This window comes from Coloeus monedula (assembly GCF_965178545.1).
Source record: "Coloeus monedula genome assembly, chromosome: 2".
Lineage (NCBI taxonomy): Eukaryota > Metazoa > Chordata > Aves > Passeriformes > Corvidae > Coloeus > Coloeus monedula.
The window spans coordinates 5905038-6033326 of NC_138782.1; the positions used below are offsets into that span (position 1 = coordinate 5905038).

General features: G+C 44.1%; 1 protein-coding gene across 1 annotated transcript; it reads left to right on the top strand.

The window, feature by feature from the left end:
• Window positions 1-54549: 54549 nt before the first annotated feature.
• Window positions 54550-115288, top strand: SNAP25 (synaptosome associated protein 25; the record flags this gene model as incomplete). Its single annotated transcript, XM_082277291.1, has 8 exons — window positions 54550-54607; window positions 87375-87509; window positions 88145-88186; window positions 96417-96465; window positions 104774-104891; window positions 108647-108772; window positions 110891-111035; window positions 115220-115288. Exons 2-8 carry the CDS (start codon window positions 87438-87440, stop codon window positions 115286-115288), a joined length of 621 nt encoding a protein of 206 aa, XP_082133417.1. The 5' UTR covers window positions 54550-54607; window positions 87375-87437.
• Between the last annotated feature and the right edge of the window lie 13001 nt (window positions 115289-128289).

Below are 128289 nucleotides of genomic sequence, written 5' to 3' on the forward strand. Positions count from 1 at the left end.
AGGATGTATTTAGAGACTCCCCCTTGTACATCAGAAGTGGAATAGGAGAGTGTCTTGTAAGAAGCAATGACAGCAGCATAGGAAGATTTTAGGGATCTGAGAGCAGGTGTCACAAGGAGAGTCAAAGGATGAAACTCCAGAATTTAAAATGACATCTGCAGAAAGAAGAGTATTGAACAAAGAGCTGGCAGCAAGCTGTGAGAGAGGGAAAGAGACTGTGCTAATGGACTAGTTATGGAAAAGCTGAGTGATCATTTGGAGAATGGTTTTAAAGGGGGCCAAGGGATAGAGAGAGAGACCTTGGTAAGAGAGAGGAAAGCTCCACTCTCCCAAGTGAGAGATCCTTCTAGGAAGCTGAATCAGTTGTGTGCCAGAAAATGTACCTAGAACAAGGAAATTTGCAGGTAGGAGTTCAAACAGATTATTACTGTGACTCAGTCTCTTGAGCTGGGTAACACAAGCAAAAAATAAAGCAAACGGTGCAGAAAAGTTAAGCAGACAGAGAGCAGCAACAAAAAAAGGAAAGGAAAGATGAACTCTGCATGTGTACACAACCTAAGGCCAGAGGAGTTGTATGCTAGTACTGGTTCACAATCAGGCTGTCATCTAACCTTAGTCACACTTTGTGATTTGCCTTTGAAGTTCAAACGCTTGTGAAGCCTTCAAGGATTGTTTCAAACTAACACAAGTGCCTCGGGCTGGCTGCTCTTGCCACCTCAGAGTGCTTCATGTCCTGCTGGCTTCATGCACACACCTAATTCCCTATTTGATCTGTGCCCCTACCCAGGCAGCCCTCACATATCTACCCGATATGCAAACATGCACAATGAGTCCCTTTGTGTGCTTCCTTGTTCCCAAGACTCCCCTAAGCCTCCCTGGACTTTCCCCAGCTTGCCTCTGCTATGGCTGTTCAAGAAGGAAGATGTGATCACAGTTACCTCATGCTAAGCAAACAAGACATCAAATCATCACTTTTATACCACAACAGCTCCAGTAAAAGCCACAAAATAACACACATATAAAAATTCCTCTCTCTTCTGTCCTCAGATTAATCTTACAGGCATCCCACATCCAGTACATGTATTTTTCCCAATTTATCATATATTTCACTAAATATGTATTTATGACTGAAATACAAGAACCTGCTTTTTCCTCCCCCTTTAAACACATTTACTATTCAGCTGGGTTTTTCTGAAAGGCAACTTGCAACACAAATATTGTTCTAGTCCCAGTAATCTGTGTTCATATGCTAATGCAAAACAGACAAAAATTCCACAAAGTGGAATTCTTGGGCTGTTGTGGAGCTAATAAATACATTTACAGCTTAGGACCTTTGAATGGCTCCTGAATAACCCAGCTTTATCAATTGCTTGAGACTGAATCCCAGGAAATTTAGTTTAGCATTACTACTGCCACAAATCTCTTGCCATAGCTCCAAGGAATATCTCATTATAATAACAAATCAGGGAAGAGTTTCAGCAAGAGGAATTGTATTGACTTTAATGGACTGGAGGAAGGAGGATTTCCTCATCCCTAAATAAGGGCTTCACTTCCTACCCCCAAAATTAACTTGACTGGGGAAAGGCTAAATCATGGTGCGTTGGCATTATAAGCCATGGAGACACCCTGGAAGAAAGCAGGGTGGGGGGGAAGTAAAATAAAGTAGCAGAGTATTTGCTGAGTGTGATCTTACAGAAGAATGGGGTGAGTAAATCCTCTTCTACTACCAGCAGTGCCTGTACAACCCGGCAACTCTTCTCCTGTGGCACAGGGATTGTGGGGAAATCAAACACTCTGGAGCTGCTACAGCTGCTACAGCCTGTGACATGCTGCTTACAGGAGAAACAGAGCCCAGGAACCCCAAAGGCAGAAGAGCTGTAGAAACACAGAAAGCAGTCTATAAAAACGGGAATCTGTTAGTTTTGTGCAATGCAGCTCCTACCTGGTGACTAGAGATGCCAGAAGAAGCCTGGCACATCACAGAGAATTGCTGTTGTGCTGTGCAGCTATTACACAGGACCAACAGAAACATTCACATGAGCCAGAAGTAGCTTCAAATTGCCTATTAATTCTGGATGCCTGTCAGCAGTTGTTATCTGATGGGCCAGCGTGAGCTGGCATCTTCTACAGAGGAAAAAAGAAATCAAATATAACCATTACTTAAAAGAAATAGTTAAAGAGTTATTTCATCATGACTTTCATCCCCTTGTGCCTTTTAGCCCCCCCTTCACAATGCCTGATTCCTCCTGGGAGCACTCCCCTCTCAGCTTGCTGGAGCTGCTTGGCCCTGTTCTCCCCACACCATTTTCCCCATCCCAGCCCAGGGGGTCACACCTAAAGGTTCAGGGCCCCCCTCCCAGCTGGCTTGGCTTGAGCTGCCTGTGAATTGCCAGGAGCTGGGGGTATCCCCTCCCAGCCCGAACATTCAATGCTTTCTCCTTGTCACTGTGTGACTCTGAAAGCTTTAAAGCTTTCCTGGGTGAACAGATTTTAATTTATCGGTAAACAAGGAATATTCCCCTTCTGGCAGTCAAACCTCTGTGTACTGACAGGCACCATCCGCATTTGAAACACTGATTTGCATCTCTTTATAAGTGAGTTTGCTGAGGCCAGGCTTGTGCAGTGTGCTTTCAGTGTGGAAGGAAGCTTTACCTGAATATAAAAACATTCAGGGAAAATGAATTTCAGAGATTCATGTTGCTCTGCTTACAGAAACCAATTTTAATGTGACCCTTCAGCAGTCACAGCAAGATCTGAAAAATGCTGAAATATGGTCCTTTTAAATAAAATTTTCATGGAGTATGTAATCAAAACATAAACTGACCATTTTCTGTCAGGCTCAAGATAGGGTTATAATATAAAAAACCAAAACCAAACCCAAAAAGAGAGAGAAAAAAAAAAAGAAACTTCATCTTTAATATCTCTGTTCTAACAGACTTTCGAGACTTACCATCAATAGTTTTCACTAAAATGAATAACAGCAAATGTGTGGGATTTGGGCAGTTCTGTTTCCTTGACTATTTGCATGCTTATCCAGTCAGGGAAGACAAAACAATTGCTTGTGACAGGTCTGACCCATCACCACCAAATGCCTCAGTTGCAAGGCTGAATGTTAACTACTGTCTGTTTACAGGGAATGCTTGCAGCAGTCTCAGGGGCTTGGAGAGGTTGGATCACTCCAAATGGTGACAGAACCATTGGCAGAAGACAGGGTTTGGTGTAAATCCCCACTGATGAGCTCTTTTTGCTTTGGTCCTGGTGCTCACTGGGGAGCCTTGGGGTGCCATTACACATGTGCTGGGAGCGGGGTAAAGCAAGATCCTTGCTAGACTCCTAGATTTAAAATCCTGCCTGAACCTTCAGAAGAGTTTTCTGAGATGTCATAAACACCATTCAATCCCACATGCCTCCCAGTTCATTTATCTCACACTCTGTACCCTGGGGCCTGGCTTGGTACCATGGAGAACACACCTGAGAGACTCTCCGCAGCCCTGTCTTCAGTTTATCTTCAGCCACTGACATTTGCAGTCTGAAACTCAACTGCAGCAAGAAACTGTACTAAAGGGGGTCCTGAGTCCAGTTCTGGTATGGAGCTCGTGATCCATCTGCTTGGGAATCTTGTGTTAAAAAGGCACGAAAAAACCACAACTATGTAGGTCAAGCTTTAGTATCACATCTCATTGCCTGCCTCTCCTTCATGCTTTGAAGGGCTGCCCATTCCCTCCCTGCACCTCCCTTCCTCCTAATCAGGAGCACTGCAAAGGCCTCCTAAAAAAGCGTGGAAGAAGGAGAAGGAAGGATGGCACCCTGGCAAGAACCATCATGGCACAGCAATGCAAAAAGACCGTTCTTTAGTAGTAAAAAGATGCCTTGTAATTCTTTGTAAAAGGCGTACACTACAGCAGCTGAGACACCAGTACTATTTCACTGTGTTCTCTGCCCAGGGTCCTGACAACATTCAGAAATTTGCCTGGAAGCAATAAACTACGCCAAAAAAATTACAGCACAAGTGAAAGGCACAATTGAAAGTCACATCCAACCAGGCAAGACACGGTGCCACAGTGCTGGGGAATATTTTAGGCTATTTAATCCTTCAAATACATTCCACATATCTACCTGCAAGTCTTCAGCAGGCAGCTTTGCTTCAGTGAGGGGTTCACTCTGAAGAAAAGCAAATGTTGGCGCCTTCCTTCCACTGGAGCTTCTAATAACATCAAGTTAAATAATTATTTAACACTAATAATTGCAATACAACGCAAATAATTGGATCCCTAACAATCCTGTTTTGGGGAGGCTGGAACAGCAACTATCTCCCCCATGCATAAAGCTGAACGAACTTGGTGAGGAAATCACCTGTGTTTGAGGTCTGCTCCTGGGGGCTGGGAGCACGGTGGTGGCAACGGCACGGGGGGCAAAAAGGACAGTTTGCCCGCATGCCACGAATAAAAGTCACTGTCAGGGGAGAGATCCCTCCACAAGGCTTTTCCCTTGGCTGAGCAAGAGGGACCCAGCATTTTGCATGCTCTATTTTCTTTCCAGCCCAGAGCAGGACTTGGGGCACAGACATCAATCTGAGCTGCTTTTCGCCTTCCTTGCAAATATTTATCTGCTACATTTTCCTTCTGCCAGGCAGCTGACAGGAGAGAGGTCCTGGTGCAGAGCACAGGCCAGAAGGACAGAACGCTGCATTCCTCCAACACAGCAGCGGTGCAGGGCCGACCCTCGGCACTTCCCGGCTGGCGAGGATTCGGGCAACACGCACCCACCTCTGCCCCCACCCACCACCCGCAGGCTGCTCACGCGAATGGAGTGGAGGAAGATTTTTCTCCCTGTTTCTGGCCACTGCTGCAGGATTTTCGCAGCAATGTTTTCTTCCGATCTCTGCTGCCCTCTGGTGATGCGTAGCCGAGGCAGAAAGGAGAACCCTTCTGAGGAGCCAAATCCTCAGGTTTTGCAGCAAAATCTCACTCTCACCCTCATTAAAACCCCAACATAGGCACAGCTGATTTGAGTCTTCTTTGTCCCCAGCACAGACCCTGTGTCACTCGGTGAAGGGTTTCTTGTCTAATAGCACCACGGGGAATTCACTGAGAAGTTAATTCATCCTTTTTGCCTCACATCAGGTCAATACTGGTTTAATCAATTTACAGACGTCAGTATTAATTCAAAAAATTAAAAAAGATAGGATGAGGGTTAAAGACACTTGAATTTCTCTCTGCTTTAGGAGTCATTCTGACAAACTTAGCCCTGCCACAACACTGCTGCTTACAGCCCCACATTTAGATCAGGCATCTATTTCGCATTAACAATTTAGGGAAGGGGCTACCTCTCACAGGGTCTTGCCCAGACCCTGTGTGCAGGGCTCTGGGGAAGAACGCAGGGGAGGATATTCTCTAATCCCTGCCTGATGTGCTTTCCAAATAAGTTAAGACAAAAGCTGCCTTTCTTTCAGAGATAAAGCTGTGACAAGCAAGCAGGGATGGACTCAGACTGGTACATATTCCAACAGGCTTCATTTTCTCCCAAGCTCCGCTGTTCCCATCACTTGCTGCAAAACAGATATTTAAACTATGCACAGACTGCTCTGCCTCTGCTGCATGCGCTGAGAGGAGAGAAAAAAAAACATTAGGCAGGCTCCTGGCTGAAGAGGCAGACCTGCTTTGAGCCTGCTCCTCTGCTGCCTCCCAGCATCTGCATGGCTTAGCGGTGCTCCACCGGGCCCGGAGGGAAATGCTTCCCTGAAGCACCCACCAGAGAGCTGAAAAGTGCCAGCAGGCTATTCCTATGCTGCTCCACTTGGTCACGGTAGGGAGGCAATGCAACCCTGTAGATAACACACCGACCCAGAAATCCAGACCCTTGTTTCTCTGCTGCATCTCTAGGAATGGTTGCTCCATTCCTCGATGCTTGAATTTCCGCCTCTGCAAAGCGAGGGCATAATTTCCACTGTAAAGCAGCGTGAGAGCTGTTGGTAACAAGATTTATGATTATTGAGGAGTTATTTAGTACAGCTTTTAGATCCTGCTCCATTGATTTTGCTACACAGACTCCGTGGCTCCTGCTGCTATTACCGGTTAACTCACACCGGCCCTCCGGTACCTTCTGGCCGTGGTGTTTCTGGAGGAGGATCTTGGCATTTAGAGCTGCAGAGAGAGGAGCATCAGCCATGATCACCACGGGAGTTACAGTCTAAATTAGATCTTGAATATAACCTTGTTTCTTTCTTTTTGTGTTATCCCCTTGGAACGGGTGCTTGCAACAAGCATAAACCACAACCACCAGTGTCATACATAACTCATGTGATACTTAAGAGGGTGAAAAGCCCTATGAAAAGTAAGAGGTCAATGTAGCTTCTAAAGTAGGTTATTTCTCATCAGTCCTGTTGCTTCTATGACTTGTGGCCCATTCAACACCCCTTGTGAGCTCTGCTGCCCTGTGCTGTCCCGCTCAGCGGTCCCAGGGAAGTGATGAGTTATGCAGGGGAGGGTTTCTCTGAGCTGATGCATATTTTGATCCTTAATGGGTCATTTTAAACAACTGTGCTGCAGGGCAAAGAGAAGTGCCTTGTCCAGGTTATGGTGTTTGGGTTTAGGTGTTTTAATAGCAGGTAAATGCACCTTCTGCCTCCAAGACTCTTCTAGGTTATTTGGATACCAACAAGCAATTTTCCCCTTCAGTAAAATCTATACCCTTTGGCTCAGTGGGATTAACAACCAATAATTAAAAAAAAATTAAAAAGCAAGCCAATGTGTCAGAAGCAGACTGCCTGAACATTCTTTGTGTGTGGATGTGTCTGAGCACATGAGGGACAAGGGCCTGAGTCACGGCAGGGGAAGGTCTCAGGAAGCCCATGTCAACATCATTCAGCAGCACCTGTGCTTTATTTATGCAGTTGTCATTTGGCCACAGTCACAAAACCAAGTCTCCCTTCAAGGAGCTGAGCTTCCAGTTTGTGGTTCAGTATGAAACAGCACAAACTCAGGGTCAGCGTTGCCTGTGCTTTGCCTCCCTGGTCCCCCATATCTGAATTAAAATGGGTAGGTTGGGAGGCAGTGCTGCAGGATTCTCCATTTCCTCATCCTAGCAGAGTCAGCAAGTTACCCCCTAATTCATCATCCTACCCTACAGCTGCTTTTAAACTCAAATCAAAACCCAAACAGGAGGTCAGTACTCCACTTCAAGACCCAAAAGCCAGGTTTCCATTCAAACACTTGTTTTACCCCATTCGAAAAGCCACACTGGGCGGATGGTGTCTGCAGAAAGGAGACATTAAAATGCCTTCACCATGAGGGGAGTTTGTGGACATTGGAGCCTCTCTACAGCACCACTGGGCCCTTTGCTGTTCAGGATGCAAATAATCATCACTGAACTGCACTGACAGATTTGGATTTTCATTTACTTGGAGAGAATGGTCAGTTCTTAATAAGGTAATTAAAGGTCCTCTTTAATAAACCAGTACAAGACATTTTATGTCTCCCGGCTAGTGCCCAATGTAACTGAAGTCCAGATAAACGCACTGACAAAGAAACATCCATTTTTATCTAATGTTTATTGACCAGCTTTTAAAAGCAGTAGGCTGCTGCAGGAATCCTCCTGAGAACTCCCTGCTGCTGTGCTGCTGGGGGCTGGCTCCACATTTTGGCTCGCTCCGCTCTGCCGGCATTCAGCGAGCGCCTTCACAGCCTCCCCTCTCTCCAGTGAGAGATCGGAGCTTCTCCAGCTTTCCACCTTCTGCTTCCATCCCTTACTGCGACAGCGGCTAAGAGCTCAGTGTGAGCCAGCCTGCCTGGAAACACACAGAAAGGCTCGGCTTATCGCCGCTGAAACACAGTACTCTGCGCTCCTCATTAGGGTGCTGTGCTAATTAATATATCAGAGGGGGCTGTCAGGAGCGCACGCCAATTAGCTGCCAGCCCAGCGGAGAGCGGCTGGGGGGAAGAGTGGTGCTGGAGCTGGTTTCTTTATTTAACTCCAGATCTTTTTGCCTCCCTACAGCAGCAGCTTTCTGCCTGCACTTCTCTAACGTTCTCTGTCACAGCCCCAGGCACCACAACAACTTTGATTTCTTAAAGACAGACACAAACTATATTTGTACTGAATTATTTTTACCCATAGATATCACAGATGTGAAGACAGTACAAGAAATGAGAGTGTCTTAAAACCAACCTGCCACACTCAGCCCCAGCATGTCAAGATGCTTGTGAATAATTTGGAGATTTCAGGTCAACCAAAAGGCTGACAAATTATATCCATGAGGATCTCTTTCTGAATTTTTAGTGTAGCTGGATGGCAAAAGCACAGTGGCCTCTCTCCTGCTGTCATTTTTGCTGGAAAACAGTTTCTCGGTTTCTGCTATCTGCTCTCATCCTTCTTTTGACTTTGCTTTATCCCTCATGCCCTCTGCCTCATCACAACAACTGAAATCTATTTGGCCTGCCTTGTTTCACCTCTTTTCTGCATCTGTCCTGCTCCCAGGCTGCACCTCATCCTGGCTTCCCCTTCTGTTTCCCGAACAGGCACTGTGCTGGTTTTCTCCTCCACTCTAAGTGGTGTTTCCGCTACATCACTTCCAGCTCTGTATGCTTCTCCCTCTTGCATCTGCCTCTTCCTCCCCATGGTTATCTTCTTTTTTTGGCCCTCCTTTCACTAAAACAGGCAATATTTCCACACTGGAGGAAGTGCTTAGTGCAGTCCTTGGGCATGGTTTTGAATTCCCATTGCTCACAGAGTCTCCTTCAGTTACCCAAAAGGGAGCTCAGCAGATAAGTTTTCAGCTGCCAGAGAGCAAAAGTCCTCAGGAGGATTCTCTATTTCTGTCAAGAGCTTCTCCATTGCTACAACCACATACCCAGATCATATATCCTAATAATTTCCATGGGAAAAGACAAGTCAGCCAGAACCTTGTGACTTTCAAAAAGTGATCACTGATTATCTCGCAGTTGCAACCAGGAATGCCTCAAAGAAACTTGTACTTCTGCATGCAGCCAGGGCACACGCAAAGATTTCATGTTGGCAGGATCTGCATTTGTGCTGCCAAAATGCAGATGCCCCTGTGGGCCAGCTGAGAGCACACCAGTAGCTGCAACCCTTTAAATAATCCAGATGGGTGAGTGACTGGTGTTGCCCATGCCCACTTTGTATGCTGGGTTCACACCTGCAGGTCAGACCAGCAGGATGTAGCTGGAGTTTGTGTCAACAGCAGCCTACACACATTTAGCAGGGGCTGCTGGAGCACAGAAGGAAGCAGGTTTGACAATTGCCCGCATGCTGTATTTCTGAAAAGTCCAACACCATACTGCATTTCCTTTGGGTAGTTTAAGAGCTCTGATCCTTACAGCTCCACAAAGCACTGGGAGGTGGGGAAGGGAAAGCACAGAGAACAACAAAACCACCCATCACTGCTTGTGCTGGTGCTACATCCATTTTGACCTGCAGCTCCTTTCTCCTGGCTCTGGATTTGACCATGCTCTGCAGACATGAGGGAGCACAGTGCTCCAAGGCCAAAAAATCAGCACAGAGTTAAATGATCATGGCTTCCTGCTTCCAAGGAAGCTCAAGACTCCCACTTTTGTAGGTGGCTCCCCAAGGTCTGTGATCTGCAGGGCCAGACCAGCTCCATCACAGGGCTCAAAGCTGGTTAGATTTGGCCCCTCCTGCTCTCACTTGTTGGCATTGCCAAGATCTGTCTCCACTTTGTGCCCAGCATGAGAGGACACAGAGTTCTGTGAGCTCAAGTGACTCCCGCGGCCAGCAGGGTGCAGGTGAGAGGCTGGAGCGTGTGGCAGAGTGTGGCAAACCACACACAAGGACTTGGCAAGCCATGAGAGCACAGTAACTTTAGCTGGAAATTGCAACACTCCCTTCCAGTGGAAGGGTGTGTGCCATGAGCATTTACCAGAGCTCTGGATCTCCTCTCTTCTGCACTAACACCCGCTCCAGCCTGTGCTATAAAGTGAAAGTCACCACAGAGGAAGGTGCATCTTTGCAATCACCCCCATATGCCCCAGCTTTAAACTCCCTTTAGGGAAGGGTGATCCCAAGGATGACAAGGATAACAGACATCTCGAAACTGCCTGGGTCAGATCAGGCTTTGTTTGCCCAACTACGTACCATGAAAAGGTACCAAGAAAATCCCTTCTCGAGATTGGCTGCAAACTGCCATACACATAATCTACATTTACATATACATATAAAAGCTTGATATATATGTAAACTATATTTGCATACAAACATATGTTAAAGCCTTTGGTAGGGATGAATGATCCCTACAGGCTGAGCTGCTTGAACTTCTCAGGGAAAGACTCAGGCTGCACTAGGGATGTTAAGCTTGAGATATTTATATGAAAAAAAAATCTTATTTTTCAATAGTTGAAATTCTTAAGGCCTTAATCAGGTTAGAGGGATTTAGAAGTTAGATCAATATCTCAGCACACAGAATATAGAGGTTTTTTTTCTAACTGCCTACAATAATGATTTTAAAAGGAAAGAAAATCATACCATTTCAGCTGATTTCTCCTAGTCCACACAAGACACACTCTGGCAGCCGTGTGCCACCCCTCTGGTTTCCAAGAGCTCTGTGGCATTCCAAGGCATTGCTGCAGAAAACAGATGTATTTTTATGGTAATCGTTTTAACACCTTTGACATTGTTTTGTAACTACCTTGGTTCCCAATATGCTTCAGAAAGCTGCTGAGAGAGGTGAGGGCTGACGAGTCTAAATTTAAGGAGCAGGAAACCTGACTCACTGCTGGCACTGCCAGTGGCTCCCTGCAGGAGCGGGTAAATCATCCGGGGTGTCTGTGCAGCACCTCAGCCTCACCCAGGAGCCTTTCTCCCTTCAGCCATGTGCTTCAGGAGACATTTCCAGGGAGTGGGTGAGGATGAGAACGCCGGTGGCATCTGTGAATGTCTCCATCACCTGCTGCAGTGTGTCCTCACCCACGTTCCACACAAGGAAGTGTGATCTTTTGGTCAGCCTACGGGTGGCCAGGCTGACAAAAGATCAGCGTGACAATGTTGTGTGGGCGGGCCAAGCCTAAACTTCATGCTTTGCTTCAGGCAACCAGTTCCAAATAATAGTGAAAACTAACCCTTCAAACAAGCAAATAGCCCTTGCAACCATAATTAAAAACCTGGGGGTATTTTTAAGTTTCTGCTCCAAGTGTTCTACATTTTTGATGGTAAACTAGGAAAGGGGAGAGTAGAGAGATACCTGGGTTTTGATAAAGAGTTGTATTTAATTTTCAGAGATCCAGATGTTTAGTAACATCTGAAAATATGTTTCTATTGGAAATGGAAATATTTTGATGACCATTTTTAAAAGACCATGAGAAATCTAGAGGTGCCTTTCCTCTGGTCCTGCCCTCAGGTGGGAAAATCCCTGGCTGCCTGGGGCCAGGAGAGTTGTGGAGCATCACTCTGCAAGCAGCCACAAGAGCCTCTGGATCAATGTATGTCTCAGTGGCTGTGTTCGTATTTGACAAATTCTCTTCTTATGAGACCCACATGTCATGGTGACCCTTTCCCATGCTATGAGCAATCATCAGAGAGACCTTTCTGGAGGGAGGAAACTGGTGGTGAGTGAAGGATAACATCTGCAAGGTGATGTTGCTGCTAAGGTTTCTGCACTGTGACTTCTGCCACATCCAAAGCCAGCAGAGCTCCTTGGAGACAGACTCCTCCAAAGCCATCTGCTTGAGCGGGTGATACCTCACACACCTCGGAGGGAACAAGCAGAAATCCACCACAGCTCCCCTGCCCCCCTGGCCAACAACCCAGAGCCAATAAAGGCTAAGCCCAGCCAAGGAATTAAATATCATGCTGGAAGACCAAAGCCCTCACTCCCCTGAAACAGAAGGTAAATATCTCTAGTATTTACAGTACCAAAGTTATATTGGAGAATGCTCCCACAGAGACACTGGTTCAAAAGAAAGTGTTGCTGGGGCTTTGGCTAGCACATGGATTTAGTCCCAGCTGCAAAGCCATGTCCTGAGGACAGGAGGGCCTGGGACAGCTAGGGTCACACAGCCCCCTGGCTGCCTGGCTGAGGAAGCAGCAGAGCATCACTAAGTGCTGGGGGGAAAATAAAAGAGAAGGATAAAAAGACTCAGACTCCTTTTGTCATTTATATAAAAATAATAAAAATACTCAACCAACATTTTGTCCTTAGTACAACACGACCAGGTTATAATTTGGGGGTGCACCCCTGCTCCATCAATCCCACCACTCTCCTGCTGCCAAATCCTTGATATACTGGAACATCCCTGAGGCACAGGGCCTTGCCACCTCAGAACAGGGATTTCCTTGGGAACATCAGCTTTGCTCCAGAAACAGGGTGATGGCTGGTTTGGATTCACACTTCCTTGCTGTCAGGAAGCCAGCTGTGTCCCACAGCTTGGCTGAACATTGGACCTGGAAGCAGGAATGATCTGAGGCTGAAATGATGCTGCTGGTAACAGAGGAAAGCAACAATTTTTGTTGCTCAGTAGCTACATCTCCAGTCCTCTGCTACCCTGTTTTGCTGTTGCTTCAGGCCCTGTGATGGTTAAAACCCCTGTGGGCTACCGTGAAGCTGCAGGAACGGCAGATCTGAACATCAGATCCGTATTTCCCAGGGTGCTCCTGACTCAGTCTCCGGATGCAGCACCAGGCAGACAGAAGCTGCCTTGCCCAGCACTGCAAGCTGCCTTCCCTAGGAACCTTCTCCCAAACTATGCAATTCCTGAATCTCTTCAAATAATCAAACTTCAGGAGGAAAGTGAGAAAGAAATGCCTTGTGGGACTCACTTTGTTTCTGGGGAAATCAAAGGCAGCAAGGCACCAACAAGACAAATCCCCTTCACATTAGCATGAAATTCTGCTCTGCACTCAGAGCCCTTCCCACAGCACAGCTCATCCCTGGTGATTCTCAGGAGCAGCTGAGGTTGTGCAGCCTGTCCCCTTGCTCCCCTTCACACAGAAAGCATCCTGCCCTCCTCAACACCTCAGCAGTTTCTTTCACCCCCTTACAATGTAGCTGAATGTTTTCAGTCGACTGTTTCACTGCAGTCCTCCAAAATCCTCTGTTTGCAGATCTCGACAGCTCCATCCTCCTCTAGGTTAGGGGTTGCCTGCCGTTGCCAGCACTGTATCTGCACTTTCTGGATTTTGGCCTTGGAAGAAGCACAGGACAGTCTGAACCCAGGGGAGTTCTTCCAGCAAAAACTGGGAGCAACAGCCTCAGACTCTTTTTGTATCCCCAGTTCCCCTTGCTGGAGCAGCGAACAATCCCTTCTCCATCCTCTTTTGCCCTGGAATGCTGGCTGCAGGAGTAGGGCTGCAGGGGTGGTGGTGAAGTAGCCCAGCAGGGGAGGTCCTCAGGGCAGTCACCAGAACGGCATTCCCACCAGTGCAGACAGAGAACGAAAGGGAAAGTACCTCTTTTCCTTCTGAGATAAAAAAAAGCCTTCCTAGATTTAGAGCTTCTTGACCCATTTCACTCCTTGGACCCACTCCAGAGCTTTCAGCCTCTCTTTAAGAGCTGGAGTCCAGCTCAACCCATCTCCAATATCCCTCATTTTTGATGGCTTCTAATCATGTCCCAGCAGCCAGTTCATCCTACATTGGATGGAAAGCCATGGATCCCTTGACATACACACACCCCCAACCCCAGGCTCTGCCTTCCCCTTCTGCTACTCAGCACATCTGGTCAGCAAAGGAGCCCTTTGGGCTTTCCCATTTGGTATGAAAGCATTTGATTTGTGCCTCATTTTGCTGCAGAACTGAGCGTAGGTGATTTCTCATTGCCAACCACCCCCTCAGCCTTCCTGAGGGGATATTCCTGTCCCCTGAGCCTGCTCTGTGCAGCGAACCCTCAGACACCAGTGGCAGCCTGAGCATTTGACATTAATAACATGATTTCCTGGGGATTGGAGAGGGAAGATAACCCAGACCACCATATGAATAAACACAGCTCTGAAATGATGAATCAGAAAAACAGGCACTCATTAAATATGTCAGGTCTCACTGTAACAGCCTCCTTTAAATCAAAAAAGCAGCTCTTAGAGATTATACCTAGCCTTCCTCTCCACCCATAGAGAGCCAAGGAGCCTACAAGTACTGACCAGGGCTGGATTCAGAGAAACTGAAGATTTAGTCTTAAAAGCAGCCCCTTTTATGGTCTTCAGTTGTATTTTAGCCTACAGTATTTTGGCCCAGAGCTGTCTGACCTCCAAGACTTGCAGCAGTGTCTGAACCTAACCTCCCTTCACCAGACTGAACACGTGCCTTGGGCAGATGGAGATGCTGAGGGGACAGAAGCTGCAGCAAAAGCAGAAATGTTGCACTGCTTGAAAATCATTTAGCTTCCAATAACTCACCAAAAGCAGCCAGACTGCCACTGAAACCATTCATCTCCCTTGCTCTTCCAGAAGTATAGCAGCAAATAGCTGCATTTGATGTTTTTTAGTTGCTCCCAGCCTGAAAGCTCACTTTCCGAATTCCAGCCCAGAGAGAACTTCCACTGCTGAGCAACAAACCCTGAATTGGACAGTGAGACATGTGACTGCAATAGAAACAATGGCACTGCCTCGACTCAGAGGGGACAGGACCAGAGCTCATTAATACCTTCAAGGCGACAGTACATGAGAAGGCTGGAAATTATTCATAATTGTCATACATGAAATCCCTATTTGTGCTTGGTCTTTGCATATTAAGTGCTTTAAATAATTAATTTTGAGTTAATTATTTTTAAATTGAATGTTACAATTAACCCATCAGCCCAGGTACAAAAATCCAATTCCATTATCAGTGTTTCTATTTGTTTAAAATTTATTAATAGAGTTGCACCCTTCCCAGTTAAAATTTTCCCAGTTAAAAATCACAAACTTGCCCCTTTTCAAGCTACAAACCACTGGTACACCATAAGAGTTACCTTTCCTGTGTTTACTGTATACTTTTACAAGTGTTCTGAGGTGTGTTGGATGTATTTTAATACTTTTTGTAGGTGTTTCACTTGCATTTTGATTCCAAGGCCAAAACCCCCCCACCCAGTCTTGATAGCCAGCAGCTATTTCTAGCTGCAGAGCCATTACTCTGCAGGCAAGTTCCATGGCAACCTGAATACCTGAATTTAATGAAGGCATTGTATTCCCTTATCTCTAACTGATACCACCCCCCTTGACAACGATGAGCCATTGGTGGACAGAGATGATCCATCAAAGGGAAAGCACCAATCGCCTTGGACCGAAGGGGCGGGCTGTGGGCGGACTGGGGGCGGAGCAAAAGCTATAAAAAGGATGAAGCCGAGAGGCGGGCCCCTTTTTTTCTCTCTTCTCCCTTCCCTCTTCCCTCTCTCTTCTTTCTTCTCTCTTCCCCTCTTGCTCTCTCCAGACTAGCTGTGGGAGACATCGGTGCTGGGCATTAAAAGCCTTACCCCTTTTAAGGGGCTTTTAGTAATTTTTTAAAGTCAACCCAGCACTGCAAGTTTTTTTCTCTACCTGAGGTCTAGTGCTGTCTCAGCCAGAAGATCTCAAATCCCTGCGCTCCTGGGGCATACCATCTACCGAGCCATAGGATCCCAAATTTTTATATTTTTCTGATTTCTGTAATTTTTCAATTTTTTTCCTGTTTTCAATAAATTAATCTTTTTAAGAGTTGTCTCATTTCTCACAACTCTTTTGGGGGCTCGTCCGGGATCCTTCTTTTTGCCCTAAAATCCAGGTTTTTTGGTTAATTTTATTATTTTTGAATTTTTGCGATTTTTTTGGGGTTTTTTTCCCCTTGGATTTTCCGGGCTGCCACGAGGATTACTGCAGTGGAGAAAGGACACCGCCGGTGGAGAAGGACTTGGAGGTAAGGCTTGAACCCTTCTTAAAGGGGAATTTAGTTAGGACTTACCCTGTTTAAGGGCAACTAGCTTTTGGGGAAACCTCCGGGTGGAATTCCTTTTGTGAGAGTGAGTGTGGGTTTGGCCATCCCCAGTGTGTGTGTGAGTGTGCTTGAAAGGATTCATTTTTAAGGGGCACCACGAGGGATCACCCTTTAGAGACACAGAGGGTAAGATCGAGTGTGGTGGTCAGCCTTTTTGGGGGGAGGTTTCCACGTTTTAGGGGTGCGCGCAGCCCCAAATTCAGTTTTTTCAGTGTCTCAGTCTCCTCGGGTCTAGAACCGAGGAGAAACCTCATTTTAAACCCCTTCTTTTCTTTCTTTTCGGCGTGGGCGCCCGCCATTTTGCAATTTTGAATTTCGGCGCGAACGGCCGCCATTTTGTATTTTCAGCGGCAGCGGCCGCCATTTTGTGTCCTTGTAATCTGAACTGCACCTTTTGTTGTTCTGAACTTGTTTTAGTTTGACTCTTTTAGTCAGTGCTATCTAGCACCTTTATACTCTCTGTTAGTTCAGATTGTTTGAGTTATTGGATTATAGTTGTAATTTGTTTTATCTGCTTTAATAATAAGATACCACTTTGGTATTTTGGCTTATTATTTGTGTTATTCATTATAATCTTTTTCTTTAATTCGATTATAAATATTTTAAATTTACCTCTCCTTTGCTAATTAGGACAACTTTTGTCTCTTATATATATATAAAGCTGTCTAAATTCCAATAATACTTTAAACAATTTAAATGCATATTAATTATTCATTTTAATTAAAATTAATTTTTTTTGGTACACCATATTTGTTTTTCTCACAGCCTACCATATTCAATTTTCCCACAGATTCACCATCATTAATTCTCTTTTACATCTACTATCCCTACTTACTTTTCTCTACATTAGTAGTATTGTATTTTATGCTTATAAATCTACTACCGTTATTATTTTATATTGTGATAGTGTATTGATTTTAAGCTATTTCATAATATTATCTTATTTTACAGTATTTTGGTTGTTTTATACAATATAATACTTTGGTTTATTTAATATAATTTAAAAAAAAAAAAAAAAATCCTCTTCTGCACAAGCTACTTGTTTGTTCCCCAGTAACAAAATGGGACAAGCAAATAGCAAAAGAAAAGACCCAATGAAGAAATATAAAATCTTCCCAGAGAGTCCATTAGGACAAATGCTCCTAAAGTGGGAAGAAAATTTTTTAACTAAAGAAAAAGACCAATGCCAAATGATTAGATACTGTGTTTTTAAGTGGCCAAAACATAAAATTAACAAAGATGGGCTTAAATGGCCCAAGCATGGGTCTTCTGAAAAGTGGCTTTGTGAAGCTTTGCATTCTTATGTACATTACAAAGCTCCAAAACATTCTGATGAATTAGACTATGCTAAAATTTGGTTAAATTATTGGCAAAAACAAAATGAAGAACAAGACAAAAAAAGAGAATTGGAAGAGGAAACAAAATCTAATTCAATTGGACTGAATAAAAATTCAAACCAAATTTTTTCCATTGCAGAAGAACCAAAACAAAAAGAAAAACAAAAAACTATATTAAATCAACCAAAGTGGGACCCCCTAGACTACCTTCCTCCAGAAAGGAGGGTCCTTCCTTCATCAAGTCACCCAACTGAAAGGGACTCAGAAAGTGAGAATGAAATTGAAAAAGAGATTTCTGTTCCTTCCTGCTCTCACAAAAAGACAACCGGACAAAGGATTTCTTCTAGTCAGGATGGCCCAGCATCTGGCACTAGAAAGAAATCATTTAAAACACCTGACTGTCCCACCTGCCTTAGCACTCCCCATGAGTCTAAAATTTTACCTCTTAGAGAGGTACCCATGGGAAATGCTCAGGGAGGAATTGGTTATGTAGTTGTACCTCTTGCTTCATCTGAGGTACGAGAATTTAAAAAAGAAATGAAAAGTCTAATGACTGATCCCATTGGACTAGCTGATCAATTTGATCAATTCCTCGGCCCTAATATTTATAATTGGGGAGAAATACAATCCATCCTACATTCCTTATTTACCATTGAAGAACGAAAATTGATTAGAGCCGCAGGAGTGACAGTCTGGGACAGAGAAAATAATTCTAATCAGGGCCCAATTGGAGAACAAAAACTACCACTGACAGATCCTGAATGGAATCCAAATTCTGAAGAGGGTAGGAGGAACATGAAAGACTACAGAAATCTAATTGTAAAAGGTATCAGAGAAGCTGTTCCCCGAGTTAATAATATGAAAAAGGCATTTTGTGGGGAACAAGAAAAGGATGAGTCCCCAACAGCTTGGATGGCTCAGTTAAGGAACAACATCCAACTTTATTCTGTCATTGATTTAGACAGTGAAGGAGGCAAAACTATGCTAAAAGTACATTTTGTGCTTCACTCCTGGCCTGACATCAGGAGAAAATTGGAAAAATTAGAAAAATGGCCAGAGAGGGAACTGGATGAATTACTGGAGGAAGCCCAAAAGGTCTTTGTTAGAAGGGATGAAGAGAGGATGAAGGCCAAAAGCCGAATAATGAATAACAGCAGTAATATCCCAATCTACAACCCTCCTACACAAAGAACTTTCCAAGGGGGCATCCCACAACAGCAAACCCAAATTTGCTCTCACCAACAGCCACAAGTTTGCACCTGCAATATACAACCAACCCTACAATCTACCTCAATTGCTCAAGGACCTAAGAGGTTAATCTGCACATACTGTAATAAACAAGGCCACGGGCACTGGTACTGTTTTAAAAGGCAGAGAGACCAAGGAGTCCTCCAAATGGAGGGACAAATTTTGAACAATTGAAGGGGTCAGGGGCTCTATTCTCTGGGGCAAAAACATCTTAAAGAGCCCTTGATAAAATTAGAAGTTGGACCCCAGAGACAGCAAGTGGAGTTTTTGGTGGACACAGGTGCTGAAAGAACCTGTGTCACTAAAATACCTCCAGGATGTTTTATTTCTCAAGAAACATTAGACATATGTGGTGCTAATGGTGAAAGTTTCCCTGTTCCTGTAATTAAAAATGTAACCTTTTCCATACAAGGGCGCATCCATACAGGAGACATTCTATATCTACCTCAAGCTGGGATCAATCTTTTAGGACGTGACTTCCAAATACCTCTGAGAGTGGGGGTGGTACCGCAAGGTGGAAAAATGACTACTAAATTGTTTGTTTTGTCTTTAGTAGATGAGCAACACATAGACCCGGTAGTGTGGGCCAGACCTGGCAACCGGGGAAAAATGGACATCACACCTCTAACAATTGAGTTGCTCCCAAACAGCCAGCCAGTACGCATACCACAATATCCCCTCTCCAAGGACAAAAGAAAGGGCTTGAAGCCTGTTATCATGGACTTACTACGAGATGGAATTCTCGAGACCTGCAAGTCCACCTACAACACTCCAATTTTGGCTGTCCAGAAACCAGATAAGTCATTCCGGCTGGTACAAGATCTACGTGAGGTGAATAAGAGAGTCCAAACCAGGTATCCGTTGGTGCAGGACCCCTATACACTCCTGAGTCGGGTACCCCCAACACATGCCTGGTTCTCTGTTATTGACCTTAAAGATGCTTTCTGGTCATGTCCTCTAGATTCTCGTTGCAGAGACATCTTTGCATTTACCTGGGAGGATCCAGACACTGGACGGAAGCAACAGCTGCGCTGGACTCGCCTGCCTCAAGGTTACACTGAGGCACCCACCCTCTTTGGTCAAGCGCTAGAAGATTTGTTAAGTTCCTTTTCTCCACCCGAAGGGGTTCAGGTAACTCAGTATGTAGACGACCTGCTCCTCTCTGGGGAACAGGAGTCTATGATAAGAACTGCTACAATTCAGTTACTGAATTTTCTAGGGAGGAATGGGCTGAGGGTGTCAAAACCTAAATTACAATTCGTGCTACAGGAGGTAAAGTATTTGGGACACTTAATTGGCCATGGCACAAAAAAACTCAGTGCCGAAAGAGTAGAAGGGGTCCTAAATCTACCACCTCCAACTTCAAAACGAGAAATTCGGCAATTATTAGGCCTATTTGGATACTGCAGACTGTGGATCGATCAGTATTCACAATCTGCCAAATTTTTATATGAGAAATTAATGGAAGAGGAACCTTTTAATTGGGATAACTCAGACACACAGAAATTACAAAATTTAAAAGAGAAATTAACAAAAGCACCCGTTCTAAGCCTCCCTTCGCTAGAAAAACCCTTCGATCTATTTGTTAATGTGGAGAAGGGAATTGCCTATGGCGTCTTGACCCAGGAGTGGGGTGGAGTCAGGAAGCCAGTTGCTTTCCTTTCCAAATTACTAGATCCAGTGTCCAGAGGATGGCCAGTCTGCATCCAGTCCATCGCCGCAGCAGCTGTTCTGGTTTTGGAGAGCCAAAAACTCATTTTTGGTGGAGATTTGACAGTACATACACCACACTCAATAAAAACCATCTTGGCACACAGGGCTGCAGAGTGGTTAACTGACCCGAGGATGGTCAAATATGAAGCCATTCTCATGCACTCAGACCACCTGAGGCTAGTTGTATGTGCACACCAAAATCCAGCCCAATTTCTTTATGGGACCCCTTCAGAAAATGAAATAGAACACAATTGCATTGATATAATTGACATCCAGACAAAAGTTAGAGAGGACCTAGTGGACTGTCCCCTCAATGAAGGGAAAATCCTCTTCATTGATGGGTCATCTCGAGTGGTAGATGGAAAACGGTGCTCTGGCTATTCAGTGGTTGATGGACACCAAATGTGCGTGCTAGAAAAAGGCAAATTACCATCAACCTGGTCAGCTCAAGTCTGTGAGCTCTATGCCCTAGAAAAAGCACTCCACCGACTAGCCGGAAGCATTGGGACCATTTACACCGACTCGAGATATGCCTATGGCGTAGTCCACACCTTTGGAAAAATCTGGTCCGAAAGGGGGTTCCTAAACACCAAAGGAAAAGATATCCTACATAAGGAATTGATTCTAAAAATTCTAAAAGCACTACAACTGCCTCAGGTGATCTCAGTGGTGCATATTCCAGGCCATCAATCAGGAACCACAAAAGAAGCCCGAGGAAACAGCCTAGCAGACTTGGCAGCAAAAGAAGCAGCAGTGGAAGAAGAGGTAAAAGTGATGGAAGTGAACCAACTTCCAACCAGCACCACCACAACTGACACTATTCCACAAACTAACACTTTACCCACGCCCATTTTTACTGATCAGGAAAAACAAAAATTAGTTTTAATTGGAGCTAATGAGGATTCTCAAGGCCGCTGGTATTTACCAGATAAACGCCAAATTCTAAACAAAAATTTAACCCGAGAAATTCTACAAAATATCCACCAAACCAATCACTGGGGTTCAAAGGCTCTGGCGGACCACTACCTCAGAACTTTTGGATGCATTGGTGTTTATGAAATAGCCAACCAAATAACATGGGACTGTGTCATCTGTCAAAAAGTTAACAAAAAGGTAATGAAAAAGAACACTGGCGGAGGAATTGAATTAGCAATCAGGCCTTTCCAAAACATTCAAATTGACTTTACAGAAATGCCTCCTGTCCAGAGGTGGAAATACCTATTGGTAATTGTTGATCACCTTACTCACTGGGTGGAAGCTATTCCAACTGTCAACGCTACAGCCCAGACAGTGAGTAAGGTGATCCTCGAGCAAATTATCCCACGGTACGGGATAGTCCACCGCATAGACTCAGATCGAGGTACACATTTTACCTCCCAAATTGTACAACAATTAGCTCAGCAATTAGGAACAAATTGGAGATTACATACTCCGTGGCATCCACAAAGCTCTGAGAGAGTGGAACGGATGAACCAGACCATCAAGAACACCCTCACAAAATTAATGCTGGAAACAAAATGGACCTGGGTAAAATGCCTTCCACTCGCTCTTCTTAGAATTAGAACGCAGCCAAGATCTGATTTGGGTTGTTCACCATACGAGATGTTGTATGGATTGCCCTACCTTGCTACACCACAAGAGCTGAACGCAAAAGAGTGTGGAAACACCAATGTACAACAATATGTACAGTTAATTGCCAAAAATCTGGGGTTGCTAAGGGAAAGAGGTTTTCTTCCACAAACAGCCCCACTTGATTTTAATTTACATCACATTAATCCAGGTGACTGGGTGTTAATAAAATCCTGGAAAGAAAAGTCATTAACCCCATCTTGGGAAGGTCCATTTCAAGTCCAGCTAACCACCGAAACAGCTGTCCGAACATTTGAAAAGGGCTGGACGCATGTCAAGAGAGTGAAGGGTCCGATAGCACCACCAATTGAAGAAAAGAAACCTCCGGACAAACCATCAAACTGAACACCCTGTTTAAAAGCTCCACTCAGCATCCCTCAGTCCAAGTTAATAAAACCCTGTACTCCCAGTTTATTCCCAGTTATACCCTGTTAATAAGTGCAGTTTATCCCCTGTTATACCTCGGTAATAAGTGCTAGCTACAAGTTGTTAAATTAAGTTGAAAATGTTTATCTGTTAATTTTGTTCCTTGTTATTCCCTTTTATAGAGTCTGCCTTCACACAACCATATTGTCACATCAGCTGTGTAGTAAGGCTCCATTTGAAGCCAGCATTCTCTTTCAATAACAGACCAATCAGACTCCAAATTTATGGGCATGATAACTCTAATCTTTGACAAGGCCAACCCCAAAATAACCATGAGTTTCCAGAAGCCTGAAATCACTGAAGAAGAACCATCTGAAGGTGAGAAGCCTAAAGAAAGGACAAAAGAAGCAAAGATGACAAGCCCCACCAGCAGAGGCAACCCAAATGCTAACAACTGCTTCCGGGTCTGCCTAAAGGGGAAAGTGAGCAACATCCTGCTACTAAATGTCATCTGTCTCTGGGTCCTCTGGCCTCCCTTCACACAAGCAGCTGACAGCCGTTGTAACAAATGTTACAAGACGGTGTATCAGGCAGAAGGAAGCTCATTCCAAATTCGACACTTTTTCCGAGCACATACTTATGTTAATCCATCTTGTTACAACATAACAGAGCTAGGTATCTGCTCAGAAAAAGGTCACAAGTATTGGATTGGCAAAAACATTGGCACCCAAACACATAAGCAGAAGGGAGAGTGCCCCTCCCAAGACAATTGGCTCTGTTTCAATTTTAAATACATAACTAGGACAGAAGATTTGTTAAAAAGAAAGACCTATGACACCGACCTGATCCAAGAGGTGGTCATAGAAGAAAAAGAAAAGCAAAAAGAAAACAATCCTTTGATGTCAAGGAAAAACTTATTTATTGACCTGGCAGAAAGGATTGGAAAACAGCTAAATTTAACAAATTGCTGGGTGTGCGGAGGAACTTTAGAATCGGAAAGTTGGCCTTGGCGGGGAGTCAGTCTTGGACCCCCCGATTTACTCCGACTGAGTAATCTTTCCCCCACAACCCGACATGATAATGAAACCTGGCTGCTAAGCAATTCTGTTATTGGAGAAGAATGCATCTGGAGGAAAGGAAGAAAATTCTTAGAAGAAGTTGGTGAGACAATATGCAAAAGGTACCTGGTAACTGATGGGCAAAAACACTGGTGGATACCCCAAGAACCAGATGTATTCTGGTCTGCAGAAAAGATTAAAAACAAAAATTGCATTTTTAATCCTGTTAAAAAACTCTGGCAATGTTGGGATCAAGGAAATCCATACTCTGTCCTGCCACAAATTTCCAAATACTGGATCACAGCAGCAAGTATACAACCCCACTTCTGGGAAGCACCACAAGACCTCTATTGGATCTGTGGTAACCGAGCTTACTCCAGCTTACCACCTCGCTGGAAAGGGAGCTGCACTCTTGGAGCCATTCAGCCAAACTTCTTCCTACTTGCTGAAAACGCTGGAGCCCACCTTGGAATCTCCCTTTATGACGAACTTTCCCGTACCAAAAGACATGTAATAGGGGGAACCCAGAGATGGGGAGAGGAAGAATGGCCAGCTGAGAGGATCCTAGAGACTTATGGACCTGCTACATGGGCACAGGATGGGAGCTGGGGGTACCGAACTCCCATCTACATGCTAAACCGGATCATCCGACTGCAAGCACTAATTGAGGTAATCACCAATGAGACCTCTCTTGCTCTTGAACTACTTAACACACAGCAAGGGCAAACTCGAACAGCCGTGTACCAAAATCGGTTGGCATTGGACTATTTACTAGCAGAAGAAGGTGGAGTATGTGGCAAGTTTAACACCTCAGACTGCTGCATCCACATTGATGATCACGGTGAAGCCATCACCAAGATTACCCAAAACATCAGGAAACTAGCCCATGTTCCAGTGCAGAAATGGCAGCCCTTGATCACTTCTGAATGGTGGGAAAATATTTTCCAAGGACAATGGTGGAAGAAAGCTTTAATTATTGTTGGACTTTCCCTTACAGGACTTATTTTTCTCCCTTGTTTAATCCCTTGTTTCATCCGTTTAATTACCACTGTCGTCCAAAGCATGCCACTGATCCAAGACCTCCAAGGACAACAGCAGCATCCACCATCCACTCAAAAGATTATGTATATCAATAATAATAAGAAAACCAAAAAGGAAAGAAAAATTGCCAAGCAAGTGTGGGACAGTTTTAAACAGCTTGAATCCATCCCTGAAGAAGCTACCCACCTTCACTTAAATGCAAAGACCAAAGATGTGAGCATAAGAGAAAAAGGGGGGACTTGTCATACATGAAATCCCTATTTGTGCTTGGTCTTTGCATATTAAGTGCTTTAAATAATTAATTTTGAGTTAATTATTTTTAAATTGAATGTTACAATTAACCCATCAGCCCAGGTACAAAAATCCAATTCCATTATCAGTGTTTCTATTTGTTTAAAATTTATTAATAGAGTTGCACCCTTCCCAGTTAAAATTTTCCCAGTTAAAAATCACAAACTTGCCCCTTTTCAAGCTACAAACCACTGGTACACCATAAGAGTTACCTTTCCTGTGTTTACTGTATACTTTTACAAGTGTTCTGAGGTGTGTTGGATGTATTTTAATACTTTTTGTAGGTGTTTCACTTGCATTTTGATTCCAAGGCCAAAACCCCCCCACCCAGTCTTGATAGCCAGCAGCTATTTCTAGCTGCAGAGCCATTACTCTGCAGGCAAGTTCCATGGCAACCTGAATACCTGAATTTAATGAAGGCATTGTATTCCCTTATCTCTAACTGATACCACCCCCCTTGACAACGATGAGCCATTGGTGGACAGAGATGATCCATCAAAGGGAAAGCACCAATCGCCTTGGACCGAAGGGGCGGGCTGTGGGCGGACTGGGGGCGGAGCAAAAGCTATAAAAAGGATGAAGCCGAGAGGTGGGCCCCTTTTTTTCTCTCTTCTCCCTTCCCTCTTCCCTCTCTCTTCTTTCTTCTCTCTTCCCCTCTTGCTCTCTCCAGACTAGCTGTGGGAGACATCGGTGCTGGGCATTAAAAGCCTTACCCCTTTTAAGGGGCTTTTAGTAATTTTTTAAAGTCAACCCAGCACTGCAAGTTTTTTTCTCTACCTGAGGTCTAGTGCTGTCTCAGCCAGAAGATCTCAAATCCCTGCGCTCCTGGGGCATACCATCTACCGAGCCATAGGATCCCAAATTTTTATATTTTTCTGATTTCTGTAATTTTTCAATTTTTTTCCTGTTTTCAATAAATTAATCTTTTTAAGAGTTGTCTCATTTCTCACAATAATTTTAACAGAGTTGGAGACAGAGCATTCACTTACAGGTAGTAATGAAGGAAAATACCTGCACTTGGGGAAAGTTCTTGGCAGGAAAGCTGTAGAGAGCTCAGCAATGAGAGAAACTCATTGGAGAGAAAGACACTCTGCCTGGCTCAGGCACAATCCACATTCCTGCGCCTGTTTGCCCTTGCTCAGCTGATATAAAGGATGTCCATGGGCAATGAGGTCAGATCCCTCATGGCCACACCAGAGCTCAGACTTATAACCCAGCAAAGCTAAAGTACAAAAGAAGAGAAGGCCACGAGGTGCCCAAGTGTTTTCACAAATACCATTAACTTTATTCAGCTTCTGAGTAAAGGTATCAATACATGTGACCAGTGAAAGTTTGTTTTTCCTCCTCCATATAGAGCAGCAAAATGCATCTCCAGCCATTTCCAGCACATGAAGAAACTGGAGGGGCTGGAGACTGAATGGCTGCTGCTAATTTATTACAGTCAAGTGAACAGCATCCCAATCTGTCACTGCCTTTGCAGGCTGATGGAAGAATAGGAAAATGAAGGGGCTGATGAGGGCTGTCAGGCATTTCCTTGGTAAGCTCTGCGCTGCCCCACTGCTGCTGTTGGACATTCTGACCCATGCAAACCTTCCTCAGCACACAAACATGCGACCCACACGTGTTGTGAAGCGCTGGCACCTCCCTGCCTCCGGGGAAACATTAGAAGAGATCACATTTCCTTTTCGTGACTTAAAAGGTTCCTTGTATTTCTTTACAGCTTCTGCAGTTTGCAGCTGCAACAACAACAGCCTTCGGCAGCAGCACAGCAGCCTCCGGGCCCAGTCCAAATCTATGATTTCCTTCAGAATTTTTCATGGCAATGCTTCCTACTGTCAGTTTGTGTCTGCATCCCCATCATGATGCACTGGGCAGGAGAGAACAGCTGGGGCAATATTTCCAGCCGCCCTTGGCTTCCCAAGGAGCTCTGGGACTGCTTATTTCAGTGATGCTTCAATGTTTCTCTCCTGTTTGAGAGTCTCAGTACATGATGCTCTACTTTGGGTAATTAATTTTTAAAGAAGCTGTGTATATTAATGCAAATTCTATTAGCGATGCCTCTTGGCAGCCCGAGTATTAAATACAATGCCAGTAGCATGACAACACTTGACAGTCTCCACAGTGGTAAATTACATATATTATTTTATGCCACTTTTAATGCTTTTAAGACACATCCTTAAAATAAACTGGAATTGTTAGTATGCTTGTACTAAAGCACAAAAATATTCCTTCTTAATTTAGCCAAGCGTATGTTCCTATTAGAGCTGGAGATGCCAGATAAAGGCTGGCACACACCATGTGTGGTGTGAAGTGGTGGAGCTGTGTTGCCTTCAGAGGGATTGCAGGGGCTCATATCAACGAAGGCTCTGACTTACTATTCCTTTAGAGCCATAACTTGATATTCCACACTGGATGATTATCTTCAAGGGACAATCACAGTATTTGACAGCAAGCCCAACTACTCTGCAAACTGTTCTGGTGATAGAAATTCATAAATCTTTGCTCACGTGCTGGCCACTAGAGAGGGACAGAGGAAGACACTTCGGAAGTGCAAATCCCTGCTTGGAAGAGTTTATAATGCAGAGTACAGTGGCAGCACTGTCAGCGTTGGATTCAGCCTTTACATGAGGAAGGAGAAAAATCTGCTGACAGGTTATATTCCACAGCAAATAAATTGTGCTGACTGCTCACAACTGAGTAGGACTTGGACACAGGAAGGGCACTGTGCAGGATCTAAGCAAAGCTGGAGCTTGCACAGCATGAGGTATTACAGAGAGAAAGCTAAACAGGGCCAGCACATAACTGCCTGACCCAGGTGTCCAACAGTTCCCTGCTCTACAAGTCCGTAAAGCAAGGTAAAGCTAATCAAAAGGTCTCAGCCCCACGTGGGTGTTAAATGCAATGCCACAAAACAGGACAGATGGGTTTCTAGTTCTTTCCCTTTTTTTTTTTTTTTTTTTACAGCAGCACAGGAGGCACGGAAGCAGTTAAGCTCTCAGAAGCTGGGATGCAGCAGAAGCCAGGCTGTACAAGTAACCTGAACTCAACATTATAACAAAACCTGAAGCTGGTCAGTTGCACTCTGGTCTTGGTCACAGCTTCATTTCACTGTGCAGGAGGGGCAATGTGGCAGGAGCTGATGTTCTGCTCCAGCAAACATTGTTTTCCATCTCCTACCCTCGACTCCATAACCTCAGCATCCGTCAAATGAAAGGGACACATCCACTGATAAGGTCAGGCTGCTCTCTGCCCCCAAGGTATTTACTGCTGCTCAGCTGAGTTCACCTGGGTATCTGCACAGAAGGGAAAAGGTGCTGGCTGACGAAACCCAGTCAAAAGGCACCAAGTGCCCTCATGGAAATGATTTGTGACTGGATAGCATTTTGCCTGTGTCAAGAGCTGGCAAGGCAAACTAGGTCAGTTCAGTTTCATGGCTGAGTCCTGCTACAGACGGGACCTTGTGAAGATGTTGCTGCCTGCAGACATCTTGGGCTCTGCACATGGTAGCTTTGCTTCCCTCTGCAGTGTGTCAGCTGGGACAAGTCACATCTGCAAACACCACGATGCACCAGCCAGTGCACACACACTGTGCCACCACCGGGGTAGCTGGTCTTGCAGCAGGGAGACTGCTGGGAATGGCCACTTCTGTCCATCCTCCCCTGCACATTCTCCAGCCCCTTCCTCACTGAGAAAGTCAAACAAAACACAGGCTTTGATATGTAATTAGGCAGCAACAACAATGCCCTTCTTCACTGATGACTCCCAGAAGATAAGCACCAAGAGGCCTAGTCAGTCTCTGGAAGAAAACATCCTTGAAGAGCCCCAATATTTCCTGAAGTCTGCCAGTGCCCCTTCTTGTAGGAGCCATGAAAGAAGCACTGGGCATCTCTTGGGGTAAACCAAACACAGCACCACCAGTGCTCCAGTGATGCTGGGAGAGGCTCATGGCCTCAGGCAGCTGCCTGTGCTCCCCCGCTTAAGGAAGGGTCTTTTCAGACTCTGATTTCCATCAACTAAAGGCTCAAAGCAGCTTGGGGGTAGTGGTCGCTAAGGAAAGGATGGGGAAGGTGTAAGGGAGCAATCCATCACTTAGGGCTTGGGAGTGGCTCTCCCAATTTAAGTCTCAGGTCCCAATTCTGTAAATGCAGATATTTTGTTCAAGGTCAAAAGCCTTGCTCAATCCCAAAAAGCTGTCCTCGTGTCCTTCCTCACCCATGCCTTCATTCCTCCAGAAAACAGACAGAAGGGAACAGGGGAAAAAAAGCATTGGCACAGCTCTGCCCTGGACTACCATATGCTCCTCTGAATCGCCTCTTGTCCTCTGAATAACCAATTTCTGCTCTCTCCATTCTCTCACATGCAGAGGGAAACATCCACACTTTTCTCAGCCACATTACCCGACATTTGAAAACCCATCCCCCTGGCACTTCCCTCACCCTGCTGGCACAGACCACATTTCTCTTCCCTACTCACTGAGATTTGGTTGGTGGTGAGGAGAGACTTTGGCAAAACATCCTATTCCAAAGCACACAGCATGTATGAGAGATCAGTGGCAATCATCCCATCCCCAACGTCAGAATCTAAAGAGAGATTTAATCCTGTGATATTTGAAGACTTCACAAGAACAAGTCCCCTTTTTTTAATTAGACTTTGGGATTTCCTGTAACAGAAATAACAATCTTCAAATTATCCTTTCCTGTTGGAAGGAAAGCATTGCTGTACAAAACACACAGCAATGCCTCAAAGCACTTACCTCCTAGGAACAAAAGAAAAAGTGCAGGAAGCAGAACTTGCACATTGCAAGGATCAAATGTAGGTCAGCCCTGGCCTGCTTTGAATGTTTCTTTCCTCTGCACTGAACAAAGAGGTTAATTCCACCCCAGGCCAGACCACTCTGGGAGGGAGAGTGGCTCTCCTCCACCTCTTGGCTCCTCTCTAGGCTTCAGTTCAAGCTGGCCTCAAGAACCAGCAGTCAGCAGCGTAACACAAGTGTTTATAAGATCTGAGGGAGTCTTGCTGGCTTTTTAATAGGATGCAGGGTAGGTTTATCCTTGATAATAGTAGTGCCATTCTCACATATGAACTGGAGCTAACTGGGACATCAGACCTCTGGTTACAGCTCACATATTATACTGCAGGTATCAATTCCCCCAGCAAAGTCAGCTCTAACTTCAGTGCACTGAACTGCAGACTTTGCCCCATTCCTGCAATGAAACAAGCTTTTGACACTGCAGCAAGAGACCCCAGGGACTCACCAGGCAACTTCTGCACCTCCATACAGAGAGAGAGATAAGGCATTAGCAGCTGCAGTCAGGAACACTTGCCAACAGCCCATCCACAAAGCTCAAGAAGTAGAGGAAAAGCTTCCACTGGTATTGAAGTCAACCAGTGTCAACTCTGATTTACTAAAAAGCAGGTGAGCCTTAAAGCCTCAATTGGCTTATGGGGAGAGTAGTCAAGAGGTCTGATCCAATCCTCCACTCTCTGGAACCATCTCGTACAAAGAGCACAGCAAGCCACAGCTCCAATGGTGCAGGAGCAATTTGCTCTCTAACAAAAGGCAGGGAAACAAAAAGACTCCTGTAAAATACTAAAGGGAGAGGGAAAGAACATAAGACTTCAACAAACTCAGCTTAAAATCCAAAGAGAGTTACAGGAAACTCTCTAGAAATGAAAGCAAAGGAAAAAGCAGCTTTCCTGGATGCCAGATGTGACTTCAGGGCAGGGAGACTTGTGATTTTCCAAGAAGGAAAGGATTTTGTCTCGGCAGGACAGATCTAAGGACAAAGCAATCCCACTTATTGTGACATCTCACCTTGCCATTGGTTCCACCCTGCAGATGTCCAACACCCTCTCTGCAGTTAACCTTGGTGCCAGTCACTCCAGGGGGATGAGTCTGTTCCTGCCAGACCTCAGGTGTGAGAGTCCCCACATACCCTGTTCATCGCCAGAGATGATACAAGCGGCAGAGGGAGAAGGCAACTTCCTCTTCAGATCAAAACTTGTGTTAAAACACATTTCGTCTTGTGATCAAATTTGGAACACAACCTGCATAAAACCGAGTTCCATTTGGGTATCACCAACTCTGAATCACCAGGCTGTGCTTCAAGGTGCCATCCCTGACCTTTCATGAACTTCAGAATGTTGTGTTGGTACCTGTCTGCCACAGCCACCAGCCATCCTGTAAGGCCTTTCCCCTGCTCCTTTTGCACACTCTGTGGCACACACCCCAAATGTGAACATGGACAACAGTGGCTCAGTGCTGCAGCACAACCCCTCACTCCCAAAGTGCTGATGAACAGAGAGGGAAAACCCACTGTAACCTGATCTTTCCAGGTGGCAACTTTCCTCATTCTGGCAGTGCCCTCTCTGCTCAAACCTCACTGAGCCTTCCCGAGTGTCCATCAGCAGACAAGGAAATGTTTCTTGAAGTGCAGCTTACAGATTGCTGCACAAAAATAGTTTATTTGCTTACGGTGCCAAGGATGCAGCATTAGGGATGCTCTCAAGTCACTCCAAGCGTAGTATGACTACAATACAAGCTACTGGAGCAGAAAGCCTGGAAGGGGGAAGGGAGGCCAAGAAAGAGAAAAATATTTTTTCAGGCTGTCTTGAACGCTATAAGCTTTGCTTTATTTTTTTCTTTTCCTAATGTGACACAGAAAGCTACTGGGAGCCCAGAGAAACAAACGGTTCCTACATGGCCCTCTTTATTAATGAAGTATTGATAAAGGCAAAATCAAAACCACATTTGTAAAGCCCAAATAATAAATGCTGCTTTGCATTTATAGCACAAACCTCAAGCTCAAAGATCTTTTTTCATGGCTGTCTTAGTCACTTGCAAAATGGCTTTTGAGGAAGGTTCTAGATACTATGCGAAAGCCCAGATCATCACGAATTAGGGCTGCCTACATGGTAAAATTATGCTCATCAACTGAGTCAGCACTGGAACAAGTTTAGCAATAACAACACTTGATAGACAATAACAAGACAAATTTAAGGTACTGCAAAAAGTTTATTACAGCGTAGCTGTTCTGTGAAATGGCTGTCACTAGAAAAATTACTACAGTATGTAGCTAATAGCTAATTTTCAAAAATGTTTTGCAGCAACTTTGAACATTCAAATGAATAGTGGGTGTTGTGAAAGTGAAAGCATTTTAAGCCAAATTTTGCTCTTAGATGTGTTGTTATTGCAGCTCCTAATGAGATTTCATCTTATAGCCAAGAATGAGAGCAGTAACATGCAATTATTTGTTTGGGGTTTTATTTTAAACTGAAATAATGTTGATTCAGAGCTTGGTGAAGGAGTCTAGTTATATAAAGGGTTCTAGAATTTTTAATTTATTTTTTTACACCTGTATCTTTGCAGCAGCCAGGCTTTCATAAAATAAAACCAACGTTAAATCGAGCAGTACCTCTTTCCCTAAGTGACCCCCTGCATCACTCCCTCCCACACTTGCCATTCAGCTCCTTTCTCCAAAGCTGCACCATACCTTGGTAGTGTTTTAATCCAAGTTTAGCCATATCCTATGTGGCCACTGACAATCAGTTCCCCAGACTTCTCCTGGCAGAGCTAAATATGTTTGCGCTATAGGAAAAAACAACACCATATGGCAGTTGTTTGATCTCTAAGCAGAAGCTGTTTTTTTGAAAACTGATGAGCTCCACCTGTCTAGAAAGTTTCATTTCCCTCCCAGACACTGCAAAAAGCTTACTTGCACACTGCCCATATCCCCAGCATTGAGGATAAGGACACCTTAGAGATCTCTTCTAGGCTGTCTAGATTAGGACTAACTCCTGACAATCTGCAGTGTCACTATTGTCTTCAGAGATGATCAGGGATTGGATTTCCCCTACCAGGGACATTGCCAGTCTTCGATACTCTGACACTGGCAGCTGATGGGACTTTCCTGTCCATTTCCTGGGGTGTTGACCCCAGCTGCAGCCCCCACATTTGCACATAACCTCAGGTACAGATATCCAGTTACATAAGCCTGACACACCACATTATCAGCCTGCCTTGAAGAGCCTCTGACATTATCTTGGACTAATTCCGCAGGCCAGTAATTCTTGTTCAGTGTATCTGTGACATTTATATCTACTCAAATCACTTCAGGACATAAAAGGGTTCAGACTTTCAGGGGACACAAAGTGTTCACTCTGACCTGCAACTGATGCCAATAAGAGAGCAACCAGTACCTAGTTTGGCACATTCCATACATTGTGCCATGATGTGGCCTGGATGCATTCATAGGGGAAAAAACCCACAAAAACCCCACCCCAAAACCCTAGAAAAGGGGCATGAAGAGGGGGAGAATAAGCATGATCTCCTTGTGCAAGATGCTGGCTCTGCTTTCTTTCTTCATGCTGTGAAACTATTTGCTAAAGGAAATAATTTCACTCCACTTCCTTCATGAAATTACTCTTTAAGTGCTGATTCTCCATCTGGTGCACAGCTCCAGATTTCAAAAGATATTTAGGGATCTAGCTCCCAATTTCACAGAGATGTCTGACATGTTTTAAAATTCAAACTTCTGTCTTTAGGTGCAACAATACACAAATGTAACCCTTAATTTTTAAGCTGAGGGAAATGAATTGTAAGGGAAGAGTGAATTAAGAAAACCACACTTGATCTTGAAGCTAGATGCAAACTTTGATGTGAAAGGAAGGTTATGGACTACATCTGTGTCTCACACACAGCAAAACCAGCCATGTGCCACACCAAAGAGTTTACTGGCTTGTAATAGTCTCTCAAGTGTGAAAATAAAAGTTAATCTTTCTTCACATCACACACACTTCAGTAAAGAGCTTACTTTAAACCCACTTGCCACTAACATCTGGCTCCTGGGGAGCTTAGCAGGGAGCCCTACATGAGGTGCCTGCTTCCACACCATCTAACCAATGCCTCCTTCATGGAGTGGAGATGGAGAAGAGCCTCGGTAAGGAATTTTCCTCCTGCAGGGAACTGCTCGTCCAAGCTCCAGAGACCCAGCTATCACATCGTGGGGGTCGGGCACAGCACCATGAGGGCAGGGCAGAAAGGGCTAAGCAGACTAAGGCAGCACTCTGATCCTCAACACGGCTCCCACACCTCCACCAACCACCACCACCTCCACTTCAGTCCCCTGACACCTCTGCAAACCTCAGATGAGAAAGATGCCTTCACAATAAATAGTTCCCTTGATAAGCCTGAGCTGCTGGCTGCTTGCACATTTTTTCCTTGTTGGTAACTTGAAAACTTTGCACCTTTGCTATTAATTTTCCTGGATTGTTAATTCTTACATTGGCTTTTTTTTATCCATACACTCACACCATACTGAAATACACATTTGCTTTTTTTATAGAATCCTTCTGATTTTCTCATTCAAAGAAAGTTATTTTAAAGACGCTCTAAAAAGGAAACTTCTTGAGTCATCCACGCCTAAAGTGTTTTCACTATGATGAGTCTATCCACCAAGGACTCCAAGGGACACCAAACCCAAAATGTACAGCTATCCTAAAACCCTTTTGAGTTATAAGCAATAATTGAAGACCAACCTGAATTTTTTCAGTCTAGGAAAAAATGCTGTATAACTTATTTGAAATGTGAGCCAGTCTCCCAATAGATGAAGGTTTCAAACAGCTTTCTTGGCTTTTAGACAAGCACTAAGCTAGGACATCATGGCAAAGATAATGTGTTTAACACAAGACATGTAACAAATCAGTTTAAGTCAGTCATATATTCTACTCTTCTGTCAGCATGGCATCTTCCAGAAAATTGTAGTCTTGCTGGAAAATCTTGCTTAGTGTTTCATTTCTCATTGCAGTGCCAACAAATAGCCAGGCAGGTGATACATGAGGGCTACAAATTCTCCACTGTGAAGTCAGGGGCATCACACCAACTCAAAGCAATGGTAAGTCAAGCCCATCTTTCACACTGTTTAAAAATTAAGGCTCAGCACACTGCCAAGTCTCCTTCTTAGACACGCTGATGTCTGAGAAGTTTGCTTCAAGAAACAATTAGCTGTCCCATTCATCCTGTGAGCTGTTCATTCAGGAACCAAATGACTGCCCTCCTTTGTATTAGCCAAGATTCCTGCTCTCACATCTCAGGATAGCACTCTGTAGCTGCCTGAAGAACCACTTAAAGATGATGTATTCATTATTCATTTCCAGAGTTCATTAAATAATCTTTCATATTTGTTTTCTTTGTATTTTTGCCACAACAGAGTGCAAATAAGCTGACTGCTGGGTCTCAGAGGAGAAGATCAAGGATGCTGATTACCTCAACATACAGCCTGTGTTCTGCTGGAGTTTACAGAAGAGCTTTGCTGCTCCTGGAAGCCCCAAAGCATACCCCGGGTAAGCAGCAGTCACTGCCTGCAGTCCACATCACCTGGGCACATCACCAGTTTGGGAAGGGCTCTGACCGCCCTCACCGGGGCTTTGGCAAGAGTGGATCATAAACCATAAACCAGCACTTTCCCTTGGAAACAGGCACTCAGGGAGGAAAACAAGAAGCAGGCAAACACTATCCTTAGGGAAGGCAGGGAACCAATACTCCACTCAGGGGAAACCATCCCCAGAGAGCAAAGACTACAACTTCCATCACAAGGACCAGGCAGATGTCTTCCTGAAAGCAGCAGAGAACTGACTGATGAAGAAATCCTGGTGAGGAAGAACCACTGCTACTGGAAATAATCAGAGTTTTAGGTTAAACGATTAGCCCTATCTTGATGGATTTTTCAATCAGAAAGAGATCCCTGCTCTTCTCATGCCCATTTCTGTCACAAGATGGATGAATTTTGCAAGCCAGGAAAGGCAAGGAGAAATCCATCCCACCTACTGGCATTTGATGCAGGACCAGGCAGTTTCCAACCGAGCTGGAGCCTGCTGGCCACTGCACGAACTGCTTTCATACTGCTGTCCTCAGAAGCCTGTACGTAGTCCCTGCATCTGCTCCCTGGGGCTCCGGGGGAGGAATAAGCAGCGTCTGTGGCCTCAGGGACTCCCACAGTTGTTTTGCAGAAGCTCAAACTTTTAACAGTAGAGATTCACAGTTGCCAGAAGGGCAGTGCTGCAGAAAAAGCAGCTTTGACAGAGCAGAAGGGGAAGGAGAGGGCTGAGACTGCAGTGAACTGTGCTGCACTGCTGGCCTCAAAACACTCTCACGTGTCAGTGCCGCGGTGGCCCTCAGCGTCTCACAGGATTAGCTCTTTCCCGAGAAAGTACTGCACTTTGGAGAGAATCAGAAAATCCCTAAGGACAGGTAGCATCTCCCCATACCTGATGTCTAAAGCAAGCTCCTCTTCCCCCTCCAGCTGCACATAATTTCCCCCCAGCACTAGGAAAACAAAATTAATCAAGTGCCCACTGCTGAACACGGCACCAGATCAAAGAAGAGTGCAAAGGAGCACTGGAAGCTGTGCCAAGGAAGGGCAGCAGCAGATGCTGCCACATGGCAGGGATGTGTTGATCCTGGTGCTGTGTGGGCTTCCCAGCCGTAGCAGCACCAGCTCTGCTGATATTGATCTTGTTTTTCCATGGGACTCTGGTTCATAGAGCTTTAAATATTTTTTTTGTCCTTCTTAACATGGTTGCTCAGAATGAGGCAGGTGAAAGGAGACACAGGTCCTGGATGTATCTGCTCAGATGAGCTGTGTTAGCAGGGTACATTGCTCCTCTCATAAGCTGCCTCCCACCTCATTTCCTTCCCCCACACAACAGCCCCTGTTTTTTAGGCACTAATGAAGGCAGCAAAATGGTTATAGGACTCTGGGGATCCTTTATCAGGAATTCTGTACCTATTTTAAAGGCCCATTTCATTTAAATACGTAAGGATTTCTCTCCTAAGGATACTCCTCAGGAACCAATCCAGTTGAGAGAAGGGATGCAATGCAGGTAAAAAGTAAGGTGCTGTCTTTTTCTGAATTACTACAAAGAGATAATATTTACCTGCACACTTTCTCACCACCCTACAGGACAGCTGCTCCAACACATGGGCAGACATGAGTAAGGGTGCAAAAAAAGGAAAAATATTGCTAAATCCACTGCCATCCCCTTAACAGGGCAAATACAACTATTAAAAAGGCAAAAGGGAAACTCTCTTATAAGTGCAGTTGTAGACAAGTGTGTTCACCTGCCACATGCACCATTTACCTGGACCCAGGTGAGCAATAAGGGCATTGCTGAACTTCGCCCTCAAACCATCAGTTGGAGCAGCATAAGTTTGCTTTTGATAAGACATCTTGTGGACACTTGAGGAATTTACTGTGACAGTAGCCTTTGGCACTCTGCTTCCTGTAGGAGAGTCAGATCCTCAGAATTTGGGTAACTTCAGGGGACAGCAGTTACATCCACATACATACACCAGCACTTTGAGATCCTCTACCAAACTAGACCCAGGAATAGACACAGCTATCTTGAAGATTTGAGGCTCCAGGCTGGTTGGAAAGCTCAGCCTCACTGGCCCACCATGCCTGGGGATTTGGTTCCCTCAGGCCCAGACAAAGCTGCAGATTTATCAGTCTTGTCCTCTGAAAGAGATGTCAAACATTGATACTGTCACTCTGCTGGTTCTCAGGACTGGTTTTGGTCTGGTCTAGGGGCTAAGATCTGGTTCAGCAAGAGGAGATTGGAGTTCAGCTAACCTGTGTGTAAACACAGGGCCCTGGTACCCTACACAGCACAGGGGCTTTCAACATCTCTTCTGACACAAGTGAGGAGCCAATCCACTAAGTCTCTTCCCTCAGAGACACAATATAACCCATCTGCAGTGCCATCTATGCAGCTCCTCTAAAGCCAGCAGACAAACTATCCCAGCATTTTCATTCCTCTTTTCAGTAGGACACCAATATTCTATACATTCTATGCAGTCATAATGTGGGGTGCTCTGTAAAGGGAACAGTTGTTGAAAGGAGTTGGTAACAGGAGTGGGATCATTCACCCATGACAACACTTTCAGCTGTCCAAGGTCATTGGTGTCCATTCAGTGATTGATGAAATTATCTGAAGGTTATTGAAAGGCATTCATACCACACAAAGATTTGTTACCAGCCTTGGCTGGCTCTGGGAGAGGCCTAGTGCTAAAGGGAACTCTCCTCACTTCATGGATTGAGAAGGACTAGGATAAGACACGTTGGCAGTGAACAGTGACACAGAAACCAACCCCACATCCCTTCCTCAGGAAGGTGATCATTCCTTTCCTAGGCATCTTTTTGTCAGTCTGTCTATATCCCTCCCATCATCAATACTCTGTGCTTTGGAACATCATCTGAAGGATTAAAGGGCTTCTTTTGCTCTAAGAGGGAACAAAGCAATGGGCTTGTTCAGACCACACTGCTTCCAAGGACTCTGCAGCTGGAAAAATCCATGTGGTCCTCTCTGCTGGACCCCAGGGAACACAGACACCTCTCTTGGGTACCCCAAGAGCACTGCAGAGAAAAACACGAACAAATAGAAAGCTGCCAAAAATAGAGGTCACATAAATAGGTGCTGTCATGATGGATTTTCCCCAGAAAGTAGACTTAAGAGTGATTCTGTCCCAATACCAGTTAGCAACTGCCAATAATAATATCAGTCCCCTTCATACTGGGTTGAAACCTGCAATTAAGAATTCGTTCAGGGTCAGGCCTCTAATTGGTTTCTCCCATGTTGTGTATGCTGGGAACCGAAGAGGACTCCAGAAAAATGATGCTGGAGGAAGAGTCACTTGGGCTCTCTCCTGTTGGGGCAGGAAGTGCAAGGGAAGAAAAGGAGGAAAAATACATGCTCCATCAGAAGAAGAGATCTTAGGGGTTTTACACCTCATATTGACTGGTTTGGCTTTTTGAAATTTAACTTAATAAAGATAGGCTTTCTGAAGCAGCCAGTTGCTGCCTGCCTTCTCCCCCACACCTATACAAAAGCAATACAGAGTGGGCTAAGTTACTGCAGCATATTCCCTTGCTTTGTTTTATTTTTAACTCTGTGTCTTCCTCCAGTTCTCGGAACAACTCCTGCACAGCCCTGTCATTTCAGACTCGTTTCCCCCAGTGGATTTCAGATTCTTGCAGTATTTCAAGTATCCATAGATGAAATGTCAGCACAGATTATTTTTCTTGATCTCAGTACCCCTTTCATTATTTATTTTCACTAGGCTTCTGAAAAGTACTTGTTTCTCTGAAAAAAAATGAGGACAGCAGGGCCTCCTTGTACACACAGTCCTATTTCTTCTGTCCTGAGTTTTGGTGCTGGTTAGGCCATGCTGCTACAGCACAAGTTACACTAAAGCCAATCCCTTCCCTTAACACAAGTCAACAAATCAGTCTTGGCCTACATGCTCCAAGAATGGCAAATATAACACACTTGGACTTCTTCCATCAAATAAATCATGCCTTGGAAGTGAAGAGGAGATAATGGGGCAAGTTACAATTTTTAGCTCACTTCCACCTGGGATTTTTATCCCATTATCTATTGTTTATATCATTTCTCATTAGAGCACCCTTGTGTCTTATGAAGAAGTCAGCATGTCCCCTGAGGCAGGCTTCAAGATATTTTCAGTATAATATTCCGAGTTGGTTTTGACTCATGGAAGAGCAAAATGCACCACCTGAAAACAATAAACCTGCCACCAAGCAACCTCTGCTCTCGTAACCATCACTGCTGTGTCTCACACGTTTCCCTGGGGCACTGTAGGAAATGTGCTACAGTCCCTATCAAACACCAGGCTTCAAAGTCTGGATGAAAATGACATGGAAAGACAACAGCAGTACCCACAAGTCCCAGGCTATGCAATGTTTTGCCTTTTAACCATACTGTGTTCCACAGGAGAGGAACAGCTGTAATAACTCACCACAAAAACATCCTTTGAATCTCTCCAGCCTCCTGCTGAGGCAAGATGAGACCATTGCTGTACAAATTCTCCTTTTCATGGAGGAAATTTCAACCTCTGCCCAAGCAGGACAGTCCCTGTCACTGTGCTCTCTGATATGGCAGCTCAGAGAATTCCTCTTCTCACAGATTTCTCTGTCTCAAAAGTTCATTAAACTGGTGGAAGATGAAGACTAAATCCCAGGTTGCCATCAAAAAAGTAGCGAGCCCAGATGGTAAAAAGTCCCCTCGTGAGTTACTGCCTTCCTCTAGAGAACAAAGCAGTGATTTTTACCTATTTAACGTACCACTGTACAGCCAAGCTAAGATACTTGTTCTGACCAATCTCTGCCTCCACCTTCAAGGGGTAACACCCAGGTACTCCCCCTTTCCCCAAATTCCTTCCCTCCATGAATGCACCATTGCTGTTTTTTCTTTAGATCTGAGGATTCCACAATATCAAGATTTTTTTTTTTTTGCTTGACTTCTAATGAGGGCTAAGCAGACAAAACTGAGCATGTTCCTGCTTCACCTGCTCTCTCCCAGACCCCAGTATTTTTCTGTACAAAAACCACTGGACATGAACATCCAGCTCCCTACCCAGAAAGATACTGTCACATCCCCATCCAAAATTTTCACATTTCACCTTTTATGATACACTTCTGTTCTCCACCTTTTTTACATTTCCTACTATCTTGGGATATGTCAAGAGCTCTCATCTTTTGCTGTACAAAATAGAAATTGAACTGAGATCCTAACTCAAACTTTTTAAAAATTAAAGACAAAATAATTGCTGTGTCCACTGAATCATAACCAGCAGTCCTGGGAGAACAGAAATGGAAACTTTGCAGTACAAAAGTGGATTCCCCAAACCAGAGCTCTGAGTTTCACTTGTACACAGTGATCGGATATTTCATCTTCCAGTCAAGATGTGCAGAATGATGAAAACAAAGGCTTTAGATCTCAAGAGAGAAATCTAATCACCATTTCTCAGATCACAAAAGGTAATCCACATGTAGGGAAATTTACCTGCAAAGCTTATTGCAGCAGAACTGGAATCTCATTGCCTCATTCCTCCCATTGCCCTGCAGTTTCCACAGAGAATGAAGGCAGTTTGGACCTGTTTCACTGGCCCAGGAAGGGAGCCATCAGAAAGAGTTTGTACTTTATTGGTCTCAGTAAGCACTGAGAATTCAGGAGTTCATTTACATTGTTTGACTACTCAGCACCCAAACAGGTTCGTGTGAAAACTGCCAGACCTAGCAATGAAAAATACTATACCATTAGGAAAAAAATGTTAGATAAGTGAATAACAGTTTGTCCTCCCAAACCAGGTTCTTGGAAATTGTTTTGCAAACTGTGAATCAAGCTCATGCCTTTTTTAGCATGGGCTTTTCCTACAAAAAAAAAAATCTTGCCTTGTTTGGCTGTTGTCTTCCCTTCCTTTCCCTCATCTACATTAACCTATTGATACTTCACTTACACAGACTTATCTACACAGAGCCCAACCCCAGTGATCCATGTAAGCAGCCTTTTGGAGCACCTAAGTTGATAGAAAAATTGATCATGACTTTTGGCACAGGCCTCCCAGTCTGCACACTGGCTCAGAGTTGCCACAGCAAAGTACTGTCACTCCACAGGTTTGGGTTCTGAAGCCCATGGGTCAGTCTTGGTTAAATCTGATGTTTTAAGTTCAAGGGCCATTAGGAGATTCCTCAATGTTTCTGTCCACTGCCCAAAATCCATGGTGTTTATTGTGTGACCTGAGCTATTGCCCACCACAAAACTGCTTCTAATTGCTATTTTAAGCCCTATTCTGATGTGCTGCTGCATCTTTACCCGAGGGACTGCCCACATCCTGGCTGGTGTCTGCAAGGCCATTTAGCAAAGCAGTGGCTGCACTGTCCTACCACGTGTGCCCATCACAGGACATCTATCCATACCACACTGGTGGCAGCCCTGCCCCAGATACCAAGGAGGATCTGAAATGAGGAGACATGCACTGCTTTATCTTCCCATCATCTCCCCAGTTAGGCAGTTACAAGACTGTCTCAAGCAACAAAAAAAAATCAAGATCAAATCAATAATTTCTTCCTCAGAGAGAGTCTGAATTATGATCTGAAGCACATCAGTTTAAATTTAAATACCTCCCAGGTCTCTTGGATTAATCATAACCATTACCTTGCACAGTCTTGGAGTTGTCAACTTACGGGGAAAATTTACTGAAAGCAGAAAAGCAGAGACCAGAACTGGCTACTTTCTACTGCCTTTTGCCAGTCTTGCCTATTTTAGACCACAAACTCATTGGGGCATGAGTAGCTTCATCATTACATATATTATATAGCACAAGAGAAGATGGGATTTGTCTTGCTTTAGGCACTGCTGCCATGTTCATTTCTAATTGACAGTGTTACATTCAAATTATGATGCACCCACCACTGCCAAAAGCCCCTCCTGGAGAAGGCTATATACCAGGAAAGAAAAATACAGGATTTCTACAGAATGTTTAAAAAAAAGGAATTTATAAAACTCAGCAGCTGAACTGTAATGCAAAAATTCAGATTATGGCCTGCAACTTCTCCTGCATTGAAAGAGAAAGGGAGAACTGTTTCACACACTGCTTCTCATTACTCTTCAGATTCCTGCCCACAAGCACTGCAAAACTACAATTTAGCTCTACAGAATGGGTTTTAAAAAAACCCACAAAAACAAAGAGAAAACAAGAGACTTCTAGCAGAAGTTCTTCCCTGCAGTCTGATTTTCAGTGCAGGCAGGTGGAGCTGAGGGCTCCAGCCAGCACGCAGCATTCTGCTGGCTGGGGATGCAGTAGTCTGCACAGTGATTGCTCAGTGTGCAGAGAGGGATGCTGGCAGATTGGTTCTGAAAGATCTTTAATACAACCAAAAGGATAGACTTCATTTACCCAGAAAAGATAGAAAAGGCCTTTTGCAATAATATCAATAAAATCTCATTCAATCCTTACCCTCCAAATCCCCACTGCAAATTTAAGTCTGATTTATCATCAGCTGGCTGAGACAAGCAATTAAAATAGAACATTAGAGGGGACTTAGGTGACTTCGGTACCGTGTGTGGATATGTGGCAATAAATCTGTTCCCTGGCAGTGTGTGGGAGAATTCCTCCCTACTGTGGATTCATACCCAGTATCAGGCAAGGCCTCACTTGCTTATTGCCAAATAAGCAGTGGGACTGCTGCATAGGATGGCAGCATCCCAAGCTCTGTATGCGGGAAGAAAACAGTGCCAGGGCTGACTCTTCATACAGGTAAGTTCCATTTCCACAAGGAAATGTCATGCCAGATATTAATACATGCAGGCTGCTCCTCCCTTCAGCCTCTGCTAATTATTATCTGTTTATGGGGGAAGATAAAAACAACAAATTGTACAGAGCCTTGACCCTCCCCCCAGCAAAACCAATCAATGTCACCAAGCAGATCAAGTGAAAGAGAAAAGTTCCAGTACCTTTAGCACACCCAGAAGTTTCTCCAGCTTTCAATGTGAATAAGGCTGTGTTATGAATGGTCATCTATGTAATAGAGTAGTAAGAGCTGGAAGTTTTGGATGGCCCCTGGGCCAACACAAGAGGGCACAGCAATGCTGCCCTATCCATGCAGGGCCACATTCTGGCTCTTATCAGAAGCACATGTGTGGGGAGCAGGGAAAAAATGGAAAATTCCTGGGAGGAGCCTCCAAAGCTTAGGAGGCAGCATATGATCCAACTCCCCCAACACCAGCAGGGCAGCTCCTACTCTGCCAAGCTCTGTACTGTGACAATCTCTGGTCCGTTTTCTACCAGCTGTGGCTGGAGGTGTAAGTGCTGGAAGCACAGCTTTCAAGTAGCTGAGAGCTAGAAAGCAAATATGTGCTCCAAAGGGATTATTTTTAATTTCCCTGAGTACCATGTATTTGGGGCTGGACTCCCAATGAATTCAAATAGCTGAGATTACCAACAAGCCCGGTGCTGCTAAAATCACCCAAATGAAGGACTCCTACCTTGAAAGGACCTCGGCTCCAGCACAAAGCTATTTCTGCCTTAGCATGATCGATTCTGCCAACCTGCTGGGCTTTTTGTGCAGGAGAGCTGGGATCAGCTGAAGGTTCCTTCTACAGACAGGCTCCAGTGCTGACACAGAGAGCATCACCCAGTGAGGCATCAGGGCCCCGTGCCAGGTGACTCACAGGAGCAAGGGGACACTCAGAAACCAAATCAAATCACAGAAGCACAGAGTATTCTGAGTTGGGAGGGATCCACAAATATCAAAGCCCAACTCCTGGCTCCCCACAGGACATGCCCAAGAATTCCACCTTATGCCTGAGGGTGTTGTCCAAATGCTCCTTGAACTCTGGCAGCCTCGGTACTGTGACCACTTCCCTGGGGAGTTTGTTCAGTGCCCCACCACCCTCTGGGTAAAGAGGCTTGACAGTGAAGAGCTTAACTAGCCTCTGCGGGTCTTCCCTGCAGACCTTTCCAGCTCCATGAAAGCTCACTGCCTTCCAAGGATCCTGCCCACTGGGAACAGGAGCAGCTCTGCTCCCTGCTGTTCTGCCAGCCAGAAGATCTGCGTCACACTGGGGCGAGGCTGGGGAGGCAGGAGGAGCATCCTGACTATTGAGGAATATGTTCCGAGCAGGGTAGTTCAGGGTGGAGCTGCAGATTGAGCTGAGGAGGGCAGGAGCCTGAGGGCAAGAGGCCCTGAACTGGTGCTGACCCCTCCAGAGCTCAATCTGCAGCTTCACCCTGAGCTACCTGCCTTGAATGTATTTCTCAACAGTGGCATAAGCAGGCACAAAAGACAAGCTGCAACGAAGCTATTTTCATGTCCAGACTCATCTTGCATATGGCTTTGGACATTGCTTGCCTGCTTCTGGAGCAGGCAGAAGCCTCTCCTGTTCCTTGAACTATTACAAACAAGTCAGATACAAACCTCAGCACATCTTGATCTTGTTTGCATGTGTGCTGTGTGGTTGAAAACACCCCAGGAATAATCCACTCCCACAAAACACTTGGGTGGCTGCTTGGGATCCCCTGACACATAAGTGCTCACAAAGTTTGTGGCAAGGACAAGGCAAATGCTGACAGTGGAGCACATAAAGTGAGGCAGCATTAGCACCCCAGTCCCTGAGCAGGTAACACACACAACCCCCTGCCCAACCACTGTGTCATGGCAAACACCATAAGAATTTTCCTGACTAGCTGTCCTTTTGCAATCAGACAGACCTCACAGCTTCAACTCAGTTGCTCACCTGATACAAGCAGCCAAGTCCCAGCAGTCTGTCACCCGGAAGCCAAGAATCAGCCTAGACATTAAACCTTACTTTTGGCCTTCCTTGAGCTGTAGAAAAAATAACTGGTCAACAGCCATACTACAAAGGCTTAACCTCCATCCTCCAGGTGCAGGAAAAGTCAAATAGCAAACCATGAATCCAGATCATGGTGAGGTCAGGTGCAGGAAAGAAGCTTCCCTGCAGCTCATTGTGCCTTGGGGGTGCTCCAAGGCCCATACAGCCCCTCTCACTTACCAGGTGATCAGCAACAAAGGGCCACACAGTCCCTTTTCTAACCCTATACCACAGGGGGACACCAGCTCAGTTTACCTCGTGCCTTTGCTTCCACCAAGGCTCACACTGCCTGCAGAGAGGCACATAGGAGACCCCATCTCCCCTGCTCAGCCTCAGCCAAACTAAGAGCCCAGCTCCCAGCAGGGCAATCCTCAGCATCTCTTGAGACCACAACAGCAAGAAAAATGCCAGAGGCAAAGGCCTATTTTAATCTCGCTGTTACCTGGATCATCCTGGTCATGAGGAACACTACATTGTTCCAGCTGTAGCAGCCACACTAAAAAAAAAAGAGATAATAAACAATTAAAAGAGATCATTATTTCTCTAGTCATCTTTTAACTCCATCCCTTCACCTTGGAAAGGTGTGGGGAGATCATGAGTAAGATCAAGCCTCTGGATATCTTTCAAAAGCATTTCTGACATGAGTCAGAGACAAAATGCCACAGGCCTGCTCTGAGGCCCACAGCAAGAAAGGAAGCATTGCTGTAGGCACTGAGAGGATCTGGAAAGGCAGATGAGCCTGATAAGGGCTGTAATGGGCTTAACAGAGGTCCCAGGGTAAGTTTCATCCTCACCTGGGGGTGTTCAGTTGTGGTCTGGGCTGGCTCTGAGGGACTCCTCTTAATAAAGGGTCTCTTTTTTTGGCAAGTGTGAGAGCTGCAGTCTGACTGGTGGGTGGGTTGCTCAGACAGTCTTCCAGTAATGAGGATTTTTGCTGCATAAGAGAGAATCTCTAGGGAACTATTTATAAGTGATCCAACAGGAATCCATATCATCCCTCAGTCCAAAGCTGCCTGCAGACCTGTGTTAAAGCCCACAGGAAATTTTGGATCAGGTCTCCACATTCTCCAGTGCTTTCCTCTCATGTTCTTACACTGCAAGACCATACCTCAATGAGGCAACATGAAAGCAGCTCCTCAGCATGGCAACACACCCAGGCCTGACCCATAACACCCCCTGCCACACCAGGACTGGGCTTCACAGCAGTGCAGGTGGTCAAGTGTTATCACACTCCTGTGTTCAGTACTTGCATGAAAAATGTAGATTCAGCAGTAAACTGACATTTCAGATGCAGCTTCATATTATGCATATACCTCATGTGAGAGCAAGGCTCACTCATTACTCAAGAGGAGTCCATAATTGTGCATATTTTAGAAACAGGCAGGTCAAAGAACACTCCTTAGAACACCTTGAAAACATCAAGGGCAAGAATTAGGCTGAGAAGCACTGGTTTCTCAAAATATTTTGAACATTTGTAAATGTTTTAGGAGAGTAAAGGAAGAAAAAACACTCCACATTCAGAAGATGGGGAGTCCTTGACAGATTTGTTTCCCTCACTTGTAATTTTCAGCAAGTTTATCAATTTAAAAAAATATAAATTATCTGCAGAACACTAGGAGGGGAAATTGAAATAACTCTCAGGAAGTTACCAGGGCAGTTTTCACTCCCATTTTAGAGATATATGAAGACATTGACCCATAAATCCTCAGAGAGAGTATTCCTGTTAGACCAAGGATGCATTAGACTCCTTTTTGCTTCAAACAAGGCTGAGGATTACTGCCAGGAGCAATTTTAAACCTACTGCAATGTACATGGAATCTGAGGAACAAAAAGGGTTAACACCTTAAGCTACATATTTGGTCTATCTTAAAACTCAGTCCCATTGTACAGAATAAACCTGGCCTCCTTTGAGTCACCTGAATTATTCCAGATGCACATCCATGTGACAAAGCTGACACCATGGCCCAGAGGAACACTTGCCATTTCCCCTGGAGTGGGTTCCCTGTCTGATGTAGTCCCTTTTTGGGCAGAGATCAAACAGACATGTCAGGCTTTCCCAAGAGCCCTTAGTGACAGAAATGAGTCTCTGAAAAGATCAGCAAGCTTATACCTTCCTTTTGCCTAACAAACACAAACCTCCTCTCCAGGCAGTTGCTCTGGTGGCTTTCCAGGCTCTCCTTGGAGATAGATTACAGAGGTAGCACCAAGTCCCACTGGGCAGATGTATAGTAAACAATACATGAAGATGGAAATATTTACAACCTTAATAGGGAGGAAGAAGCAACAGGAAGAGAGGCAGAGACAGATTCAACCCCTGTTTCAATAGGGGAAGAGCATCATGTTCTGAGAAACACAATCAAGGACTGTGCCAGGCAGTGCTCACAGGAGGGCTGATGTTTTTGTAGCTCAGCCCAAAGCACCAATTTTCAAGGTGGAAGTGACTTTTTCCAGAATGGTACAGCTATTCAATATCCAGGCTAGGAGCAAAACCCAGGTCCCTGCCCTTCTTCTAGAGCTTGGCCTCATCCTCCACTCTGCACAGCAAATAGCAAGAGGATTGGCCAAGGAGAGAGAACATTTTCTTGCATGGCACAGTGAAAACTGGAGCAAAAGGTGTTATCCAAAAGTCAAAACTAAAACCTACAATAAGATCTTGTGATGGGCAGTAACACTCATGGGCTCTATAAGGAAAAGCAATCCCATTTGTCTGACATACTCCATATTAATTATCTATGTGGTGTGAAAGCTAATGGTGAGCAGTACAGTCCTAGGATCTGTAAACCACGGATCTCAGGAAAAAAAAATGAATAAAAGCATTATACCTGTCTGCCAGAGGCCTCACCCTCAGCTACTGAGGCCCTTAACCCTAGAAATCATCTAACGCCACTCTTGGAAGCAGGCTCCAACTCTCTCCTCAGAGAAGGACTCAGCTTTACATTAAGTTTTTCACTGAAAGCAGCAGATAATGGCCCTGACAAAATGAGGCCTCAGGGGCAAAAGTATCCCTGGGACTGTGCCTACATTAAGAAAAAAAATAGAATTGTATACTTGACTGGACTGCACATCTCTTGTTTTGTCTAACTGAGGATGATCTAAAGTCCTGTTGTGTAGCAGGCAGATCACAGATAAAAGACTTAATGAGTGAGGAAGCCTTTCCTTCTTTTTCTGAATCACTCCTATGGATGCCCAAAGTTATTGCAAATTATTGCATCAACACTGAATCACTCCCTCCTTGGCATATTTAAGTACGATTAATCCCCTTCATAAAATTTTTTCATTCCATTGAACCAAAAAATGTATAGAAGGGAGAAGAAAATGTGCAATACGCTTACTTTCAGCATCCCAGGTCACTTAGTCTCAACTTGAATTTTACCTACACAACCAGACAGCAGCACTAGTTATTACATCAGGAGTTTGGAAGCAAAGGAGAAAGAGCAGGTGAAGCAAGCCCAGGAGACATCCAAAAGGAAAATACCTTTAAAGCGCCCCTGAATTAGTGACACTTACCTGTTTGTTCCATTTTGTGCCTCTGGGTTTCTCTGAAATAGAGAAGAGCAATTATGAAGTGACCCACTTTCCTCCTGTTTAGTGTAAGGAGGAAACAGGGGGAAGGGGATGAAGGGGAGGAAAGGGAGAGTTGCAGAAGGGTAATATCAAAGGGTAGAGAAGGAAAAAAATCCCAAATCCTTACAGCAGGTAGGAGGGTAAATTGTGATGACCCAGTTTAACGGAAGAGCAGGAACTAGACCTACTAACAGTCAACACCTTCCCACGCACTCTAAGGAGAGGAAACAGCAAAGGAGAGGAAAAAACTTGGTGCTTACAGCTCCTCTTTGAGCTACAAACTCATTTCTCCAGGACAAAGTTTGTGCAAGGGAAGTTTCATACCAAAAGAGCAGCTGTCTCTCACCAGCCCTTTTACCTGTGTAAGGGAGGGGTGTAGCCACAGCCACATCCTGGTCAGGATGGAGCAAATCAGGTGCAAAAAGTTAAGGTCAAAAGAGCTCAGCCAGTTTTCATTAGCTGAGGCTGCCTCACAGGTGAGGGTGGGAGACACATCAGGATGCCAGGGAAATGGCCAATGTTTCTCCTTGTAAAAGACCCAACTCGTATCACATGTGCTAAAGTTGCAGGAAGTCACCATGACGGCATGGTCTGTCGTGGCATCTCTAGCCTTCATTTTGGTGTGGGCCAGCATCTTCAGGAGATCCTCATCTGTTGTGGCTTTCACCATATGCCGTGACAGCTAATGGCCCAGAACCAATACCTCTGTAGGGGACCCTAAGGGCTGTCTGTCTTATGGACAGAAACCAGTATCTGGGAGGAGAAGGGGTGTTCTGGTTTGCTTTACATTTTGCTTCAAGATTAGTGAGGTTTCTGTTTCCCTTCTTAAATCCCATTTACCTCGCTCAGTATAATCAGGCACAAGTGGAATGAAGTTAGTACTTGTGTGCCACTTCACAGCATTCAAAAATGATTCAATAAATACTGTAACAAACACATGTATTGTGCAGTTGGCAATTATAACCATAAAGGAAGGACCAGCCATACCCTCATCTCCAAGTGGGTTATTAAAAATCACAAGCCAGCTTGTTGAGCTCACTACAGCTCCACTGATTTCAAAGCCTGCACACAACGACAACTGCACTTCTCAGTTCCAAAAGTCCCAGTTTTAAATAGCCTATGTTTCCTGTAAACAAGCAACATCCCCCAAAAGCATAACCTCATTAAAAACATGAGTTAAACTAGCACCTTAATTTGCACTCACTTAAAGATTAATGGTCAGAGGACATGGCTAAAATCATATGGGGAACTGCAAGTAAATGACATTGTGTGCTAATACATAGGTGTGTGCCACTGTGTTTTTGTGCTCACGGAAAAGTTAGGCAAAAGAAACTGGAGACTGCATCACAGAACAGCAGTCAATTTACTCAGCACGCTGTAAAACCTAACAGTGGTGGCACGCTGAAAAAGCCCTAAAAGGCCAGATTGGAAAATGCATATTTTGAACTCTTGTCCCACATCCTTGTTCTTGCTGTTCCTACAGGTGGAAAATGCCTCTGTTGCTCCTCCATGTGCCCACAAGGCACCGACTCACTGTGGCTGGAGGGAGCTCAGGCTCCCTGCTCCAGCCTGGCTCTGCAGCCCATGGCCTGAGAGAGCCTGAGCTGGGCTCCAAGGGCCTGACATCTCCTTTTCCCAGGCTTGAACATAACTCCTGGTTGACCCGAACAGGCCTCACCCAGCCAGTGCCAGCAGAGCTCAGAAGTGCAGCTGAAGGAGCATTGGGTGTTTTGTGATCACACAGAAATGGCTGGTGCTTTTAGATGCCCTTGAGTTTGCACAGCAGCCAGAAGGAGTTGTAACATGATTTGATGTTCACATCTCTCAGGTAAGCCTGTGCCCTGCTTTGTGGGACCTCTGTCCTTTCTTAATTCAGCTTTTAGGCAGGTTTCTGAAATGATTCCCAAATTAAGGTTACATGCACAGGAGGGGAATTAAAATCTGATGATGGTTTATTTTACTAAATCAGGATTGTTTCAAATTAAAAATTGGAGTTTAATCCTTACCTGCTATCTCAGTCACAGGAACATAGAGAAAGCTGTTTCTATTCCTCTTTCCTCTATAAAATATAGATCATATGGACTTACTCCTTCTTCCTCTGTGTCCAATACCTTTGTTACTCTTGGGCAGAGCTTTCTCCTCATGAAAGCTGAGCTGGGCCTAAAACTCCTATTGTCAAGGTTTCTGGAGACCTCAGACCAGTCCTACCTCCATGCTAGATGATAATCCTCAGAGATATGGTTATGTTGTGACTACTTCTCCTTTGCATACGGGATAACAGATGTTAAAGTCTGGCATTGCAGGAAGTGACACAGTTATGGCGCAGCTGTGAGAAGGACCCAGCCAAGGCAGGGGGAGGTGGGGGCAGCAGTGGAACCCAGACTCACCAAAAAGCCCTGGTTGATCTTTAAGCAACTAGTCAGGAAACAGGTACCAAAACACCTTTGGGGATCTGGCTCTGCACATCTAAAAGAGTGATCAGGAAATCGGTGGGGACTCATCTCCGAGGGTTTTTTGTTACAATCATATTTTAAATCTCTATTTTTGAACATAAGTCTCAGAGGAATCTTGGCTTGGCCTAAACTGGAGCACCTGATCATAGACAGGTCCTTAAAAAAGCCCGCAGCTTAACTGCGTATCTAGAGATCCTGAAAATGCAGGCAAAAATTAGGCCCAGCCATTCTCTCAAATTTAATCAGAAGTAGCCTGGGGCACATAGATGCAAGCACTGTCGATGGTCAAAATTCAGACTTACATAAAGAGCAGTGAATGACAGAAGGTAATTAGGAGTTCTGCATAAAGGGCTCCATCCTCAAACTGTTCTTATTGCACAGCCCGTATCAGACTGGGGCATGCCTTGGCATCTCAGCCTGGGAAAAGGCAGAAATCAGAGAGGCTGGGAAATGTTCAGTGCCAAAGCAGGTACATTTTTCCTCTCTTATTCGCTTTATGCTTAGTTCAATTTCTTTCCCAGTCACATACTTGAGGCACAGATGAACAGCACTTGGATAAACCAGATATTTCCCTCTCTGCTGAAAAAAATGAAAAAAAGGAAATGTTTGGGGAAGGTGGAGAAAATCAAGGCAGTCTTTGTGTTACAACTGACTCTAAGAGAGATCAGGAAATAACATCCAGGATCTGGTGGCACTGTCAGCATTTTGGTGTTTCCCTCACTTGGCTGCCTCAGAGCCCGGCTTTGCAGCACACAGGGGTGTTAGTTGGAGGCTGAAGGTGATGCTCTGAGCAACCAGGAAGCTTCCACTGCCCACAGATCTCAAACCATGGACAAAACAAGGGCTGTTCCGTCCCCCTCTAAACCTGCTGCAGGCTCTGCCTGTTCTTCCCTTCTCTGGCTCCTGGCCGGTAATGTGGGAGCACACATCATGCTGCTCTCATGCAGGAGAGCATGTTCCCTGCCTCATTATTCATGGGCTGTGCCCACAGGTACTGGTTGTTAAGCCTGCTGAATGTTTGCCTGAATAATTAAGAAGGAGCTGAATCATTCTTAGACCAAATCCTGTTTTTCTCTCTCCTCCTACTTCATTTATAGGCTTTGCTTCTCACAGGTCCCCTGTACACAGTGTGAAATGAGTGTTCAAGTACTATCAGATAGAGTCAATAAACTCCCCATGTGCTTTTTCTTTCTTTTTTTTTTTTTTTAATTATCCTCAAAAGATGCTAAAGAATCAGTTAAAATTGCTTAGTAGCACTTATTGCGACAGAAATCCTGGCGCTGCGGTGCAAAAGCCTGCCCCCCTCTGCATCTCCCAGCATAGAGGCATCCACATTCCTGAACAACACAGGATCCATCCCTTCCCTCGCTCATTTTCAGAATAACTGTAGGAAAGGTAGTTTTTCCTACTAAGCTTATTGGACAATGTTTGTGATATATTTAATGATCCTGCCCTATACTCTTCTATTAAACTATGTGATTTCTGCTGCAGCAGAGCTGGAAAACGAATCTTAAATTGAACCCAGTTTTCTCACTGGAAAACTACCTCTTATCCTCCTCCCACTCCCTCTCTGCTTTCTCTTCCTTTTACCATTCCTTACATCTCTTTCCCCAAGTTATGCCGCATTTTATTTTGCCTTCACTGCATTTTCCTCCCTAACTTTCGATACAAGGAGCCAGATTCATCCCTGCTGGTATCCAATGGACTGAAATTCTTCTCCGAGGTATTATCAGGCTGAATCCAAACCCAGCCAGCATTTTGCATTGCTGGTGGCTTAGCCAAAACAACAGTTTATAATCTCTCTTTTCCTTCCCTTATCTACCGTTAATATGAATTAATAATAAGTACTAGTATTGCTCTCTCGAAAATCATACTTATTTCTAAAGCACCTATCAGCCAAGCTGTCTGACTGAGAATTCCTTTTTAACTTTCCGTGTGTGCTAGGAAGTTGCACGATGCCTGCGCACGGACAGCCCGGATTCCAGAGCGGGGCTCACTCTGGGATTCCTCTTGCCATCTGCAGTGCACATCTAACCCGAGCGCTGGGCACGTTTAACCCGGGCGGGAGCCGGCCAGGAAAGGTTTGTTTTCCCAAACTGCCATTTCCCAATCAGGCTGCTGTTCCAGATCCCTTACCTGGAGCGGGGATGTCTGCACAGTGTTAATCTCAGGCTGTGTTTACAGCCCGTGAACATGACAGGTTCTCTCCTTCCCTGAGGTTTCCGTGTGCACAGCTCATTAGATACTCCAGTGCAGCAGGAAGCCCCTCTCGACTGAGAATTCCTTTTCGTATATTTAGCAAACTTTTGACTGCTTCCTTTCAAAAGAGACTGAAGGACATATTTTCGTAGGAAGAGGGTGAGACTCACAAAGCACGATCTACTGTCACGTTTTTCTGTGGGGAACTACAGAGCAGGGGAGGAGGAATCACCCGCAATTCTCTCTCCTTCTCCCCCGCGCCTCCCTCCTCTCCCCGTCCCTCCCCCACGCCCATACAACCATAACACGAGATGAACGCGCTCCAAAATACAGCTGCATCGCCTTCGCTCTCTTCCGGTTTTCTTCGCCTTGGCAAAAGGGGGGGCAAGAAGAGAGGATGAGGATGGAATTATCGCTAATGTGGAACTGATGTTTTCACTCTGTCATCTGCAAACTGTTTGGAAAAGCCTGCATGCAGGGTGTCAGAGTTAAACACAGGCAGTGCTCGCTTATTGCTCGCAGGAGAGGCTCAGACAGGGAAGAGGGAGGCATCACTGCTCATCTCCTGGTCTGGGTGGTTCCATAAATGAAAGCACTAAGGCTTGTGGGGTGAAAGGGAAAGGATGACTGAGGTTATGAAAGAGAGCATTGCACTTCGACTGCAATCCCTAGCCTTCATTAAGATCCCCATTAAGAGATAAATTTTACAAACATATGCAGTTTTGTATGAAATGAAAGGATTTCCTCCCCATTAGAAATCACACTGGAGACAGCTCCATTTACTCCAAATTAGGTACGCTGAGAATGAATATTTTAATTAATTCATGATAAATAAGCCAGACACTTTCCTGGAACAGAGTTACCGTTTCCTTCCTTGGCAGCAGTGGGATGTGCTCACTGTGCTGTGTGTGTGTTCATACACATGCCTAGGCATTGTTTTTAATTTCTCTCTCTCTCTCATTTTTGAACCTGTCCCTCAAATGATGAGCTAAAACACATGTCCTTAACCATGGATTTCCTTGTGTTTGGCTCCTCCGACTTAGGAGGGGGGAGGGAGGACAGGGAGAATAAACAGATTAACACACCTAGACCCCTGGCTGGATATTCTGAGAATAAAAAGAGGGGAGAGAAGGAAGAATTCACACATAAAAATAGAAGCCCACGTAGATTGGCCATATAAGGAGTACCGGGGACTTCAGAGGGATACCCTCTTCGGACCACCCCTTTGGCGGAGGAAATCGCTGCTGCGGGAGGGCCCCTGCCCCCCTGCCCAGGCAGCTCGCCCGCAGCCGCCCTCAGCCCCCTGCCCCGACCCCGGCCCCGGGGAGGCGGCGGCGGGGCGGCTGCGGGAGGCGGCGGAGCCGGCGGAGGGAGCGGTGCGGCGGCGATGACTCAAACCCGCCCGGCCCGCTCTGCCCCCTCCCGCTCCCCCCGCCGGGGAGGGCTATTAAAAGCTGCTGACGTAGGAGCGGACGGCCATCTTTGATGAGGGCACGGCTCCCGATCCATTGAAGAAGGAGACCCGCGGAGGTCAGCAGTCTCCTGTCCTTGCCTCCCATCCAGCTGCGGCACCGACCCACCGACCCCGCCGCGCCGCGCTCCGTCAGCCCAGGTAAAGGTGGGAGACCACCGCGGGCCCCGGCTGAGCAGGGGGAGGGGGCGGTATTGACGAAAATGAAATGGAAAAATGGATATATTTAAAGTGGGACCCGTTCGGCTTTTTGTCTCCAGCCTCTGGGCTGCTGCGGGGACAGAGAAAGGCAGGGAGAATGGGGTAATTTCGCCGCCAGCCTCATCGCCGGCTGGAGCCAGCGGAGGCAGCCGGGCTGTGCCTCCCGGCCGTGCGGGCGGCAGGAGGCCGGCGGAGAAGGGAAGGTCGGAGGAGAAGGGGAACCAGCGCCATTCCCAGCTCGGAGCGGGAAGAAGGGTCTGCGGGCGCTCTGCGCTGCCGGGCCGGACCGGGCTGTGCCGCCCGGAGCACTGCAGCGCCCGCACCGCGCCGGGCTGCGGCGGAGCATCAGCACCGCGGACAGCGCCGGGCTCGAGCGGGACGGGGAGGGGACGTGTGTCTGTCTGTCTGTCTGTCTGTCTGTGTGCGTCCGCGTGTGTGTTCAGCACCGCGGACAGCGCCGGGCCCCGCGCCGAGACCGGGGGGTGAGCGGCGTCTCTGTGCGTGTGTCTGTGTCTGTGCATGTGTCTGTCTGTATGTCTGTGTCTGTGTGTATGTGTATGTTCAGCACCGCGGCCGCGGGAGCCGTCGCGGTGCCCCCGCGGCGGCAGCGGAGGCGGCCGTGCTGCAGCGCCCTGCGGCTCCGCGCCCCCCGCCCCGGGGCTGCCCCCCGGACACGGGACTGGGAAGCGATTCCCGACTGGCAAGCAGCGGTGCTCCCTCATTCCAGGACAGGACCGCGGGCAAGAGCAGTTGTGGTTGTGCAGCTCAGAGTGAGAAGAGGGAGGAATAAAATTTAAAAACAAAGAACAAACAACATAAAAAGGCAAATAACATCAGTTCCTGCAATTAATCGGCGTTTGGCACTATGGTCCCTCTCCTTGGAGAGGTGTTTGTGTAAGGAAGGCGGGGGGGTTACATAACGCCCAGCCCGCGGGGTCCCCCTGGGCCGGGCACTGCCCGCAGGGACCACCGGCAGCCCCCGGGGCTTCCCCGAAGCTGCGGTCCGTCCCGCCGGCGCCGCTGCCCCCCGGGCGCCCCGGGCACTGCGTGCCGCGGGCTCCAGCGCCGCTGTGCCGTGACACGGGGGGGCTGAGTCCGTGCCGGCCCCCCCGCCCTGCTCTCCGCGCTGCGGAGCGGTGCGGAGCCGCCGCCTTATGTAACGCGGGCTGCCCCGTCACGGCTCCTGGCCCCGGCTCCCCCGACGCCGGCGGTGTTCCCTCCGCCCGTCCTTTCCGCTCCCCGGCACCTCAACCCCCCCAACCCCTCGGTGCGGCTCCAAGTTGGTAACTTCGCTGCTTTTTTTTCTGCGGGGCGAATAAACAAGGGGAGAAAGGGGGATTGGGCTGCGTGTCCAGACACTGCGCTGCGTATCTGCGTCAAACCGGAGCCGCGGGATCTGCCAGATTTACGTGCTTGGCTTGAATAATTGCTGCTGGTTTCGTTCCCAGCTGAAAACGGAGCGGGGGGAGAGGGGGGCTGGTCTGCGGCGGTGCCCGGGGGTGGCAGAGCAGCCCCACACCCCAGACCTGTCTGCTTCCAGCCCTGGACGCAGCACCCGCAAGGACATGCCCATCCCACACCCCCACCTCGTCCTAGCTCTGGGCATGGAGGAACTCCCCCATTGATCAGCACAAGGGTGATGTGGGGCAGCCAGCCCTAGGAATGGCAAGGGAAGGGATGGAGCCATGGGGGAGAAGAGTGCTCCGGTGGGTATGGCTGGGGAAGTGACTCTCTCCTAGCCCCCCAGCCCCCTGCACATCCTTACAAAGAAGCTAATCTAGGAAAAAAGCAGCAGTGGTTTTCCATTGCTGCTGTGTCGCGCAGAACAGGTCAGCCAGGAGGTGACCGCTGAAGAGTTTGATTCCTAGGATGGGTGCCAAAAAGATAACAGAGGTGACCAGACCAAAGATGCAGGCAGGCCTGATTGGCAAAAGCAAAAACTTGAGGCTGCCTCTGAAGTCAAGAGGAGTTGCAGAAACTCAGCACGTTACAAAACCAAATGCAGCTAGATAGCAACCCCCAAATAAATGCAGCCGAATTTTCTTTCCACAGCTAACTAGAAAATGAGAGTGGTGTTTCTGGGAGCTCTCGGGACCAGGCTGTGTGTCCATTGAACTCATGGGGGCAGTGAAAGAAAGAACAGCAGAATCCAGCCAGTATGAACCCTCAAAATACATCTAATGAGATGCCGCTCACTTCGCAGATTTATTGCACTGGAGGTGGGAGCTGCTTTTCAGGTCAAGGGAAAGCTTTTCAATTTTTCTCCCTATGCTTTAGGTATGGCAACAAATAGCAAGATTAAAGTGCTAAGGCGGATAAAGCACAGTGTCTACCTAGTGCTTGCACTGCTTTAACTGAGCGAGGTAACGAAACAAAACACTTTTCCTGTCAGTGTGAACACAACTTCAGCGATTTTTATGTCTATGTGTCACAATGCTACAGCTGTTGCTTTTGTAGCAATCCTCAGGGAAAAATAGAAAGTATATGGCACGGTGTAGGGCTCACTTTGCTAATGATTTCTTCTCTCAGGAACAAAGAGCACAAACTGTTTTCCATTTACCTTGGCTTGTGGTCACACAATTACTCTTTCTCTTGCATTTTTTTTTTCTCCAAATCTCTGTCATGATGTTTTACAATATAAGGAGGGCACATATTTATACACACACACACACACACACACACACACACACACTCATTTAAGAGGTTTCTAGGGTTCTAAGCTGGGTAAACCCACAACAGATACAGGCTGACTTTGCAGCATTCATTGGGCAGAGTGCATTTTTCTGTCTGTAGAGTTTCATGCCCTGCTACCAATGCAGTCACCTTTGGGCTGGGCCAGTGCCAGGCAATCTGTAAGAACAGACTTGTTCCAGCATTTTAGAGCTTTAGAGTCTAAGGCAGACAAGAATAATGTGTTGCTGGAGAGCTGCTGCAGGATGCACTTCCCAGGCAGATCATGATTACCTCTAGGAAGCTGGACTTGGGAGCAGGCATAGGGCTTGTGTATCTACTGGGAATGCTGCATATAGTTTGTCAAGGCTATAAGTTGTCAAATAATCCTTGAATTTTTTAGCTTATTATTTTTGAGCCTCCAACGATGTCTTTTCCCTTAATTTCAATAAACTCCGGCTTTCTCGCCTACTGACCTTGCAGATTCAGCTTGCTGCATTGTATTGCAATGAGCCCTTTCTCCAAAACTCACAAGTTACATTCCTAGTTCTTGTCTGTCACCCCTTTGTTACCCCCTCCACAAATACTTAGACACATACAAACTCCCACCAGCAAAATCTGTCTCTTATCTGATCATGATTTTCAATATGCTGTCCCACATCCCACTAAATTTTCTAGGACTTTCCACCAAGCACAAAGACAAGTCAACTGCATAGGTTCAAAATTGTTCTTTCCTGCTTTGTGATGGCCCCAAAGCTGACACTGCAAGACCCAAAAGTGGATCTGAATGGCCTAGAGGAATTGTTTGAACCACTTGCCCTGTTGTTTTAGAAGGAAATTTGGCTTTACTTTTGCATCTTTCATCTTGTTCACTTGCTATTTCCTCACACTTCATGCTCAGCTACAATCCTCTTTTAATTTCTGCTAAAGATCATCAGGATGAAAGAAACACATTAGGGGCATGAGGACCCTGATGCGAAGGGTGATGAGTGTCGCCTTCTGATTTTGATTATTCCGGTGAGTCTAATCCAAAGTCAGTTGAAATCAAGGAAAATACTTCCATGTACATCATTTTGTGGGACTTGTAAAAGAATATTTAGCAGTTTAGGTTTTTGAAAGGGAAACAAATGCTGTGTACGTGACCCCTCTGAAATATACTGGCATGCTGTGATTCTAAAGAGGATGTAATCATTGCATTAAACCTTTTCCTCTTTTTTCTTAAATAATGAGAGAGACAGTAGCTTATCTTACCCACTGGAGAAAGCTGAATTCTACTACAGGCACAGGGAGGAGAAGAGGGAAAAACTAAGTAATTAATCATGGCTGTTCCTGGCCTTTGAGAGCTGAATGTTAGTGCTGACCAATCTGTGCTCTCTCTGGCTGTCTAAGAGATTTTTTTTTTTTTTCTTTAGAGCTAACAGTGCTCTATTTCACTTTTTGGATGGGATTTAACTTATTACTGGACCCCATTGTCAGTTGGTGTGAAGTGGCATAAGTGAGTGCTCTGCTACACTCCCGGCCAATAATCTTTCAAGCTGGCACTCCTTGTTTATGTTTTAAACCAGAAATGGGTCTATTCGCTGAAGGAGCAGCTCTTCTAAAAAAAGAGCTCATTTTAAATGGTGCCCTCCCAAATCCCATCCCTATTTTTTACCGGCCTGGTCTCACTGTTGTAGACCCTCATGGCTGAGGCTCACACAGCCAGGCTGCCTCAGAAATGATGACAAGGAGCAGTTATGAAGCAGCAGAGGAGGAATCCTGCACATTACGCCTCTGTTTCAGGTTGTGTTCTGCTGCACTCTGCTGGTACATAACACCAGCAGAACTTGTATATGCTGTAAAACCAAGGACGCAGCTGAGCTTTTCCTAAAGGCACAGTTGTGTGCAGAAAAAGTTGGAAATTCCTAGCAGCAGGTACTCATTTTTCTTTCAAGCTGGGAAGTAGTGTGACGTTTTCCTGCATTCCAGTAAATGCATAGAAAAATTATCCTTCTTTCATCAAGTTTTTTAAGGCAATATTCTTAATGTCTGAGACATAGTATTGGTAGAGTTGAAACACGGAAGAACAAAGGCAAAGTCAAGTCTCACTGTACAAGTGTCTAAAACTGAAAGAGGGGAACTGTTTTTACATGTTTTCACTATAATTATTGTTTTCCTTGTGCGTTTGATATGATGAAGTTATTGTGCCAGCATTCACTGGTAGAGTCCATGAGCAAAATGAGAGTTATCATAAACTATGGCAGTGCTAACAACTAAAACTGATATCGTAGACATTACAAAAGGATGCCTCATGTAGGTGATTTGTGAAATTAATGCAAGGTTTGCTATTTCTTACTCATAACCTACCAATTATCAGGGAGCTGCACATACAGGGCACAGCAGAGTGCTTGGTAGGGCACATTTGTAATTTTGCATTGATCTCTTCCATCTCCCACATTTTCTCAGTAGCATTCCCTTGCTAAAAATCCCAACAGATTCCCTTGTTAAAAATTCCCGCAAATCTTCAAAGATTTTCACTATCACTAGTCTGTGAAAGAGACTAGAAGTTTAGATTGAAAACTAAAGCTCTGATCACTTCACAGCTTGGTGTTTGTCATGATGTATTTATTTGTTATACTTACTCTCCACCCAAAGGAGAGGAATTCTGTTTCTGAATTGCAACACAGCCATAGAAGAAGTAGTAATTTTTTTTTTTTCCTTTTGTGTAAAACAGTTATTTGGAAGATGTGCCAACCTCTCCTTGGTTCGTTTTCCCACTCTGAAAATTATAGCTCCCAGAGGAACTGTGCAGATGCCAGTTCCTTGATCTGTCTTACAGAGGTAAATATATTTCCTCCAGCTACTCTAAAAAATTTCACAAAACAAAAGCATACTTCTTCAGAAGAGCTCATCTGTCAAAATAGTGTTACCATTCACTGATTCTTTTTTAAAACAGGAACAGAAGTCTTCCATGCATATTTAAGCATTTTTTAAAGTAAAAGGTACTAAAATTAGCTTCACTATGCTTTAGATGCAAATTAAAGTTTTCCTTTTCCTTCCTGCACGGGTGTATTTTTGTTCAGTCTGGTCCCATTCACATCGTTAGGCACCTCACCATTCACCTCCGAGGGATTTAGCCAAGCTTGCATTTCTGCAGGCATCAGGGAATTGCTGTTTGATCCAGCCCAGCGCTGCTGCCTCCTGGAGCCTTTGCATCCTGTGCACACACGTGGGCACAAACCTCTGCGGGCTCAGGGCAGCCTGTGCCCAGCAGCGCTGACCCTGCCAGCGACTGACATCGTTAGGAGAGAAATTTCTGTTCCCTGTTTATTAGGCACAGGCATCTCGTAGGGATAATTTGTTCCTGCAGAAAACAGTAGGAAAGCTCTAGCAATTTATTGGTATAGAGATGTTTGGTAACATCTGAACTTCAGATATTGGGGGTTAGGGATTAAAACACTGGGGCTGCACATGGAATATCTGGATTCAGGTGCAAGTATCACACATTAAATAAATGTAACCTTTGCCAAGTGCCTCCATCCATAAAAGAAAAATCTCAGATTAAAATAACTTCCAGTTTGCATTCCTCAGCTTCAGATGAAGGACAAGAATCCCATACCTTTGAAAAGATATTTTTATGAATATTAGGGCATAGCAGTTTCCACTGCCTGGCGGTGGTGACCTAAAATTGATACCCCTACAATGCAAACTTCTCCCAACAAAGGTGGTTGTCATTCACGTCGAATTTGACAGGGTGTTACCCATGATTGCTCCCTTCAGGTTAGTAAAAGGCTTGGTTGGAAGGTGCCATATAAATCCAGATTATTACATTCATGATAGGGAGAGAAGAAAGTGATCTCAGACCAGAAGGTGGATGAAACATTAATGCATTTGCTCGTGCATTACACAAGACCAGGACTTTGCCAGAGCTGTGTGTTCCTCCAGAGTTGCACTGAGCTGCTGGGGAGAGCGGAACTGAGCCCTATCCTTCAGCAGCACCAATTCCAAACCAGTAACCAGCTGAATATACAACCTGGGTATGTTCTGTGAATATTTGAGTATTTCAGCCAAACATTTGCTTTTCCAGAGAGCATTCACCTAAGTGATACTCGAGGATGTGAAAAGCCCTCTAGAAACAAACCAAGGTATGTGAAACCAAGTAAACTGGAATTCACTGCCGACTTCCAACAGCCAGTTCTCCCCAGAGAAGCGTGTGTTTTATTTGCTCAGCTGTATGGAGACAGCTATTGGTTGCAGAGCCTGCTGAAGGATTTCCTGCAGCTTTTCTGCCATTAAAAACGTGTTCTTGGGATATGGAATTTGCAATTCCTGAAAATATAGGTCTTTTATTGTACCAATGGCAGGAGCAAGAGGCAGAAAGACTAAGAGCAGCAGAGGGGTTCAAGATGCTGCTGGCTGAGTGCACAAAGGGGATTGTATGGCATGGCTGTTGGTGGTCACAAGAGACTGGACTTGATAAGGCAGTGAGTCTCTTTAAGTCTGATGTTCCTAAGAGGTTTTCTTATTTAACAGAAGAAAAGAGAGGAGGGGGGAAAAAAGGCCTGGATGGTTCTTTGCTGTCAGTTTAGTTCATTTTAGAGATGAGCACGTCAAGAGTCAGTGGAAAAACCCCTTGAGGCGCCAGGAATGTACTAAGTATAATTGAAAATGCTCTAGACCTCCTTTGTAATGCAACAGTAGGGCCATCTGCAGGCTTTAGATTTTCAATATTAGCAAGGCATTTTAAAATCATTGTGTCGTCTCATTCCCTTTTTCTTAATTAACTGTTTTAAATAGTACAAAATAGTCTGCTCCTGAAGCAACTTGCAGGCTCTGAGGATCATTTTCTAAGCCTGGTAAACAAGAACAGGTGTGCACTTCTAACAGGCTGGCAAATAAGAATGCAGAAGAGCTGTTGACGTCACACAAAAGGTCCCAAATTTCCAGATTAGTGCCCAGGGCACTTAAGGTTACAGTATTAAGCAGGCTGATAGAGGGTAGCATGTGACAGAAGAGCTGAGCAGCATCTCTCATCCTCTGGAGGCCTCAATAGCTGTGCTGCCTTTCTGTTTCTTGGAGTTTGGGGTCTCCTCCCAGTCCTATGTCAACTTCTGCAGCCTCAGCTCCTGCTCTCATCATATTGCCCAAGTGCCCTGGGGGAAACCACCCTCTCAAGAGAAGGAGATGCAGAGAAAGACCCCTTTCAGCCCCATTCAGGACAGGGGCTCGATGTGCTGGTATGGACAGACAAGGCATTACAGGCAATGGGCCACCCAGATCACAGAGGGACAACAGGGAAAGAGTAGGAAGGCAGGAACACAGTGCAGGTGGAGATGAAGAGCTAACTCTCTCTCAGCTACAAGGACCCCAGTGCTTCCCTCTCCTTTGACTGGGTTGTTGAGTAGGAGGCCAGAAGAAGTTACCCATCAGTGAACTGAACCCCCTATAAAACAGGACACCCCACAGGTTGCAGTGCTTCTCCATCTTAACTGCTTCTCCAGCAGTACAATTATCCAGTTTTGCTTTCAAAAATTGCCCACAGGGAAGAATGCGACAATATATGGTTTTTAATTGAACAGTGAAATCCAATAAATTCTTTATTGTGGATGCAAGCATTTATCTGCAAAGTTATTAAACTGCTATTTAGATTGATGAGCTGCTCTGCTGCTGCCATACTGTGATTTTCCAGTGGTTGCTCCTGTTCCTTTATGGAGTAACGTTTGCTTTCCTCTTTAGAATGCATATTCTTAAGAGCTCCATTCTTTCTCAGTGAGGATCCCATATTTCTGTCCTTCCCTTGCCTGCAGAAAGCCTTTACTTGCACGTAGAAGTTTACCCACAAAACTTTTAAAAGACTCCTCAGCCTGGCAGGTGAAGAGATAAGACACTGATCCAAAGGCCAGGGCACACTCCATGATGCTGGAAATTAGATGTTCAAGCACAGAATGAGAGACTCCAAAGCTGTTTAAATTTCAATTTCTTTACCTTCTTTTTGTATTCAGTCTTTGTGGTGACATTTCCAAGAAATGTGTCGTACACTTAGCTGTTCTCCAGCCAGAGTTCTTCCATTCATGCCTGCAGTCAGAATCTATTCCTCATAACAATCAATTTCCCACAGTAGGGAGGTCAGAGACCTTTCAAAATTTAACCAGGCTCTCCAGTATTGTCAAACACAGTAGGCCAATTCCTGGGCTTAGAAGAGTTATTTTATCTTAACCAAAAAATGATCCACTGTACCAATAAGGACGAGGAAGGGGACAAGAGGATAAAAACCAGAATGAAGTAACTAGGGGAATGGAACAAAATCCAACAAAACACCAGCCCAACCCCCAAAAAAAGACAAAAGCCAGCAGACTAAAATAAGAGAAAGGACAGGATGGGCTTTTTGCTTAATTCTCTTTCTTGCTGTTCTTTCCCTATGAGCGCACCATTGACAATTCCCTAGACTTAAAAAGTAAATTCCAATCCTCAGGTTTTTGATAGAGTCCTTTTAAAGGTGTCCTGAAGTGTTAGGTTATAAAACACTCACTCCTGGTTCCCAGTCTGCATCCCTGCAGCAGCCACAGCCTTCTGTTACACCTTTGCATTTCACAATGCAGAGGGGGTGCAGAGGTGCATCCTTACTCCTAATCTCAGTCTTACAGGCATGTACAGACAGCAGGCTGGCAGGATTTGTGAGCAGTGTCCCCTGTAGCTGGTGTCTCAGAGACAAATAGCAGAGCAAAAGGATAACGACTGCTACCCACTCACTGCAGTGTTGGAGATGTGCACTTGCTCTGCAGCACTTACATTGACAATAAGAGCAAACCAGTGTTTGTGATATCACAAGGCAGAGCCCAAACATTTTTCCTTTTGCTAGAAAGCTTAAAAAAGGCCCTCTTTTCAAGTGTGTTAGAAATAGAAGCCTGTTTCAGAAGAGACATGAAGTTATCAGTGCAAATTAATAGCGCCAGATGGGGGGTTAAATTGCTGCCTCACAGCTGAAGACATGCGAGTGAATGAAAGTGGTAGACTATAAAAAGGGTATCATCAGAAGTGATGAGATCCTGCTGCGAGGTGGGATTTGTGAACGTCGTGTCTGTGCTTGTAAGCAGTTGCTCAGATGAATGCTTTTATGGGCCAGAGCGAGGCGGAGAAGGGAACAAAGCCACGGTCACTTTGGAGATCACGTCTCATCATGATGATTTTACTGCTTTTACCCAGGACAAGCTGCCCAGCAGGACGAGCTACAATTGAGTATGGTGGAGCTTGGTCTCCTGAGGTGGCACACAGGAGACAGGGAGCTCGCCAGAGCAGTCAGGGCAATGTGGCTGTGTACTGGCTTTGCGTGGCAAGGTTTTGGGGGGGATATCAGGAGGAAATTCTGTGAGAAGCTGCCAGAAACTTCCCCTGGATTCAATGGAGCTAGTGCCAGCTGGCTCCAAGATGGACCCGCTGCTGGCCAGGGCTGAGCCTGTGAGCTGATGGTGGCAGCGCCTCTGGCATAACAGATTAAAGAAGTTGGGAAAAAACCTGCACAAGAGCAACTGCAGCCAGAAAGAGGAGTGAGAAAATGTAGGAGGAACAGCTTTGCAGACACTAAGGCCAGTGAAGGAGTGGGAGGAGGTGCTCCAGGTGCTGGAACAGAGATTCCCCCACAGCCTGTGGTGCAGCCCATGGTGAGCCAGCTGTGGCTCTGCAGCCCATGGAGGTCCACAGGGGAGCAGAGATCCACCTGTAGCCTGTGGAGCAGACCCATGCCAGAGCAGGGGGATGCTTCCCATGAGGGCTGTGACCTCATGGGAAGCTCGCACTGGAGCAGGCTCCTGGCAGGACCTGTGGACCAGGAAGAGAGGATCCCACGCTGGAGCAGGTTTGCTGGCAGGACTTGTGATCCTGTGGGGGACCCACGCTGGAGCAGCCTGTTCCTGAAGGATTGCATCCCATGGAATGGACCCACGCTGGAGCAGCCTGTTCCTGAAGGATTGCATCCCATGGAATGGATCCATGCTGGAGCAGCCTGTTCCTGAAGGATTGCATCCCATGGAATGGACCCACGCTGGAGCAGCCTGTTCCTGAAGGATTGCATCCCATGGAATGGACCCACGCTGGAGCAGCCTGTTCCTGAAGGATTGCATCCCATGGAATGGACCCACACTGGAGCAACCTGTTCCTGAAGGATTGCACCCCAGGGAATGGACCCATGCTGGAGCAGCCTGTTCCTGAAGGACTGGACCTTGTGGAAGGGGCCTGTGCTGAAGTAGTTCATGAAGAACTGCAGCCCATAGGAAGGACCCAGTTGCAGAATTTATTGCAGGAGTGTCTCCTGCTGGAGGGACTCCATGCTGGAGCAGGGTAGGAGTGTGAAGATTCTCCCCCTGAGGAGGAAGGAGCAGCAGAGTCAACGTGTGATGAACTGACTGCAGTCCCCATTCCCTTCTGGTGGGAGGAGGTAGACAATCGGGAGTAAAGTTGAGGTCAGGAAGGAGGGAGAGGTGGGGGGAAGGTGTTCTAAGATTTGGGTTTATTTCTCATTGTCCTACTCTGATTTGATTGGTAATAAATTCCATACCTTTCCCTAATTTGGGTCTGTTTTGCCCACGAGAGAAATTGCTGTGTGACCTCCCCATCCTTATCTTGACTCACAAGCCTTTTGTTACATTTTCTCTCCCCTGTCCAGCTGAGGCTTTGGTGGGCACCTGGCATCCAGCCAGGGCCAACCCATCACAGGCTGCTGAGCTGGGACAGCATTAACTGGGTCGGCTTCCAGAGCAACAGGGAGCTTTGTCAGGAATACTCCAGGTTTAAGGGTGTTGTTCCTGAAAGAATGGCAGTTCTTACACTAAGAGAGCAGCTCTTTAATACAGGTATTTCTCAAAACATTTCAGTGGAAGAGGAAGGTCTGTTTGGCCATAATTAAGCCCTTTTTAACTCTCTGGATACAGTAACAAAGGAGCCTATTCCCAAAGCAAATGTCTGGAGTTCAAAAACTTCAATAATGCATAGCTGCATTACACAGAGGACAGGCTGTGGACCTGCTCCTCCTTTCCAAGGGATGTGCAGTGTGCAACTGGAGCACACAGGGCAGAACAGAGGCTCAGCAAGCCTTGAACACCATTCTTCATGTGCCCCAAGAAAACAGGGCTGCAGCTGTGCTCTTTTACCCCCCACAAAAACCAACAGCACCACCCCTCCCCGAATCTCAGAGCTAACAGCGACTTAATTCTGACTGAGAAACTCGGCAAAAGTTACATATATACAAACATACTGTGGTTTGTACAAGGCAGGAATGTACTGTATTCTAGAAAACCCTGAATCAGTTGAGCATAATAGGAATTTTGCTGTGAGTCACCATCTGTCTAAAGGAGAACGTGGTCAGGTCCTCTCTCCAGCACGGCAGAGAACTGACTCACCTCTACTGAATCAGTTCTTTAAGTCCAAAACAGAGGCAAGGCTGAGAAAAGTGGCTCATCAGCACCTCAGTAATCACGTGGCTGAGATACGCTCAAGGTATGACGCACTTGAAGAAACCAGAGAGCAATTTGCAGCAAACTAATTATAGAGTGAAATCCCCATCATTTTCTGTGTTCTGGGAATGCTCACCATGAATTTTGATTTTCCTTGGCTTCCTCTTCATCTGAAATGATTTGATGAGTCTTTTTTCAGAAAATAATCTCTGGATCTTCAGACTGCTCACTGCACACATTCGAGGCTTTACCTGTACTGCATTCCTTCCATTTTGTCCCAAGGGCTTCCTGCTCCCTTTCTGAGTGTGCAAGGGCTGCAGATGTGGGAAGGTGTGGGAACAGTGAAAAGCTTGTTTCAAATCCAGAATTTGCTCTCTATGAATATTCCTAATTAAGTATTTCCAAAAAATGATGTTTTGGCAAGTATTTGTTCCTGTAATTTTATCCACAAGATTTTTTGACAGAAATCTTAAAGAGGCATGTGAAATAACTTTGTTTTGAGGCTATTAAAATGCAGAATTGCAGCTGGATGTACGCTGGTCCCAGTTCCCCAGCTGAGCTATCACGTTCACCTCTGCAGAAATAGCAACTGTCACAGCAACAGGCACAAGAGATGCAGCCCTCAGAGAATCACACTGAGCAAAGAAGAATATCTAGGACAGTGATTTAGCTTGTCTGTATTAAAATGTTCCTCGTAGATGCTTTAGGATTGTTAAAAGTCATCCTAAAGGAAGATGACAGGCTGTTCAGGCCTGCCACGAGTAACACAGAGGAACAAATAGTTATTGCAGGAAGGCTAATACAGTATTATACATGGAAAATTCTAAGCAAGTTCCTGGGAACGCTGAAACAAGAACATTTGACCTGAATTTCAGAAAATCCCTTTCTGTGCTAACATATGTTGGAATACGGGGAAAAGACATCAAACTGGTTCTGAACCAGCGTTAAGAGGTTTTTGTTGACTGGGCGACAGTCTCATTTTCACAAACTCGTGGTCACTCTGAGATGGGACATAGCAAACAAGATGCAGGGGATCAGAAGAAATGTCCATCTCAAGCCAAGAGTGGATTATTTTGAGCTGAGACAGAGACATGTGATTATTTAAAAATTTTTAACAGAACTGCCAGGACCTGTCTGTCTTCAAAGGAAGACGAATGCATGTGGACTTGTGAGGGTCTGCAGCAATCTGGCATTCTTTGGGCAAATGATACACGCTGCAGGACTGCCAAATACAGATGGACCAAAGGGAGATGTCCAGATGTAACTGCAGATGTCATAGGAAATTAAGCCACTCACTTGTGCTTGTGATTCAAGAAGTTCCATTTCTAGGTCAGATGACAGCTTAGTTGGCCATTACTGCAAACATCTCTGAGTTTTCTTGAAGTTTTCTGCCTAGAACCCATAAAAAAACAAAGGACAAGTGCCATTTTTACAGGAAGCACATTGTAAAGCCATGTGAAGAATTAACTTTATGGAGATTAACAATGAACTAAGGAAGTCAGTTGTTAAAGGATGAAGTTCTTTAGTACTCAATAAAAAAAGAGACATTGACGAAAAGAGCTGCAAATATTTGTTGTCACTGTGAAAGCCAGTATTGACAGTTTTGCATATGTAAAAAGGTAAATATTTGTTCTGGTAAACACAAATATTATTGTTTGTGATTAATTAAGTTTTTGACTAAACTACCAGTAAAGTTTATTCATCTGTTCTGTTGTAGCATCCTGTTGAATGATGTCCTGGTATGGTTGTGAAATATGGGTCACTGAGAGATTATTGTTTGTTTAATAAATCAGACCAGCAAAGAATATGGAAATACTGTTTAATCAATGCTGTTGAAATGAATTTGTTTCAGAATTCAACCACCTCACTCTGGATAAATGTCTCCATTACTGCTTAAGTTAATCAGTATTTCTCACTTGAGGACATTTCAATTATATGGTAAAACGTGAAAGCTCAAAATGCAAAATATTGGGGGAAATTCAGTATTTTAGATTAGAAATGTTACGCATTTTGTACCTATTCCAATTCTTGAGAGAACAGTCCTTCCCTCCAGAAGTAAGATAACCTATTGCCTCTGTTCTAGTAGCTGGCTGACTAAGTGTGTGTGCAGAATGTGTGACAAGGTAGTCAGATCCCCAGGCAGTGAGAACAGAACTTTGATTTGCTGGAGGAAAGAAAAGGAATCATTTCTGTCAAAGCTTTGAAAAAGATGACAGTAATTTTTAGAAATGAATACTTACGCATATTTTTCATTTTCTGCAAAGCTTCCATTTACGTAAGAAATGAAGGGTTTTAATCTTCTTAGTAAGCGTTTTGATCATTATTTGATTAGTTTATAAAATCTGTATATTGCACATTTCTAATGAAATGGGAAACTTTTTACTGTTTCTTTGCTTACTTGTGTCAGTCTCTGTGTCTGGCACGAGCCTCATTCAGCTCCTGCCAAAGAGTCTCTGCTGATGAATGACATTTGTTCTATTGTTTAGTCCCAAACCCCCTAACACACTTACACTGATTATAGACTTCAGAGCCAAGAAATACTGACATACAATCAGAACTGGGGAGAGAAGGGGACAAAGTTTTTTTGTTTGTGCCTTGAAGATGCTAAAAAAGCCTTCGCAGCCTCATAACTTTAGCGACAGAAATGTAATGGAAGTGGGAAATGTTTATGTCTCATTTTTGGATGAGATGAAGCAGGTGAAGAGTGATTTGGGCTTCTCATGGCCCATTCATTTCTGGAGATGTTGCATCAGATGTCTAGGATAATATGGTAGCTGTGGCTGGCAGCCTGTAATGCAGGCTCCTGTCTCTTCTGGAAATAGCATTAAACAAAATATATGGCCTTGAAACTTATATTGTTTGGAATAGCAGGTGCTGTGCCATGGATCAGAAAGAAGGAGCTCTTTTAAATCAACAAATGGCTAGAGAAATAATATTTTAATACTGGTGTCCTACTGAATTCTGTATTTGTCTCACAGCATACACATGCATTGGATCCCTTATGGTACCTTCTGGGCACCTTCCCAAGTCTCACTCTACAAAATTCCCCCCAGAACAGCTGGAAAAGCTGAACACCATTCTCCTTTCCCTGGCTTTGCACACACTCTGTGCCTCTTCTGCTTGTGTGCCTTGGAGTGTCTTAAAAGAAAACAAGCTGATAGGAGCTGCTGTTCCTTAGTGGCCTTGGACAGGGCCACCTAGGGCCTGAGGCTACCTATTATCCTGTTATCCTGGGAGGTTTGCCAAGGCACCTGCTGGGAGGTGACTTTGGGGATATCTGGAAGGTTCATATTCTGTGATCACCTTCTGTCTAACTTTTGATTGGGTCATGTTTAGAGGTTGCCCTTACTCTGGGGGTGGATGACCACTGAGGGGCAGAGGAGAAGTGTCCACTCTCATTCCTGGGTCTCTGTGAGCAGTTGTTGATGCCATGAACCTCTGGTGCTTTGCCCACAGACCTTTAGTGTGTGACTCCCTCTGCTCCTCAGTGGTTATGGTCTTCCTGTCCAGAGGAGCAGGCAAATCCCAGTGGTGGGAAGGCAAGGAAAGGGAGAGTACACCTAACAACTCATCATTTCTCTTCTTAAATGGGGATAAGCAACACAACAATGGTTTTGGATTTTTGAGTTTGGTAATTTCTTGGGCAGAGACCCATAAAGGTTCTGTTAATGATTTCAGGAGCCAGGCTGTTCTGACAGGCCATCTTCACATCTCACCATTGCTGCCTCTGCTAACCAAGGGCAAGAGTCAATCAGCAGTGGAAGGAAGGAGCCTTCTCAGCAGCCCAAGTGTGGCACGTGCCTTACCTAGTCAGGTTTCACTGCCTCGATGACATTAATTTGCTCCTGACCTAATGCTCCCAGTGCTGCAGTTCAACATGTTTATTAATTGTAGAAACAAGCTTTCAGATGAATTTTATTGTTGCACTGAGACACGACGAGGTGAAGATACGTGGGTTCTATTCCATTTTCCATGTCTATGCCATAAAATGTTGCATTTGTGGCACCTGTATTATTTGTGAGCTTGCATTAGTGCTTAGCTTAAGGCCTATTGAAATGTCCTGGAAATAAAATAGCCTCATTAAGCTTTGGAGTAGATTTTTAAATTCTTGTTCATTTTTCAAGTCAGAGGAGTAGCAAGGCTTGCCAAAGAACTAGAATCATGAAAAGTTTCACTAGCCTGGCTCGGACACATAAAACTACTGGGAGAAATTTGGATGATCACTCCTGATATTCATTGACTTCTAACAGGATTCATGGGTTGATCTATTGTTTTCCATCTCAGGGAATTTTACACATTCCCCAGAAGAAGATGGCACAGATTTTTGTGGAGACAGGTGCCTGTACGGAGTGGACTTGTTTTGGGATGTAAAATAGGAAGTGCCACGTTTCATTAGCAGAGCAATTTCTTCTACTTGGTCTTGACCAGCAGGGGAAAGCTCTGCTTTCAAAGAACGATTCTTAAATATGAATAAATATTGATTTTTCATTACAAATAAATATCTGCAGTCAGACAAGTTAGTTAATATGAGCTACTTTGAAATTAGCCTTATGAGCTAAACTTTGCTACCACTGGGTTCATAGGGAAGATTCCATTGCATCAGTACAAGAGAGATTAATGCCCCTGAGAAAGACTCTGCAGGAGTTTTCTTTCTCACCTTTGCCTGATGGGAAGAAGGATTTTTATAGTTCATTAAAGAGAGTGACCTGTTCCAGGTTCTTAGGCCAAGTCTTCAGAAAAGACAGATTTTAAAACCTTCCCTCAATGAACTCAGCGCTAGTTTAGCTCACCCAGCTCAAGGCACTTCGCTGCTTTTCAGCGGTCAGGTAAAAGAGGCATTCAGAGCCCTTCCTCACAAGCTGGTGGGTTTTTTATTCTTAAATACAGAATTAATCTAAAATTAATTTCCCACATTTGCCAGTTACAGCTACAGCTACAGTTATTTCCATATGCCAGGACAAAGTTTTAAATCAAGATCTGTATTTTGGGGTTCCTGAAATTCAGATGGGAGATAAATTTGCTTCCCAGACTGCTGGCGGCTGTCTGCTGGGCATTGATGATGGTTTGTGTTCAGCCAGGGCCTGTCTGAAGCTTCAGACAGTGATTACTCTTAATGTCTAATGAAACCTGAGGAATTAATTAGTCTTTTTGTGACTCTGCTATCCTGAATTACTTAACCTGGATTCAAGGCAGCCTCATGGGGAGGAGTGGGGAATACAGGGAAAAGGGACGGAAATAAATAAACTGTCAGTTTGTTGTCGTGCCTCCCTTCTCCTGGATTTGAACAAACGTGGGGCAGAGCACAAAGCCTCGCCAACAATTGCACTTCTCCCTCCTCCCGAGGTTGCCAAAGCTGACCCCTCTCCTCACCCAGGGAGCCGTGCCAGGGTCTGGTTCTGCAGGGCTCAGCGCTGGATCCTGCAGCAGACTGCGCACGCTGCAGCAGCTGACGGCAAATCCCCGAGGCAGAGGCTTCAGTGCATCAAGCAGCAGAATGGATACTGCAGCACCCCCTCCCTGCTCCACTCCTGCCTGAATTTAACACCCAGCAAACCTCCTCCTCAGCATCTTCACTGCAACCTTGGGAGGAGCACTTGCAGCAGTGGCTCACTGCAGAGACTGCAGTGCCCTCTGGTTTGCAGGAACCGGGGGATGTTGCAAGGAGGCGACACCCTGGGAAAGGAGGATTTACGGGTCTGGCTACGACCGGTGTGGGAGGGTGGGAGGGGGAAAGGCATCCCACTGTGTTGGAGCAGAAGAATCCAGTGAGGACAGGCAGGTGCTGCCAAAAACATGAGGGCTCACAGCATCCCTCTGAGGAGGGGAGTGCTCCTTTCTCTCTGGCAGCCACCCAGGCCCAAAGTGTAATAAACCCACAAAATGGATTATTTTTCTTTAAAAATAGACCAAGCCCCTCCCCCCCCCCCCCCCCCCCACCGGCTCCTTAAATAAATCCCTTGCCCCTGTTCTCTTCAGCTCAAGGTCACCTGGAAGCACAGCCCTTTCACTACAGCACTGGTATTTCAGCACATGAGCGAGGAGAGCAGCGAGCCCGAGGGCCACGGCCACAGATGTGCTGCCTGACTTTGCCCATTGTGTGTTGCATCTGGGCTAAGCCTGGGGAATTTTTGGACAACAGTTTGGCTGTCAGTCACAGGGCTCTGAGCTTACAAGTGCTGAAGTGCAGTTACAAAGCTCTCTTAAGCCATTAACTATTGCAAGTGACATAAATATTCCCCTTTTCCCTCAACAATGGGTGTTTTTTTCATTTGCTGGAACAAGGGGCTTTTAGTCTACCAGATGGGTCTAGGCTATATGTCCTCCAGATCTGCTCCTTAGATGAATTTTCAAAGCTTACAAGGATAACTTCATTTAAATCTGTGGCCTTCAGTCTACCCTTGGGTCAAGTGTGAAGACAGCAGCTGCACTCCAAGATCTCTTACATCACATGTATTTTCTGCTGTATGTGCCACTGGGGCTTCATGAAGGAAGGAGTTATTTCCCCCTCTTTATTCACTTATTGAAAAATATTGTCAGCATGGTGAAAGCAGTTCAGTCTGAAATATCTGAACTAGGCAACGTTGCTTACAGGAAACAAATTCTATATCGGACACAGAATTGTTCCCACATTATTCTTAGGTCAAGAATGAAGAACCACGGGTTCTTCAGGAACTTAAATTACATAAAATACACAAGCAAACAATGATTGCTTTAGATTTAAATTGGATTACATTCAAATGAAGTTCATGCCCCATCCTGCTGTCTTTACTTACAGGAGTAGTATTTATAAATATATAGTAAAGCACGTCAATATTCTTGATTGGAACTTATTTTACTTACAAATGACTTCATTAGCAAGTATTGTTCTTGTCTTCAAAATGCTTCCATTTCGAAAAATCCTCATACATTTGCAGGAGGGATAGAAGTGATGAGAAAGCTCTCCAAACTAAAGCCAGCTGAAAAAAATAAAGGGATTTGGGCTCATACTGAAAGACCAGAGCACTTCTACCCAAACCTGAAAAGATGGCTCTATACTGGTGGGTCTCAGGGGAGAGAAACATCTACTGTTCGCTGAACAGCTGCAGCAAAACCCTTGGGTGCACCATCTGCTTGAGACACCTCACCTTGAACACTGATGGCTTGGCCACGTAAAAGTGTAAAAACGCCTTGTTGGGTAGAATATTTTCTAATGCCTGATCTCACAAGCTTCACAGCATTCTAACCCCTAACTCCCTGTTGGGGACATCTCCAGAAGCCACCTACCACAGCTGAACACACCTTTTGGGAAGACGTCCCTCTGGTTCAGACATTTTCTCCGTGTCACCGGCCGTGCAGGGCCAGGTGTGCTCAGTGTGCAGCCCCAGCTCGGTGCCGCCGCGGGCTGTGTCCTGCGGTCCTTGTCACACTGCAGCTCTGTGAGCCGTGGTGCCTCTTGCTCCCAGCCTGGGTGAGTCATCCCTGCGATGCTCTGGAGGCAGCACTGCTGAGAGTCCCTTGTCCTTGGGACAAGCTGTGCTCTCCTACAGAGGACTGGAAAAACAGCCTGTCTCAGCTGATACCCAGAAACTCTCTGGATTTACACTCAGGTGGATGAATGCAGATGTGCCTAAATAAGTGAGAGTCTTCTGAAGGTGGAGACGTTGGAAGGCAAATCCTGTTTTTCTGATGCAAATCAAGCACTGTTTTAATGTTTAGAAGAATCAAATTGACTGTCACTGCTCATCCACTGCAAGGAATAATTTATTCCTTCATTTTGGCATGGCTTTTTATAAAGCCTCTGGTCTTAAAGACCCCAAGTCACCTCATGTGAGTCCCAGCAAAGGCAGAAAAAGGTTTAGGGATTTAAATGAAAATAGAATTGGAGCTTTCATTGCCCAGGCAGTGAGGCAAAATCCCTTTGCCCTCAGCTATGTGCACACACTCTGCTCCCCAGCTTGAAATCTGGAGCTGTAGGATATTGACAGGAGGACTGTGGGAATATCCAGGCACAGTTCTGGGAAAAGCCTCCATTTGCTGAATTCTGTGACTTGTTTGTGACCAGACTTTGCTTGCTGTCAAATGTCAGCTATTAATTTTTTTTGCTGAGTTTATTCTTGATGTTTCTGTTGTTAGTATGTGAATTGCTCTTGTCCCAGCTCACTGCTGTGGTTCATCATCCAGCAGCTGAGTGAGGGGGTTGGTTTTGTTTCAACACATGCTAGAGCCAAAGAAACCTCTCGGCCATGCTTTGTGTGGACCTTCACATTCAATCCTCAATCTCTGCAGCTCCGGGTGTGCTTTTATGTCTTAGATGGATATAAGGCAGTCTGGTTTTCTGCTCTGTTTCAGGGTATTTTGTGTGCACCCTCTTGCCACCACCAGTACCTGCATAGCTCAGGGATCTGGGCATTGAATCTTAAGGATTTCAGCAGGAGCTCCCATGTACCTCTATGTTGCAAACAGTTGCTTCCCAGGAGCCAGACTGCTAAGGCCAATAAACAGTTAATTGTTGTTTATTTTATTTACATGATCAATTTTAATCTGTTGTTTTATTGCTCAGCAGAGCTCTGTAAATCTTGTGTGACCCCACAGGACTTACCCAGCTCCCATCTTTCCCAAGCCTTTCCCCTGCAGATTGTATCACAGCCTGTTTCAACGTATCCATCCCCCTTAATGAGAACAAGAAATACAGCAGGGAAAAGCGGAGCTCTTTCAAAATGTTTTAAATTCCATCCTGTCAGGGCCAGCATCTGTGTGTTGATGAGATTCACTTGCAATAATAATGCAAGTGTAGGAGCCGGGGGAAGGACAACATTCCCATAAGGAACTGGAAGACTTTCTACTCCCAAACACAAATAGAAAGGAAAAGGTTAAAGCCAAACCAGACCATCTTGCACGCCCTTGCAGGCCTTAATTCCTTCACAAACATGTGCAAACTGAATAAAAAGAACTAGCTAAATAAAAATCCCCATGCAAAGAGAAAGATTTTGATCCTCTGTTAAAACAGTTTGAGTGGAAAGGATTTTGCAGCCTCTCTGTTAATCTGCTGATCACGTGGTTGATAGCGATGCCCTTGAGGCACTATCAAGCCTGTTGCTGAATTGATTGGTCAACAAAAAAAGAAAGGAGAAAAAAAAGAATTGAAGTTGTACTCTTGTATTAGTACAGCTAAATCCTCGCCTGCAAGTCTGGGTAATCTTCACTGGAGGAGCGTGCTGGGGTTTTTTTCATCAGCCTGTGAAGGCTGAAATGGACTTCTGAAGAGAGGTTTCTAAATCAGCCTTCTTCCAGTTTGTATTACTGATTCTTGGAAAATGAGTAGCAGCCAGGAATTAGTTGTAGGTGTGAATCAGAAAGCAGCAGTGGCCTTTGAAAACAAGTGAATAAGTTTGGCATATCCGTGGGCTGCTATTATGCATTCCTGTGGCTAATATAATTTGTTACTTAGCCTAGAAATGTCAGATGCCTTCAATATTTGACTTGTACAATTCTAAGTGAATTGTAAGTATCCACCTTACATGGTTGTTCTCAATTTATTGGTTTTGATACAAGTATTCTCCAGTAGCAAACAGTGGATATGACCCAAGGATCTTCCCATTTAATCTTCCAGTTGTGCCTAGGGAAGGGAGCAGCCAGATCTTTTCCCTTCTCTGAACAGCATTTGCAGCACTGCAGGGTTTTGGGAATGGGTCTGGACTGGTCAAGGGTCCAGCTTCCATTCAGGGAGATGAGCTGTTTGATAGCAGCAGGATTTTTTGTTATTGTGGCTCTATGAAAGAGCCTTGAAATAATAAAATTTAAACTTGTAAAAGGTTTAGTGGTTTAGAATTGGGTTCCCAGCCCTTTTCGTTACATAAACTGCATTTAAAAAAGATACTCTGCTGTGTCCTTAAATTGTGCCTGCTGCATTTTATATACTCACACGTCTATCTGTGTGTCACCTGTGTATAAACAGAGAAGGAGGGGACTTAAAACCTAAGTAGGGTCCTTTCTTTTTATAACACGGCTGTAGCTATTTCTTTTTTTCTTGAAAGGAAGTAAGCTTTTCAAAGTTCATGAACTCTTCTTCAGCTTTAAATCCTGCTTCCACAGTTTAAGTTCCCAGTGGAGACTACAGCACAAAGGAGAGGAGAGAGGAGCCAGGCGTAGGAAGTGGCAGAAAGTGAGCCCTGAACCAAGAGTGTGGCAAGGCACAAGACATCCTCGGGGGTCACCCAGAGCACCCTCAGAAAAGTCAACCTTTTTCTTTTTGTTTTGCTTGTTCTTTTGAAAAGCTCCTTTGCCCTAGAGAAAACCCACTGGCCATTGTGGGGAGGTGAAGGGAGACTCATTTTAGATAGCAATTCCTTGAGGTGGTGGGCTTTGACTCAGGCCTATAACCTCTTGTGCCTTTGCTATTTTACTGATGGTGTTGCATCTTGACGTGACAGTGCCCTCACCACAGATGGCTGCATGCACACAGGAAAAAACCCAAGCTGGCAAATTCCCTTCCTTGCTACCTGCTTCAGATGCTGTATGATACAATGAACAGGCAGCTGGGCACACAGAACATGGACAATCAATGATAAACAAGACAGTGAGATAATTTCTTAAATATCTCTTTTTGCTTTCCCTCGTAGCTGGAAAAAAATCGTCCTTCAGTTAAAAAACCAATTCTACAAATAACATCATCAGCCCAGTTTCATAATGCTTATATTTTGTCAGCTGCTGATTTGACTCTGACGACTTAGTTAAAGAAGATTTCTGCTAAAAATATATCAGCCCGCTGCTTGAAATGCTTTTACCACCAGGCAGAAATGAAAGGAAAGGATGAGTATTATAAACATAATGAATAGCTTTGTTTACCACAAATACATGTCAAGAGGGGAAATGTTGTCTATTTACATTCCTGATGCCCTCACGATTGCAGTGTATTTTACTTGCCTATTAAAAGGTTTATATTTAGCAAGTGCTGCATTAATTAAATTTCTTTCATTTCTGTGGAAGGTCCTTCCTGGTGGTACACAGCTCAGGGGCAGGGGTAGGTGTGAGTCCTGGGCTGCAGAGAAATCTTGCAAATGCAAACCACGCAGAAAGAAGTGAAATGTCAGCTGAGTGTGCTGACAGCCCGTAACAAACAAACCGTCAGGGGAACACCTTATTCCCATCTATCACTTAGAAGTCAAAGCTTTGACAACACTGTTGCTGATGGGGTTAACTGTGTCACTGCCAGTCTTTTACACTGAAATACAGAATTATTGTTCTTTCACCACAAAATGCTTTTCCATATTTTTGCCGTCTATCAAAATCACCAGCAATTCCACACTAAGCTTGTAGAAGTGCTGCTTAAACTCACAGCTTGTCTCATCCAGTCCTAGAAGGACTAGTGAAGGTGGGATAGCACCAATTTTTAACATACAAGTGAAGAATTTCACATCTATTTTACTGGTTCTGTTCAATTAACTTTTAAAAAAATCACTTTCAAATTAAACAAAGTTACAACAAAATTTCCTCCTGACTTGCAGAGTTCCAAAAACTGCAGCAGAAATTAGCTCTACTTTGTGACAGGCCAATGCAAATATGCTCCCTTTTCTTACTGTAATACTCGTGGGTTTCCTTTCTATCATCCATTTAGCCTAAAAATACCTTTTTGCAGTTTGTGGGTTTCCTTTTCATCATCTATTTAGCCTAAAAAAAAAATCTTTCTCCAGTTTGCGAGTTTCCTTTCTATCATCCATTTAGCCTAAAAAAATCTTTCTCCAATTTGTGGGTTTCCTTTTCATCATGCATTTAGCCTAAAAATGTCTTTCTTCAGTTGTCAGTCTGCCTTCTTGGATCATTTTAAGAAATTCGAGGATGATCTCTACTGGTTTGCGTTTGCTGCCATTGATTTGATCAGTGTGTAATAGAAGAGTGTGGAACTCTTCTGACCTTTTGCACTGACTTTGCAAAGGCAGAGAAGACGTAGGAAAGGCTGAGGCAATGTGGAGCGAGGTCTTTTGAACAACTACTCATTTAATGCTCTCTTGCAGAAGCTCAGCTCCATTTCTCTGTTGCCACTGGGGCTGCTCCTCTTGGTTTGTGAAGGTACAGAAGGAGACTCTTCACCCATGGATCATTATGGTTTGGAATGCTGAGGGGTGATGATTAGCTTAAACCAGGAGGTCTGGAAGAGGTTTGGATGCGTATATGGAGTGGGGGCTGGACCAGGAGCTCTGGCACTCTTGAGAAGACTGTGCAGAGGGAACAGCTTCTTTCTACAAACCTAGGAACAGCAAATGCAGCAGGCCTCATGGAGCCTGGTGGGAATGCCCCAGGAAAACTAGCCATGCAGTTTTCTTATTCCTTGCTGTCTCTTGAATCCCTCAATAAATGTTTTGCAATAATTCCATTTTACATTTCTATTCCATCTCAGAGAAACAGAAGGGAGCAACGCAGAGCCCCAGGAAAATCTGGCAGAAAAGTATTTAAGATGCCACACACTCCTGTTTGGTGTTTCCACACTCACACCCGCCCCTCCACACACTGCTGGCCTCTCCCAGCACCGTCGCCGCTGGCTCGTACCTCTACCTGCAATTCTGACCCCACTAATGGCAGTGGCGACACTTCCTCCAACTTGAAATGGGGCGTGACTTTCACCACTAGCTTCTAAAATTGACCATTAATCAGATTTAGTGGCTTAGGAACAGTGTAAAGAAACCCAGGTTGGAATGAAATTGAAGAGAGGCTGACAGCTCATTTTTGCTGCAGTGATGGCCAGTGAATATTTTGAAGACCTGAACAGATTTAGGGTTTGAGTTCTACTGGCAATCATGACACAGTCAGAGATCTCATCCTCCAGCTAGGCAGATGCCTTTAGTTTTTCTCCAAGATTCTGGCCTGAGAATGCAAACAGCTTTGTCACAAGTCAAGACGTTTTCTTTAATCCCCTCTACTAATACCTGGATTTCTTGTTCTGAGCCATCTAGATCCAGCTATGCAAATGGCAAATCAGGTTGTAGGATATTTTGGAGCAGGTATATCCTGGAAGGATGGGGAAGCACTAAGCCCTTTGAGCAAAGCCCATACCCTCATTTAAAATACCGTGTGAAAGGCCAGCCACCCTTTTCCAGAGAAGACTAATTCAAATGGAACTGGCATAACCAAGAGCTGGCAGGATGACAAACAGTCTGTCTACCAGGAAGGGACTAACAGAGCCCATCTTTCACGTCATAAGAAATGCTGGGAAAGGTTACAAGTTCTGTTTCTGTACCTCAGAGAGAGAAAAGGAGAGAGCAGGGAAGAAGATAAGCTATTTAAGCCACAGGACAACACCAGCACAGGAACAAGCTGCTGTTTCCTAGCTGGGAATCAATTAGTGCTAAAAGTAAAATGTTTTTTTGGTACTGGAGAAGTGAGGGTCTGGACTCAGAACTAGTGGAAATACAATAAACTTAGTGAATCATAGGACATAGCTTGTTAAATTATAAATGAAGCTGCATGAGACAGGGAGCTGCAATAACAGGGAATTTGACTCACAGCAGCCTATTCTGTCCAGGTCTGTGCTCTGTGCTGCCAGCAGATGTGGTGCCCACTCCCCTAAGAAGGTTTCTTTCTTCACCCTCCACCTCTCTGGCTGGTCACTCTCCCAGATGAACAGAGCAAACATTTTTGCCTTGAATGTTTTTCTGTTTCTGTGGGAAAGTAAAAAAAAAAAAGAAGGAAAAACGTGTGGGTTCATAGGTGTAAAAATGACTGCAAAGAGATAACACATTGAGAGGTTTATTTTCTTTTAGCAGTAAAATGGATAGAAAGTCAAGGTTTTATTACTCTGAGGTGATATTGTTACAAAATGGCTGGTCTGTGCTTTCATTTTTTTCGGTGTGGGAGCCTGGTGAAGCGACAAGCGTGTGTTGGAGGAGCCTCACGGAGCAGCCGTGTTGTCTGACAGCTGACAGGACAACAGTGACTTGCCTTGTATCGGGGTGGGGTGGCAGAGGTGCAGTGGGAGAATATGACACCATGCTCACCAGCACTTATCCCAAAGTCCCAGCTGTCCTGGACCCCAGGCAAGGTGCCGGTCCGTGCCCTGAAACACCTGCAATTGAAGTAGGACAAAACAAGGGCAAGATAGATAGGAAGGAAGAGAAGGATTTTATCTGTGTTGTGTAGAGGGGAGACAGATTCAGCTGTTAAACATGGACAAGCAGTCCCATCAGAGGGTATCCAAGACACCTGCACGGTGCTGATGGATAGAGCCAGCAGCAGGAAATCAAACACCTGCAGCACCTCACACAGCTCTAGAGACCTGTCTTCAGGCAAGGCAAGCAAGCCCTGAGAGTAAAATAAGTTGCCTAAGGCGATGCAAGAAGACAGGAATAAACTAGGAATTACTGGCTTCTCCTGAATTCAGATTTGCAAGATCTCAGCGCCTGTCTTTTCCAAAGTCACTCCCTGAAAAGCCCTCACCAGTAGCCATTACTCTTTACTGAGTATCAAGCAAGAATGAAGTGAAATTGGTTATTATCACTGCACTCTGTCAGTCTGGGCTGTGGAAGTGAGCCCGAAGGCTTGCAGCAAAATGCTGTGGGACAGCAGCAGGAAAGAACTGAGGTGTCTGTGCCATGGGTTAAGACTGACAGACCTTACAGAAGCACAGCTCCAGCTTTTTGGCTTAATCTGTAACACAAACGTTACAAAGGTGTTTCCAAAGGAATGAGAACTTTGCTGAAAATCTTGTGAATAAATTAGATCCATGCAATAGGATGTGCTGAAGAATTGAGGCAAAAGGCAGACTTTCCTCAAGACTTTATTTCAAATCTATTTAGAATTTAAATATAAATAACAATCCTGACTAATTTTTCATTGTTGCATTTTATGCTACAGTGTAAAATGTTGAAATAGGATTTTTCATTACAGAATTATCTGAGTTCTTCTCCAAGTGCTTTCAGATCAGTTAAAACACAGTAAGAGCAAAAGCAGGGCATGTTTAATTATAGGCAGTATTAATTGTGGTAAGCTCTGGGTCAAAGGAGATGGAGATGACAGAAGTCATAAAAGTTGGAGCTTGTGAGGGCTGTTGCTGAGAGCCCACAATCTATAAAAACTATGTTCCCAACTCCCTAAAATGTCTCACCAGCTGTTGCCTGTCACACCAACTGTGGGCAGCACACACATGACTTTCCTGGCTTTCTGTTGGGATCTGCCTTCCAACGCTCCATCCTCAACACAGTTTCAGAGGGAGCCTGTGGTGTCAGTAGCACACACACAGGTAATGGTTTCTAAGCATCCTTTTGCAGCACGTTCACACTTTCCATGTAATTTCATTCCCTGCTGGTGTTAGCAGGCAGTTCCTGGTCTAGACTGAGCTTTGGGGTTAATGCCAGTGCATTTCCTATAATCCAGCCACCAGGAGCCCCTCTCAGAAGGCTTGTGAAGGCGGTGAATGACACAGCCAATGTGCTGGACAGGTGAGCTGTAGAGAGCTCCCCACTGGGCAGTGGTCACTGTTGAGGAGGCCCGACAGGATAAAGAATGTGTCCTGTGACAGGAGGATCCTACAGAGCCCCAGAGCTGCCTTGTGCCTGACCCCATAGAGGCTGAACACCCCTGGGATGGCACACGGGAAGCCAAATGAGGGCTGACACCGGGGAGCAAGGATGACCCTCTTCATCTGTAGCTGTGTTTCATCTCCCTCTTTGACAGTGCTTCTTCTTCTACCAACAGCCAGGCAATAGCAGCAACCCAAATTCCACCTTTAAATGGCCCGCCCAACATCCATCCTGAGACACTTGATTCAAAGTGTCTCTTCTTGGGTTTTCCGTGGCTCTACGAACACAACGCCACCATGGTAACGCTTTCAGTCCTACAAGAAAGAGGCACAAAGAGTGGGATGGATCGACTCTGACTTTTTTAGTAAAATACGGCAATGCAGTCGTCTTCTGGCTACAAATATCCATGGGAAGAGTAGATGTGTCCTTTAATAACAGGGAGAGTGCTTAAAAAAGAACGTTATATTGCTGCGTTGCCTTCTCCCCAGTAAATTGCAGCATTTTCATTTTCCTGTATTTATTGCATTGAAGTGTTTATATCACTGTGAAGCAAATATTTGCTTTCAAAGGTCACTTGCTGTATCTCTCTTCCTCTGGGGACAGACAGAGGTCTCTCTGACCCTTCAGTATAACTCCATACGGATTATATAATGTACTTGCTGTAGGATTCTTCATTGCATCTTAGCACTACTGAAATAGCAGATGCAGAATTCGAAGAATAATAGGAAATGTCTTTCCATTAGCCAGTCTCTCTTTGTACTTCTCTCTAACATTCAGTCTGTTGTGCTTCTGTACAAGCACTGGCATAAGGTAGGAGACCATCTGCAGGGAATTTGATGTAAATCACCCAAGAGCCTGGAGTTACTTGCATTGTGTAGGAGACAGAGCACAGCCTGGAACATGCTGTACACAGTATTTTGTAGCCATGTTTGGCCTTTGTTTTTTCTTTTCAAAGAGCACCGTGGATGTTTGTATGTGAACCCAGAGGATTTCCTTTCCCTTTTCCGAAATGGGAAAACCAAGATCCTCGTGAAATTTTGAGGTTGAATTTGTATAGGCAATTACTGCAAGTATAAACACAAATTGAGTGAATGCAGTGCCTGTAACTTCTGTAGCAACCTTTTCTCTTTTTTTATCAAAGTTTTAGATCTAAAGAGCGTAACATATTACATCCCTACTTTGGTTTTCTGATCTGTCATCTCTGCAGGGACTGTAGATAAAATAAAATGTAGTTTAAGTTGAAAGTACAGAGTACACTTTGGAGAGTTTATTGTAGTTATATTAGAGGTTCCTAAGGCAATCATAGAATTTTGATATTTGATTCAAATTAACTTGAATGAGAACAGAATGCAAAATACCAACTAGTACCAAAAATATAAATTCTGCAAGGAATTTGTTATGCCAAGTCCTCAATACTATCTCAGGCCTGTTTCTGTTCTACTAAAACAAGAGCGGGTTTCAGTGGGCCTAAGCCAGACCTATGCTTTTGAAAGTCTGTCTAGTATCAGTAAGATAAAATTCATCATGGTTTAACTTTCCATGACCATTCCTGAAATAATTCATTTTCCATGTTTTTAAACTTCAGGAAAACTATAGGTGTTCCTAAGAAACAGCACAGAGGGAGAACCATTAATTTGTACTTTAGAGCAATAATTCCCTTTAAAACATAATTCTTCTCTCTACAGGATTTTTATTGATAACAGGGTTTGTTGTTGGAAATTCATGACAGTGGAATGGCATTTCAGCCTAAACAGGACTTTTCAAGGAAAATCCTATCTCTAATCTGTCCGATTCCACATTATAAATTGCAAAATCTGAAAAAAAATTAAACTCATTCCCTGCCATCTACAAAATATATGTAGTTTATCATATTGTGTGCAAATCAGTAACCTTTATTGATTCTTGGGCACGGTTTTCTATTAAATAAAGTTGAATCAGCATAGCTGTGGGGCACTTCTGTTTATGACTAAAACTTGATGTAAAATGACTTGTCTGGAAGAACACTTTTTGCTATTTCTCAATACATTCTAAGTGCTTTACAAATACCAAACAATCTCAATAAACCTGTCAAGTTCAATCACTTGCTGCACAACATCTCTCCAGTTACAAGCTCTGACCCTTTTTTTAGCTTGATGCAAAATAAGGCACGTCTGTCACTAAGATGCCAACTGATGGTTCTAACAAACCAAGAAGGGTGACTAAAAAAAACCCCACAAGAGCATGGAGTGACAGGACAAGGGACAATGGCTTCAAAGTGACAGAGAGTAGGTTTAGATTAAACGTTAGGAAGAAATTCCCAACTGTGAGGATGGTGAGTCACTGGACCAGGTTGTCAAGAGAAGCTGTGGATGCCCCATACCTGGAAGTGTTCAAGGTCTGGTTGGATGGAACTCTGAGCAACCTGGTCTAGTGAAAGGTGTCCCTGTCCATGGCAGGGGGCTGGAATGAGATGATCTTTAAGGAACCTTCCAACCCAAACCATTCTGTGCTTCTGTGGAAGTTTCTCCACATTGTTTCTTGTTTTTGCACCACCCATCACCACTGCTGGCTCATGATCAAACAAATTAATAAGGAAAACATCAAAAGTCATGCTGGAATCAACCTGAGAACAGAATTTTCTGTGCAGTTTTTTTTGTATCCGCAGAGACTGACCAACAGTGAATACATAAATTGCTCTTGTCAGTAGAAGCCCTCATGTCACCTCCACTCACTTACAGGTCTGTAATTTTTCAGCTCACACTGGATAAGCTTAGAGAATGAACCAAATTCCCTGTTAGCATCCCACCCTCTCACTGATGCATCACCTCCCACTTCACAGCCAGTGAGATGCTACCACACAGACACAGCACAGAACCACTTTCCTACCCCTCAACATCTATATGTATTTACCAATTAGATCAGTCTCAAAGTCCTAAACAAATTATCCTGGTTTTTGCTAAAGCTCAGTGCTGCTATTCTGCCAGTGCAAGTGTAGCAAGGGGTCCAGGTAGAGGAGAATATTTGAACTAGATGAGCCAAAACTAGGTCCACAGGCTTAATCTTGGTGTTCTGGTACAGAGGCTATGCCAGAAATATTTCAGTGCTGGGTTGTGCCTCAGTCTGGGAAAACCCCACAATTTGTGAAGCAGTGACCAGTGCTAGAGACAGCCTGTGCCAAGTGGGACAGGAGTTTGGAGCATGGTTCTTTACTGAAATATCTTCTTTTTATCCTACCTGAGCATGCTCCATTTGCTGGCCAGGAGAAGTGTCTTCCTGGAGCTGCATGATGTGATATAAAGGGCACACACACCAGCACAGCAGCAGGGTGGGAAGGCTGGGGTGGCCTTGAGAGTATCCCCACATTTTCACATGCCCTTCAGGAAGAGACCAGTTCCCAGTTTATCTTTTCCTCCTAAATATCCGAGTGCACCATTTTTTTGTAAAGCTTGTTTCCTGCTGTTTGTGAGCATCCTTGAAGTGTCCAATATCAGCCTGAGTATTAGCCATGAAATTAAGCTCTGCCTTTGCATCAGCTGGGGCTGCAGACAAGTTGCCTAAGCTTGGTCCTTCACACTGCTGTGACCACGCAGCTGGCAGGACCAGGTGGCCTCCTTCTCCAGCAGACATTTGGGCTCCTACACATGGTGTGACCCATCACAAAATGTCAGCCTCCCTCTGACAAGGATATGGCGGTGTGCTCAGTGATGAAAGTAGAATGCCGTGCCAGTAGCTGCAGGGCTGACTCCTCGAGATGGATTTTTTCCTGCTGTAGCTTCAAGGAGGAAAAGCAACCGTGAGTGAGGGCACAGCTAATGTGAAGGCATGAAGGTCACATATTCCCTCTTAGATGAGAAAAGCAGCAAATCTGTTGCTGAAGGTGCAGAGGAAATGCAAGGAACTGCCTGCTTTCCTTACACCTTTCTAAGCAAACAGGGTGTGATCCAGCAAATGTCACTGCCACCCAGCTGTACCTGCTCAGCCCAAACTCCTGATGTCCTGATGGAGAGCACCATCAAAGTGAGGAATGGTTTAATCTCCAATATATAGTAACTTCCATTTAAACAGAGTTGTTATTGCTAAAATTTTAGAGCCAAGCTCTGCCCTGAATTATTTTGTTTCATAAAGGCTGCACATACCGCAAAGACAGGACAGAAAACAGCCCCCGGGATCCTGCCTTCTCAGAGCAGCTTTGCCGAAAGGGTCTGCTTTTGTCCTCTTTCTGTAATTGAGCATGATGGCATCTGCTTTATGGCTGTTTACTTGCAGTCCCCCACAACTTCCCCACCTGCTCTGCACCTGCAATTAGGTTTTCCTGCAATGAACAAATCTAACATTCAGTGAGCAGTAATTTGCAATGTGCCGTGCTTGAATCAAGCAAAGAAATAAGCCAGTGTTGTTGTTATAAAGACCTGACAGATGGTAGGAGGGCCCGCCTTTCTTAATCAAGTCATGCTCAGCAATCAGAGCTAGCTTGAATTTGTAACAAGAAAGAAACCCTACCCAAATGAGCATTAATGGACTGCATCCTGACCTCCGGTTAGGACGAGCACAGGGGTGTCATTCTGTATCAAGAGGAATAACCACGAGCAGGATCTGACCCACTTTGTGGAGAAGTTGAAAATACCAGTAGGTCCTATCGTCGCTTCCCCCAAAATGAAGGATTCTTCCAGGCAGACAGACTTCTCCCAGTCTAGCTGTAAATATCATTTCATAGTCTGAACTATATCATGGTGGACAAGTCATTAGCTGATAAAAATCCTGAAAGTTTCATAGTCTTTAATTTAATTGAAGATGTGTTAGCTGAGCATCCAGCCCTCCAAGCAAGGCAGCTGAAACATAGGACTTGAGTGGCATAGGCTTGACCTTGACCTGCTTCACATTAAGCCTTTTAATTCTAGAGAAGAATGAATGGGTTTCAAGATTGTTTCTGGCAGCAAATAACATCTCCTGAGTGTCCAGCTTCCATATGAATTGCATTTGAAAGGTTAAGAAAAAAGGAAGGATTTGCTCTCTACTACATAGGAATTACTATCCAGAACGAGAGTTTGGGTGAGGACACTGATGTAATAAAGGCACTTTTGTGGGACTAACCTTTAAGCACGGCTCCTAACCACACTGTTTCTCTTCCTTTTCATTGTCTTTCAGGCTCACAAAGCAGCTGAGTGCAAATCCTGATCTGCGGCATCCCCAAACACCCCCACAGCTAAAATGGCGGAAGACGCGGATATGCGCAATGAGTTGGAAGAAATGCAGCGGCGTGCCGACCAGCTCGCTGATGAAGTGAGACCAGTAGCTAAACTGGGAACTCAGGGCTGGGGTTGGTGTGAAACACACAGCCAGAAATAGGAGATGATCCGGCAAAGGATTTCTAGAGCTCTTTTCTGTCAGCTTTACACTGAAAGCAGAATTGGAAATGAAATGAGCTGGGCTAAAATTTAATGTCATGTTTAGTCTAGATTAGGGCATTTATTGATTGTGAGTTTGGTTTAGGTATTAGACTGCATCAATTTGACTGGCGTCAGAGCAAAAGGCAACAATTTAATATTTTCTGAGGATTCCTTCGATTTGTCAAACCTATTAACTGTTAGAAGTCACCAATTAGGTCTCTGAAGAGTCCTAGCTGAAAACCACAGGCTTCATTTTTAAAGTGGAACGCCTGCTGTTCCGAGCAGCACCACCGCAGTGTGTGAGCAAGGGGGGCACAAGCCCTGGAGACTGCAGCTGCCTCGAGGTGTGCTGGGAACTGCTGCATTAGCCATCCATAGAGATGGAGAGATCACCAGTGCCCTGCTGATGGCCAGATTTGGAGGGGAGAGAAAGAGTGCAGGAAAAACATCCTGTCAGCATGAGCCTACATGTTAGCCTTGGAAAGCGTAACTTGCCAAATCTCAGTGTTTTCTCCTGTTTTTTTTCAGTCCCTTGAGAGCACCCGTCGAATGCTACAGCTTGTTGAAGAGGTAAGGACTTGCATTTTATTTGCACTTCCATTGTGAGCAAAAGTGATGGAGAGTGTGACACTGGAAATGTTTTTTTTAAAATTCACATTGGTAGGGCCTTGCCACAGCTTTATGTGCCACCGTCCCTGCTCATCCCTACCCCTCACTAGGACCATGCAAGACACTGTTCCCTGGATGCCAAGTGCAGCCAAGGCACTGGTTTGCCCATACCTGAGGATTCACCAAGACAGGATTCTGGAGATAAATGAAGGAAATGGCCTCTGAAGGTGACCTGGAGTCAGGGACAAGTGGCTGAGTCTGCTGCAGAGCTCTGGGTGCCTCGTGTCGGCACCACTCTCATGTCCTTGGCATAACAGTGCAAGAGGGGAAGGTGAGAAGGGCCCTCCATCCATTTTCCCAGTCTGCTTTAAATAATTCCCTCTCCATAAACACTTGCAGTTATTTATAGAACACTGGTCAGCACAGCATGTAAATGCCATTTCTTTATGTATCTCTGAAATATTTATCAGGATTTCAAGGCTCATGAGATGTCCTAGATCGACTGCTTTGGAAAAGGAAGCACTCTGATTTCCACAGTGCTAAGGAAGGGGTTGCTGGCTTGGTCCTCACAGCTAATACCTGCCTGGAGGGAAAAAACCAATTGAATCAGGCTGTATTTTACCCTCTTCACAATAAAGGGCTTTAAAAGTTGGAAAATCTCAACTCAGTTTAGTTTTGAGTGTTCAGCCATCAGGTGGCGGAAAACTTTGCTGCCACCTGACAGGATGCATTATTTTCAGACACCATGTGAGCCCTGGTGCTGGAGCTGGTGACATTTTTAATCAGGGTCATCAGCACTGACAGTCCCAGTACTCCTGACAACCAGAGGAGTCTCCAGCGGAGACAATGGGAAGAAAATTACATCAGGTCCCGTGTTCAGGAACAAGCACAACCCCAGCCGTAGGCTTTATGGCCTTGAAATCAATCACCACTGTGAAGATCAATGGAGTCCAGTGGAGAAAAAATTAAATTTCCATGTACAGACAGACAGACAGGTCACTGAGCACAGTCAGCATCACTTTTCCTCCACAAACACTTCAGATTGGGGCCCCGTGCAGCCGAAAAATGCTCTTGTCTCACGAGCAATCTGTCCATTTTTGCTGCTCAGTTCCCTGGACACACCATTTCTAACTACCACTTTACGACAACTCTGTGCTGGATGCAGCTCCCGCTGAAATCAGTTCAACAACATTGAAGAGAGTCTCATATGAGTACCCCCACAACACAAGGCAGGAGAGCCTGCTGCCCCAAAATGCCTGGGATCTAAATAGACAAGGCAGATGATGAGTGGGAAGAAGGAGAAGCGCAGAAAGGGAAGTGATTTGCTTGGGGCCAAGCCATCAGTAAATATCAGCCCTGTCTCTCCTGAGCCGTATTTGTGTGGCCTATGCACTGCTTGAATCTTCCTAACATATTGAACCAGCATATTGTGAATGCCACTGGAATTTCAGTATTAAATCACAGCAAATGGCAAAGTGGGAGGAGAACTGGGACTGCTGAATCCACCAATGAATTTATGTAGGTCTGTAGCGCTTCTTGGAAGAGCTCAGCATCTGTCTAGACCTGGCGTTTATTCAGATGCCACAGTATCTTCCTGTCCAAATAGAGAAGTTGCTAAAACTAGCACTGAGTAGTCAAGGGAGTTCTTCTAAAATGAGCTGAATATTGTATTCACTAATGTGACTACAGGAGACCATTAAAATTCTTATGTGGACTAAACAACTGGTTGATTATTCCAATCCCCTTTCCTAGGTACTTTAAAAAAAAGAGAAGCATTTAGGAAGTGAGAGATTTTATACTGAAAAGACAGATGGTGAGAGTATTTGAAATTGAACTTGCACTGCTCTGATTTAATAGACCCCAAAAATCCAATTAGACTTCCTCACCTAGCAGAACCTAAGTCAAGTGGATGGAGACAGGAAATACTCAGGGAAACAATGCTTTTTACTCTGTTCTCTTCCTTTCTTAGGAAAAGGATGCCTCCATGTTTAAGCATTATTACTGTGTACATTTGTATGGATTGCTGTCAGGAAATACAGAATAAACAGACTGACTGGACTCCATCCTAGAGCCAGAAGAGTGCTGTCCACCCAGGGAAGCCCCATAGCCGTGTAAGGCTGAATTGCAGGTCATAGCCTGGGGACAATGGGGGGACAATGGGGGAACAATGGGGACATGCCCTCCTTGCCCCAGAGGACTATTCAGAGATTGGAGATGAAGCCCTGATGCTGCTCCCAGGGAACATGGGCAAGGAAAGCCAACTATGTTATTGCTTCTTGATTTTATAACCCAGCTTTGCAAGAAGCTGATTTTCCAGTTCTGGCACAACAAGGGAAGGAAGAAGTGTTACAAAAGCAGCCACGGCTTTGCCCCAAGGTAGCTCTGTACTGGAATGACAGATTCCAAACCCCAGTTTGCTCCATGGTGCCCATCATACCCAAGCAGTGCAGCTAATCTGCACTGACCAGCGCTCTTTTGAGCCACTCAGTGCTATAAATACCTGTATTTTATGATGATGCTGTGCAATGTTTGGGCCAAAACATAAAATGAAAATGAACTGAGGCAGAACAAGTGAGACTAAATACAGTTTGTAGCTGACCTTCTTATTTTTGCGTTCCAGCTTTTTACCTCTGAGGCAACATTATGCAATGCAGAATATCACGTGTGGGAAGAAAAGCTGGGAGTTTGCTCCCATCTTTCAGTGTGACCACTATGGCCTTTGAGGAAAATCAATTGTGGTAGTATGGGGAAAAAAAGATGGTTTGTAGCTATGAAGCAGCAAGGAAAAAACAACAAGATCAGTAGTGCTAAAAGCTCAGAAGAAAGCACTTAGGAATGTACAGACAAAAGGGCTGTTTTGTACATTTAAATCCAGGCAGGACTATCTTTTTCCATATGAGGTTAGAGTGAAGTATCAAAGGTGAAATTTTGAGCTATAAATGTTTGATATCTGATGCTGCCATACGCAGGACACTGAACAAACAGAATGCCATTTTACCAGCTGTGAGTTTACCCTGACATTTATTATCACAGGCAAACATTCCTTAGTTTGAAAAGTAGAAGAAAAGGTGTTCTATTAATTTAGAGTTTGGCCCAAACCTTGTCAAAGCTAATTTGAAAAATCCCTTTGACATCATTAGACCTATTGGAACTACTGAACTATTGGAACAGTTCCCCTCAGTGAAGTGTTTTAACCAGTGTAATTCCACAGAAATGCGTATCTGGCACAAAGGAATGTGATCCATAACTCTGGTCTCACTTCCTCCAATGCAGGATTAGACCCCTTTGTGTAGGTTAACCAGGGGGTAGCAGATTCATGTGGGCTGAGGATCTGATTTAACAGGTGGAGCAGCAGTGTGTGGCTCTTCAATCAGGCACAGGGAGACATCGGAGCGTTAACAGGGTGACAGGGAACCTGGAGCAGGAGCTGAGCAAATTCATTACTATGGATGACTGAAAAATGTTTCTTTGACCACATTTTTGTCTTTAGGCTGTTGGCAGCTCTCTTTAATGTCTGTGGGAACTGCTAGCCATGTCAGCCTGTCCTGGTACATAACTGTCTGTATTAGTTCATTCAAAGCAAACTCTATAATTTCTGATTAAAGCAAAATTCTTCATCAAAGTGGAAGTTTACGTGTTCTTCACATAACTGAGAGTGTGTATATATGTTTTTCAGGATATCTCCTGAAATGCAGGGAAACTGATTTCCAGAATTTGGATTCTCTACCTAATACACCATCCTCTTATAGCGTTAGGAAAATCTTCCCTCAGGCTAAACCAAAATTTGAGTAGCTGCCTTTGGTAGGATAGGACCCAACACACCATATTCCTGGAGGGACTGATGAGCCCTTTGAGAAGTCATTCCAATTCTCTTCCTACTTTTATTTCCATCTTGGGAAATTAAGTTATGTAACGGCAATAACAAGAAATGATATAGCAATGCAATTCCCCTCCAAAGTGCTAGGCAAATTTGGGTGAATGTTTTGTTGCTGACTTGCTTTGAGTGAAACCCTCACCAAAAAAAAGCAAAAAAACCAAATAACCAAAAAAACCAACCAAAAAGTTTTAAAAAGCTATTACTGATGACTAAGGATAATGGATATTAAAGCCTCCAAAAGGGTTCCCAGTTATGCTGTTAAACTGGCTTCATTGAAGCACTGACAGACTAAAGTATCTATGAGTTGAATTAAGCCCAGGGGTTTAAAATCATACTCTGGTTCTTTGATTAATAGCTTTGCCAGTGGCCAAATGAAGAACCAGGGCATGTGCTTCATATAAATGATGCAGAACCCAAATCAGTACTGCTTGTTCGTTTGCTTTTATTTAAACATTAGAGCCTAGGTGAAAGATTGAAAGACACCAACTTTCCTAAAATCTACGGGGTCTGTTTCACCTTATGTGATACATTTTTAAGTTGGAAGTGTTGGCTTCCTGCTCTGAAAGGTCATCTCATGTGCAAAATTATTATATATATATTATATATTTTACCATCTGCAGAATATCTGCATTATGGATAAACAGAGGAACTCCAGAGCTGCCAGTTTAATGCCTCAACATAAGCAATTCATGCTGTGCCATTTTCTTCTAAAGGACAAGAATGTGAGAAGTTTGCTGTGTCTTGACAAAATCCAGCAGTCCAAATTCTCCTCTCAAGTGCAATGAGAAGACAAAGAGAGTCAGAATGTGTTCTGGAAACAGATGGCTGTTGCAGATTTAAGAACTGGATGAAAATGGCATGTGCTCATGAGTTCTGTAGGGTCTTGTGAAAGATGCATTTTTCATCTCTCTGGCCTGACCTACCCCTAAGCATTTCATTTTTTTGAGAACCCTTATTTTGCTGCAAACTAAACAGGATTGCCTGTACAAGGTGTGGAGGGTCTGAACACATTCCTCCATTGCACAGGAAGGAAGAAATCTAATCCTGGCCAAGGTGGAACTTTAGCACACAATTTCAAACCATGATGGACCCCACTAGTTCTACCCATTCATGGCTTCCCACACAGGATGTCCTTGGTGTTGGAGAGGACTGGATGTGGGTGGGAATCCTTCCTGAGCCCTCAGGACCAGACAAACCCAAGCACAGCCACTGGGCCCATGGTGATGCGAGTCTGTCATCAAGGATTCAGGGGCAGAGGTTGTAAAACATATTCTCCTGGACTGGCACTTCACAGGAGAGCTTTCATCACCTCCTGTTACACATTGTCCCAGCAACCAGCTCGAGTGGCACCTGCTCCGCTGAGACCAAGGGGAGTTTCTGTGTCTGCCCCCCAAACACACTTGTTTGGCACATTTCTTCTTCTATATTCCTTTAGCTGAGGTTTTGTACTTTCCAGAGATGCCTCAGTCTGTTGTCACTGGGGGTCAGTCACCGAGTGTTTCTCTCCTGCTCAGACATCTGGATGATGAAGACATTTTTAGAATAGTTCTGTCTTACAGACAGGTTGGGGTTTGAGCTATCTAAAATATCAGTCATAATGGAAATACTGAGCTTTTCTAAAAGTCTGGACCTATTTTAAATGCACGAATGTGATTTATTTTTTAATTGACTTTACACATTTAATTCTTTCTGTGGAAAAGCTGAAAATTAATGCTTAATAGAAATTTTGAACAGAAGGAGATTGTCACTTGATGTCTGAATCACACCTCATCCTTTTCAGTCACCACCTCTTTATTAGCTTCAATATGCTTTGGATTAGACCACAGATGCAGACAAGTTTATTCATTGCAGACCCTTTAAAATTTTCACATTTGTGTTAATGCCGTGGCAGGCTGTTCTTAAGAGAGATACAGTGTTGCCTGATAAAATTAAATGGCACTGATGATCAGGTAAATAAAAGAAAATTTCACCTCTTTCTCTCTGTGTAAAGATTTGATATGAAATACAAACCATAGGGTCTAATTGCTGAGTTCATCTCTCAGCACGTCTTGTTCAGGTCACTGGACATCTTAGCTGTGTAAAGGTAGTTTGCTTAGATGTTAAACACAGTAGGAAAATAAGGGTTAAAGAGCAGTAAATGTTTCTCAGCCTGATTATGTCTGATTCACCAAAAGCCATCAACTATCACAGCACCAACTAAAGGTTTCTGAGTTCAATATTTGGAAGGGTCCCATGTCAGACTGCACCATATTTACTGAAACACAGGGTGACTCAGGACCCAAGCAGCCTTCTTGTGTTTGCATGAGTATGTTTGTTAAAATACATACAAATCTGGGGGGGTAAAACCTCCCTGGGTACCAACAGTATAGAAAGACCCAATAAAAAACTGTTGCACAAGCAGTGCTTAAGGAAATATAAGATAATTAAGGTGGTTTCTTTATTCTAAATTGGCAAACCTAAGATAACCCTTGGACCCTAAATTTCTAAAGGCTGCAAAAATAAAAGCTGGTTGAGATTCAAGTAAATGCAGTGTGAACTTGAAGGGAGAGAGAGCAGTGGGTGCCTGGTAGATGGCTGACCCGAGGGCAGCAGGCTGCAGCAGACCATGGGGAGAGGCAGGAGGCCTTTTCTGTCCATCTGGCAACTCACACAGGGACATTCTAAAAAGAGGAAGCAAACCAGCCTGCACACATCTGATGTTTTTCCCAGTTTCTGCAGTGATGTAGACATTAAAGACAAGAATGGGAGTGCAGGGAGAGGTAGAGAAGGGCACAAGAGGCACCTCATGTCCCTCTTGAGCTGAGCAGGATCCTCAGAAGTGCAGCAGAGAAGCACCAGCTGCACCAGGCAAACAGCCCTGAGCATGGCAGGATTGGGCTTGTGGCTGAACCAGTGTGGGCTGTGGCAGCCTGGGAGTGCCCTGTGAGCATGGACAGGGCCGCTGATGGCCAGAGACACTTTTCTGCTCCCACAAAAACTGATGAGCAGTGAGCAGGGCAGCTGGCTGGAAGGATAACATGAAGTCCTTGATTTGCCTGCAGGAGTGGGAGGGTGGCTTGAAAAGCCAGATGGACAGTCAGGACTTTAGTTTTCTGTTCCTGATGTAGCCGTGCAACTGTGGGCTTCTCCCTGCCCTCTGCGAAATCGACACCACCACCTGGGGTGGTGTTATCTGTTTCACAGGAGCATGGATAGCTTTATGATCATGGCAACAAGTGAATTGCTGCTGCACATGTCCAGGTAGTTCTGCTGTCAAGCTGTCAGGCCACAGAGGACTTACTGCATTGGTTATTGACATGCAAGAGTCAGGAGATCATTCAGGCCATTAATTATTCACAGATGTTACCACTGCTCCAAGCAGAATGGAGCTGGTTTCCCCTTTGTAATTAAAAAGGAGATAATTTGATGTGTGATATAGCTCAGTACCACAGCACCCAGAAACCGGAGACACCTGGTCACATCCCAGAGTGATGATAACGCATACTAAAAATTGTACTTGTGAAAGATGCCCTACCACTGGTTTAGGCAGGTGGGAGCTGTGAATGGCTCAGCTTTGCTGGATACAGCTTTACTGTATCCAGTAAAGGCAGTGATAAGATTCCCACTAAGCTGTGGGAGCAGAGGCAGATTCAGTGTGTAGGTGTTTTGAAAATCCTACCTTCAAGCCCAATTCAAAGTCCATTAATGCTAAAGGTGTCTGTTGACTGTATTAAAACTTGGCTCAAACCCATATCTATTAGATCACTGAGCCAAAAAATATGGCTTAATCCTATTAAATATTAGCCTGCTTTAAACTGGATTTCCTAAGTAGGTAAGCCTTCTGACTTCTGTCAGCAGCAAGAGCTGTGCACAAACCACTGTGCCTCCTTCCCAAACATGTTTGTGTCATACCTGTTTTCCCTGGGAATTTCTCCTGTGAGATTAACATCCACCTACAATATCGACACCCCCATCCTCCCTTCTCCTGCTTCATTTAACTCGGAGATGAATCTTCTCTTTTTAGAAATTACTCCTGTGCAAAGTGTTTATTTTAATTGCAAGGTCCATGGCTTAGTGCTTTCTGCAGAAGTCCGGTATCCCAGTGAATCCAGGAGACTGATGGTACAATGGAGAGTACCTGGTTCCTTACACAGTGTCCAGACACATAATGTCTTTGGACTGTGCCATCAGCCCCTTGTCATTCCTTTCACTGTTTTTCTTGTGTCTTCCTATGTCCCATACCAAGGGCTGAGTGTTGCCTCACTGATCTCTCTTTCTCTCTCTCTCTCTTCTCCCCCTCTCTCTCCTTACCTTGCTACCACTATTGGGATGTAGAGTAAAGATGCTGGTATCAGGACTTTGGTTATGTTGGATGAGCAAGGAGGTAAGTTCAGATTGCTTCAGTAAGGAAGTATAACCTTTCTCAAAGTGCTGTACTGACTGTGTGCAACCCTGGAAATGAGGGACAGAAAATACGTGTGGTTGTGCATGAGAACCCAAAACCTCTTTGCCTTTAGCTTTGTTGTCCAACAGAGAAAAATGTACAACAGCTGCCTGAGAGTCTGTACTTCTTTTGATCTGCTTCCCATTAATGTCAAAGAGAGCTGCAGGCTGAACTCATCCAAATCACCATTTGATTTCAGCAAGCTTTGGGTCAAGATCCAGATACATGATGAGAAGATTTGTCTCTATAAGTGTAAAATCCAGCATTATTTATGCAGGTGCTACATAATTTTACCACTTGTTTAAGTCACAAATGAAAGACATGCAATAAATGCAACCCAAGAAAAGGTAAAACAGGTTTAGTTTGTGTAAAATTCAGTTACTTTTTGTACAGTAGTGAGGTGGTGAGGATGACAGAATTTTAGCATTAAAAGGTGTGACACAATCAGTTCATTACAATTGTCCATATAGGAGGTTTCAGGCTTAGACTACCTTCCTGTGGATGACAGTGACAAAGACAGAGCCTGATATATTCAATACATTCCAGGAAATTACATTTTTGCCCTTCATAATAGTACAAAGAAAAGGTAGCTTTCTCTCCCTCTCAATATAACTAATAAGTCTTCATTTGCTGTAGCACCACAGCCCCAGCAAAATGGTGGCTCCAATAAATCAACAGAGTATAAATTCCTGCTACTCTCTATCAGACCAGCCCCCCAAAGGCCCCTGTTATTATTTACTATGTGGCATGACACAAAATTATTATTAGGAAATGTTTTCTGCAGAGGTAATGCTGTATTACTCATCAAACCCAGATGATGATAATAAACAAGGGTATGGAATTGTTGAGAAACGGACTGCAGAACCAGACAGGTCCTTTCCAGTTGTAATGTCCCTTCCTCTCTGACACTATAATGAATGAAAAGTAATAACAAGACCTAAATGGAAAGTATTTTCTTCTATTTGCTCTTTTATGTATGTCTCATTGCTTTCCCCCAACATCCCCTCTTTAGGGAGAAGAATTTAACCCAACCAAATTTTGTCACATCGATTTGACTTGACAAGAAAAATATTACAGAGAATATTTTATTGTCTTCAAAAAAAAAAAAAAAAAAAAAAAAAAGGCAGTAAAAGAACTACCACTGAATACAAAGAACCAGAAATTACTTAGTTGAAACAGACATGGCACCTGTCTAAATAATGTGGTTTATTTCAGAAGTGAATTATACAGTTGTAATAAATCACAAATATTGTCAAAGAAAGTCTGGGAATACCCAGGTGTGTCTTGCAATGTAATTCACAGGCAGAGCAGCAGAAACTTTAGTGGTTCCTGGGAACATATGTTTCTGTTCTTTAACTGCTATTTTCCCACAGAATTCTAGGGAGATTTATTTTGATTTTAATCCTGAATTTTGGTAGGTTTTTTTTTACTTTGGAATTCTACTATTGCTAAACCCCTGTATTCAGTATGTCTGACTGATTCACTCTGTAGCCATGACAGGAAGGACAATCTGGGTGAGCCAAGGAGCTGAGGCTGGACACACTCACCTCTCTGGAGTCCAGGGAACTCAGTCTTAAACCCTTATATTGACAGTGAGACCTGAAATGCTTATTGTACAGCCAGAGATGCAGTTAGTCAATACCTGTAGGAAAGAATCAGACAGTTTTGAAGCCTCTTTAAATTGGTTATGGTCATGCCTTTAGTGGTTCAGTGAATTTAGCTTATGACTATACAGTGTGGATTTCTCAAGGAAAACAGCCAAATAATGTTACAAACCCTACAAATACTGTAACCTTGTACTATGCTAAATGTTTAATTAAGTTTTCTCCGTTTTAACCATATGTAAGTGTAGTAATTGCTAATTTTCTTATTTCATTTTAGCAATAAAGGACACTACTGGGCAAAATACACTAATGATGACTTTGAACCCTCTGTAATTAGTGCAATGTGTGCAGCTCACGGATGTCTCAGCAGATTATCAGATTAAGGACATAATTTGCTAACACTGCCATGTGATCTCTCTGCAGCTGACTGCACAAGTCACTTAAGATTATTAGGTGTTAAATATACAGAAAACATGACATTGATCTTTCCAGTGGGCGGCAGGTAGAAGATCTAATCTCTGCACTTGCTTGAAGCTCCATTTCTAGGTTTCCTTACAAAATTGCTTGTTTTGAGGTTAAACAGACCTTACATGGAAAAACCTTTTTGAGCTGATTCAACCCAAATACTGCAAAGCAGAACTATTTTCTGGTATCAGTAAGCAGTAGTCTCTGGGATCATAACAGGCAATAGGTCAAGGTAATTTCACAGTGCCAGGTATTGTACAACAAAGCCAGCCTGGATAGATGCTGTTGCCCGAAGGTTTAGCACAGCTGGCTGCACAGCAGGTTACAGAGTCTGTCATGAGCCTCGGAGATCTGGAGCTTCACAAGAGCTTTCTGTTTCACAGAGAATGGCACTCCCATAAAAACTAGAGACCTCCTCCAGTGTCCTTTGTAGAATGGGAACCTGAGTAGTCCTTCTGCAATATCAAGAGTTACCATTTTTTGAGTCAGGTATTTGTCACCCAAACCAGTTCAACACAGTTCTTCCTCCAGGGAGCCCACAGGAAGGACCTAGGAGTTTAGATTCTCCTTGCTGGGTATTTTCCCTCACTAAGAAAGCCTTTCCCAGCCCCCATGTGTATCCATAATGCTTACATTTTTTAAAATCTGGCTTTGAGTCAAGCTCCCTTAATTAATGATTTAAATAAAAGTATGTATAGAAGTCTTTAAACAAAAATACTTGTATTTTACATGAAAAAATTAATGCTGCAAAGGATTATTGAGCAATGGCAATTCCTCTGCTTCTTTAAAGCATGCTAAGTTAGAAAAATGTTAATATTTGGATGCATTTTGGTTAAAAACAGACTGTACAAATAAACCTAATAGTACAAAGTAAAGATATGAAGGTAAATCTGAAGTGTTAACACAGAAAAGGTTCCAGACTGGTAGGTGTCTTCATCCAAAGGAAACTCCCATCACCGGGGCATATCAGCATGGTCAAAGATTTGGACCTTCAAGGACATTTTTTGTGTAATGATGTCCTCGTGCAGTTTATTACAGAAGAATTTTGTTCCTGTATTCCAAATGAGGTGGAGGGGAGAAACTTTCCCAATAACAACAGTAGCAGCACAGTCATTTTTCATCCAAGACAAGACAGAGGAATAGCCACAACTTTGATAAGACACTAAGAAAATGTCAGTGCAATTGGAATTTTCTCCTTGCACCACAAATGCACAACCAGCAATGCCAGGAAACAGGGGGAGGAGATTAACCTACCCAGCAGATCTTACTCCAAATCAAGCTTAAAAAGGAGATAAAACTTGGAAATAACTGGGCAATCCTACAAACAAAAGCACTGGTACCAGTTGATGGTACCCATGCAAGCTTACCTCCACTCCTTTTGCAGGAGTTGTGAGTTTGGCAGTTTTGTATGCTGTGGCTAATTAGCAAAATAAAAGGGAACTCACAACTACTCCTGATTCCACAGGGGAATTGGTATTAATTACGCTGGAATTGTAGCACAGAACAAAAGACAAATGAACCCACACAAAGCAGGTTGTGCCTTTGTCTACTGTTATTTTTAGCACAGCTACATGTGGGCTCACAGCTCTCCCCTCCAGCTTTCTTCCATTGGTTACTGTGCCCAGCAGTGCCTTTCAGAGCACAGCTAGGTCAGGGTTCAGGATTTCTGAAAAGGCTGTCCCAGATACATACTACGCTCCAATATGATTCTCCTCTGTGGAAAATGGGATCATGGCATTGCATTGGACATAGTTAATCTGCTGACTTTCAAATGAAACCCTCGTGTACGCAATTATGATTACAATGTGTTCTTCAATGTGCCCTTTTTCTTTTCTTTTTTTCCTCCAATTAAAATTGTCCTTAGGGGAAATTGCTTCACTGCACAATACTCCAGGCAAAGGAGCAAGTTCTGATCTCCACAGGCATTTAACTGACATTCAAGCACAGGCCCCAGATCCTGGACATCAGTCAAGGAATATTTGTTATACATTACAGATGGGGATGCAAAAGTGAAGCAACACCATGCTTGCTCTGTGCTGGTCTTGCTACCAATGCCTTGTAAGATGCTTTTGCAGCTGTTTTTGTTCAGGAGACCACAGGAACAGCTGAGGGATGCCCTTGCTACAGCTTCCCTGCCCCAGCCACTTAACCCAGATCAGTCACAGGATGGGGAATTGCCAGGATGTTACGGAAGATCCTGGCAAAGACCCACTGGCAAATGGCCACAATGCTGTGATAAAACTAACAGGGCTAGCTTATGGGCCCTCAGTTATCTTACAGAAGTAACTCACAAATAGAATGATACAGGTAAAAAACTGTTCTTGTTTGTGTCCTTCCGTTGGTTTGCTGTAAGATCTGGAAGAAGATTTATGGTCACTACCTTGAAATGAAAGTAGTGTTCTCAGACATCAATATACAAAAAGGGCTAATAATTAGCAGAGTTTTCCAGAGGGAAAAAAAATGAAGGAAATCTCAATGAAACTTATCTCTGATGTGTATTTTGCTTCCAGCCAGCACCAATTCTCTTACGTATATATCATATATCATACATAAACATATAGATGCAGTTTATTCAACTAATATTGCAACAAACTGTCAAACAATGTTCAAACTCTGACCTTGAAGGGCTTCTCTAAATGGAAGACAAAAGACATTATCTCTTGTAGGCATGAATTTGCGTAGGTTCATGGCAGTATATGCCAACAAACTGTCTTCCCTAAAACCTTTAATACAGCACAGAACATTGGAATAGGGAAGATCTATGGAAACAGACATTAAATTAACCTCTCAATAGCCATCTGATTTCCTACCAGCAGTGATTCATTCTGGGCCACATTTTAATAGCAGTTATACCAAAACAAATCCAGTGTGACCTCATTAAGTTAATTCCACTATAATATTTATGCCTCAATAATTGTGGTTAGACTCATGAATCTATTTTCTTGCCTGTGGGACCGGATCTTTGACAGGTATAAATTGGTGTTGCTCCATGAAGCCAGCATAACTATGCTGATTCAAACCAGTTAATAATCCAGCCCACAACATTAACAGCTAGCAAGTGGTTTCAGGACCAGCAGCCAGCTGTCTAGACTTCTGGGCTACAAGTATGACATGGGGTTTTTTACACTGATGAGGTTTCCATTAATGGAAGATAAATTAGTTGTGGCTCCCTTTCCTATTCAGAAATAGCTCAGGCATCAAACACAAATTCTGAAGCAGGATAAAGTCAGGATTCTAGAGAGGGCTATGATTTAAATGGAAGTCTTTGAGTTGTGTCACATATACTCTTCAATACACATTTATTTAGGCAGAATAGGAAACAGGTAAAGAAAGTTCAAAAGGCCCTTTTACATACATGGCTTCAGACAATGTGCATGGGGGCAAGGAGAATTGCTTAGACTGAAAGCCACCAGTGGTACCAGATCTAGGACTGACCCATGCAGTGTTAACCTGGCTTTTTCCACTGGACAGACAAGGTTAGAGAAGCACTAGCAGGCAAATCAATGGAAGAAAGGTCAGTGCCTCTCATTCCCCTCAGTGTCAAAATGCACATGTGGGTACAGCCTTCTTTTAACTGAAGAGGGGCTCTGCAAGCACAGCTCTCGCAAGCAGGAGCTCGGGGTCTGTGACAGAAGTGTAGCAAATCCCATCATGCTGCATGAACCAGCATAAAAGCCAGCTCCCACTCCCACAGCTGCTTCCCAGAGCGAGAGTAAGCATTGCCCAACCGTGCAGGAGCAGGCAGGACCCGGGGTTAGTGAGGAGCAGGAGCACAGGGAGGGGTGTCCCCTTCTACCACAGACTCACATTTCTGATGAGAATGACAGTCTGTGCCTACGGACACAAACCAAAGCTTCTGCTGAAGCCTAAATTACAACGTGCATTCAGGCAATCCAACCTTGCATTTCTGGTTCTCAGCTCAGCTGTTTACCTCGCAGAACTTGTGCAGTCTCTCTGTCAGGTTTCCTTCTTAGTTTCCCAATCCTTTGCTTACACAATATGTGCCCCTTTTAGAGGACAGTGCCAGGTAACTCTGCTCCTCTAAATAAATCCTTGAATTTGGGATCAATAACTCCCCTGGTATCAGGAGAGAGGCCCATCCAATGAGGAGAATGAGAACCGACAGCTGAAAAGCAGATGAGTCTCAGCAGACTGACATGGCACCTCTCCTTCTCAAAGCCCAGTCTCATGCAAAAATTAAACAAAGAGCACAAGTTCAATACTTGAATTATTCTAGCTTGAATAATTTAGCCCAGGATTTTCTAGGCCCTCGAGGGGTGAGGTTCCTGTTTCCCATTAAAATTAATTAATTTTAATGGGAACTGGGTGTCTAAACCCCCCAGAAAGCTTTGAAAAGCTGAACCTCAATTGTTATTAGAAACCCAAGTAAGAAATTAGGCTTATTCATGTTCTCAAAGAAGTCAAGAAGAGCTTTATACTGACGTCAATATGCATATGATTTTTCTTCTAAAATGCCTTTTTTGCCTGGATAGGACTCAGTTAATGTCAGGGATGACATTAAATTTCTTCTACAACCAGTGCTTTTAGTTCCTTCCTCTACAGTCTAATTCTGTTTTTTTCTATTCCATATGGGGAATAGGGAGGTATTCATGTTTTACTGGGATTGCTTTACTTTTCCTTGTTTAGGTACACTTACAATTTTTAATGGATTGAAATGCTGCTCCAAGTAACTTTCTGATCCTGGGTAGTATTTGAGTTTATCCTTCAGGAACAAATGGTGTAAAATGTAAATCCCGTGTAAAATGTAAATCCCATATAAAATGCTGTCCCTACTCCAGACTCCACACAAGACCCTTGATCCCATTGGATCCCTATCTGTTTACATCAGTGGAGAATCCATTCCTACACTTTTACATCGTAGCATTCTGCTCCTCTAGGACATTTTGCCCAGCTTTAAAAGTGAAAAAAATTAACACATTAAGTTATTCTGAGCCACAAGGTTGCTAAAAAAACCCTAAACCACCACTAGCCTTAGGTGGAAATATGCCAAATTCTGTTTGATGCCAGCAGAGAGACAGGGTCTATATATGGCTGGTTTCTGGGCCTGGTGCTTCTTAACTTGCCCTGGAGCAAAGCAGAAGTGACCCCACTGAAAACACGAGTCTTCACTCAATGGCTGTTTCCATAAGGTCCCTTGGGGCCAGAGACAAGGAACATCACAGCTGGTGACCCTCTGCCGGAGAGCATCAGGCTCCTGGAGTGGTTTCAGTTGTTCCATGTTCACTGAGGTTACTCCTGATTTGCAGCACCCACACCAGGAAGAAAACCAGCCCTGAGGCCACACTCAGATTAGAGATCAATATCCAACGCCAGTCAAAGTGGCAGGTCTCAGTTTCCTCAGCCTCTGGGAGAAAAGGGTACCTGGATACAAGCCCTTAACAGCTCACTCCATTTCTGGTGCCATTAACTAGCAGCTCTCTCACTCACTAATCAAAGCAATTGTGCTGCCCAAATCCACCTAATTCCAAGGCATTTGTAAGCGTAAGTAACTGAAGTGTTTTCCATGGAACGACATATTTTCTCTAATATTAACATACATAAATGCAAAATAATAACTCTTTCTTTCTCCTGGATGTCACTGTGTCATAGTAAGTTGATGTATTGTATTATGTTTCTGGACCTTGAACTTTATAACCCTTCCTTTCTACATCATTACGTCTTGTTTATATTAATATATTTCAAATAAATTCCTCCTTTGTTTTACTCTTCCCATACTAGTAAAAAAACACTTCAGCATCCAATGCAGCATACATCCTTTCAGCAATGCATCAGCTCAGATTAATGCATTGTAATGTCATTATTAACTCAGTTCTACATGGTCATTTTTCATGTTCTGTTGAAGACAAAATCAAACAAACAAAAATACAATTCATTCCACACTGTCATCCCTTTGTCCTGACCAGAACAACTCGATCGTGTTGAAGAAGGCATGAACCATATCAACCAAGACATGAAGGAGGCCGAGAAAAATTTAAAAGATTTAGGGAAATGCTGTGGCCTTTTCATATGTCCTTGTAACAAGTAGGTACTGGGTACCGGCTCTGCTATGTGGTGTCCAGTTTTTTGTCACAGTGAATGTCTGAAGTTTTTGTCTTTTTTTTCTTTGTCCTTTTCCATCTGCTTCATTCTGTGGGGATAAAATACTTGTGTTTAATCAGAACAACTGGAACGCATCGAAGAGGGAATGGACCAAATCAATAAGGACATGAAAGAAGCAGAAAAGAATTTGACGGACCTAGGAAAATTCTGTGGTCTTTGTGTCTGTCCATGTAACAAGTAGGTGCTGCCTGCCTCATCTCTTTGAGCACTTAAGGCTGATCCCAAAGGCCTTGTGAAGCTCATCCTTGCTAGGCACATGGACAGGATGAGCATGTGGCATGCAGAAAGAACGATTCTGGTTCAAATGCATTCATCTCATAGCATAGACAACTGACTGGGAATTACTGTAGATGCATTAAAATCAGGCATACTGCAGTGAGAGCTTCACTGTTGACACCTTTTAATGGTAAAAGTTTCAACATTTTACACAAAGTGTACTGAGTGGTTCCATTTTCCAGTGAAAAAAAACTCTGGGGCTACCTTATTCCTGGACACCCTAAATTTTGAAACGTATTTTCACAAACAAGTTTCATAAAGAAAAGAGCTGAAAAATGCAGAAGAGGTCATACTAAACATTGCTCAAAATTGTGAATGAAAGTCACACCTTTTTTGTTGTTCAACAGAAATAGTCCTCGATGATATCTTGAAAGAGATGTGACATTTCATAATTGGAAGCCAACTTGAAATGGTTTTCGTCTTGCCACAGGCAACAAATTTGAGAAAACCACAACATGCCAAATTTGTCTCGTTTGGGTAGCACGTACACTAAGCAGAAATGTTGAAATCAAATTTGCTTGCATGCCATCACACTTGAACGAAACCGTCCTCCAAGTAATGCAAAGCTTGTTTTAAATGCCAAATGAAAATGTGATGTGCGGTTATGTGGGTGTAGGAAATCGGGGACAAAGTGGACCAATCCCGAGTCCTTGAGGAATGGCAAATCCAGCATGCAGTGAGTAGTCATGAAACCAGGTTGCAGTGAAAACACTCCTAAATGGTTGGCCAGAGACTGTGCAGGAAACAAAACAGAGAATAGTGTTGCTGTAGTATTAAACTCCCTTTCTGGGTGAACTTTCTTCACAGCCAAAGCCAGGTCCTACCCTGGTTATCAAGACCAAAGGAAAGAGAGGTGTCATAGAGTTCAGGGGGTATTTTGTGAAAAATCAGAACATCAGGACTGGGGTTTTGCCTTATCAGTCACATTTATTTTGAAGTTAATTCCCTTGGGACACAATGCAGATACTGCCTCAGGGTTTTTTTTAAAAAAAATCTATTTTGCTTCTTTGTACCAAGCCCTGAATACTTTTTTCGGGTAAAGATTTTGCCCAGAATTATTACTGCCTTGAAGAGCAATGGGAGAGAGGGCAGGAGGAGTGGGAAGAGCTGCATAAACCCCTTTTGCAAGTGGTATGAGCTCTGACAGGCTTTAGCCCTGCTGCCCTGCACCAGAGGAGCTGGTGCACAAGAGCTGCAGGTACGAATACAGCAGAAACTTTACATCTCCCACACTGTGCAAGCTGTAAAACTCAGAACTGACAGCCAGACATGTGACAGGGATGGGATTAGCACCTGGCATGTGGCACTAAAACATTTGCCACTTTGCTATGACTGCAGCGTCATGCTGCAAGAACAGAACGGTTCTGCAGGTGTTGTAGGGGGCATTAATTTGTAAAGGTGTCTCTTCCCTTCTCTAAGGCATTGTGATCCTATCAGTCTGCAGACAGATTTCATAGGTCAGCATTGCTAACCAGTGCTCAGAGTATGGATGAACAATGCTTTCAGAGGCTGTTCCCTGAGTCACTAAGCCAGGACTCCACTGGTGCAGATAAGACGATGCTCTGCGGAGTGGAGTGTGGGAGAGAAATCCATACAGTTCTGGGCATCAGAATCACCATGATCCCTTAATGCTCTTCTGGCTGGTGGGAGATTAATGGCATATATTTAAAAAAGATTAACATTTCACATGTAACTCTACCCTGATATATAGTGAAAGTACAGTTCTGTGAGCCTTAAAAATATGTAAAGCTTGATCCTACATTCTTAGGAGACCCAAAATGCCCACGGCATGGAACTTTGACCGGGTTGCATTCAAAAGGACAATTGCTATTGACCATGAGCAGATCCAGACTCCATCTGTTGACTTTAATTGGAAGTCCACCAGAAAACAAGAGATCAGATTCTGGGTGTATAAAGTCATTTACCTTAAATACAGAGACTATCTCACTGCCAAAGTTGCACAGGTCTAAAGAACAGGCAAAACCCTGTAAATGTATCTGCAGCAAGAGAATTACTTCCACTCATTTCTAGAAATGCCAAAGCTGATGTATAGCTTCAGAGAACTAAAATTAAACAAGCCAACCATAATCTTTTTAAGTCTTCACAAACTTTAATAGGAAATAAGCAACAAAACAGATGAGTAGGAAACATCCTCTTTTAATCTGCATTTTAATTCTCTATTGGAGCATACAACACATCTTCAGGCTCATTTAAAACTGAGCTGCTTCAGGGGGCATGGAGAGAACACAACACCAGAAATGGGTTTGCCATGTCCTTTCCCAAATCCCCCAGAAGCACCTTCAGTTCCTCCCCCAAAATCCAAGCCACAGGGCTGTTTATAGGACTGATTGGAGCTGACCATGGAACAGCAAAACCAGAGATATTTGCAGTTCCCTGTGGTTTTGTTGGAAGCTGCCCCATTTCCAGAATAAAATCACGAACTTATACCTGTGGAACCCAAACCCTCACATTCCCCTGTTAAAATGTTCAGTCTTGCCTGGTGACCCCAATGACAGCAGCCCTAAATAGGCTGCACGTCAGTCTGCCACTCTAGGGGTGCCTGGATTTTAATTTTCTATCCGTGGCAGCTCAGTTAAAAATGGCTCTCTGAAAGCTAATGTGACTGCCACAAAATACAAATATAACAAGTTGCTAGGCTGTTTTTGAAGTCCTGTGGTTTAAAACTCCTGAAGGAGGTGATGATCCATTTTTGCCTGTGTCTTGCTTATTGTGAAGGCTGTTACTGCTGATGCATTAAGGGTATGATGAACTATTGGGGCAACTGTGCTAGTGAGAATGCTTTACTTCTTATTCATGCCTGTAGCTGGTGCATGAAGAAAAATGTAGAAAAATTTCCCTTTCTGATGCTAGATTGCTCGTATCTTTTATTTTCTCCTGCACTCATTTCACTTCTGCCTATTTTACTTTTTGTCTCTGTGGACAAAGGTTTGTACATCAACTGTCGATGTATGATTACTATTTTCAAGTACCGATATATTATTTGAAAAATCTAATGAACCCTATGATAAAATCATCCCCAAATCACCCTGGGAAAGATCAGTGGCTTTAAATGCCTATTATGCCACATACATATTGAAAAAATATCAACAGAAGCCAAATATTCTGCATGGTAAAATGTTAAATTCCAGCCAAATCCATTTTTCTCTAAGAGGGTGTGTTGCTGTGATGTGATGTACACACTATACTTGGCAGTTCTGTTTTTATGTCTGTCTGCCAGTATGTTCTCTGTGTTTGATGTCAAAACATATGTGTCACTGAAATGAAACAATGTTTTCTACTTATCTGTATTTCTTCTCTTCTTTTTTCTTTTTTCTTTTTTTTTTTTTTAATTTTCCTTCTTTCTGGAAACTAAGTCAACATCCAAAAACCTGTGTGCAGTGTTGTAGACCTGACAATTGCAATTCACCCTATTGGAAACTAAACCTCTGACCATCACTGTTGTGGCAGTAAAGTAAAAAATGAACAAAAACCCACCCCCTCCTTTTATTCAGGGTTATGATATATCGGTATACAACCAATGACCCTCTATCTGAAAATTCATTTGCTTGATTCAGCTTTTAGCTTGGAGAGGTAAAGAGTTTTGCATTTGTCCTTGTGCACTCGATGCTTTTTTACTCATCATCTTTTTCGCATAGGCTTAAATCAAGCGATGCTTACAAAAAGGCCTGGGGCAATAATCAGGATGGTGTTGTAGCCAGCCAGCCTGCACGTGTCGTAGATGAACGGGAGCAGATGGCCATCAGTGGTGGCTTTATCCGCAGGTGAGCCTTTTTATCCACTGTTTTCTCTCTGTTCTCCTTGTCACTGATATATTTAGATTTCTTCCATATGGTCATGAGTTCTGTGGTGCTCATTAACTCCTTCAGAGGTGCCGGGTAATATGATGGAGCCAGGGTTTTCCACCAAGCGGTACTCAGATTCAGGTTGATGGTGATTAAGACATGTCCTAAAGGTTTGCTGCATCTAGTGACTTCTCCTGGCCCTGAGGGTCACCTGAGCTCTAGTGAAAAGAATGGTTACCTTGCTGGAGATCCTGGAAGTAAGGGTCTTGGCCCTGAGAACCAGAAAATGCCTGAAAACACAACCCCCAACCTTCCTCTTTGAGACTGCCCAGATTTGGGCAATAATAAACTAGAAATAATGTCTATTTATTTATTTCACAGTAGCATCGTGAGGGTGCAGACAGCCATGGCCAGCCAGCACTGTCCTCTGCACTCCAGCTCCCAGTGTGAACACTTTTCCTGGAGGCCTTATTATGGGTCTCACTAATGACAGTTGTCAAATGCCTTAGAAATGAAGTGTCAGATAAATACTAGCTTATTGCCATTATGTCTCAAGGCATGTAGTGCCCGTTATCCATCCTTGCCAGAAGATGTACCAAAGCATCCAGCAGCCCTTCCCTTCTTTGCAACAACAAAAAAGCCTCAGGCTTCCTTCCTAAGCTTAGAGCCAAGCGCAGAACTTGAAAAATGCTTTAAACTAGAGGTGCATCCCTCCCCTGCTCATGAGTATCTTCAAAACCTCACTGCATGGGGAATGATGCCCCATTCCTCAGCTGCTGGGAAGCCACAGCTATGGAGAAACAGTGGGAATGCCTGGGCTCTCAAATGAAAGCCAGTCTGATGCACACAGCTATATTAATGGCAACCGCACTGCAAACTTCCCACATCACATAGGGATCCAGCACAAAGCACCTACTGATTACAGTGCTTATGGGGCATGTATTTAGATGACAATGCTATCAGCATGGATAACAGCATACCAGTAGGCAAAGCTTTGATCTCTGAAGATTAAGGACACTAGATTAATAAGTAATTATCTTTCCAAAAACTATTATCCACTTATTTTTTTGGCTGCTGTGATAAAGGGAAGTCAGTGTGATAGAAACAATGCTGTCATACAATCTGGAGCGTGGGATGGAGTTGCCATTTAAGTTTGATGGGTCTGCCATTCACTTTTTTTTTTTATTTCTGGATGGCAGCCCCACCAAAATGAAGGCTGGGGCATGATAATAGAATAGCAATGAAGGAAGTTATGCTACACCGTAACTGTTCTGCAAATAACCGGGAGCACCCCTTGGGCACCTACATGAACACAAATTGCGTAAGAGGCTCAAAGTAGGAATTTTCTGAGCGGGATCCATAGACCTTGCTTTTCCCAGCATCAGTCACCACCTGCCTCTTCAGTCATTGGAGAGTTGATCTGGGCCTTGGCTCAAGCACAAGCTTTTTCTTCCAAAGAGCAAGCAACTGCAAAAGATGGTCCTAAGAATGAGAGATGAATGATCTTTACTGAAGCCAGTAAATCTGAGAGAAGCTGGTTCTGTCTTTCACCAGAAATACAGTTAATTAAATAGGATGTTAGGTCAGGATTTTCACAGCTGAAGCACCTCTTCCCCGATATCTCTGTGAGCCCCAAGCATACAAGGACTGCACAGTATTCATTAACTATCTGCAGTTCAAGGAGGGGAGCTACTATAGCTGTAATTCCACCACCTTCCAGCACTTCCCATGAATACTAACCACACACAGATCCAAATGGGGCACCCTTTCATTCTTTCTTTGGGAAGGATGATCACTGAAGAGAGGTGCAGGATGTGGTACATACTGCCAGCTCAGACAGCAACACTCAGTTACAGCTGATATGAGCAGTACAAACAGAGCACTGATAACCCAGATAACTGAGCCCAAAATGCAAAAAATAAGCACGTAACATTTTTCAGGTTATCAACTCATTAATCCCTTTTCTTCAAAGCTGAGCACAGCAACCTGCTCCTCAGGTGACAAGTGACAGAGGATGCAGTGGAGGTTTCGGGTGAATCACGGTTTCAGGGGGAAATCTCCTGTCTCTGCTTTAAAGAATTGGTGTTTTGCTCCCAGGGTAACAAACGATGCCCGGGAAAATGAAATGGATGAGAACCTCGAGCAGGTCAGCGGCATCATTGGCAACTTACGTCACATGGCCTTGGACATGGGCAACGAGATCGACACACAGAACCGCCAGATTGACAGGATCATGGAGAAGGTAAGAGCTGCCATTTCGAAGAAGACCCCGAAAGGGGCTGTGTTTTCCTTTCTGCAAGCACGGGCTCGGAGAGGAAAAGGGACAGAAATAGCTCCTCTCTCCTCCCTCCGAATCCTTGGGCCAAAGCAGAGCTCAATGCTGTGAATCTGCAGTAGCCTCCAGTGCAGGTGGGGTTGAACCCAAGCTGTTGAGTTTGCCACACAACTGCAAGGGGACCCCTTGGCTGACATCAAGGCTCCTTCTGCAATTGCTCTGAAAAAGGACAAGTGTCCTGAGCTATGCGAAACTGTGGGGCATGGATCTGACTGCCCTGGAACTTCCTGGAAAGTTTTAAACCCTCCTGGGCTTTTCCTTCCTCTGAAACTTTATGAGCAGCTCAGGATTAGATCACCTGCTTGGAGGACCAGTCCCCAAAAGAGGATGGGGATTTATTAAGCAAAACTTTGCCATATGGTAACAGTGCAGCCAGTTTTGTTGTGCTGCTTAAAACAACATTAGGACAGAGATCTACCTGTTCTCTTGGGGGAGGGTGTGTGTTTATGTACATATATATATATATAGTTATTTATGCATAATTGGGCCCTGCATGGCCCCAGTGGAATAAAAAAGCTCAGCATTAGTTCTGCAAAATCACCACCTAAAACAGCATTCCAGTGCCAGACCTGCACTGCAGATTTCTGAAGCAGAGAGCAGTCCCCTCCAAGCCCGGCTCGGAGCTCACTGCCATCCTTAGATCCCAAGATCTGCAAGCCATCTGCATTGGTACTGGCAGAGCTCCAGGCACAGGCAGAGCCAGGCTGAAGTGACATAAGAGGCTAGATCTTCATCTGGTGTAAAATCAATACAACTCTCCACTTCCGCTGAGATTTACACAACCTGAGGGTGTAACCCAAGGACTTAGACATGGTGCTTAGAGTTAATTCTGACCTCAAGTGGTAGAGCTGGTGCTCTTGAGCCTTCTTACACATGCAAGCCTCCGCACACAAGCAGGATGTCCATCCCTGTTTTTCACGTCAGTTAACTATATCAGAGCCTAGTAAAAAGAGTTAAGGAAAATACTGCACTGACGGATTCACTCCAACAGCTTTCCTTATTGGAGGTGGATTCCAGAGAGAACTGGGTGAAGTACACATTGTCTGAAAGGTGGGAAGATCATCCCTGACAGAGAGGCCATCACCTGGCACTGCAGAGCACGTGGCTTTGCATTGGTCAAAAGTCTTGTTTTATAAAGCTGCATGTGTTTGACTGTGTTGGAAAATGCACAGTATTACTGGGATGCCATTCTGCACCGTTTCATATTTCTGGGAAAACTGGGAGCATCAGGGGAAGGATTTACTGCTGCTATCCATATGAAAAGAACTAGAAAGCAGCACATCTCTCTATACTGCGAGAAGGGACTGGGAGTTTATACAGCCTACACCATAAGTACCTTTAAACAAGAAGCCTATTATATACATTATTTTCCCAAAGCGATGAGGACGTGCACTATTGTGTTCCCACCTCCCCTGTTCATGTCACAGTGGCAGGAGATGTGCCCTGTGGATGGAAATCAGTGGCATCCTACCTGTGCCTGCAGGATCCTATCCCAAAATACAGCAAGCCCAACAAGTCACTGTTCTCCTACCAGCTCAGGCTTGCAAACATCTGGATTTTGAAAACATTGACCAGGCCCTCTGTGCACATAAAGCAGTTAATTAAATAGGCAGTGCATGCTGAGAGCAGTGAGCTAAGGGACCAGCCTTCCAAGTCTACATGGTCTTCTTACAGACCTTGGCATTTTGTACAGCAATGGCAAAATAACATTGGCAGCTAATAGGATTCATAAAATCACCCAGGGCCCTTGGCTAAGGAACAGTGACACATTTGTGAAAGATGGATTTGCATTGTACACAGAGGAGTTGTCATGAGAGCAGCACAAAAATAAGACAGTCTTCAGTCTTAGTGAAAAATAAGCCAAATTTCCCAGAGTAAAGACACACAGTAATGAGGTACTAGAAAAAGAACACAATGTATTAATAAAACCCTCTATAAAAGTCAGAAATGATGGTTAGCTGGATAATAGGGAAACCACAACTGCACACACATCCAGTCTGCAATGAAATATGCCAACAGACCCTCATTCCCCTGACAGCATTGCCAGGCCTGTTCTCCTGACCAGCTGGGGCACTGTGGTTTGGGTCAGTTACGATCATTAGAAAGACTCTTGGCTGGCACAGTTTGTGAAAGCTGGGGTACATCACAAAGCTAACCCAAAGTACCCCAGAGTGCACCACAAATGCTCCTAAAGGATTTACCTTAAACTAGATGCATGCACCCAACCCAGAGCAATCTCATAGTGCAGTGATGTAATCTGACCTATGCACAGTAATCAGGACAGCAATGAATAAAAGGCTTTATTTATCCTTTCCTCAGATCAGAGAGAAAGGGACAAAAACCAAAATGAGGATAGGATGAGTAGGTCAAATGGCACAGAGATCATCACCAGAAGAGCCTGGCCCTAAAATCTATCATAAATGAGAGGCTGGGAGGAAAGTAGGAACGGCTCAAAGCACTCTGTCCTAAGTGGGAAGGTCAGCACAAGAACTCTCACTGCCTTCAATGCAATGTCATTCACCAGATACTAAGGTCTAAACATCATTAGGAACATGATATTTTGTCACTGTTCAGTGAATATTCATGCATTTCATGACAAAGGTAACTGCTTCCAAACCCATTAACTTTTCAGATAACCTTTTGGCAAAAGCACACAAAACTGTGGTAGACAAGGTCAAACTCATGGCTAAAATAAGGGACTGTGGCTTGCAATGAGTAGTTTTGTTGATTTACCTTTGTTGAGGAGCTGGCACATGCTGCTGCACTAAAAATGCACATCTACATAGCATTTTCCAAAACAATTATGGAGAAAAGCACATGATATTTCAGAATGATTTATTGCACATCAGTATAAACATTTTTAAAGGATTTTTAAATGCATGTGGGAAAGTTGCTTCACCACTCTGTCTTTGCAAATTGGAGATTTAAAATAAATCTGTACAATTTGGATACACCACAGAGATGTGGGAACAATCATCAAAGCTAACAAAATGGAGCCATCGAACCACAGAAAGAGTTTGCTATTGGGGCCCATGCTTTTAAAGCAGCAACACAATTCTCACCTTTCCCACAGGTCTGATTTTAAAAATTGAAACCATTTTCTATGTAGCGCCTCTGCTAGAATAAGTCGGCATGGCAACGTGGGGTTGAGTGGAGCTTTGCCAGTTTTTGTCAGCTAAAACAGTGTCTTTAGTCTCCAAAACTAACTTCAGCAGAGCTACAGAAAGTCATGGTCGAAGCATCTTCCCACTCAGAGAGAACTCCCAAACCTCCCAAGTGGTGCCATTTTATTAATGGCATTTAATAATCACGGCAGGTGTTATCCCAGGGAAAACACTGCAGTTATTGGCTTAGTCTGTGCAGGACTAAATTCCAGTCTGATTGCTTCAAATCACAGTAGAATCCTGGCCTTTCCTTAACTCTTGTTTATGCTGCTGCCCAAGGAAAGAGGCTACTCTGTCTTGCAACTACTGTGGTGAACTGTGGAGTACTGGCATCATTCCCACATATTCCTTTCCTTTCACATGTAGACCAAAGATATTCAGCCTGATCTTTTCAAAGAAATTTATCTTTGCCAGCATTTCTTACATCAGATGATCCAGCTTCTCTGCTCCAGTGAATCTCTACACTGACCAAAATTTTAGTTTTGACTGGTGCCTGATGATCTAAATTAGACCAGAGTCCAGGTCCACTGAATCTTAGAGGGCTCTGAAGCTTTTCCCCAGCAAAATGCAGATGCACACCACCAGTTCTCATGCTGTCATCCATTACCATCAGTACCACCAGTGCTATTATCAGCACCAGCTACAGGTCTGGCACAGCATTTGCAGGAGTTCAGTGGAGCTGATCACAAACAGAAAAGCTCTGCTCAAAGGCTACATGAAGTGTCACGAAACCAGTAAATCTCCTTCTGAGTCCCTAATGCCACTATAAAAAACAGCTCTCCAGTATTTTCAAGCTTCATTTTTCCGTGACCTAGCCAAAATTATGGAGGTACCCACAAAAAATTGTCTTTCTTCCCTGTACTCCTTTTCTCTCTCATACTCTCTTTCTTCCCTGTACTCATCTTTCTTTCCTTTGTGTTTCCCCAGGCTGATTCCAACAAAACCAGGATTGATGAAGCCAACCAGCGTGCAACAAAGATGCTGGGCAGCGGTTAAATGCAGAGAAGTGCATTTCCTTTTAATGCTGTCCAGCAGGGCAGCACCTTCATGCTTTTATCATGGTATTTATCTACTAGGTTTGCACACATGCACATATCAGCCCCATTGTAAATGTTGTCCTGTGTAGTTTGTCAGCTTTCCAAAAATGATACTTGTAATTATTTTTTTCTAGATATCTTTCTTTCCAAAGGTTGTACATAGTGCTGATTTGATGGCTATAGCTCACTATGATGTTTTTTGGGGTTTTTCCTTTCCTTTCCTTGTTTCCATTTTGGATTCCTTTCCTTTTTTTCCCCTCTCCTCATTTTTTTGTTTTTTTAATGATGTTTGCTGAATGACAACACTGTTGGAATGCTAAACGTGCTGTTAACCTTTAAATATACAGTATTGTTCTTGTAAAACTGTGACATTCCACAGAGCTACTGCCATGCTCCTGTCTTTGGGTATCATGATGTTTAAGCACTTAAACCTGCTGTCTTCAGTTCTTCATTGCCATTATCTGTTGTTATGATTTCATGATTAGACAATGTGGAATTATATTACTATAACAAGCATTGCACTAAAAAGTGATGTGATTTATGCATTTATGCATGAGGAATAAATAGACTTTTAGACTCCTACTTAAACAAGAATTTTCCCATGGCAGTAGCACACCAACGATGACAACAAAAGCATGCTCAGTATTCGGACTCTTTTGGGACTATGTTATACCAGCAAGTTTGCAGTTGTGCCACTTTTTTCTTGTTGATATATATATAGTTATTAATCATGATCATTTTTTTAATTATGAAAAAAAGAGGGATTTGGCACTCACCATTTAGCCATTGCCAGCAAAATAAAAGCTTGGCTGAAAATATGTCAAAGACAAAAAGAAATAAGTGTAATATATTGGGTTTGTCTGCTGCTTTTGAAGACTATCTTTTGGAGGAAACAACTACCATATGAACTGGTGCAAAGAAATGTAATTTTTATAAGGCTCTCTCTTACTAGTCGCTATCCCCATGTGGTTTGTTATCGGTACAGTTCTCTGTTGCTTACCTAGAGCTATGCACACCAAATCGCTGAGATGTTTAGTAGCTGACAATTAAAAAATAATTAAAAAACCTAAATGAATGAACTCTAGATAAACTGTGAGATAAATATCATTTACAGCATGTAATACGAAAATTCCTTATGTCTCCTGTCAGTTTGTGAAGTGATTGACATTTTGTAGCTAGTTTAAAGATTATTAAAAATTATAGATCTCAGAATCCATGCTTGCTTTATCCATTTGTTGCCCTACATGTCAGTGACAACTACTTATTTGCCACTTACCTGGGACAAGACGTGCAAAGTCTAAAGACTCTTTACAACCTACTTTTGTATTGTATTTAGTGGGAAACTAAAGATTTTGGTTTGCAATACTGTAGAAAAGTAACTACACTAAAAATAGCACTTGGTACATTCCAAGTGACTATTATTTTCAATAACCTGGCTTGAATTGCCAAACACTGAATCAAAATATTTTTCTCTTGTTCAAGGGAAAGAAAAATTGAAATAAACATTATGGTACAGAAGGGTACAGTTCCTTAGTAGATAAAATCCATTCCTGTAGTGGATTTAGTCATGTGCTAATACATCTCTTTTTAAGAAGGCTTTGACCTACAGAATTTGGATAGTCTGCTAACAATGATTTTCTCAAATGACTAACAACAACTAGGGTTTGCTGCCAATGAAAAGTGTTATCATGTTTTCCCAGGGTTTTTTCCCCTATATGGACAAATTAGAATTAATTCTGCATGAGTGACAGTTCACTCATGTGTCTCACATGGCCGTAAGTCAAAATACACAAAGAACATATATGCTTGCATAATTAAAATTGCATGATAATGCAGACAAGCTACATTTTCTTTAGCAGCTTTTTATTTTTGGCATCTATTAAAAATTCATTTATGCAAATATTTCCCCCCACTACTTCAAACCAAAGAATAAACTTCAAGCAAACACTTTTAATCTGCTGACCATTTCCAATCATGTCTGTTCGGGCATTCCAGTATTTGTGACAGCACAATCATTCTGCAATGTCAAAGCCTACTGGGGGAGGGCAATAATCATATTGGAAAACGCATCACGATGGGAACATACAAATGCAAGGATATTTGCAAAGGGGAGAAACATATAAGAAAGGAATGACGATATTAATGGAGGTATTATTTTTTGTATTTGACAACAATGCACTCTATCTGAAGAAACTCATACTTCCAAAAGCCATTAAAGCTGATCAAAAATATAACTGTTGCTGTGAAGGAACATGTTTTCACATCTGTTTTTGTCTTGAACAAAGATCAAAACCCAAATTATTGAAACGTTTTGCCAAGTGGGAAGCTTAAAGGACAGAAATTTTGAAATGTTTTATTGCAGTTGTCTTTGTGTCCTCCTCCACTGCATGCAGGGTCTTCAATGAGCTGGCTGAAAATTACTTCAGTAAATATGTTTAATATATTGCATTTCTCTGATATTTTTGAAATTGACTTTTCTAGGATTAATTATTCTTGAAATAATGCAAGAAAAGCCTCAATCTCCTGCAGTTTGTCATTACAACAATCTGCTTTTGTTTGTTGAGTTGTGTGCACCCCAAATCCCTGAGGTAGCAGCTGACTCAAAAGGGGGAAACCCCAGACGCTTTAACCAGAACACTGCCTCAAATGCAGCATTTCCCTTTTTGCCCCCTTTCTCCCTCTGGTTGGCTCCTGGGTCCCTGATACACTGCAGCCTCTCTCTGAGGCTGCACAAGCACAGTGCAGAGTTACCTGCTTGAGGGCAAGGCTCACTAGAGGGAATGGGACACACCAAGGAGCTGGAATTAAAACTCCCCTGAGATAAAAAGGCCATATTGGAAGACACAAAGTTCGATAAAATATCACTTATTTCTAGACTTTTAATGCAATTTCACCAACGGTTTGTAGGACGGCAAATACTCACGTTGGTGTTGGTTTGAGGTGGTTACACAGAAAAGGTTTTTTAATATTCACAAAGGGCATAGCTGAATAAACCACTCAGCTGGATACTGTCACCCCAAGACAGATACATTGAACAAAAAGGACAATGTCTGTTGAGCTCTAAAAATCCACAATTAATAACTTCTTTCATTTAATGCATTCTCCTCCTTTCCTAGCCTAGGTGAGAAATGGCAATATAAAAGTAACCCCAAGGAAGGATATTTGAATGTTATTCCTCAACAGAACAAAATTCATAACTAGTGTAATACTCATGAAAAAAGAAAAAAATTACCTTCACCAAATATCTGACCTGATTTCAGTGGGGAAAAATTAAGAAAGAATATTGGAAAAGGTAAGTAAAAATCAAAGCAAGTTACCTCTAAGAAACCTTAACACTTTTAGGATGTTAATGGTTCCCAATCTTAGGACAAACACAGAGCTTTTGAACTCAAGAGGGTGTGTTACAGCTTTCTGGAGTCACACAAATGCAAGAAAAGAAACTGGATAACACTCAGCATGTTGTGGTTTGACAGAGCATGTGTTATGAAAAGTGAATGGATTTGATGCAAAGTTAAAGTAATGAATAACCGATTATTATTACTGAAGATTTGGTGATATTACTGTATATAACAGAAAATTATAACTAAAAAAAAATCAATGAAGCTTGATTTTAATTTGTTTTTAGGAAAAGTAAATTTTATTACCTTACATGCACTAAATGCACCCTTCATTTCTGAAGAAAACTAAATATGCCAGAGTCTGCACGGCAAACTGTAAAGCGCCCCCTGAGAGAGATGCCTGTGCCATGTGACACACTTATTATAGATATACTTTATATCTAGAAATACAGATGATAATTATTCTCCAAAATATTCTGTGTGCCACACTAACTGCTAACTTCCACAGGCTTTGGATCTGGACCTGAACATGCAGAGATCACCAAAGACTTATATTTAAGGCATCTGGAAGCAGATGAACCAATCCACAGACATTTTATTTTCCTCCTCCTCCTTTGTGTTCATGTGCACATAGAACTCTTTTATTTTAAAGGCATTGAAAAGGGAAGAGATAAGTACTTGATAATATGGAAAATTATGTGTGTTAGAGACAACTTAAGTATGTGCACGGCTGCTGTGTGTGCCTGTGGGCGTAGGTGTGTAGGATGTGACTGCTGTCTGCTGAGCCATTTAGTTGCCTTTCTAGAAAGAGGACAGTTTGTTTGGAAGTTAGTGGAACACAGAGTATTTTTAAACCTGCAAACAGCTACACAAAATGCAGACAGAGGAGAGAAACCCTGCTGAGAAGTTAGGGCGTTGGGCTGGTTGGATGGGGTTGGGGGGGGGGGCAGGTTCCAGATGATTTACTCTGCCAGTGTTGGATCCCTCTGAAACAGTATTAAGAGGGATTATGTTTGTGTTGTAAAGTACCAAACAGTTTTGAATGTTATTTTGTAAATAAAAAATACCCTCTCCCCCTTCAAAAAAAGGAAACATAAAAAAAAAAAAAAAATCAAACCCAACCAAACCCTACAAGATGGTGATGAGGGAAATCAAAATAAACCATTATGTGGGACCATGCTGATTCCCACACAATTGGGATCTATTCCAAGATCACTGCTGCCCATGCAAATTCTGCACATAATGGGTAACCAATTTGGTCAAGCAGTGGGTAGCAGATGGAGGGGGCTCATTTGCCTGGTGGGCTTCCCAGCTCCTTACTGAATGGGAAAAGTGGTGGCTGGGGGATCAGGCCATCCTTGCCTTGCTAAAACACAGTGCTGTGGGCAGTCGTTCATGGCTGAATTCCAGCCTTGCACTGCCTTTGCTCCACACCTTCCAGACCACAGCTCCCTCCACGCTGCTTCTGCTCCAGTGCACCCCACACCTCTGTCCGTCTTCCCTGGCTTCTCTTGGCTCTCCCCACTCCCTCCTTCACTCCCAGCACCCACTCAGCTGCTTGTTCCCTTACTGTTCTTCTGGTGCTGAATTCACCTGCCTCCACTACTGTCCCTCATTCTGCTCACTTCTCGTCCCTCCCCCTGCATGTTTTTTACCCTTGGGCTTTCAGTCAGGCTCTCTCCTTCATGACTTCATCAGGAGAAGCTCCAAAGAAACAAACAGCCTCTGGCTTTTCACTCCACAGCCAAACACCACGCCAGTGTCACGCTGGAGGACACCTGCAAGGAAGTCTTGGCTCAGCCCCAACAGTCCAAGAAGCCAGAAAATGCGTTCTGCCAGAGGAATATTTTAGACAGTCTATCCAAAAAAGTCTAAAAGGTTTCCAGAGGCTGATGCAAACAGAGATGTTTGGATAGCTGAGCACAGACAGGCAAGCACTGGGAAGGTATTTCACAGAAGGGCAAGAAATGAGAGCCCCTTCAGCTGCTAAATTTCATGTCTCTGTTCCACAGCACAAGTAGTGTTTCTCCATGAGACAGCTGGAGAATCTTTCCTAACAGAGGCAAAACAACTCACTTGCCCTTCTTCCACAAATTTCATTCATTAAAACTACCAAGACCTCAGTTTTTGGTTGGTTTGTTTGTTTGCTTTCCTTCGTTTTTTTTTTGTTTGTTTTCGTTTTTGTTTTTGGTTTTGGTTTTTTTTGGTTTTTGTTTGGTTTTGGTTTTTTGCTTTTTTTAAAATTCTATTTTACTGAAGCTTTTAAAACCTATGCTTTTAAAAAGCAGGTAGAGGAAGTAGATTTCCCTCACTCCCACCTAGAATAACTATCCAGTGCTGGGTTTATTTAATCTAAATCCAGAACACCTCAAGTTGGCATAAAAAAATACTGTATCAGAAATTATTTAGTAAACTTTGCTATAGACAGTCCCAAGTTAATTTGCTAAATGCTACCTTAAATACAGTAAGTTCTACTTACAACACAGTAGGTTTTCTATCCAAATTCTGATCAGAAGTTCATTAGAAGGAACAAAACAGTTCATTTCCACTTTCATGGGGGGTTGATGAGACTTCCAAAGCTGCACAAATCCCACTGCACTAAGGGGATCTTTAGGTATCAAAACCAACAGGACACAAACTTGAGCAAAATGTTTTTAAGAAACCTTACCTAATTTAACTTCTCTGTACAGGATTCCTGGACGTTACCACATCAACAATAATAAATCCAGCTGATGACAGGACCCCAAAAGCCTGGGTTGCTTTAGAGTCAGTTTATAAACTCCATAAAAACACATGCTGAAAAGTTAATTTTGAAGAAACAGCAGCTATAATTCTGACATTTAGCCTTAAGCCTTTATCTTAAGCCGCATCTTCAGTGCCTACTGCACTTTTCTGTTTCTTGGATTAAATTAGAGTATGAGGAGAAATTAACCAGAAACATAACATTTAATGAACTGCTGCTTTTTTCAGGCAATCCTTACAGCCTTACCCTCAGAAGTCAACCCGTATTAATTGACTTTCTGGGCCTTGAGGTTAAAAAGAAAGTCTATTTGCCCTCCAACTAATGTATAATTAAGTTTTAAACCCCTAAACACCCACCAGAAGCACTGGTAAGTCAGACAGCTGGAGAAGAGGAAAGGGCTGGGGCTGGAGGAGGGTGCAGAGGAGAAGAAATCCAAGCTGAAAATGGATACAGTAAAACACATGCTGCAAAGCAGAGTGGCTGCGGTGGCTGCGAGGACGCAGAGAGAACCCAAGGCACAGCCCTGGGACATTGCTCTGCTTGCAGTGACCTCATTTAAAGGCACAGAGAGAGAACAGACAGCAAGGACTGGATAGCAGAGACCACTGTAAACACAGAACCATAGAATGGTATGGGTTGGAAGGGACCTTAAATATCATCGAGTTCCAATCCCCCTGCCATGGGCAGGGACACCACCTACTAGAAGGTCATGTCTAATTACTTTAGTGAGCAAAGACTTGAGTAAGATCAGGGCTTCAGCTGATACTCAGTTGGAGACCTATAGATTGCAGATTACTGTATTATGACATAACTCTCTAATTACTTCTGATTATGCTCAATGGTAAAAATAAAGCAAGAAAAGCAATCTGGGGGAGGGGAGAAAACTCAACCAAAGTATCTTGATAACATATTCAAAATATTTGCTTCTGACTCCCTTTAAAATATGTGTGTTTAAAGCAAAGCAGGAGAACTAAAAAGTCTTAATTCAACTTCAGTCAGTAGCAGTTTATTGCAGGGAAGGGCCTGACTTGTTAAGCATGAGGTGCCAGCCAGATGTTCTCCCTGCCCATCAAATGCTCTGCACAGCAGCGCCTGTGTCACAGCAGCACCTCCAGGCTCCTCCTGAGGTCAGCATCCCGCTGGTCCAGGCACGTACAACCCATCACTGCCCCACGAGCTTCAGCCTGAGCAGGCAACAGGCAAAGGTGCAGTTGGGGAAAAGGAACTGTGTGTAGGCACGTCTGCTCACAAGTCAATATCCTTACATCAGGGGGAGAAACTGAAGTGGCACAGGAATATCTTCTTTCATCCATCTCTTAACGATAAAGGTTCATCTTAGTTGAGTCTGGCTGGCAAATGTGTTGACAGGGCAGAAGCCTGAGTGAACGCAGTTCTTTTTTCATGGCTGTCTCGAGACTCTGCAGTAATACAAGTCATCCTACGCCAAACAAAATCCACCTGCTATTTATGGTCAAACACACACACACACACAATGTTTCCGCAGAGTTTTAAAGTGAGAATGGCTGCTGAGAATGGAGCTCATTGTTAAAGGAGTGACATACATAAAAATATATCATTGCTGCATACTGGCTTTGATTTTCATCCCTTGTTTAACTGTCCAAAACAACTAAGCATGTTATTAGTCATTTGGAGTTCAAGTCTGATAAAATACTAAGGAAAGCCTGAGAAATTATGAGTGGGATTTCAGCCACTGTAAAATATTTGAGGTGTACTCTGTCTCTTGCTGGTCCCTGTAGAGCACAGCCTGGAAATGTTCAGTTCTATAGGTCTTGCCTAAGATAAGCTCCTGAAGCTGTGAATACCATGAGGTGTAGGAATAACCTGAATACAATTGCAAAGTTATTTCCACAAGACCTTTGAAATACAGAAAAGCTTTTTAATGTACAGAAGGTGTAAGATGAGGGTGATGGTATTAGAGATTTTATGGGGTTTGTGAAATTGTGACAGAACGTTAAGAAGAATATTTGTTCTCCTTTATTTCACAAGTCTTCTCACAGGGACTGCTGGGCAAGTATTCAAAACTGATCTAGCACAGCCAACTAGGTAGTTTCAATATTAAATTTGAAATTCCAATATTAAAGCGGAAATTGGATTACTCAATCCACTAATTAGGACACACAACTTCAGCCAATGCAGTGTACAGGTAACAGCAAAATTAATCTGAAAAGAAAAGAGGGTGCAGGTCCACACCAGCATCTTTTAAAAAAATATATTCTGAATAACTGTCAGTATCCTGGGAAAACTCTCTAGGATTAGGAATCTACTTAATGTGTTGTATAACACTGTGATACAATCAGCTTTTTATGAAGTTGTGACTCCCAAAGCACACAAAGTCAACACATCACGCAGGTTACAAGAATTAGATATGATGGAAATTTACAAGTGGTTGAGGGATACACACGGAGAGTGACTTGCTGCCAGTGAGTTACACAAACATGGGGAATGGTAATGACTGAGGCAAGGCAAAAAAACCAAAAGGCAGAATGCCAGGTGAGGAAGGGATAGCTCTAAACAAGCCCTGTCCATCTTTTCACTAAGATGTGGCTGGCAGAACTTCAGCCTGAACTGAAGACTGAAGTGACAATACAAAAACTCCAAATCTCTTGGGTCTGGTATAGTCTTTGAGCTTGGCCCATCTCTTACAGAAAATCCTTGATATCCTTGTAGATACTTCTATCCCCTCACCAGGGGTGGTACTTTATAGAAAGTCTCTTTCTACTTACTTGAATGACCAGCCACATTAAATCTATTTTTACACTAAAGAAATTAATTCCTTTCAGCTATTTGTCTTCTTGAAAGAAGTATTTCCCCATGAAGAATTTTCATTGTTCTATTAAAACAAACAAAACCCAAACCAAACAGTTTATTTAGACAAGCCTGAAACAAAGTCTAGTAATTTCAAAACTTAAAAGTACCCCCCCTGGTTCTTGTTCTTTTGTCTGAGCTGAATTTCAATGCTGACAGGGGATTTAATGCCATGTCGGTGTAGTCATAAGTAATAGGAAGTTCTGTGGGATAAAAAAAGGCTTATCCTCAGGGAGAGAAGAGGGGAAACAGAGTGTGGGAATGCAGTGGTGATGATGGAATGGGGAATGAGGAATAAAAGCAAGCAAGCAACCAAACAAAACCCTTCTAAAACCAGGAGTCCAACACAGCCCCAACCCAGTGTGTGTGCCAAAAAGACCTAGACAGCAACTTCAATGCAACAAAACCCCAGCATTTCTGGATCAAATACTGTTGTAGGATTTTTTCCCCCTGTAAATTTTATCTCCTGTAAATTTTATTTTCTAAGTGAATTAAACTTTTCTTTCAACTTCAAATTTTGGGATTTTGGGCAGGAAAAAATATTTTATTTTTCACAGAGTCCCTCAATTTTTAGTTATCTCTGTCTCTTTAGAGACAGAGCCAACACCTGCAAAGGCACATACTGCAGAGTAACTTTAGCAAAGAGGTTGTTTTGCAGCTCAGAGTAAAGAAAATATGCTGTCAAGACAAACTACAGCTGTTTAAATCACCCCTCTGTGAAGCAATGGTTTCCCACAGGGAGAAGTCCCAAAAGTGTGTTTGTGCATCTGCAAATGCCTTTGCTGCTCCTCTGCCCAGCACAGCGTGGAGAAAGCCGAGAAGATGAAGTCATGCTTCCACAGCTTGTGGCTTGGGTTGTTGTTGTTGCTGCTCTTTGAACAAATACTTCAGAAGGAGAAAAAATATTCCTCCCCATCTCAAGCATCCCCAATAAAATCAGTGTATTTTAAGTGGCAGCAGACTGTCTGGCTGTCAATGTGTTTCTGATGTTGACCCCCACATGCTGCAGCATATCACAACCATGTGGATGTAAGGATAACTAACAGCAACACTGAGAAAATATTTAGGGATATTGCATCTAGTTCTGCTCCAAGGGACTTTGGTGCTTTGACAAGGAATACCTTCTGGAGATCCATATGGCTCTGAGCCAAATCCTATTCAAAAATGCCCTAAACTGACCTGGAGCTGCTCCTACAGCAGACAGAGTAGGGCCGGGATAGCTTCTGCACATCCTTATCCACGGCACAGCTTTATGCCAGGCTGTGCTCTCTTGACTCTGGGGACATAAGATCACTGAATCGTTTGGGTTGGAAGATGCCTTAAAATCATCTCATCCCAACTTCCCTACCATGGGCAGGGAAACCTTCCAGGGTGCTGAGAGCCCCATCCAGCCTTTAACACTTCCAGGGATAGGGCATCCATAGCCTCACTGGGGAAAATGTTCAAGTGCCTCACTATGCTCACAGCACCATCATCTCCATCAGAGCAGTCTCAAGACAAAAATCAGACCTAAAGCGTTTGTATTTGCCAAAACAGAAAAGTTAAAAGTAATAAATTTCTTTTCTTTTTTTTTTTTTTTTTTTTTTTCTCAGGCAGGGCCAGGAAAGTCTATACCAGGAAAGCAGGGACAGGTAGAAAAGAAAAATTCAGTGAGGAATAAGGACTCAGGGGGAAATTAGGAAAGAAAACACCTTCAAGTCTGTAATTTTCAAGGAAGAGGTGCTAAGACCTGTCTGTAATAGCAGAAGAAGAGTCTCTGAAGCCGTAACTGGAAATTCAAGAGTTACTGTGGGAGTACAGCTGAGGCCTCAGCTCCAGGAGCTGTTCAGGTGTCCACTGCTACTTAGGAGAGCTCCCTCTGTCCAGGTGCCAGGAGGCATCTCCTGACAGCACAGGTATAAAAAACCTCCAAAAGTGAACAAAAATCCCCTCACCTTTCACCCCCCTGCCCCTAAACTATACGTTTCCAATTTGCAGAAGTTACTGTAATCAGGGAAACAAGCAGGAGCTCTGGGTGGGCCTTGGATTTGGCTGTGCAGGGACATGAGGACACAGCAGGCACCACAGCCTGCACTCCCCCAGAGACATGCTCGTCAGGATTTGTTTTGGAAGTCACTGATGCAGACCAGGGGCTCTGCCTGTCTTGGCACATCAGCTCCTGGCTGTTAGTGCCAGCTCTCCCAGGCACCTCATCTCCTTGAGCTGCTGGAGCCTGCCCTGACAGAGGGATGAGGAGCATGTCCAGGGCTTCCAGCCCTGGGGGGCTGCATACACCAGGGAGAGGTGGGGACTGGTGGCTGTGGCTCTGCACTCCCCAGCCTGACCTCCTGCGAGCTCTGGGCAGTGTCCAGCGGATCCAGAGCTGTCCAGGGCTGAGCTGGAAAGGCTGAATCAACACTTGTTAATGCAGCTCTTCAGGAAAGTGATGGAAGTGATGGATTAGCCCGGATTAGCAGCAGGGCATTGTGACTGCACATAATGAATTATGTAAAATGGGCCTGTTAGTGTAAAGCAGATGTATGGCCACATGACTTCAGCTGCAGGCACAGCCAGGAATAAAACAGAGTGGATTCAGTCAGGGAAGGATAAAAAAACGGGGGGGGGGGGGAGGGAAGGGAATTTCATTTATTTCCCAAAATGCACTGTGTCCTACTGCTTTTGCAATGATATTTGAAAACAACACTACAGTGATTCCAGCATGGGAAGCAAGACCGAGTTCCCCACTTACAATTAGGGGAAACCATTTCTCCTCTGCCTCTCCATTCACAGTTACATGACTCAGGAAATACCATATGAGCCTCCAGAAACAGCAATCAGCTACAGCCACTCCTGAAGAGACACTGAAGATACAGTCTAATCATTTTCCATTTAAACAAAAATGCTTTCACCTAATAGGATTAGCCTCTGCATTTTGATAACATGCTTCCCTTCAGAGTTTGGTCTTCTATCAATTTAAATGAACCCAGCTGCCAATTAAACAACTAGCACAGAGACAGTCACAAGCCAGCAAGGATAAATATGGGAAAATTAACCATTGGGAAGAAGAAAAGACAGGACATCTAATGTTTTCAAAACAAATATAAATGAGATTAATTTAGATTGAAATGTGGTCAACATCCCCTTTAGATACTACACAGGAAAATGCTAATTTTGGATAATATGAACCAGAGCCCAGTGATATCAGACATTTCTTTCCATAGGCAAACTTCACACGAGCAAGTGCTAATTGATGTAAAAATACACAATGAATAATTTGTCTGCAGTGACTTGGTAAAATGGAAAAGGCAGACAGACACTCTGTACAGACAGGTAAAAATCATATGACTTGAGCAGTCAGAGAAGACCCCTTTCCTTCTACTTCCAGTTTTGGTAGATGGACTGGTCACAGGGACCTCCCCAGTTTCTGACCACTACTGAGATTTCCACTCCTGAGCAATCTCACAAATGATCCTGCCAAAGCACAGCCACCAGTTCTTGTAAAGCTTGTACTTTTGGTCTCCCACTGCCTAGGTTTAGGCTAAGACACAAAACTGAGCATACGTTAATGGACTGTCAGAGGAAAGAAGACACACACCCATCTTCATCTTCTGTGAAGCTCCTGCACTATCCAGTGGCAGGAAAAGTAAGAACTTGCTGTGTGTTTGCCAGACACAAGTGGCAGGGCTTTAGGGGAACGTACAGAAGTGGTTTTAGCCTTTCTGGAGAGATTCCTCTCTGTGAAAGGATGTGCACCCTCCACTAGGAAATTCAATTACTGATCACACCAGAATCAAACTTCTACCTGCTCTTTCAGCACTTACATTCAGTCACTAGAAGAGGTACACAGACTGAGACTCCACTGCCGGCCATACGCACACATTCTATTCTTTGGGATTATACAATTTACTGCTGCTGCAAGTCTTTTGTTTTCTGAGGCTGTTCAGAAGAATATAGAATTGAAACAAATGCTTTCTTTGTTCCATTGCGCTTCATGTTGATAGAGATATCCACAAGAAGCTCTGGAGATTTCATCCCAGCCTGGCTGATGGTTTAGACATGATCACACAGTGAGTT